Source organism: Zootoca vivipara, chromosome 1 (genome assembly GCF_965207765.1).
Source record: "Zootoca vivipara chromosome 1, rZooViv2.hap1.1, whole genome shotgun sequence".
Taxonomy (NCBI): domain Eukaryota; kingdom Metazoa; phylum Chordata; class Lepidosauria; order Squamata; family Lacertidae; genus Zootoca; species Zootoca vivipara.
In genome coordinates, this window is record NC_142582.1 from 93,354,230 (window position 1) to 93,496,615 (window position 142,386).

A 142,386-nucleotide genomic window follows, 5' to 3' on the forward strand; every position below is an offset into this window, starting at 1 on the left:
GAAGAACGACATCATGATGGGGGTTTACAATTTGTGCATCCTCTCTTTGTTACATACCTACGGTATGCACCATTTTTGGCTGACAGAATGCCAAAAATGGGAAGCAGAGAAGTCAAGTTTTCAGTGACTGAGAGAGGGGAAGAAGTTGGGAAAGTGGATTTAGCTCAGCCTTATTTTTCTCTTTCATGGATAAATGCTCTTCAGTAATTGCACGTGGCTTAGCTACCAGAGTCTAGAATCCAAAAATACTGAGGCATGGGAGTTTCCAGCAGCTAAACGTGAAGGAGGTGGGAGATGAAATACCTGAGCTGCTGCAGATCTGTGAGTTTTCTTGAGTAACACATGTCCATTCATGTAATTACAAGGTGGGGTTTCCTGTCCTTTTTACAGTATTTCCTATTCTGAGGAATATACACTGGTGACTAAGGCAATGTTGAGATCGTTCATTCTTCTGAGCAATGGGAATGACTTCACCAAAAGATCTGTGCTTTCAGGCCCCAGTGCTGCATCCATAGCAAAAAGTGTGTTCACTGTTGCTTCCCCCCCTTTCAAATATTGTGTTTGTATGCACAAACACCCCAAGCATGTGATAGTTTGAGATGCATAAGGAGTTAACATGAAAAATGTATTTTTGCCTTTCATTTCAATTGCTTTGGACAATGTCTTCGTCATCGTCATCATCATGTTTGAGGTACATTTTCTATGGCCTCGGTGTGGTCTTTCCAATGTCACAATTCCCATGCCCCCATCTCCAGGTGTATTTCACTTGCTAAATAATAATAATAATAATAATAATTATTATTATTATTATTATTATTATTTATTATTATTATTTATACCCCGCCCCATCTGGCTGGGCTTCCCCTGCCACTCTGGGCGGCTTCCAACAAACATTAAAATACACTCAAACATTATGAATGGAGGTGACTGTATAACAGTTGGTAGCTAATCTGTGGCATGGGTGCCGTAAATGGCACAAGGAACACAGGTCTGTGCCACTCCTGGACCAAAGCAAGAGGGTCTGTGGGCAGGGGTGGATTTCAGGGAGCGTGACCAGGGCCACCGCTGAAATTTGAAAGCCCAAAGTCCACCACTGTTGTGGCAGAAAGCTTAGACTACCGGTATGTGCCTGCCTCTGAGATCTAGAGCTTGGTCTCATATCTCTGTCTAGTGGACTACACCTAGAGTTCGGGTTTCAGGCCAATTTCTCGGTCTGTCTGCAAGAGATCCATGGACAGAATAGTTAGGTTAATTCTGAAACTGAAACACACCATGGACAATATAAGAGGAGAGCAGCAAGTACAGTTGTACCTTGGTTTTAAAACAGCTTAGTTCCCGAATGTCGCAACCCCGGAAGTAACTGTTCCGGTTTGCGAACTATTTTTGGAAGCCAAACATCCAACAGGGCTTCCCCGGCTTCTGATTGGCTGCAGGGCCTTCCTGCATCCAATCAGAAGCTGCAATTTGGTTTTCGAACCTTTTGGAAGTCGAACACACTTCTGGAATGGATTCCATTCGACTTCCAAGGTACGACTGTACTGCACTGCAACATGCTTCCAGGCAACACCTTCTGCCCGCAGACTATGCTCATGTGCATTACAAACACACCATCTGAAGGAAAACACTCATTTCACTATCTTCAAACCGCCTGGCTAGCTCAGCCCTCCTAACAAACTAATCAAACAGTATTAAAAATGTTGTGTCTGTTTCCCTCTCTCTTCCTACATGCATTTTCTTTGCAGTACTTGCTGGGCAAGTTGCTCAAGTCCATAAAACACACTAGAGAACGGCAAACAACTGGGTCAAACTGAGGTTGAAGTAGAAATTATATTTGTGGAAAAATACAGCATCAAGGAACTGAAACCGACGCTTCCCTCTCCAGCAGGCAGTTTCATACATCTTTGCATGAATGCGTTTAAGCACAACATGTATTTTTCTAGCCACAGAAGACATTGTAAAGAAAGCCTGTCACTGACTTCAGAATTTGTAGGAACTGAAAACTCTTTGGGGAGAAAGTGACTGCGTGCTTCTGGGCCAGTTCCGATTCCACACCCTGCTCTATAGCTGTCTTGGTTCAATCCCCTTTCTATCCCTTTCAGCAGATAGTCTGAAACACACACACACACACACACACACACACACACACACACACACACACGGCCAACATGAAGAAAGCTTTGATCCAAGGGCAGGGCCCACAGTGGTTAAAAATAAAACCTGGCAAACTGGTTACTGAAAACAGGTAGGTAGCCGTGTTGGTCTGGATCGAAGTAAAATAAAAAAAATTCCTTCAGTAGCACCTTAAAGACCAACTAAGTTTTTATTTTGGTATGAGCTTTCGTGTGCATGCACACTTCTTCAGTATCTGAAGAAGTGTGCATGCACACGAAAGCTCATACCAAAATAAAAACTTAGTTGGTCTTTAAGGTGCTACTGAAGGAATTTTTTTTATTTTACTTCGATCCAGACCAACACGGCTACCTACCTGTAACCAGAACTATGGAAGGCACCACATTGAGCCGCATGAAATGGAAGTCCATCAACCTCACCAAGAAACTTGCCCAGGTACAAACTGACATCCTCTTTCTATCTAAATGCAAAAACCTGGACATTGTACCTAAGGGTCTTAGAATTAAGAACCCTCTTCAATCAACTTATCCCGGTATCTGAAGAAGTGTGCATGCACACGAAAGCTCATACCAAAATAAAAACTTAGTTGGTCTTTAAGGTGCTACTGAAGGAATTTTTTTTGGTTACTGAAACAATTCAAGGGAGAATAAGCTGGATGTCACATAGATTGTCACCTCTGAGCAGGCAGGATGGGGAAAAAAGGGAGGAGGAGTCTATTTCCTTCAACACGGTCCAAATATGCTAACCACAAACACAGCAGCAAAAACTGCTTTGTCTGAAACCTGTTTTCTGTACTAAGCAAATTCGAGCTGACAGCGCATGACCAGACACCACAACTATAAATGTTGTGGTTCAGCAATCTGTGAAACATTTCTATGAAAGTGAGACTGCATTTAAAATTCTTATCCTACCCCCTAACAGCCATCCAATCCCCATGATTATGCATCTGGAGTCTGCATCAGACACACTTCCGCTTCACTGTGGACATACCGGTAATACTAAATGGGATGCTGGTGCTTTTTAGGGGAAATCATGACATTCAAACCTCTGCAGCCACGGACCTCTGAATTACTGAATGCACAACTCCTGGTGGATACAGGCCATGTACCTGAGCATTGGGTTTTTGTTTTTTTGTTTTTTTTTTGATGCTAAAGTGCTTCCGTTTATTTCAACCCATCTTCCTGTTAAAACGCTATTTGTTTTATCTTTGGGAGGCGTCCAGATCTGATGATGGGAATGTTACTCTAGCACTAGTCATTGCCGGGGAATTACTTGCTCTATTCACAGAGTAATTACCGCCATTCACTCTGAAAGGAAATGGTCTGTATATGCTGCTTTGTCAGCTCACACCTACCCCTCCAGACTCCTGCCAAGTGCCTGGCTTCCCAGGTTGACTCCCCTTCTGTTCACCCTAGATGGAAACATGCCGAAAAGGCAACCAATCCACCCAAGAGTGTGTTGCAATTGCAAACCAGCTGCTATGGAACACAACTTTACGCCTAACCTTCTCTGGCTATTTAAATTGTTTAGAGGAGAGGGGCATCAGGAACCTGTGCCCGCCCAGCTGTGAATTCTGGAAATGCTTTTACCGCCTTCAGTTCAGACATGCAGAGTCCTTCAGTCACCTTGGTTCACATGCCTGAGAATGCCACTTCCTTGAGTTAGAGGAAAGCACAAGATCTGGACACCAGTAAGAGCCAATGAAGAACATTGCTTCACATCCAGTGGCACCATCCTGTTCACACAAGGACTTCCACAATGGAACTTCCCTTTTCTCTCCTGTTCTGGGGGGTTTGCCAATGCTGGCAGTTCCCTCACTGCAAGAAGCAAAGTTACAGGGAACCAGGCAGAGGGCCTTCTCTGTAGTGGCGCCTGCCCTGTGGAACGCCCTCCCTTCAGATGTCAAGGATATAAACAACTATCTGACTTTTAGAAGACATCTGAAGGCAGCCCTGTTGAGGGAAGTTTTTAATGACTGATGTTTTACCGTGTTTTTAATATTTTGTTGGAAGCTGCCCAGAGTGACTGGGGAAACCCAGCCAGATGGGTGGGGTATAAATAATAAACTATTATTATTATTATTATTATTATTATTATTATTATTATTACTGTGACACGGGGAAATGGGGGTGGGGGGAGTTCCACTGCAAAAGTCCTTGCGGGATGACTTCATTGGATGCAACCCCATTGTTTATAATTTCATTTACCTCACCACTTGGATTTTCCACTTCAGATGCCAAAACGTCTTCAGCCAACCCTACAACATGGCAGACTAGGACAAGCAGGGCAGATGAAATGACTGACTGCCTCCTCCCCCTCCCCGTATATCTAGTGGGTTGGGATATGCTCTGATACAAGGGAAGTGAGAACGGAACGAATAAAAACACAGTGGGCAAACTTCTGTCTGCCACGCTCCCCAGAAGGGATAGTTCTAGCAAAACCTGGCACAGAGAAGATAAAATAGCATACACTTGAAGCATAAAAGTAGTCGGAAGCAGTTTGCTGGATGGAGTGGAGCCATAATGCTGGTTTTGCAATGTGTTGTGTGTGTGTCTCACTGTTGCTTAGAATGAGAGAAAGGGACAACATGCAGAGCGGAGGGTAGGTCACCACAGTACAAACATACCGGCTGTGCTGGATTTTCACTTCACCGGCCCTCCCACAATCTCTGCCTTTCCGCACCCCCACCCCCGGAAGCCACTTTTAAAAGCAGCAATGTAAGGGGTGAAGCGGTCAATAAATCCATGTGTTTTGCCTATGGATGGACACAGAACTGAGAAACAGGGGACTGATCCATTTCCAGAATCTGGTGCAATGCCAAAACATGTCCGTTTGGCACACTCAGGTTGACTTACTAAAAGCATTCCCCACATAACAGGTTTGGAATTCGCTATTGTGAAGCGAGAACAGAAAGGATGCTGTTCTGAAAATTTAGTAATTAAAAATCAATACATATGAAACCTAAATCTAGTTCCTTTTTAAAGGGGAAAACTGACCAAAGAGAATGGAAAGATAGGAATTGAATGTTTTCCTGATTTCAGAGGCAAGGCCTTGGTTATGATCCAAGCCTACTTGGAATTTACTATAAAACTGGTTCCATTTTTGTGAAGAACTTTGCTTTTGAGGCAACACTACTGCTTGCATTAAGGATGGCATACCAATGTTATGTCACTGCAAGGGGTTAGTTTTAAGAGACCTTGAGACGAGTCCTCAGATTGTAGAATGCAACAGTGGACATCTACCCCGGGGGGAGAAAAATCACCACAATCTTCTCTTCATATAATTTATTATCTTTGCAATATTTCCTATGAACATCTCATCCAGGTAAATGGCAAATCTCTGCAAAGTAACCCACCTTTTTAAGCATTCATTCTCATTGAATTAACAGCTTACTCACATGGCAAACCACCTCCCGTGTACTACGAGCTCCGCAGTAGCTGCCTTGATTTTGCTGGACACAACCATTTGCACTCCAAGCTTCTCAGTGACCCAGAGCTGCCTTTCAGAGTCTGCCAGCTTTTGCTGAAATAGCAAACCTTTATGGGCATCTTCTCTTTTATCCCCTCCCATTTCACCTTCCTCCCCTTTTCTTCTCACGCTCCATAGGCTCATTTTTGCTTTTGAGGACGACAATAGTTAGATGTTCGGTGCTCCCTCCGATCAAATTCATCATGGCTTTCCCTGAAAACCAAAACAGGAAGTGCAGGCAGCGTTTACTAAGAGTCTCTACTGTCATGCCAACCAGAATATCCTGCAGAAGTGATGGCGACTCTCACTCATTTATGGAGATAAGAGGAGATCACAAGCGCTCCAATGATCTGAGGCACAAGGTTTTGCAGGCATAGTAAGAAGCCTAGGAATTAACAGTATGAAAATTTAGGTTGCTGGGCACGGCTGACAAACAGGAGGCCTCCAGCTGTTCCTTCAGATCCAACTCTGAAACTGCACTACAGGGGTGGGGATGCCTTCACTGTAGGACTGTGAGCCACAGAAAGGAGCAGAGAAGGGCCCGATCCACTGGCAGGATTATCTTGCACAAGCTCAATGGAAGGAAACAGAACTATGCGAGTACACATCACTGTCATCACCTGCAAATAAATTACTCTATTTTATGTATGTGCTCGCACACTGTGGAGTGTTTTAAGTTTCGGCACCATAGTCTGAATGACAAATTTCTCCCTCCCTGCCCTACAAGAAGAGAACTGCGGAGAGCCAGTGGGGTATATAATAAGCCAAGTGGTGGACTTGAACTTTGGACCAAGCTACATGTTCACTTAGGTACGCAGCATAAAGGTAAAGGTAAAGGGGCCCCTGACCATCAGGTCCAGTCGTGACCGACTCTGGGGTTGCGCGCTCATCTCGCATTATTGGCCGAGGGAGCCGGCGTATAGCTTCCAGGTCATGTGGCCAGCATGACAAAGCTGCTTCTGGCAAACCAGAGCAGCACATGGAAATGCCGTTTACCTTCCCGCTGTAGCGGTTCCTATTTATCTACTTGCATTTTGACGTGCTTTCGAACTGCTAGGTTGGCAGGAGCTGGGACCAAGCAACGGGAGCTCACCCCGTCACAGGGATTCAAACCGCCAACCTTCTGATCAGCAAGCCCTAGGCTCAGTGGTTTAACCCACAGCGCCACCTATTTCCCGTAAATAATTGCAGGCATGAGAGTTCCCGGTTCTTAATGGAAATGAAGCTCATAGGGAGGGGAAGCTTCTCTCTTCACTCTTTGATTGGAATGGAGATTCTTTCCCTTCCCCAAATGCAGCTAGAAAATAAGTTCCCATTGATGCAAAGGAGGAGTTTTTATCTACGACTCCCAGCAGCACAGAGCGCCTGATCTGTGGGAATGTTCAGGAATGTGGATGAGGAGATATTGTTTAATATATCCTATCCCCGCTTGCGCTAGCAAGCACAAAACTTTAGCAGAGTAAAACATTCCCCTTTTGCAAAATACACAGCAGAAGAACGTTTGCGCAGGCTTGATTTAAGCCACTAAAATAAAGTGTATTTTCCTGGTATTTCCCCTTTTTCCCTCTTAAAAGAAAAGACACAACACAATGCTCTTAAAAGTATAAAAGATGTTTACTTACAAGCATCTCGAGGTACAGCACACTCAAGAGGTAGACTTGCTTAGTTAAAAGGTAATATATACATTGTGAAGTTCACTTATAAGAAGTGAGACTCCATCTCATCTCTCTCTCTAGGCTGGAGGCCTTGAGGGAGAGACTCACTAAGATGTGTGTAGTCCAAGAGGTCTGGTCCAAGAGAGGGAAAATGGCTGTTTCCTTCAGGATTTATCTGCCACTTCCTCAACTCATTTGCATGTGAAGGAAGAGGAAACTACGCTTAGTCATATCCTCCTCCTCAGTCCTCCAAGTGGACTATCTAGGGATTGTTGTGACTTGACTGCACTTAACCCTTTGCATCCCACAAACCCCTTCTCAGGCAATTCACAACATACACAAAAACATACATAAATAACTTTAATCAACCACCCAAGAGTCCCAGCTTGCCACGAAGATCCTGGAACTTCTCTCTTGGCAGGGGCTTTGTTAGGACATCTGCAGTCATCTGGTCAGTGTTGCAGTAACACATTTCAACAAGTCCATCCTCGATCACCTGGCGTATGTAGTGGTACCTGACCCCAATGTGTTTGGTGCGTGCAAGGAACTTTTCACTTTGTGTCAGCTTCATACTGCTCTGATTGTCCTCCATCAAGCTGACAGGTCCCGTTCTTGGCACGCCAAAGTCCTTCAGGAGCTGATCCAGCCAGGGGATCTCTCTGCAAGCTTCCGAAGCCGCAATGTACTCAGATTCTGTGGACGATAAAGCTACACATTTCTGTTTATAGCTGCCCCATGCAATAGCTCCGTCCCCATACATAAAAACATAGCCACTTGTGGATTTATAATCCTTATTGTCCCCAGCCCAATCCGCATCAGTGTACCCAAGCAGTTTAGGGTCTCTGACAGCTGGCAGTTTTAATTTACAGTCCATGGTTCCCTTTAGATAACGAACAACCCTCTTAACTCCAGCCCAATCATGCTCAGTGGGACAACTTACTTTCCTACTTAGGATCCCCACTGCACTTGCCAGGTCAGGTCTGCATGTGGTAACCAAATACAAAAGTTTGCCAATCGCTGACCTGTATTGCGTGTTGTTTGGCAGCAACTTCGAACCTTGTTGATTCTTCAAGAAGTCTGTGGCCATCGGTGTCGCAACTGGGTGTGCGTCCTGCATCTGCATGCTTTCAATCAGTTCAGTTATCTTTTGCCTTTGGCTGAGTAAGAACGATCCATCCTCTTCTCTCTCAACTTGAATTCCCAAGTAGTATTTCACTTTTCCAAGTTCCTTGACCTCTACTTCCCTGTTGAGGTGTTTGACTATGTCTTTATAGTCTTTCTCATTTGACGTAGAAATTAAAAGGTCGTCAACAAAGGCTAAAATGTACGAAAACTGTCCATTCCTTTGTTTGGTGTACAAGCACTTATCAGCAGTCCCTTGCTTGTACCCAAGCTGCACCAGCATCTCATGGAGTTTCTGGTTCCAAGCCCTCGCTGCTTGCTTCAAACCATAAAGTCCTTTCTGCAGCTTGCACACTAGATGTGCCTCATTTGGTTTAATGAAACCTTTGGGCTGCTTCATATAAATCTGCTCAGAAATTTCGCCGTGAAGAAAGGCTGTCGCAATGTCAATATGGTAAACTGACATTTGCTTAGATGCTGCAATACTTAAAAGTAGTCTGACACTGCTGTATCGAACTGTCGGTGCAAACACTTGATCGTAATCCTCTCCATACTTCTGGGAAAAACCTTGTGCCACAAGCCTAGCTTTGTAGCGTTGCACCTCCCCTTCTGAACCCTTTTTAACCTTGAACACCCATTTACTTCCAATTGCTTCCTTACCAGGAGGTAGTTCTGTGAGTGTCCAGGTCCTGTTCCGATGAAGTGCATCTATCTCCTCCTGAGCAGCTTTCCTCCAGAGACTGGCTTCATCTGGTGGCATCCTCTCTATCTCTTCCCATTTGGAAGGTTCCTGTGGAGACGCCGACCTTGTAAGGTAGGACAGCCGTAATGGTGGAACACCTCTGTTGGTTCTGGATGAGCGTCTGACCTCTGGTCTTTCGACCGCATCAGCTTCCTCATCCTCCTCCAGCAGTGGCATATCCCCATACAGCTGCTCGTCATCATCTTCGTCTCTGGTGCTGCCAGGGGCCTGGACCTCCACGTCTTCTCGGGTGTCACCTATAGGGGGTGCTACGACACTAGAAGTTGGATTAGTACTTTGTATTGGTTCAAAAGGAAAAATCACAAATTCCTCATCCTGTGGCTCCTTGGAACAATCAATGGCAGTGTCCTTTGTATCAACTTTGCCTTGCTCATCGAAGTAAATTACATGCTGCGAACTTGTCTTGCCAGTTTGCGGATCCAAGACTCTATATCCTTTTCCTCCAGAAGCGTACCCAACTAGGATCCCTGCCTTCGCTCTGGAATCAAGTTTGTGTCTGTGCTCCTTGGGCACATGATAGTAGCACAAACTTCCAAATACACGTATATGTGACAAATTTGGGGCTTTTCCATGCCAAAGTTCAAATGGTGTGCGCTCTGCGCCTTTTGTGGGCAGTCTGTTCTGAAGATAGACTGAGCAACGAGCCGCTTCACCCCACAGCCTGTGTGACAAGTTAGCTTCCTTTAGCATGCACCTTGTCATTTCCAAAATGGATCTAAATTTCCTCTCTGCAATTGAGTTTTGTTGGGGTGTGTAGGCAACTGTGGTCACGTGTGATATGCCTTCTCTAGCCATGACGGCCTGCATCTCATGTGAACAAAATTCCCCACCATTATCGGACATTAAAATGGAAGGGGCTCGCTGGAACTTGTTCTTGACCATGTTAAGATAGTCCCTGAACAATTCCACTGTCTCACTCTTCTCCTTGATAAAGTAGGCTACGCAGAATCTCGAGAAATCGTCCAAAAATATCAAAATATATTTATTACCTCCTAGAGAAGACACATTCATTGGTCCACATAGATCTGTATGGACAATGTCCAATACTTTAGTGCTTCTCTTCTCTGCACAACGTGGGAAAGAAGGTTTAGTTGCTTTCTCACTAACACAAGTTATACATTTTGATGTTGGTGTATTTGTGTTGCTTTGCTTTACCTGCAGACCTCTCACAAGATCACCTTTCTGTAGTTCCAGAATAACGTTGGTGTCTCTGTGTCCAAGTCTCTTGTGCCAGAGTTCCAGACTTCCTTCGTCCTTTTGACTTGGTTGCGCCACCTTTGCAGACTGGTTCTGCTGGTTCTCTGAAACATTAAGCTCATATACACCATCCTTTAGTGTGCCTTGAACATAAACTTCATCATGCTTAGTCACAATACATTGTCCTTTTTCAAATGTAATTTTAAAACCTTTCCTGTCCAAACTGGACACGCTGAGTAAGTTGCAATTAAGCTTTGGTGCAAACTTAACTTCAGTTATCTTAGTATTAATTGTTTCATGATCTACGTTGAATTTCAAATTCACAGTTCCTGAACCAATTGCCTTTACAATGTTGCCATCAGCAATCTCAATTTCAGAGGTTTCATCCCCATTAATCTCATTAAAATACTCCTTTTCATAACAGAAATGAGAACTCGCTCCACTGTCAAGAATCCACTTATTGCGCTTATTTTCACAATCCTGGACAGCTAAACTCCTCTCCTGCATCAACATGGTTTGCTCATGACTCCCCTTCTTAACACCTTGTGGTTTTGAGGGGTGGGATTCAACTTTATCCCCATTTTGACTCTTGCAGTTCCTTGCTATGTGGTTTTTCCCATTGCATTTAAAACAAATTATTTCTCTAGATGTCTGTCTGGACTTTCCAAAATGCTTGGATGCATAGCTGCTATCCTTCCTCCTTGGATTCCTTTCTTGAGAATCAAGGCTATCTCTGCATTCCTCTCTTAAATGGTTGATAAGCTCATTAAAAGTTAAATCCTTTGTGTGATCCATTATACTTTTAAATGGAGCAAACGTAGGTCCCAATGATGCAAGCATAAACGTTACTTTAGTCACATCATCAAAGGCTCTGGGAGTAAGGGCAATTCTTTGAACAATCTCAGAAAAATTCTTAAAATGCTCTGTAAACTCTTCTCTAGAATTCATCTTCAACTTGAGTAACTTATCCAACAAGTATCTATAGGAACTCTCTGTAGATTGTGCATAAATGCGTTCAATGTCCTCTAGGATCTTAGATGCATCATCTTCAAAATTTATCATTGATAGATGCTCATTCCTCAAACTGCTCAAAATTATGTGCTTGGCTTCATCATTTTTAATACTCCAAGCTTCTATCTTAGCTAAAGCTTCTGCATCGGTTCCTGTAGGCTTTTCTTCCTTAATGGCCTGCAGAACACGCCTAGCAGCAAGATAAACTAAAACGCGCTGCTTCCACTGCACAAAATTATTGTCATCCAGCAGCATAAAACTTGGTCTTGCCTCACTATCAAAACTGGAGCTTGCCATCTTAAAACTTCAAAAATTTCCAAAATTCAAAAATCTTTCAAAAATCAAATTCAAAATCTCAAAAATATCTTCACTACCTCTGAGCTTTCTCAGTGCTGTAAACTCTGAGGGAGGGGAGGGGTAGTTAATCCCCCAAGCACACTGCAGAACAAAGAGACCATGTGCTCAACCAGGAAATCCTAACTGGAAAAATCCTACAGAGTTCAAAATCACAATCCAAATCAATCCTTCAAAAATACACAAAATACGCAACTCTGGGCCGCAATAACCCTCTGTGGGAATGTTCAGGAATGTGGATGAGGAGATATTGTTTAATATATCCTATCCCCGCTTGCGCTAGCAAGCACAAAACTTTAGCAGAGTAAAACATTCCCCTTTTGCAAAATACACAGCAGAAGAACGTTTGCGCAGGCTTGATTTAAGCCACTAAAATAAAGTGTATTTTCCTGGTATTTCCCCTTTTTCCCTCTTAAAAGAAAAGACACAACACAATGCTCTTAAAAGTATAAAAGATGTTTACTTACAAGCATCTCGAGGTACAGCACACTCAAGAGGTAGACTTGCTTAGTTAAAAGGTAATATATACATTGTGAAGTTCACTTATAAGAAGTGAGACTCCATCTCATCTCTCTCTCTAGGCTGGAGGCCTTGAGGGAGAGACTCACTAAGATGTGTGTAGTCCAAGAGGTCTGGTCCAAGAGAGGGAAAATGGCTGTTTCCTTCAGGATTTATCTGCCACTTCCTCAACTCATTTGCATGTGAAGGAAGAGGAAACTACGCTTAGTCATATCCTCCTCCTCAGTCCTCCAAGTGGACTATCTAGGGATTGTTGTGACTTGACTGCACTTAACCCTTTGCATCCCACATGATCTCCATTCCAGCTGTGGAATGTGAATGTGAAGAGAACTTCTGCCCTTGTAGTAAGAACCAGGCTTCCCCCCAGCCTGTAACTATTTAAGAAAAGGCAATATACACAAACTCGTGCGACCACTTTAGACAGCCATGGCTCCCCACTCAAAGAAATACTGTAGTGCTGAGAGTTGTTAGGAGACTCCTGTTTCCCTCGCGGAGCTACAGTTCCAAGTGGTTTATCCACCAATCCCTCTTCTCAAGGAACTGTAGGAATTATATCTCTGTGAGGGAACAGCGGGGTCTCCTAACAACTCTCAGCACCCTTCACAAACTACAGCTTCTCTGGGGTAAGCCATGTTTAAAGTGGCAACGTGGTCTTTTAAATATACAGTGTGAATGTGGTCATGGTCTGGCCCTGAGAAAACCTGGCTTCTAACCCATTCAGACATGATGCTCAAGGGGTGCCTTTGGGCCCGACACCAGTTGTGTGATCCTTGCAGGAGGCACTGCTGCTGAGGTGAGCGGAGCATTTCCCACCAATTTCCCTCTTTGAAAACAGCCCTCAACTCCTGTCCCAGATGATTCATCCATCCTTTTTAGGGAGAGCAGGAAGTTGCAGCAGGATAGAGGAATTGGGTTAGTCCCTTCCCCTTGGGGCCCAAGTCATGGGGATTGCACTTTCAGCGCTAATCACTTTCTGCCGTGGGACTCTTGCAACTCAGGAGCTTTGTTTCAGCCTTTTTGGCACACAGCTCTTCCTGCACACTCTAAAAAATCACGCAGCAGATGATCACGCTACACAAGCAGCATGGAATGCTGGGATCTCCACCCTCCGCCCCGAGGTTCTTGCCATTACCGGAAGCATCGCTGGCAGTAGAGGTCGTCATCACAGGCGTGGCAGCGTAGGACAGCATCCTCGTTGCAGATGCAGCACCAGGGCAGCTCTTCCTCGTCGCTGTCCAGTAAGACGAGAGGTTTAGCAACCGCTGGAGCTTTTCCCTAATGGGAAGGGTAATATGCGTAGATATTCCAACAGAAACTTCAAGAGTACCTTTTGGTGTGAATGGGAAGCTGCATGGCATTGTCTTCACTGTTTGCATTCTGCAAAATTCCTCCCACTACAACTTTGCAGCAACTAAAAACCTAAACATACTTCTTCTTCTTATTCGTATTATTATTATTATTATTATTATTATTATTATTATTATTATTATTATTACTTATACCCTGCCCATCTGGCTGGGTTTCCCCAGCCACTCTGGGCGGCTTCCAACGGAATATTAAACTACAATAATCTAGTAAACATTAAAAGCTTCCCTAAACAGGGCTGCCTTCAGATGTCTTCTAAAAGTCTGGTAGTTGTTTTTCTCTTTGACATCTGATGGGAGGGTGTTCCACAGGGCGGGTGCCACTGCCGAGAAGGCTCCCTGCCTGGTTCCCTGCAACTTGACTTCTCGCAACGAGGGAACCACCAGAGGGTCCTCGGCGCTGGACCTCAGTGATCAGTGCAATATTTCTACGTATATCATGTAATTTTCTCATTTCAGTGTTGTTGTTTTTTAAAATCTAGTTTTTTAAAATTAAAAGCAAACAAACACAGAGCACATAGGAGGGATGCTGTAGTTATTTCCTGAATCGTAGATCCCACACTCAGCCGTGGGTTGGACTGCATGACCACCAAGATTCCACCTTTATTATTCTAAGACTGGAGGCCAGCAGGTAGGAAACTGAACTAGATAGGGCACAGGGCTCTGTTCCCTGAAGACCACAGCATTTTAAATATATGCTATGCACACACCTACATATATACACATTCTTTTGGGGGGAGAATTTGAGATAACCACTGTGTTATTAATATGAACCATCCATTTCCTGCTTCAGGCCTCATCTTACCCGAGACAGTCCTTCTTTCATTCTAGGCCTACATTTCCTCCTCACCACCACCATGTACAATACGATGCTTGTGGTGTTACCCCATGTTACAGGGCTGTTTTAAGGAATATACTGGGAATATACATGGAGTGCTTGAGACACCTGAAATGTCTGCATAAATGTGAAGTATTAATATCTTACAGCCGCAAGGACCCGAAACTCCAGAAACTAAATAACAAAACCCCAGCTGCTAGGAACTCTGCTGCAGGCCCTAGAATACAATTCTATCCCTGTGCCATATTGGACACCTGAAGACAATGCAGAACAGCCCGAGCAATAAAGGAACGGCCACTTTTGCTTGGTACAGGAAGGGGCACACCTGAAGCGATGAGGCCTTGACATGAGTTTTGTAAAGTGACAGAGGAAGCATGTGGAAGGACTGATTGTTATTTCCCACATCAGCACCAGTCATGCTTGATTATTTATTTTAAAGTGCACACACAACTTCGGGCATCTCTTCTTGCTCACACAGACATCAAAACCTATAGTTCTAGAAGAGGACACCTATCAATTTTGCCTACAGCTGGAGGGCTTTGAATTGTTCGGCATAACACAGAACTAGGGCACAGAGTGTGGCTCAGAATTAGCTGGCCTTCAAGGAGTCATCTTGTCTTTTGCTTCTCAGCTTAACCATTAGGGCCATGGGCATTTTTTAATTTGTTTCCATTTAGGTGCTATTTAGCACTATGGGATGACACCTAAACTAAAAAGGCCTTGGTGGGGCCAGCACTGAGCACAACAAAGAGAATGCCACACGTAAAGGCTGTGCTTTTTTTTCTGGGGGTACGCATACCCCTAAACATTTTGTGAATCTTTGTCCTTTTGTCCATTTACTGTATTTATTTTTCCTGATTTGAACTATGAAATGGTGATTTTCTTGAGTCAAAATGAGAGTACCTCTAAAAAGGGGGGGGAGCCCTGCATATAGGATTCAATGGACTGCTCACCTGCTCAGGTTTCCTGGCTGGTTTCTGTTGGGCGGTCGCTGGTTGGGTGGATCGATCTGGAGAAATATTGAAGCCGCTTGCTTCATCCAGAGCCGCCTCCTCAGTAAGCTGGTGGCAGAAACAACAGCAGTTGAAACAAAAGACTTTTCTTCACACAAACCTTCCTCTCAGAAGCGGCTTTCTTCTACTACTTCCTTAATCTTTGGTTTAGTAAACAAACATGCAGCCACCAGATTAACTATTGGGCAGGAAAGAAAGCAGCTTTACAAAGGGCATTTATGACCCAAAAGACTATCACTGGTAATTAAATACACAGAGAGCACCTGGGTTCAAATTCCTACTCAGCTAATTAATATCTCTAACCTACCTCACAGGTTATTGTGGCTAGCTCCTCTGGCTAGAAATTATGTAACAAAATCAATAATATGGATGCTCTTCCCTTCAGACATTTGCATGGCTTGTCTTTCTGCCTCTCAAAACCCTTTTCAAAAGTCTCAAGCATGACAGCTTTGATTTTTCTTATTTTCTTACATCTACCGGTATCTTCATTTCATTGTTCTTTCATTGCTTCCACTGAATAGCAAATATTTGTTTATCTTACTACGTACTTCCTATTCCCCTCCCCTTGTTTCTCTGATATTGTGAGCCTACAGGAAGATCCCATTGATTGTTGTTGCTGTTGTTTAGTCATTCAGTTGTGTCCGACTCTTCGTGACCCCATGGACCAGAGCACGCCAGGCACTCCTGTCTTCCACTGCCTCCCGCAGTTTTGATTACAGAATGCTTTACTTTGCTGAATTGCTGAACTGCTGCCATTGTGAGTTTTAGATGGTATTGCTTTTTATGATGCTGTAAGCTGCCTTGGGTGGGCTATACCCCAAAAAGCAACCTATACATGATTTCACAGATAAATAAAATTCACTGCACAACACTCCTACGGTTAATTGACTACAGCGGCTTTCGCATGCATACTTTAATGGGAGTAAGTTTCATTTTAACTCTGAGCTGACACGCACAGGACTGCATTACATGATTTCTTTAATTGAATGAAAGCTCTACAAGGCTTATGGACTAATTTAGGGAAACCATTAGGAGCACACCCTGAGGATGGATTTACAACAAAGATAAGAAGACGGGCACAGCAGAAATCTTGTCATTGTAGCAAGATAAAAGCAAGAGGCTTAACAAATGCAAAATTTAATTCCAATTACTATGGACCTGTTTCAAAACTCTCTGAATGGCTTCTTCTTCTTCTATTTCTTCATCACTATTGGGGAATCTGTAGTCATCCAAAGTCACTGCAAGAGAAAGAAGAGGAAACTGAGGAGCTAAAGATGCAATTCATCAAGACGGCCCACCATCATCTTATGTTTCTTGCCCTCCTTTGCAGGTTTGCCCTCCATCCTCTTCCTTTTGCGGTCTTGTTTCCCTAGCAGCCAATCCTTCCTTCTTGTTCAGCCCAAGTTCTCTAGGCTGATTGTTCTTTATGGTAGAGTCCCAGGGGAAGCATGTGACTTTTGGTTCCAGCCAGTAGGATTTCTAAAGACATCCAGGATCCTCCTTCTCCCGTCATCAGTGTAGGTAAGGCTAACTCTAGCTGTGGCAAAGGGAGTTGCTAATGGAAAGCAGGTCACTTTATTTACCCCATTGGCAGCAGCTTCGTTTGCAATCTTCAGCAGCGGATACTTTTCAAGTGGAAAAGTTCCACACACTCACTCTTGCATAGCAAGGTTATATCAAAGGCAAAAGATTAGGCCAAGGTATTATCTTTCCTTCAGTTAGTTGGGAACCCTAGTGGTCAACATGAGAATTACAGAGGGAGCACGAAACTACTGTACGGCTGACCCAGTTGCACAGGCTGCAATATTTTCTAACACTTGGGATTACCGGTACTTGAAGGAATAGTGTGTATATTTTATTTTCTTATAATAATATTCTGCAAAGATATCTGTCTGTTTGATAACCATGTGGACACCTTTTAAGGTATCATAAATAACATTGTGAATGGCAGGTTCCTGCGATCAAGGAGTAGGTTTTTAATCTATGGTTCGGGGAAAATGGAAGACCAAACCTTTCAAAATGGCACTGATATTTTTGTTTCTTCAAATTCCTGAGCAATGCTAGGCACCCGGGGGTGAATAAATATGAGAGAAGACCAGGCCCCTGGCAAATGCCCAAGGCTGGAGAAAATACAGCAAAGTATGGAATTTTTCTACAGGCCTGTCTATATGCAAATCAGGCTTTGCTTAAATAGTTTCGCTTGTGAAAGAAACCAAGGCTTTTTGTTACAACTTAGCTCCGAGCTATCCACCAATACCAATTACTTGTTCCTTAAAAAACCAGAATCCCAGCACCAGGAAACAGTCATTATTTTTTTTGACAATTGTTTCTCAGGCACATTCCCACCAGCCAACAAAGAAAATGTAAGAACATAAGAAGGGTCTGCTGGATCAGGCCAGTGGCTCATCTAGTCCCACATCCTGTTCTCAAATGGCCAACCAAATACTGTACAGTCAAACCTCGGTTCTCAAAACAGCTCCGATTTCGAATGTTTTGGCTCCTGAATGCCGAAAACCTAGAAGAAAATGTTCCGGTTTTTGAACATTTTTCAGAAATTGAACATCCGACATGGCTTCCACTTGAGTGCTCTTGCAACCAATCAGAAGCCATGCCGAACATTTCTGAAGTCAAACGGTCTTCCGGAATGGATTACGTTTGACAACCAACATTTTACTATATTCCACGGAGAGGCCTGCAAGCAGGACCCAAGAGCACTAGCACTCCTGTTGAGAACTACTCCTCTTAAGGAAATAGAGTGGATGTTTTTCTGCTTACTTTAATATCCCATGTTACACACCTTTCTCAGGATCTTGGCCTTTTAGTGCGGCCAATCGCTTGGCTACTTCTAGAATCTTCTCCTGCCTGGTGTTGTCTTCCCTCAGTTCAGTCGCTGCCGATGCCAGCAATCTATTCTTCTCCTCCTCCAACTGTTTGGGATCCATATCACCAACACCGCCAATGCTGTCGGTTCGATTTAAGTCATTTAAAGTCTGGGTCCTAACTTCTGGAAAAGCAGAGACTTAGGGTTAATTCAGAAATATACGGCCATTGCACAATGACTGCAACCTTAAATGATGCACGCAGCGCAAACCTCGCAGACCAAATGCGGCAGATGGAACATTTATTATCTGGCTCCCACATCACCATAAACACAGTGCTATTTCAGTCTGCAATGTCATTCACCCCATGAAAAGGATTGCGGTTGCTGCAAGAACAAATAAGAACTAGCACCCAGCAAATAAAACACATCCAATCAGTAAAGGTAAAGGTAAAGAATCCCTGGGTGATTAAGTCCAGTCAAAGGCGACTATGGGGATGCAGCGCTCATCTCACTTTCAGGCCGAGGGAGCCGGCATTTTTCCACAGACAGCTTTCCGGGTCATGTGACCAGATGATTAAACCACTTCTGGGGCAACGGAACACCATGACAGAAGCCAGAGAACAAGGGAACACCATTTACCTTCCCCACCACAGTGGTACCTATTTATCTACTTGCACTGGCGTGCTTTTGAACTGCTAGGTTGGCAGGAGCTGGGACAGAGCAGCGGGAGCTCGCTCTGTCACACGGATTTGAACCGCCGACGTTCTGACCAGCAAGCCCAAGAGGCTCAGTGGTTTAGACCACAGCGCCACCCGCGTCCCTCCATCCAATCAGTAGCAGCCAGTGAGGCTGCATTCCCAGTGTCAAGCACCACTGCTAGTTACCAAGCTGGGGGATGGGGATTGGGGAGGCGCAAGGCTGCAGGGAGTATAGTGTGATGCAGGCAAAGTGCTGAAGCCAACATGACACTCCTGCTGCTATGCCTCCTACTGCTCTCAGTAGCCACTCATGATATGCAGCATCAAGAAGCCAGGTGAACGACACAGCTTTGTCCCACTGGGCACTGCTGCATCAATCCCAAAAAAATAACTAAGACCCAATACAGTAAATCATTAAAGCTAGAAGGGTATTGCAGATTCAACAACCCCATGCAATTCATGTTTAAGAGAACATGACGGAGAACAATTAAAGCCTTCGGGGGCTTTTTGAAGGCCTGATATGATGGGGATGTTCTTCCTGGAAATGCAGCTAAAGTTCAAGATGCTTGGAGATATAACACTGAAGGATATACTTTCATGCCAGTAGTGTGTGGTGTTCAAATCAAATTTTCATGGTAAGTTTCTGTGCCCAGGAAAACTGTGGCCTGATGCAGTGGAATAGTTCTGCTAGTTTGCAACAGGACCCAGCTGTTGATAATGTGGTTGGCTGGCACCTGCAACATCAAAAAGGATCTGCTCCCTCCCAGAATAGTTTTGCAGTAATTTTTCAAAATGCTTTCTTTAAAAAATAGTGATTAATTAGTAACACTGGTCGATCTTGACTTGGGTTACATTCTGGGGGTTCATGTGCAAAGGCCAAATCATGCAAAGTCAGAACAACCCCTGTAACTGCCCCAGCCGTTTGAGATCTTGTGAGATCTTGCAAGGCCCTGCAAGATCTTGTGAGAGATCTAAAGCCTGAAAAGCAAGGGTCTTCCATCCCCTTTCTGTGATTGCTAAGTAAAATATGCATAAATATACATGTGGCACTTTTAAAAAATAATAACAAAAAAACCCATAAAAGAGGAAAAGCCCTCCTGAAGCACAAAGGGAGGGTGGGGTGAGGCTGGAAGATGATGCAGATTTTGAATTTCTGGAATGTGAACCTGCCGTGCAAATTGCCAGGCCAGGTTCACACCGCAGGGCGTGAATAATTATTCTCCCCACCTAGTGACAATTAACAGCAAATAACCCGCTACCATATCTCTTTAAATGTTAGGTTTGCCTTCAGCCTAGGACTCGCCTAGAGAGTTCTGCTCTCAGGGAACCTCCCAGGGTCCACATGCCAGCAGAGGGTTGGGCCAGAGGCAGAGATGGGCGGAACAATCGATGCGACTTTCACCTTTGCACAGCAGGTACATTCTAGTTCCGCAAAAGCCAGAGGTTTCTGCACCTCCCACCTACTCTCCCTTCCAGGCAAGTAAAAGACATCGCCACAATTTAAGGACGGGAAAAATACACACTGAAGAACAGGAGCAGCCAGCATGGAGCCCTGTGGGCAGTGGTGCCACTTCTGCTTTCTGGGTCGGTCTGGGGGTTGAGCAGGGTGACATAACAGTTGGCAGAGCTTCATTATTCGGCACCGGGGGCAGAGAGCAGGCGGGGGCGGGGCTGGTGTGTGTTCTGGGGGTGTGGTACACCGCCCGTAGGGGCGTGGTGCGTGTTCTGGGGGCGTGGCGCGCCGCCCATAGGGGCGTAACGCACGTTCTGGGGGCGGGGACCGCTGTCTGTGGGGGCGGGGTGCCCAGCACCGGGGGGGGGGGACAGCTGCGATGGCGCCCTCGGGATCACGCTGCCCGGGGCGGAGCGCCCCTCTCTTCCTTATGCCCCTGAATGCACCAGCAGAGTCAATCCTGCATTCCCACTAGTGTGTGCCTGCTAGAACCATTCTGCAGAGGACACTGGTATCAGAGAGGCAGCTCCATAGCACCGACCCAACATGCTGGCCCCTCCTGCTCCATGAGAGTCCTGGGGGCCAGATAAGAAGGCTGGAGGGCCACATTCAGCCCCTAGGATTGAGGGTCCCCACACCTGCAATATACATAGGAGGAGGAGTCAAATTTCTGGTGGGTATGATAAAAAGTAAGACCTCCCTGTATACTTTTTAATATTAGAGGGGGGGAGAGAGAGATGCATCTTTGTAGGAGTTATTTATGAAAGAAAGGTTTGATACTATTGATTGTGATATCCTCCAGGATTTCCTCGGAGGGTTAGAGGCGTACTTCTGCAGTGGTTCTGTATCTATCAGCTGGGTCAATTTTGGAAAGCAACCTTGGTCCCCTAACAGTTATGCTGTGAAGCACCACAGGCAAAAAAGACAATCACAGAAGAGTATAACCAGCGTAAAAACAAAACTGTGCCGTGATAACTCCCTGAAACGAGATATAGGTAAGGTGAAAAGACTCAACTAATAATTCCTCAAAGACAAATAATAGATTTAAATATTCCAAAAGAAACTTGGTATAGAAAAGAAATAAATATCCCCAAATAACCTCTAAATAAAATAAACCTTGACGAGGTGCCAGCTAAGTGACTCGTTTCACTGGAAAATATGTTTCCTCAGAAGGAAAATGTTAAAGGGCTGAACAATGGAGACATACCATCACAACCAGGAGAGCTTTTGCAGCCCTGTATTTAAACTTTTCAAAGAGCAATGATATTTCTCAGCCCTTTAACATTATCTCGTTTCAGGGAGTTATCATGGCACAGTTTTGTTTTTACGCTGGTGAAGCACCACAGGGCACTATTTTGTCCCCAATCCTACTTAATGCCTAAATGAAGGCATTGGGGGTAGACATTAGGAGTTCTGCAACACAATGCTTTCAGTAAGCTGAAGACACTCAGCTTTCTCGCTCTATAAAGGGGGTCAGCAAACTTTTTCAACAGGGGGGGCGGTCCACTGTCCCTCAGACCTTGTGGGGGACCGGACTATATTTATTTTTTAAAAAAAATTGAACAAATTCCTATGCCCCACAAATAACCCAGAGATGCATTTTAAATAAAAGGACACATTCTACTAATGTAAAAACATGCTGATTCCCGGACCATCTGCGGGCCGGATTGAGAAGGCGATTGGGCCACATCCAGCCCCCGGGCCTTAGTTTGGGGACCCCTGCTCTATAACATCTAAAGTGGTCTCTTTCAAAGGCATACTTAACTTTTGTTTTATTATTGTCCACTGATCATCTCCTGGCCTTGTACTGAAATTTTAACTATTATTGCTACTGCATATTTTATGTTTATTTTTGGTTTTCTGATATTTTATAATGAGTAGCTTATAAATCTTTTTGAAATAAATACAGTAGAACCTTGGTTCCTGAACGGCTTAGTTTCCCAACAAATCAGCTCCCGAACGCCACAAACCCAGAAGTAAGTGTTCTGATTTGTGAACTTTTTTGGAAGCCGAACATCCGACATGGCTTCCGCTTAAGTGCAGGAAGCTCCTGCAGCCAGTCGGAAGCTGTGCCTTGGTTTTCGAACGGCTTCGGGAGTCAAACGGACTCCCGGAACTGATTAAGTTCGAGAACCAAGGTACCACTGTAAAATGAATAAAAACATGTCAACCAAAGAACGACAATGTGCCCCATGACTCTGATCAAAGTACTCATAGTGCTCTCAAACTGTAACTAAAGAGATCACCACAAACAAAGATGTATATATGGAAACAATTCAAAGAATCTTGTCTTCATTTATATACTTATATATACTGTACATTATTTAACCGGGACCTGCAGCAAGGAGTAAATGTTGGGTGATGTGCTTTAGTCATAGCTGCCAAGTACCCCGTTTTCCCCGGGAAACCCCCGTTTTTACTTACCTTTTCCCGGTGGTCCCCCGTATCACTTTGTCTCTCGTTTTTCTCCGTTATTTTCTCCTGCCGACGGCCATTTTTTTTCTGATTTGCCCTTCTATGGGCACAAAAAATGGCCGCCGCCGGCTTCAAAAGTCGCATCTACGCATGATCGGAAGTGCGTAAACGTGACTTCCGGTGTTGGCGGCGGCCCTTTTTGGTGCCCATAGATGGGCGGGCGACACTGCAAGTTGTGTCGACGCACTTCCGGTCATGCGTATAAGCTACTTTTGAAGCCAGCAGTGGCCATTTTTGGTGCCCATAGAAGGGCAAAGCGACACTGGAAGTTACGTCGACGCAGCTTCCGGTGTCACACGGCTGCCGGTCCCGGATTTTGCAGTCCGGGACTTGGAAGGTAAGGCTTGAGTGAGTGGATATATTGATCTATAGCAGTGTACCTGCTTGTTCCTCCATTTTAAATTAACTTTGTGGGGGGAGAGGGAAAGACTGAGCAGATTTAAAAGAAGACAGGGACCTTGTGGTGTAACTCCTGAGCCACCGCTCTCATCAATGGCAACTTCCTCAGACATCTGGTTCAGCAGGTCATCTGACTGCTCAGTTTGCGTCCTGGCATTAGGGGCCTCGTGTACCTAACAAAGGAAAGAAAAACAGAAGGGGATTGCACAAGTTACATCTTTCAAGTTCCCTGACCACTTGATGAGTTTAGAAAGTTGCCATCAACCTCCACCTGAATTCTTAGGAATGCAAATGAAATAAAGGGGTGGCCTTGGGAAGCAGCTAAGCGGAGCCCTGAAGAAAAGTGAGGCTTTTTAAAGGCTCACTGAAGTTTCCCAAAGGCAACTTGCTTTTAAATATTGGGGGGGGGGGTCGGTTGAGGAGTGTTATAATTAGTCTTTTAACACTGTAAAAAAATAATATTTTACAAGTGAAACCCTGCACTTACATACATTTTATTTTTTTGCAAAAGAACAAAAGAGCATGGTCTGAGAATCCTGTTGCACTGTGGAATCATCTTGTTAAATACAAAAGTTCCTCAATGGCAAGGGCATTCATTGGCTCTCTGAACATGCCCTTGCTCAAAAGTTTGTAATTAATCACATCGTACCTTATAAATTCCTTTTCCAGCCCAGGCCCTTTTGGACACCCAGATCTTTATTCACCCCTGCACAGTCCCATCAACCCCAGAGGATCAATGTTGAGCACTATGAGAAAACCTAAGTTATACAATCAATGGAAGGAGCCCAGAGGTTCAAAACTAAAAGAAAGAACAAGGGGCCCAGCCATGACAACTTCCCAAATGTCTCAAGGGGCCCAGGGATATTTCTGTTCTTTCACATGAACCTAATATACCCAATCTTATTTTCAGGGAGCCAGACAACAGATACAGCCTGTCTCTGAGGCAAACGGCCTTGGACAGAGATAGCACAGTGAAAACCAACACCTGCTCTCTCTCAGCCTTCGAACACAGCTGAGAACTTGAAACACTAGAATGTACCAGAATGTCCCTGGTGGATTCTGTACGTCATAAAACTTCAAAATCCTATTAGTAAGAGAACGATAATAGGTAAAAAGGTATAGGACCCCTGGATAGTTAAGTCCAGTCAAAGGCGACTATGGGGTTGTGGTGCTCATCTCGCTTTCAGGCCGAGGGAGCTGGTGTTTGTCCACAGACAGCTTTCCGGGCCATGTGGCCAGCATGACTACGTCGTTTCTGGTGCAACGGAACACCATGATGGAAGCCAGAGTGCATGGAAACACTGTTTACCTTCCCGCCGCAGTGCTACCTATTTATCTACTTGCATTGGTGTGCTTTCAAACTGCTAGATTGGTAGGAGCTGGGACAGAGCAACAGGAGCTCACCCCATTGTGCGGATTCAAACTACCAACCTTCTGATCGGCAAGCTCATGAGGCTCAGTGGTTTAGACCAGTAGCCTTGGCCGAATTAATTTCCCCACATACATTAGGTTGGTGCCACCCACGTCCCTTGACAATACTCATGTGGCAGCTACAAACAGAATCTGGAAAAGAGCGGAACCTGTGGCCCTCCAGATACTGTTGGACTACAATTCCCAGCATCCCTATTCACTACCATGCTGGCTTGGGCTGATGGAAACTGGAGTTCAATAATATCTTGAGGGCCCCCAGTTCCTTATTCCTTGGAAATTATATACAGTGGTACCTTGGCTTACAGTGGTACCTCTGGTTAAGAACTTAATTTGTTTGAGAGGTCCGTTCTTAACCTGAAACTGTTCTTAACCCGAAGCACCACTTTAGCTAATGGGGCCTCCTGCTGCCGCCACACCGCAGGAGCACGATTTCTGTTCTTATCCTGAAGCAAAGTTCTTAACCCGAGGTACTATTTCTGGCTTAGCGGAGTCTGTAACCTGAAGCGTTTGTAACCTGAAGTGTTTGTAACCCGAGTTACCACTGTACAAACTTAATCCATTCTGGAAGTCTGTTCTTAAACCAAGGGATGCTTTCCCATAGCAGTGGGGGACTCAATTTACAAATGGAACACACTCAACAGGAAGCGAAACATGTTCTTATTCCAAGGCAAAGTTCACAAATCAAAACACCTACTTCTGGGTTTGCAGCGTTCTTAATCCAAGTTGTTCATAAACTAAGCTGTTCTTAAACCAAGGTACCACTGTATATATATATAGAGAGAGAGAGACAGGGAAATCTTACTGGTTTTGGAGCTGGATAGGGGAGTGTTCTGCCCTGCAAGGCTGCCAGCCGGTTTTCCATCTCCTGGGCTGATGGAATGGGTCTTGCAGGGTCATCTTTCAGCGCTGCCAGCCTAGACTCTATCTCAGCCTGAGATGGAATGGACTCTGTTCAATTAAGAACAATCTTGTTTTACTAAGAGAGCCCAAGAGGCTTTTGTAACTTCCTTGCATTAAAACAGATAGGCAAGTATTTTCCTCCCCCCCCCCCCAGCCATCATATTGACTAGACCCAGAGGATACCGAGAACCACCTGTGATACTGGAATAAAACATTTCCCTTCTCTGCCCCCACCGCATCATTCCCAAGCCTGTGCACATTCAGTGCCCTGCAAACCCCCAAATCCTGCTGTTTGAATAAAGCTTAAGTAACAGACAACAATTGATGCATTGTGTGCTATCTCTGCAGGCAGGACAAAGAGCTATTCAGGACACAGAAGCTCCACCTGCTGACCACCGGAGGGCCTTCCCATTCAGTCTGAGGTTTCCATCAGACACTGTTCACGTATCAAGCAATTCTGCTTCAGAGACCTCAATCGCCAGAAACTAAACAATGAATAGAAGTTCCTTTCAACCGCCCACAAGAATATTTATAATGCCTGCCAAATGTCAGGTGCTTGCCTTGTGTAGCAATCCCAGGGACACACTAATTATACATAGCCTTGCCTAAGTATCACACAGATGCGAGCTGAATTCAGACCATTGTAAGTCTCTGGTGCCTTCCCTTCAGCACCTTCAAATGGAAGGTATCTAAAGCAGCTTCCAGCAGCAGCACAACGGCCTGCAAAAGGAAGCGTCCAAGATGTATATGCACACAGAGGTCATCAACCCAGAGCATATAGCATATATCGACTAACTGTGCAATTCCAGAAGTACTGCCTCAAAAGTAAGTTCTATTTTTTGCTCAAGACAAACCATGAGCTGTAAACCAAGAGCAAACCTAGGTTTCAGCTCAGGTTACAGCTTGTCCAAATCACAAGGCCAGGTTTGTACAAGAAACTATGGCTTAGTTTGCAGCACTGCAGCAGGATCGGAGGAAGAGCAAACTGGCTACAATCTCCTCTCCAGGAACCAGTGGGTTCACACTAAGCCATGGTTTAGCGTAGCATTATGTGCAAACTGGATCAGTGTGTGACAGTCTGGATCAGTGTGTGACTGATCTATTGTGCAAATGAAGAGTGAAGGTAACTGGCTCACAACCTTGCCATCGTTGGTTTTTCCACACTGCTGCAAGCACATGTTGGCTTTAAAGCTAAGGGCAAGCCTTCCCCTCCATTTGCAAGGATGGGAATTCATTTTTTAAATTCTGTTTTATGTTGTGTCTAAAGCAGGCTTTCCAGGGCTGATAAGAGCAAATGACTCCAAAAATAGTGCACAGCTTACTGGGTTTTGTTTCCTTCTTGAGCCTCTCCAGTCTCTCTGCTAGAGCTCGATCCTCTTTTGATAGACCTTGATATCTGGAGCCCGCTTGGCTTTGGGACTTCAACAAACCCTGCTGGAGTCCCTGCGGCCGGTTCTGCTTGGCTTCAAGGGCTGCTACACGCCTGCAGAAAGAGCAACCAGGAGGAGTTACAGCAGGGTTTGTTTGTGGGTTTTTTAAGGGAAAATAATAATTCTGAAATCATATTCCATGTGCTTCTCTAGAGGTTTGGTCACACCCACCCACACCATATGATCATTGGAGCATCAGCTGACTACTGTACTTGCATGCACAAAACCAACACTACAGATGGAATCACCCAACCAAGTAAAACACAGTTCTGTTTCCCAAGCGCATTCACATGTTCAGGCAGAGCCGTGAAATACTGAGCAATCAAGTGCTGAGCAATCAAGAAGTACATAGGCATGACTGAATTGGTCCTAAGCAACAGGTAATTTTAGATGAAGGTTATGCAGCGACTATGGAAAACTGCCTTCTCTCATAGTATGAGTGGAAATCACAGCTACTCCAATAAGAAACAAGAACTACTGTAGCATTTCAACAGCAAAGCAATGCTAGATGAGGTTGAGAAAACAATTTTGACTTCCCACCCTTTACATTAGGGCTTCGAATCCTGACACAAACTAGAGAACAAGAACATTACAGATGGCTGATTATTACCTAGAGCTAATGGTGGCAGTTCAGAACAAAGACTTGGATCCGGAAAAAGAGCAAACGTATACCCCCTTGTTTGCAACTGACACCAAGGATACGGAATAAAACCAGCTAGATTGTTATTTGCGTACCAGATCCAGGTGCTCTTGGGGGAAACTGATTTTCTATATCTATTTCAATTGGGGTTTAGGCCTGGTTTGGGCACAAAATTGCTTTGGTCGCCCTGTATGATGACATCTGTCAGGAGAGAGACAAGGACAGTGGCTCCCTATTTGTAGAATGCCCTCCCCAGGGAGCTTCGGCTGGCGCCTTCATTATACACCTTTAGGTGCCAGGTAAAAGCATTCCTCTTCAAGGCCTTTGGCTGATTAACATCTGATACCCTTTTAAACGTGTTGTGAGAGGGGGTGAGGGGAAGGGAGTTATTAGATTGTTTTTGTTCTTGTTTTTATTACGTATTTGGTGTTTTATATCTTGTATTTTTGTGTGGTGAACCGCCTCGGGACTTGTGGATGAAGGGCGGCATAAAACTTTTAATGATGATAATAAATTAGCATCTGCATGAAACTACTGAATAGGATTATCTGGAGTTTTGCAGTACATTGTCAGCAATATGCTGATGACACACAGGTCTACTTCTCATTCACATCGGCAGGTGTGGCAGTAGAAGAGCTGGACCAATGTCTTGCCTTGGTCACAGACTGGATGAAAGCCAACAAACTGAAGCTCAATCCAGATAACATTGAGACACTGTTAGCGGGCTCTTCCCTAGACTAAGTGGATGAGAGGTTGCCTGCCTTTTATGAAGTTACACTTCCTCTGAAGAAGCAGGTACATAGCTTGGGGTATTTCTGGATCCCCTGCTGTCGCTTGAGGCTCAAGTGGCCTCAATGCCAAGGAGTGCCTTCCATCAGCTTCAGCTGGTAACCCAGCTGCACCCCCTTCTGGACAGGAATAGCCTAACTTCAGTCACCTATGCTCTGGTAACCTCTAGGTTACTGCAATGCAGAGGGAGGCCCCTGAAGACGATTCAAAAACTTCAGCTGGTTGACCACTGGAGAAAGATGGTTATTACACCAATCCTGACCCAACAGCACTGGCTGACAATTTTGGGGCCCAATTCAAAATGCTGTTTTTGACCTATAAAGTCTTAAATGGCTCAAGGACCGCCTCTCCTCATATGAACCAATGTGGAACCTGTGGTCATGATCTTAGGGCCTTCGTCATGTGCCTCCTTCACTAGATGTCCAGAGGGTAGCAACACAAGAACAGGGCCTTTCCTGTGGTGGCTCCTTGCTTGCAAATGCTCTCCCCAGGTAGGCTCGCCTGGCGTCTTCATTACATATATTTAGGCACCAGGCGAAAACATTTCTCTTTAACCAGGTCTTTCAAATGCATTTATGGGATGGGGTTATTGGTTTGTTTTTCCTCTCGTTTTTATTATGTGTTTTGTGTTCTCACTTTGTATTTTTATGCTGTGAATCATCCTGTGATCTTCAGGTGAACAGCAGTATACAAATTTAATAGGTGATAGATAGATTAGATTAGATAGAACTCACTTTTTATAGTTCTCTGGTGGAGACCATTTAGCTGCATTTGACTGAGGTGAGCCGCTGTAAAGCAAAAGCAGAAATGTCACAATGGCAGAACATAAACCTCTTCTTAATGATGGCAGGACATGCCCTCAGACAGAACCCCGTCTTGCCTTGCCTTTGATCGTATGAGAAGTCCCAGGTATAACACCAATTCATTTCAGCCTATGCCTCAAAAGCAGCAGGGTAGACGGCAAGGCTGTTTGTTGATTGTGCCTCTTCAGCTTGCGTTTGAAGAACTGCCTGACTGAAGACACCCCCGCAATAATCTTCCATCAAAGTTCACAGAAAACTAGATGCAAAGGTCCCAGCCTAAACTTCAGCCTGACATGCCAGTTTCCTAACAAGCCTCAGTGATTTCACTAAGTCCACTTCAAGGGTGAGGAACCTCAGTCCCAGGGACAAAACGTAGCCCTCACTGGCCGTGCTCCATTTCCTCCGTGAATGCTTTTGCCTGGATAGAGCACGTCCCTCAGCTGGAACAAGGCTGCTTGCTTGCACAGATGGAGAGACAGGGAGGGGTGTAGAAGTTTCTGACTTTTGCATTGCTGGAATGTAGCCTACTGTACAGAGTTAAGAGACACGTCTGTTGCGCCAACCACTTTTGCCTCTGCCCCCTCCCCCTTTGCAGGCATGCAGCCCCTGCCCAGTTACCTATGAGAGAATGTAGCCTTCAGGCTGAAAAACAGCCTGAAAAACTCCCTGAAAAAGTCTGCCTGAAAAAGTCTAGAAAGACCCTTGCAACATCATATGGACCTCATAGTTGTGGGGAATGCCCACCTAGCCTGTAGAAGTTTTGGAGTGGCAAGTCCCTGCAGGAAACGTCCTGTGTTGCCTTCATAAAAAGAAAGTGCGAGAACCCCTCAATCAGAACCACAGCTCTATTTTCTTACCTTGTTAATTCCCCATGGCATTGCTTGCAGACCTTCTGCTGGGTGTTTCCACAATGGGGGACGACAGCACTGAATCCCAGGCAGCCTGAGCAAAACGCTCGCCCGCATTTCTTGCATCCACACTGAGAGAGGAAGGGAAGAGGAAAAGGAAGGAAGTCCTTGTATTTGTATATTTGTCCTTGTATATTTGTACTTGTGAGCTGTGAATTGTGTTATATTATTTGTGGCTTGCACGAGTCCGCTGTTTTATTTGATTTATTTTGTTGTGTTGTGTTTTATGATGGGCGTAAAGCCGAATAATTTTGTACTTTGTTGCTCTTAACACCCAGCTGCAAATGATTCCAAGAAGTCTGAATGACTATTTCTTGGAAAGGGTTCACAAAGGGGATGCTTCCACATCAAAACATTATAGCCTTCTTCAATCATTTTCTACCTTTTGAATGCAAACGAATTTCTGTGAATACAGAAAGTGTTTGCTAACAGCAAGCCAAACCGGACAAATGATTTAGTGATATTTGTTTTAAATGTTTTCCTGCTTTTATCTTTGATTTTAATGATGGGTTTATCCATATTTGTTTTTAACTGGTTTGTAAATTTTAGTTATGCTTTATGACTAACTGGTTTATGACTGAACCTGGGTTGTTGTTTTTGCTTATACTTTTTCTAAATAAATAAATAAATAAATAAATAGCATAACATAAATACTTCCCATAAAACACATTAAATGAAACTTTGTTTACTAAATCTGTACTCAAAGATATCAATCTTAATTCCAACCATTCCACACATTATGTAGCTGCAGACCTTTGCTACCAAACTCAATGACCAAAAGAAAATCCTGGGTCTCTGGTGAATGTTCTTTTTATACATGCAATATTCCACACCTTACATTTTTAAGTGCACACTACACAGAGCATGCCTACTCATCCAGAAATTTCCCACAGTGACGCTTACTCCCATGTAACTGTACACTGTTTTGCACCCTTACAAATATTGGATATTTATTTTATTTTATATATTTATATTCCATTTAATGCAAGAACAGTCTCTAAGTGGTTTACAAAATATTTTATTATATAATTAAACAATGAAATGTATCTGAAGAAGTGCGCATGCACACGAAAGTTCATACCTATGACAAACTTAGTTGGTCTCTTGATATTTTTATTTTGTTTTGAATGAAATGAAAGTAAAACAATACAATACTGTATTGAAAAGGTGTATAAAAAAGCATAATGTATGAATCAATTCTAATTCTTACTTTGCAAAGCCAACATAGAAACAACGTTTTCACCCCTTCACACCATACCCCAAACTTTTCAGGGTGGAGGAACTAGCAAGAGAGCCCCCTCTGCCTATCTTAGCATCTATACACTTTACAGCTGTACAAAACAGAAAATTGGCACAAAAGAAAGTGATATGCTGAAGACCTACCTCATCCAGTAAATTAATGACAGGAGGCGATTAAACAACTGACACATCATTAAAATAACTAAAATTTGAGCAAGTGCACCTGTCACAAATGAATGGAAGCCTGAGTTCTAGTGGAACATTTTGGAATAATAATTCCAAGTTCTACTCTTCAAGCTCTCCTTTCTCAAGACAAAGACGATTAGTGGAGAAAACCATACCTGTTTCTTGAAGACAGTAAACTTCGATGCACAGCCATAACATCTGCTATCCATCATGTCAGGTGAGGTGGCACACTCAGTCTTCAAAAATGTACAAATGGAGACACATGATTCTATTCTGTCTGCTACCTCAACTTTCTTCCTCTTTCAGAGAGAGACCAGACAATAAGAGAGACAGTACAGTTATGGAATGTTAGCAATGGACCACGGAAAACATGCTATGCTATGGAACCTGAGGTTCATGCAGTATGAAGAAAATGTGAGGATCTGGTCCTTACTTAACCTTAACAGCAATGATTGCCACTGAAATGTTCTTAAATCACTAAATCAAAGGAAAGGAAAACAAGACACTACACTTCTTCTATAAATTTCCTTTCTGAGGTGACCATCCTGGTGACCCCTCCAAATTTAAAGGAGAAAATCACTGGGTCTCCTAGAAGGCCGAATTCTAGATTTCAGCACTATCAGTTTCTGATGAAGGCAGTGCCCCCAAAGTCTGCGTGTAATGGGTCGGCCACCCCATGAGTTGCCATTATTATCATTATCACAGATGGCAAACATAACCATCTACAATGCACCGATTTATGTGAGAAAGGTGGCTGGCAATGTACATTTTTGAAGAGGAGTGACTCATCACTTTCCCAGGCCGCTAGCACATTAATCACCACCAAAAGGTAGCATCCCACAAGCAACCTTTAAAAATAAGAAGAGGTTACACTTTCCTGCCATACTCCAAGGCTTTTAGAGAGGATCACAGAACTGCTATAGATCCAGTTATTTCCGCAATACTGTATGAACTGTAAAATGCAGATGCGGCTGGGCTGACACATGGACAAGCGAGCAACCAGAGAGATTTCCCACCTGGTACTCATCTTGCAACAGCAAAACATTTCAGTCTTCTTTGAAGACCAGGAATGCCAGCCCCCACCTTATTCATGGCACCCACATTTATTATATTAATTAATTAATTAATTAATTAATTAATTAATTAATTAATTAAAAAAAACAACCCACACATTTCAGTTATTTCTCCTTCTGTCTTCCTCCGCCTTCTCCTCCCTCCCTCCCTCCTTCCTCTCAGTCCCTCATTAAAATAAAAAAGGCAAAAAATGGAAAATGGGAACGATGATGGAGAAAGCTCTGGAGCAACCCACCTTAGGCTGACCCTGGGCGTCATCCAGCCGATTCACACGACCCAGCAGTCGAAGGCAAATGCTCTACCACCGCGGAACTCGAGGGCCGTTTTACCATAGAAGAGCAAATCAACAACCTGCCAGGTACACACCTCGGTCCCAAATCTGGAAATCCAACACCCAGCTGCACAACACGACACGGTCTCTGGGCGCCGGGAGGGCGAGAAGGCTGGAAGCGAAGCAAGGCAGAAGACGCCTCCGCCTCCCCCGCCAGACAACCACGAGCGGATCCTCACTAATGGCAACGTCCACTGGCCCAGCTCGGTAATACTCACTATAGTGCAAGAAACGCGCGGTGCGGCGAGAACCCCACTCTCATCACCCCGGACAGATTTTCTCCGCCAAGAGGAAGGGGAGAGAACTACATTTCCCAAGAGCCCACGGGGCCTCTCCGCCCCCACTTTCCCTTGCGCGGTGTTTCCTGGGAGTTCTCGTCGTTCCCCCACCAGCCTTTCTAGGTCCGAGGCATGGCGGGAATCGTAGTTCTGGCCACACCAGCGAAGGGGAACGGCTGAGGAGGGAAAGACTACGTTTCCCAACAGCCTCAGGGCAGCGCCCGTCGCTGTTGGGGCGGCGGGCGAGGGTAGCCTCGCTGAGGAAAGGCAAGCTCGGCCGGGCAAGTCGAGAGAATAACAGCCGCTTTGGCCCCGAAGAGAAGCGGGTCGGAGGAGCGGGAAGAGAAATGGCGGTGGATAAGGAACTGCTGGAGTTGGACTTGTACGCGCTGCTGGGAGTTGGCGAGAAGGCGTCGGATAAAGAGGTCGGGAAGGCCTCGGGCTGAGGGGAGGGAGAGGCGGCGGCGGCCGCTGGAGATCCCTGGGGGCCCAGCCGGACCTCGCAGGCCCCCGAGGGTCAGAATTATAGCAGGGGGCTCTGTCCCTGCCGCTCCTTACGGGACAAGACCTCAGGGCCCTCGAGCTGCTGAGTTCAACGGCCCCTGGCCTAAAGTATTGATGCTATGCCGTACACACTTTTATAGGGGCCAGTTGGCACTGGACTCGATGGGTCCCCCTTCTGGGTTCCCAAGTAAATCTGAGATGCGCCGGGGTGCAGCCCTGCGCGAAGGTCGCGCCCTTCTTCATATGCGATCATAATACTGTTTTTTCATAGTCATCATAGAAAGGACCACGACGGTCATCTAGTTCAAACCTGCAATGCAGGAGTCTTTTGTCCAACGTGAGGCTCGAAACCACAACCGTGAAATTTAAGTCTCGTGCTCTGCCAACCAAGCTCTCTCGCATGGAATGGTAGAGTTGGAAGGGACCCCCGAGACTAGAGTCTTCTAGTCCAACCCTCCCCCCCATGCAATGCAAGAATCTCAACTAGATCATCCATGACAGGTGGCCATCGAGCCTCAGCTTAACAACCTCCAAGGAAGGACAGTCCACCACCTCTCGTGGGAGTCTGTTTATGATAGGCTTTGCAAGTGTGTGGTACTGACCTGCATGAATGAACTGTGATTTGAGATGGCCTCTTGGGTTTGCTTTGGATGGTTGAGGTGGTGAGTATAATGATGGGGAACCTGAACTGTGAGCTAGGAAGTCCTTGGTTTGCATCCGATCTCGGCAACAATTCTTTCAGCCTCTCCATCTGGCATAAATTGATAATAACGCCGTCTTACTTTGTGTGGGCAAACATTGTGGCAACCTTGCAAATATGTTCCTCAGAAGTTACTAGACCTGACTTATTTTTATTTGTTATCCTGATCTCCTCACCCCCATTTAAGGCGTTATTTTAAAAAGCCAAATTTCAACATTTTTTCCTTCCTAGAGATGATATTTCCTTGTTACAGGCAAGCATTTTAGAAACTTCTTGAACATTTTAGAAACTTCTTGAAAGCATGTTTGTAACAGTTTCTCCAATAATGGATATTAAGCACTTTGAGTAGTCAAATAGTGTTGTTATATATTATTGTGTTAATATTTTCCTTTAAGTTTAAGGATCAATAGCTTCAAGATGTCTTTTTAGTACTCATTTTGTCCACTAGGTGGTGCCCAAATACCAGAGGTTTTTAGTCTGTACAGTACTTTATATTGACAGAACTTTTTAAGGTAGTTATCTTAGAATAATAAGACACTGCTTTGCATATGAAAATGTTTCTGATAAAGATAATTAATATTAAAATGAGTGCAATCCTATACATCATAGTATATCTGTTGTGACAGAATTGTACAGCTAGAAAGATGCTAACAACTGATGCAGCAACCTGAACAGAAGAAAGATTTAGTGTCTTCTTAACAGTCTCACATGGATTTTCAATGTGCCAGAGAACTCAGAGGTTCTTCACTGAGAAGATCAGTAATACAGTTTTTCCAGCACTAGTGAACAACCCATCAAAGGTGCAATTTCAAGGATGGGTTGAGGCTTTTGGAGCACACTTTTGATTCACAGGCAGAAACAGCAAGAACAATCAGGGCTGGCCAACATGGAACTCATGTAGTATTTTGTAGCTTCAGGCCAAGTGTCAGCACATGTTCAGTTCCTGTCAGGCCAGGTTGTTGCCATTGGATGGATCAGCAAAGCCTTGACAAATAAAATATTTTTATTTACCTGAGCAACTGCAGTTGAAGCAGTGAGGAGGCATTAGGCAGCAGGTGTGTTTGTCATATCTACAGCAGTGTTATACCAGGGTTGCCTGGTATAAGGTAGGCCTCCATTTGGGCAGATAACCTCTGGCAACAAAACAAACATCTTAAAAGAATGAGCTAATTTTAAAACTTTCCCCATTTACTTTTAGTTGCCTGCTGTTCTATCTTCTGCATAACTGTATTCTGCCTTAATCTGCAAATCACACTGTTCATTGCATTGTTTTTGCTCTGTCATTTACAGATTAAGAAAGCCTACAGACAGAAGGCCTTGTCCTGCCATCCAGATAAAAATCCAGACAATCCCAAAGCAGGTATGGAAAGTATTCATAGACACTCTTAGCTTTTATTGACTGTTTTCCCTGTGTGATCACTAGAAGTGGCTAGATTTATCCAGAATTACACTGGTGTGTTTTATTGATAATAGATGAAATGTTCTGGATATCAGTATCTGGACTTGATTATTTACGTGACCCTTTTCACATGAAACCTATTGTGTGCCAAGTCCATTGGTTGACAAATGGTGCAGTTTTTTGGCCTGCTACCAAGTACCATAGGATTACCAGGTACCACAGACAGAGCTTTTTTTGTGGTAGCAAATATTTTTTTGTGGTACCGATATTTGAAGCTCCTTCAGAAAATGTGTATGCACCCCCATTGTTTGAGTCTTAACCAGACTTGAGTTTTTAATTTGTTCTTCTATTTAGCTTTTGTTGATGATTTTATGTGGGCTTCATCTTTTAGCTGCTGCTATTCTACATGTTTAATTTACTGACTTCTGTTAATTCTTTAATTGCGCAATATGCTATATTTATTGCTGCAAGCTGCTTTACAGTGTTCATAAGCTCATCTGGGGGGATGTAAATATATTCAATTAAATGATGACTCAGTAATATTTTGTATTCAGAAGGGGGTTAATTGTTTGAAGATTCAGGACAGACAAAATAAAATGTTATTTCGTACATGACTAGATTCTGCATTCACTGTCAGAGGTTGTGTCCTCTGAATACAAGTTACTAGGAATCACCTGTAAGCTTAGAAATAAGATATTAAGAATAAACCACTGATCCTTGCATAAGGGACAAACTGTATTTTAAATGGAGCAAACTGAAGTTCTGAAGTTATGGTGAGGATTGACTTTCAAATATTGTAAGAAGCTTTGTTATATTCTCAGAAATTATTTACTCAGACAAATTTCAGACAATCATTTACTCAGTTCGATATCTAGGAATTGTATGCATTTTCTTATTGCTGTTTCATTTTTTTCACTTTCTGTTCCCTAGCTGAGCTCTTCCATCAGTTGTCTCAAGCTTTGGCAGTACTAACAGATGCAGCAGCAAGGGTGAGTTATTTTAATGCTCTGTTAGAACTCCAAGCATTTTCTGGCTCTGCTTTTGACACGAATACTTGGAAAAGAAAAGTGCAGTCAGAAACTTATTTCAGGCCAGTACAAGCCAACAAGTTGTTTCTGGCTGTTCCCTTACATATCTATGGATAGCTTATATACAGAAATTCCCTACTTCCCTATTCTAAACTGTGAGTAGCTGAGGCTGGGTCATACTTGCATGGAGGGAGAACTCTATAACCACCAGAGGTCATTTGAGCCTCTAACAACAGAGATTGATCAAAGAATACTCCCAGACTGCACACCTGCTCCTTCTGGAGAAGTGCTACCCAATGCAGAACAGACACAGAATGCAGAACAGAAACAGGAGCTACCCAGTCACAAGACCTCCGTCTTTCCAGGATTCAAGCTCAGTTTATTGACTCTGATCCAGGTCACCACTGCATCTTGCTCCACACTCAGTTGTAATGGAGAAATAAAGTTGAGTATCATCAGGGGAACACCTTGCTCCAAAACTCCAAATGACTGCTTTCATATAGATGTTGAATATGTGTTCGTTTACCTTGGGGAAAGTTAAAATTAATTTATTCTTGCCTTGGAGGCTTGATATGAATCCTTCATTTCAAACTGCATAAATTAGTGATTTAGAAATTAGTGATTTCTAAATTAGTGATAGCTTGGGATGGAAGAGATTTTTGGCATTATGATCAAGTATTTAGGTTCTAAAATGATCTGGGTTCTACTTAGCTGAGTAAATAATACTTCATATGAAGAAATAAGATGGAATTTTTAAAAAATGTGTGAGAGAGATGGAGGGAGAACTATATGCACAGCTTTAAACTCGTTTGCTGCAACAGATCTTATTGCTGAAAAAAGTAACTGCTTTTTTCATTGGTTTTCTCCTGTATTTGGAACTGCTGTGACATGAAAGCAGGTAGAGCTCTTGCAATTTTATTGTTCTTGCCCATTCTTTGGATCCCTGTTAAAAGCTGCACTCTAAGCAAAACTATACCTGTTATCAACAGGTTTGAAAACCTAATTATTCAGTATGTTTCAGACCATGCTGCCCCTACAGTGCTAGTATTAAACCGAGCTAGTGATCTAATACAGACATTAGAAGTAAGATGCATACTTCAAAAACACTTTCAAACAATGTATCTTTCTTGATTTCACATATTCTGGTCTACCTTTCTTTCCTCTGTTCGTGGACATTACTACTGTTAGTTACTGACAAATCTGGAACTATTACAATTTTTATGTTAAACACAATCTGAATGTCCATGACACTTGCAGTTCATTGTTTTGTTTTGTTTTTGTTTTAAAATTTCTAGATATGTGATTGGAACTTTCATTTTGTTTTGATTTATTATTTTTTCTTGTCCTATCACTACCAGGCAGCATATGATAAAGTGAGGAAAGCAAAGAAACAGGCAGCAGAAAGGACTCAGAAACTTGATGAAAGGAGGAAAAAAGTCAAACTTGGTATGTAAATCTAGAATATTCTTTTGCATTTGGAGTAAATGCCAGGATGCAGGATCCTTACCATTTGTTCATGTCTGCAATTCATTTGTTTTCATTAAAATTTGAGGTGGCATCAGTAGGTGCTCTAAAATCTACTGTACTGTGAGCAGAGATTCATCCTGTTAGAAATGAATCTCAGAAAAAACCAATCTGTTTGGGTTTGTCCTATCTTGGAATCATAAAATTGTAGAGTTGGAAGGGACCACGAGGGCCATCTAATCCAAGCTCCTGCAATGCAGGAATCTTTTGCACAACGTGGGGCTTCAACCCATGACCCTGAGATTAACAATAATATTTTTTTATTTATACCCCGCCCTTCTGGCTGAGTTTCCCCAGCCACTCTGGGCGGCTCCCAATCAAGTGTTAAAAACAATACAGCATTAAATATTAAAAACGTCCCTAAACAGGGCTGCCTTCAGATTTCTTCTAAAAATAGGATAGCTGCTTATTTCCTTGACATCTGATGGGAAGGCATTCCACAGGGTGGGCGCCACTACCAAGAAAGCCCTCTGTCTGGTTCCCTGTAACCTCACTTCTCGCAATGAGGGAACCGCCAGAAAGCCCTCGGCGCTGGATCTCAGTGTCCGGGCTGAACAATGGGGGTGGAGACGCTCCTTCAGGTATACAGGACCGAGGCTGTTTAGAGCTTTAAAGGTCAGCACCAACACTTTGAATTGAGCTTGGAAACGTACTGGGAGCCAATGCAGATCTCTCAGGAACAGCGTTATATGGTCCTGGCGGCCACTCTGGATTAATTGCAGTTTCTGGGTCACCTTCAAAGGTAGCCCCACATAGAGCGTATTGCAGTAGTCCAAGCGGGAGATAACTAGAGCATGCACCACTCTGGTGAGACAGTTCCATAGGCATGTAGGATCTCAGCCTACGTACCAGATGGACACAGAATTAACCTGCGCCTCCATGGACAGCTGTGAGTCAAAAATGAGTCCAAATTAAGAGTTTCCTGCTCTACCAACTTGTGGACTTCTCCTTTTGCTATAGATCTTGAAGCCCGAGAAAAAGAAGCCCAGTCCCAGGTTAGCAAAGAGGAAGAGATCCAGATAACTAGGACATTAGAGCAAGAGGTAAGGGTAGCAACCAAACAAAATGTTATTTTATATCAGAAATGAGGATGGGATCCTTTATGTGCACAGCCATTGTGAAGAGCAGAAAGTTAATGGTATTGAAAGATAAATTATGCTGGCAGCCTATAGGAGTAGCAACATTGAGGTTCAGGCTGTGTGAAAACATGGCATAAAGGGATTATAAACTTGTTGGGCATAGTTCAGTGGTAGAGTGTGCTTCATATGCAAAAGGTCCTAGGTATTGATCCTTGGCATCTCCAGGTAAGATTCCTTTCTAAAAACCTGGAGAAAGACACAACATCAAGTTAGGTGTCTCCTGATAGTCTAACTTTATATAAGGCTGCTTCCTGTGTATCTATTCCAGGGGTAAGCAACCTAAGGCCCGGGCGCCGGATGTGGCCCAATTGCCTTCTCAATCCGGCCCGCAGATGGTCTGGGAATCAGCGTGTTTTTACATGAGTAGAGTGTGTCCTTTTATTTAAAATGCATCTCTGGGTTATTTGTGGGGCAAAGGAATTTGTTCACACCCCCCCCCAAAAAAAAATATAGCCCGGCCCACCACATGGTCTGAGGGATGGTGGACTGGCCCACGGCTGAAAAAGGTTGCTGACCCCTGATCTATTCTAACCAACTTTTCAATTTGGCTGTTGTTCATAGACAGTAAATAAATAGACTGCTGGTCTATTCCTCGTGACACTTTCTTCATACCTACAAGTTAAAGAGTAGATTGTTTTGTAACAGCCACTTTTCTTGGCAACATGGTCACCATTTTTTGCCTTCTACCTCTTTCCCCAGATCCTACGGTTACGTGAGGAGGGATCCCGCCAGCTGGAGGAACAACAAAAACTTATGCAGGAACAAATACGACTTGAGAAAGATCAGCGAGTACGAGGTAAGGCCAGGCAAGGTCAGAGCCTCTGGCTGCCACAAAGTTGTCTCACCTCGATTCTCTTCAGAACACGCCCATGGGTGCTCAAAGCCAGTTTGCTTCTGTTGTTAAGGAGTATATGCCTGTAGAAAAATAGCCTTTTCTTTGCTGCGTCTCTTGTTGTGGAGCTTAGTGGCAGAATATTCTTTTATTAAGTAGAAGGGCAAAACAACAAGAGTTAAGTTGGAAGATGTACAGCACACTCCTATGCATGTCTACTAAGAAATAAATTGAGTTCAGGGGGACCTTCTCCCAAGTCTGTGTGTGTAGGATTGTAGCTCTGGTCTCTTCTAAGCTGTGCCACTTATTTCCTTTTTCACCCCAGGCAGATGTGGAAATGAGGAGGGTATTGACGATTATTTTAATGAATGTTTGCAAAGAACTTTGCAATATTTGTTACAGATTTTTCAGTACCAGTTGGCATGTGAGATTGGTTTATGAACATTCAGTGCTATTTTTATCCTCCCACCCCAATTTTTTTATTATTCTTTTATTTATTACATTTATATACCACCTTTATCTTCCGATAATCTGAAGGTGATGTACATGGTTGTCCCCCCATTTCATCCTCACAACAACCCTGTGAGTTAGGTTAGGCTAAGAGAGGGTGACTGGTCCAAGCTCACCCAGTGGCTTCATGGCTGAGTGAAAATTTCCAATCTCACTGTCATTGGAGCCCTACTTCTGGAAGTAACAGAGTCAAAATAGAACCTCCTTTTAACTTGCATAGTTATCAGGATAATTGCCAACCTACACCCAAATCCCCTGTGGTGGAGTTTAAATCAAGCTAAGGATATGCAGAACATAGACTTTCTTGAGTATTTTCATTCATTAAATGTCAGTGTAGTTTTCATTTTCTTTTTCTTTTCTTCTTTGAGGCAAACATGATGGGTATGGAGAAGAGGGCAAAGGAACACCCAAGCTCAAAGTAAGACATTCCCAAAAATTGAGCTATGAAGAGAGATGAGCAACTAACTTATCATTCCATCAGTAGAAGCCACATGGATCGCCTCTAGCCACACAGAATGCTGGACTGTCTCTGGCATCCTCGCTGCTTACTGGAATTGTCACTTACTACATCTTAATGTGTTCCTTGCACTTTAATCTAGAATCTAGGCACTAGGATGAAGGTAATTAGAAGTTAAGTCTCTGTGACTTGGGATATTGACAGCTTGCCAGATGCTGCTTGATGTATGTAGTAATTTTCAGATCTTCTAAATGTGAACTTTTCCCTGTGCCTAGGACTATGTATATCTGTTCCTGTGCAGTGTAGACATTCCTTTTAGTATGTCTACAAATTTTGACATCTGAATCCATTTCCTCTATAGCATCATAGATGTAAAACCAAATGTTAGATTCTGCTATATATTGCATCCAGTACACTGAAAAGTGTGAAATTAATTTCTAATTTTTCCTCATCAGCTACGCTGGAAATGCAAGAAAGAAGATGAAACTAAAGGAGGCTACTCAAAAGAAGTTCTTCTGCAAATCCTACAAAAGGTCCTGTTCCAAAATGCTCCTTTTAGCTTGGTTGGTTGGTTTTGCCTAGCATTCTGTAAGAATAAGCAAAGAAAGTTGATATATTCATAAACTAATGAGGCCCTCCCATGGTAATTATAAATCATTCCATTCCTTTTTGTTGGTAAAGGAGGAAAACATAAGGAATTTATTAACTTGTCAGCTAATATTTAATATAACTAATATATCCCTGTGGTATGACTCGTAAATAATTTGATGTTGTGGTTTAACATGTGATCTTTCCTTCGTCCCTATTTGTACTTCAGTAACCGCTAGGCAGACTTGACTGGCTTGGGCTTGCTCTATTTTTGTGTGTGTGAATAATTAATTCAGAACTAGGCTGGAACACTAACCTCATTCATTACATCACATGATGATTATGTTCTATGGGGTTTTGCTGGGAGAGTGTGATCTGTGAACTGACTTATAGCTGTGTTGCATTTCAAGCTTGTTACGATGACCTTGGCCTCAAATCAATGACTGCTATTGTAATATCTCTAAAAACTCTTTAACTAGCATTTTGACATGATTATGCATAGTATACACAAAATGTACTCTTCACCAGTGTTGTATTTCATCTCACTGCAGTCCTTTTTCCATTTGTTATTTATGGAGACTTTGGCAAGAGCTGTCATGTATCACATTTTAGAACATATGGTTTCTCCCCTAGACCTATGTCTGACTTTACATTTCTTATTGATTCTGGCAGTATGGCGAGGTTCTGAATTTGCTAATCTCTAGCAAGAAGACTGGGAGTGCAGTTGTGGAATTTGCCACGGTGAAAGCTGCTGTAAGTTTTTTGACTTGGTAATTTCTCAGTGCACTTTTATGGTGGTATACAATGACCTTTATGGAAGAAGGTATCATTAGAAGTCTTTCTATGAGTCTTCTACATCAACTGGGCTTCCCCCACCCAACCCTTATGACTGGCACAGAAAGCAGGGTCAGTTCCCCATCTTTCAGCAATGGGTGGGTGTTTATAAAGGGGTGGGAGGCTCTGAGAAACTTCATCAAAACAAAGTGAAAGCATTTAGAAGAAGAAGAGTTTGGATTTGATATCCCGCTTTATCACTACCCGAAGGAGTCTCAAAGCGGCTAACAATCTCCTTTCCCCTCCTCCCCCACAACAGACACCCTGTGAGGTGGGTGTGACTAGCCCAAGGTCACCCAGCAGCTGCATGTGGAGGAGCAGAGACGCAAACCCGGTTCCCTAGATTACAAGTCTACCGCTCTTAACCACTACACCACACTGGCAGTTTAGGAAACCAAACTTAAGTATTTCTATATAGATAAGTAATTTATATGAATATAGAGTTTCTTGTTACTTTGAACACCCACTCTTATAGCCCCTGAGTAACAAACTATCATGGTAAAACGTTCTCCCATCAGTATGCAAATACCACTATCAAGATAGTTACCAATAAACCCTAAAATGCTACATCTGATTTTGTTATTGTTACTAGGATGTTTCTCTCCATATTATGATGAGCCTTAGATGCAGAAGAAAACCTTAATGAAGTTAGGAAGGAATTTTCCTCCCATTAGATTATCTGACTACAGTCATACCTCTAGTTACGTATGCTTCAGGTTGCGTACGATACGGGATGTGTATGCGCTGAACCTGGAAGTAACGGAACGGGTTACTTCCGGGTTCGGCGATTCGCGCATGCGCAGACACGCTAAATGATGTCATGCACAGAAGCGCTGAATCGTGTGGGGAGCATGCGCAGATTCAGCGCTTCAGGGTAAGTACTGCTCTGGATGCGTACAGGGCTCCGGAACAGATCCCGTTCATATCCAGAGGTACCACTGTACTTTACTTTCACCCTTCCATACAATACATTTAATGTGGTTTGCTTTAAGCAAGCTGGATTTGTTTTACTTTCCCCACAAGCTTTCCCCTATCACATGCTGCATCCTTGTGGCACTGGCATGCACTCTCTCACACTAATGTGCACACACAAACATACTGATGAAAATGGGATGGGCTAATCAGAGACTGGGAGGGGCTCATATACAAGCTTGGAGGGGGTTTCAGCTCCAACTAGCACAGCCTTCTCCAACCTGATGCCCTTGAGATGTTTTGGACTCCAACTTCCATCAGCCCAGCATAATCAGTGGTTGGGGATAATGGGGATTATAATCCCCAAACACCTGGAGGGCACCAGGTTGGAGAATGCTGATCTAGCATGATCGTTTAATCAATTGACCTGTGGCTATTCTGTTATTCTGGGCTTAGTATGGGAAGCATGAAATGAAGAGGCTGTTTTTATTCATTCATTAGGAGATGGCAGTGAAGAATGAGGTTGGCCTGATAAGCAATCCTCTAAAAATCTCCTGGCTAGAGGGCCAACCACAGAGCAATCCTGTGTTTGCTGATGGCACCAGCCTGCCACAGATATCCAAGGTAAGACCAATACAAGCTGCTACTTTTGCATTTGGTGGTTCTTAAAATCTGTTTGAACTCTGTATATACCTGGTATGGACACTAGCAAAAATATTCTGTTCTTTATCTTTGTACTTTGGCCTTGGGAAGCATTCACCGAGCAACTATAAGCCATTTAAAGTTTTTCATTTATGAATTTGTTCTAATGAAAGCAAGTATAAATCTGGCTTGATGTTGAGCTTGTATAGATATGATCTGCTGCGGCACTAATTGAGCTGTTGCAAAATGGAGTAATAGAGAGGATCCCATGTGATGTTTGCTGTGTTTAGGGTTGGGCTGCAGAAGTACATGCACAGTTGATGAAAGATGAGCCTTGGGAAGCCATCTCTCCTGAGAAACTAGATTGGGGCAGATAATTCTTCCACAAAAGGAAAGGCTTGTTTTACTGATGAAACTTATGGTTTTAGAGCAGTGGTGGGAAACCTCCAGGCCAGCACCAGCTGATGGCCAGGTCTTGCAAAGCCCTGTGCACAGCGCTTTGCAAGACCAGACAGCAAGCAGATCATCACCACTTTGTGCACTGTGTCTTTGCCACCCACCTGTCAATTTTGTGGGGAGGGGATGTGGGGACAGATCCAGTTCCCCACCCCTGCTTTAGAGTATATGTTCTCTTCTGTTTGTTGAGAAAGTCCCATCATTGGAAAGAGGCCTACAAACGTGATGCACTGTCTGCAAATCTGCTAGATAAAATAAACCTCTGTGATCTCTTTTAAAGCAGATCTAAGCTATAGGTTCCTCACATCCCCAAATATGGATTTGCTTTATTGCACCATTTCTATATTACATTTATAAACACTGTCCTAAAGTTTCTAGAACTTCCCCTGCTCTGTTGAAGGCAGGGGAATTGGTGCTGTAGAGTGCAAGATCATCTGAGCTTCCATTTTATATTTGAAGCTTCATTTGTTTTTACTTTTGAATTTATAGCTTGTCGTGTCTTGAATTAGAGCACCTATTGTTAGTCATAAATGAAATAAGAGTCTTCATGCGTTAAGGACAAAACAGACTAGATAAATGGGTGGTGGAGGGAAGTGGGAACATGTAAATACCACTTTATTATCTTGATTTGGACTGTATCTATTATAGATATGTGAGATGGGAATGCCCAACTATTCATTCTGCACATGCAAATATTCTTTAAAAGCAAAAGCAGAGAGAGCTTTGGGTCAAAGTCTGCCCTCCTTTTCTCTGTGCACGTGGCTTGAATAGCTTTTTCAGAAGTGTGTGGGTGGAAAAGTAGCAGCTGTCTACTTAATGAGCAGGTATTCTGGTAGTTTCTCAGGTGAGGCTGTTATTTGCGTCTTCCTTTGTTTTGCTAGCCGGTTACTTTGTGTTTAATTCCAAGTAGTAGTTCCTGAGAAACTGCCTCTCGGCCTCCCTGAGGTTTTGTTTGAGCCTGGATGGCTCCACCTAGGGAGCATTTGCAGCTCTTTTCAAAGAGTGACTTTCCTGCCCGACTCCACAGGGCTGTGTGTTTATGGCCACAAATAGTCTTGCCTGGAGTGCAATAGGGAACAAATGCTGTGACTGGTTGTGCTGAACTAGGTAGAATCCAGCAGTACTTTCAGGTTGTTTGGGGCCAAGAGATGTTTTTCTCCCTTGCGCAATATAGGTGAAGCTACTGGGCATGATAGCTACGCTCTGCCTCCCCAGCCGGAGGCAGTAATGCTTCTCAATACCAGTTGCAGGAAACCACAGCAAGGGAGAGTGCTGTTGTGGTTGGGTCCTGCTTGTGGGTTGGTCATTGTGAAAACAGGATGCTGGACTAGGTTGGTCACTAGCCTGATCCATCAGACTCTTACATTCTTATCACAAATAATGCCCATAAAAGTTGTTTTCTCAGGACTGAAGACCAACAGTTGTCTCCAAACAGAAGCTCTTGTTGGTTTTCAAGTTAGCTTATTGCTTCTTATGAAGCCTCTGGCTTATGACTGAGTTTATCTTGGCTTGTTTCCGTTCCATATGTTTCTTACTGGGAGCCCATATACTCTGCCTGCTGCACAGGATTAATGTGTATGAACCCAAGCTGGGAGCTGTGACTGAGTTCATAGCTCTGCGGAAGTGATAGGAGCTCTGATACAGAGGCCTTCCAGCTACTTGCTGGAGTGCAGACATTGGGATTGTGCTATTCTGAACTCTTTCTTAGATGGTACCTTAGTAAGTTTTGGTTTTGGACACATAGCAGCACCTCTCAGTGGGATGTGATTGCAATTCATGGTAATTTCTGGATTCAGCACTGGTGTTTCAGTGGGTTTCCAGCTAGAAGGGATACAACTGGTATGTCTTTCAGGTTGGAGATAAACTGCAGTGCTTCCCCCCCCCCCCCCCGGAAGTAATGGTTTCCACGTAACCTAACTGGCTTGACAGTTTTTATGAATCACTTTTCATAAGAACTAGGATGGTTGCCTAAAATAGCAGGATTGCGTTTGATCCCAAAGTATTTTTTTTATTAAAAAAAAATTGCAGTAGAGGAATACTGACTTTTTTACTTGAAAAGATAGTAAACTTCTGTACTGTAACCTAAATTCAGTACAGAAAAAGCTGAATCCTGCAACTTGTGTGAATTACAGTACCTAAATGAAATAAACATCCATACATTACAACACAAAATATGGTAATATTCTTAATCAGAACTTTAAAATTGCTTTTAGAATTTGTACAATTACACAAAAATATTAAACCTGTGAAAAGATTACTTATATTTTGCATCCTTAGCCTTTGACAAGTGAAGTTCCAGTAAACTTCACTTTGATATGCAAACTTTTTCCTGTTGCTTGTGCCATGCCTGTGGTTGATCATTTTCCTTCCTCTTTTTGTATAATTACTCCTGAGGTGATATCACTGATTCCTTACATCCTTTCTACAGAAACGTCCCACAACTTATTCTGTTTGGCAGTACTTGAATATGAATGCTTGTAACTTTATTCATTCTCTTCCCAATTTTAAGCGACATCTTTTGTTAAGGCCTCTTTATATTTTGGGATCCGCTTCCACTTCTGCTGTATTTACCGACTAAAAAAAAGTTATTGAATTTTAATGACTAATTTACTTCAGCGCTTATCTCTTGACTTCTGTCTGCCCTGAGGCTCTTTTTACTATCCTGTTCATGTTTATTAACCTTCCAATAAATACTTAACTTAGGTGCCCTCCTCCTGAAATATTGTAAAATCCATTAAGAATGTAGACTGTATACCCACACAATGCTTGTTTTGTCTGTGTTGTCATCATGCTTTTAAAAGGAAACCTCTTGCGGCATTAACCTGTTTGTTGGCATGCTCCTTGAGTTATGTGATGTTGCATATTTAATGTATTTTTTTTGTTAGAAAAAATGATCTGTTATCTGCTCTGCAAATATGATTCAAAAGCAGATACTTTTTTGCAGCAGAGACACAAACACAAATCTATTTATTTATTTCATAACATTTCTACACTGCATGATTGTAAAAAAATAAAGCTCAAAGCTGTTTACAAAAAGATAAAACAACAGAATCAAGAAAAATTCATAGCCATACTTTAAAACATACAAAAGTTAAAATACTACGACATTAAAATTACCTCAACTTTTTAAGCATCTGAGTAAGCATCACTTTTTGTGCTGGAGTGGGAATTGTCTGGCATGCTAGCTGAAAAGTTATGCCAATATACATTGCTGTAGAGCAGGGGTGGGAACTAGATCCATTTAAGGGGCCAGATCCTGGGTTCTGCTTACCCTGGAAGGCCACTTTGACAGGTGATCAGGGCCCTACCCACCTGTCAATGTGACATCAAGTGACATGTTCCCTGCTAGAAAAGGAAGAACAAGCTTGAAGTTACCTCGTCAGTGAATAGACTTGCTCTCGCTGCCAGTCAGCTGATTGGATTAGTGACAGCACACAACTGGGAGTGCACTTTCAGACTCCTAGTTGTGCAGTGGCAGCCACATCTCCACCTGCCCCACACTTGATGTCACCTATGGCAGCAGGTTGGCGTGGTTTGGGAAAAACTGTCTCATGGCCCAAACTGGGACTTGTGTTAGCCCTAATGAGGACCATGGGCCAGAGGTTCCCCACCCCTGCTTAGAGTATAGTGGGTCGTGCATTTCTCAAAGGCCATGCTTTTAACCTGAGGAAATCACTCTAAGCTCAGTTCTGACTCTTGACTTGTTGATAATGTGAAGCCAGAAGCAGAAACAAGGGTAAGAGTCCCTGGTTACTTAGGAACTCTTGGCATGCTGCAGCTTTATCTTGATGGCACAGTCATAATGGCAAGTATGCAAAAACGGGTGGAGTTCATAATTCAATTGTTAGTTTTACAGAGGGCAAAACTACATGTGATGTTAGTCATGCATTGCAAACAAATATGCACAGCCTGACTGTTTTTATATTGAAGAAGCAACAGCCATAGGGTTCCAATCTGCAGTAGGGATAGTAAATTACACCTTAGGAGGTAAATAGGCAGTGATGGGACAGTTTTCCACAGGAAAACTATATGAGGTGGTTGTTTTCTCTCTGAAATAAAAGCTGTGAGGTTTTGTATTCTTGTTTAAACATGGAGTTGTTGTTGTGTATACCACCCTTCATCCATAGATCTCAGGATGGTTCACAACATAAACTTACAATATAAAAAAGACAAAATGCAAAATAAAAATAAGAACAAAAAAAATAACACATGTATTTGGGTCCTGAGACTGACCTGCAATAGCAAGCAAGGGAGTATGACTGTGAATCATTCTACACATTGTGAATAAGTGTTTATTCAGGACAGTAACGCAATACTGTAAATTATTTTGATATGGCCCTGGAGCCACATGATTGCATAAACAAGCCTTGGGACATGATATTTCTTACAAGGGGGTCTTAGGTGGTTTGGATATGTTTAGGAGAGCAGTAGCTGTTTGGTTTTCCTTTCAAGGGCCCCTTTCCTGCTCTTTCTAGAGTTTGATGTAACAGGGTTTTCCCCAGCAGTCACACTGTTACATGAGTGCTTGCCAATGGAAATTAAAGGAGACACAAGTGAGGTATAGGAAATACTTTTAATAAGGTCTAATATATATATTCTCTTTCACATTTTACAATGTATTATTCATAGCTTATTGTGGAAGCAATAGTTATACACTTCCTTTCCCCTGTGACGAATAGAAAGAAAAACAATTGCTTTCCAATAATGATCTGGCTTTCTAATAGCTTAAATTAATGAGGAAAATATGCACCAGTATAAAAGAAGATAAACTTCAGTCATGTATAGTTCAAGGCTCTTGTATATACATGAGTTCCTTATAGTTCCTTCATGTTACAACCACCCACCCCTTTCCACACACACATTAGTTGTAGAGTCTCTGATACAGTCCAAATGTAGGAAGCATCTTGTCATAATGTAGTACTTTGAGTAGGAGTCTTGGGAATGTGTGATGAATAGAAAAAATGCTAGTAAATTCCAAGTAAATACTGTGCTCAACTGCTAGCTGGTGTGCTGTTCGCAGTTCATTGAGAAAAACAAAAAGCAGCCTCAGTTGCGTAAAGGCAGTGAAGATGAGCCAGTGGTTCAGTGTAATTAATTCCTCTGCTTTTATTTGCAAGTCTAGCTAATTTGACAGTAAATTCTGGTTTCTGAGTGTCTGCAAAACATCATCAAGGAGTGAGGGCCCCAAATCCAATGTGAAAGAAAAAAAGGGGTCTAATGGATCACGAATAGGATTTCTGTAGCAGGAGGTGGTTTCAGAGAGCCACCAGTTTGTGGCTTGGTTCCTATAAAATAGGTCTGGCTGTGTTTGAGTGGCCTTGTGGAAATGACGTGAAGTGCTTGGGAAAGAAATGTCTGTAGAGGGAGAATCAGTGTGGTTTATTATATTGGGGCAGCTGGCACTATCCAGATATAGTCGAGGTGGTTTGGGAGGTGGCAGTGGCTTGCTGAGTAGGTTTTGCTCGCTCTGACAGGATAAATAGTCCGACTTTCCAGTCAAGTCTCTTGGGAGCTCCCTTTTGTTGTACTGTGGTCCACTGGTGTCTATTGTTTGGCTGTTATGATTCCAGATTGTGACTTGATTGCCCGGCTTTTTATGCCTCCTGAATGAGAGGCGCTTGAAGAAACCAGAGGATCTGATGGATCCTCTCCGCCAAGTGTCCATGGTGAGGGAAGCAATAAAAAAGGCTGGTGGTTGCCAACTGTATGATGAAGGAGGCCAGGGGCCTCCGTCTTGAGCTTAATTGAGGTTTTCTGAGTCAGTGGGGAGCTTCTTTCTTCTAATTTCTGGAAGAAAAAAGAAAACCTAACAAGCTGGCTCCCCAGAGAAGGCAATACTTGACTGTTAACCCTCACTTCCATTAAAGAAACGATTGGGAAAGAGTTCTACCAACATGACTTTCATGACCGTATTAGAACTGTAGAACCCTCCAAGTTAGTAGTATTTCAAAGAAAATTGTGAACGCATGTAGCATTTGCTGTCAAAGTCCAAATGTTAAGTAGACATACAAAAAGCACTTCAAGTATTGGGAAATTGAAAGCCAATCATAACCTTTAGTGTGTAAATAGTTGTGTTTTAAAGCATTTGTAGTTGAGGCTCTGTCATCCCAGCTGGCTGAGATGCAGCAGATGAGTTATTGCAGTGTACAGGATGGGGCTTGACCCTTCTTATTCCTCTGCTGCTTGACTCTGCCATGCTTACTGCAGTAGCCTTTATTCAGGACAGTGGCAACCAGTATACAGTAGTACTATTTGAGAGAGAGTTATTGACCTATCTTCACCATCATCAGCCTTCTTCCCTGCCTCCACTGCTTCAAATCATCTTCTTATCTAGTGGTCCCTAGAACACCTCTCTGCTATTCTGCATTCCTATGTCTCCTTATCTGTCACCCCCATTTACACAATTTTCCACAGCTTTTTGTACAAATCCACCTCACTCCTTTTTTTCTTTCTTCTACCTGCAGTGGTCTTCCCATTTTCTATTTATCAGACCACTGTCCTTTCTTTCTCTAGAGCTCTCTTTAAGACCAAATTATTTCCAAAAGAGTCTTTTCTGACCTACCCTGCCTTTGTTTCACTTGATCTGCTACTTTCCCTACCTCATTTCTTTCTTCAGTTGTTAGGCAAAATGAGGGACTATCTAATGCAGATTGCAAACGGTAAAGTGTCAGGACGTACTAACTTCATCTGCCAGATCAAGGTCACCAAACTCCACTGACCCCTTTTAGCCCACTTTAAATCCTTACCGCACAAAGGAATTATGGGGCTGCCAAATAAAGGGCTGTATATACATATCATCACCTCAACAAATTTACCCAGATTCTAGAGCACAAAGCAGCATCCATATGGTGGAAATGTTGAATGTTACATGATAGAAAAGTCATTATCAGTCTCTCATTACTGGATTGGCAGAGCCAAGAATTAGCAAAACTATATTCATGAAGGATTTGTAGAGCTTAATTAGTTACAGAGCTTAACATTGAAGAAAATGAAATGTAGAGTCGCTACTTACTGTGAAACAGAGGGGAACTGTGAAGAAAGTTCTTCCAGTCCAGGGCACAGCATACCTGTGTCCATGTTTAAAAGTCCACTGTATCTTCTCAGCGCCACCTCTAGAACACCTTTTCTTTGGTGTTGCTCATTGCCCTTCTCACTCAGCCACTCATGTGTTTTGCTGGTGGCAATTCCTTTGTGTGTGTTCTGTGCCAAGCCCTTGCTGACTCAGTTACTTCAGAAACTGGGATTTACACTATTAGTTAATTGCAGAGATTGCAGGAAGTAGGTGTGTAGACCTGTGAAGTGTCAGCCCACACATACGAAGCAAGAGAATACGAAGCTTCTATGAAATACTACTTGATCAACTTTCAGTAATACAATTTTTCAGTGTAGCTGCTGGAGGAGGGAGAGGACAAGCAAATACAATAAGACCCAGTTCTGAACTGCAAGTTCAAGGGACCCATGCATTTCTACCTAGGGTTGGAGATGGGATCTCTCCCCGCCCCCAAATGGCACCTTCGTGGTCAGAGGCAGTAAGATTCTGACTATCAGGCACGGTGGAGACACAGAAGCAAATAATCATGCTATGCTTGCAGCTGTCCAGGGACACAGGACTGGTCACTCCTGGAGACAGGATGCTGAACCAGAAGGACCTTAGTCTGACCTAGTCCAGCAGATTTTTAAGTAGAGGTTGGATGGTCATCTACCATGGATGCTTTAGTGATTCCTGCATTGCAGGGGGTTGGACTAGATGTCCCTTGGAGTCCCTTCCAAGTCTACAGTTCTACAATTCTATTATTCTTTATACAGTGGTCCCTTAGTTTACAAGCTTAATCCGTTCTGGAAGTCTGTTCTTAAACCAAAACCATTATTAAACCGAGACACGCTTTCCCTAATGAGGCCCGCCGGTGCCCTTTCACTATTCAGATTCTTTTCTTAGACCAAAGTTAAGTTCTCAAACCGGGACACTATTTCCGGTTTTATGGAGTTTGTAAATCAAATCGTTCTTAAACTGGACTGTTCTTAAACCGAGGTACCACTGTATTCTCACACCATTATATATATGTTACATAAGTAATTAAGTCACAAATACTGGTATAAGGTGCCAACTGCCTTCAAATTTTTAAAAATGTCTGACTAATCAGGAATGTACAAAAATGGCTGTTTTTACTCTGATTTATGAATTTATGAATTGGATAGCTCCAAGCTGAAAATGAAAAGCTCTTGAGTAGTATTAAAGAGTCATGCCACCTATAAGCCCTCTTTTGACTCAACAACACTAAATGTTTAAGTATAGAATCTGTTTAATAGAGGGCTGAGAAATAAAATGACATACAATTTCCAGGATAATGGTTCCACTGGTTTTACAGGATATTAGGCCAGGGGAACCCCCTCAATGTAAGATGTTACATTTTCAAGAATTTTAGATTTGGGGATTTGTATTGTTCTCTTCCTGGAATCTGTGGAAGAAATCACTACCCTCCTCAAAAGAGTATTTGCAGTGCTTTGCCTATTCTTAATTAAAGTGATATTATGTTCCTGTACTAAAATTAAGGCAGTAGACAGTATTTTGATCCTAGAACATTTATGATGCTACTTTAGTACTTCCTGTTATATTGCAGCAAAAGGAAATTTATTACATTTCTGTTACACTTTTTCAGTAAGGAGCTAGCTTGGGTCTGTGTCCCCTTGCACACCCATTTTACCTTTACAACCACCCTGTGAGGTAGGCTACAATTACCTGAAGTAATGAGAACTGCCACAGCTGTAATAGTTGAGAGTGGAGGAGCTTACTTTTTCTGGCATGAAATTTTGCTTGGAGTGGCTACATTAGAGTTGTCCCTACTTTGGGCAATCTTTATTGCCAATAAACACTAGCTAGTAATGTCTGTAAGGTACTCTGCGTCAGAAGACCTCTTTTCTTGTGCCATTGTGGTGGGTGTTTATTTTAGGACTTCTGAAAGAACTAGCAGGGATTCCACCTTACTTTTCCTGCCATCCCTTTTTCTTTAGGGTTCGGTTGTCTCGGAGCGGGATTATGAAAGCCTCGTGATGATGCGGATGCGCCAAGCCGCTGAGAGACAGAAGCTGATTGAGCAGATGAAACAGGAAGACGAGGAAGAACCTTCCACATAGTACAAGGAGAAAAATAGCATTATCTTGTGTGTTTGCTTATACTTAAATTAAGTCAATAAATATCCTTTTTAAAAACAGCTGTGGTTTTCTTTGGAAAATAAACTGATCATCCTCAATAAGGGTGTAAATTTGGTGGTGTGTGGCTCTGTTTCAGCTTAGATATCAGGTGCCCACACTGTCAAAGCTACCAAGTCCAGTTTCTCCTCCCACTGACAGACCATGGGCTAGTTTTAATCTTATGGAAATGGCTAGAAAATGGTTCCTGCTGTTGGCAACTCCACAGATGGGTATAAGTTGTATAAATGATTGTCATGTTTACGAGGTGTCTTCAGCAACTTCTGTATTAAAAGAATTGTGTGTTAAAGGGAGTTTGAAAGACATTGAAATGGTGATGTGATTAATAGACACATCAGTTGCATTTATTGGTTGAGAAGAATTCACCAGAAGGTTGTCGTGCAATGGACCTTTGAGAAACCTATTGCTTCTGTTTCCGCATGGAAGGCTTTAAAGAAATTGGTTCTGAAATACATTGGATGCACCTTCAAATCTGCAGCAATCATCATGGCAGGTATTGGTGCTGTTTTTGGTCTTTTCTCACTGCTCTCATTAACAGGGGAAACATGGAGATTATATATAATCAGTGTTGGCCACAATTGTTGTTTAGTCATTTAGTCGTGCCCGGCTCTTTGTGACCCCATGGACCAGAGCACGCCAGGCAGTCCTGCCTTCCACTGCCTCCCGCAGTTTGGTCAGACTCATGTTGGTAGCTTCCACTGTCCAACATCTCGTCCTCTGTCATCCCCTTCTCCTTGTGCCCTCCATCTTTCCCAACATCAGGGTCTTTTCCAGGAAGTCTTCTCTTCTCATGATGTGGCCAAAGTATTGGAACCTCAGCTTCACGATCTGTCCTTCCAGTGAGCACTCAGGGCTGATTTCCTTCAGAATGGATAGGTTTGATCTGCTCATAATACGTGACCATATTTTCAAACACAAGGGGAGTAAATGGTTTGGCACTACACTACTAAATCAGTAAATAGCCTATGATACTGCCATGTTCCTACAGCTTCTTGAAGAATGGAAGGCTGTACAAGTTGGGATAGCTCAGTTGGTAGAGCATGAGACTTTAGGGTTGTGGGATTGAGCCCATTGGGCAAAAGATTCCTGCATTCCAGGGGGCTGGACTAGATGGCCCCTCCCAACTCTACAATTCTATGATTCTACTAAGGCTGTGGGCCTCTGATTCATTATCTGGCAATGCAGGAACTGGCCCATATGCAGGGTTATCATCTCTGTACTTCTAAAGCCTTTTAGCGGCAGCTGCTCATTATTTCTCAGAACTTCATTCAAGAGTTAAAATGCTTGCCTGCTGCTACTTCAAAGGAATTAAACTCGGGACAATGTGAAGTCTGTTTGTTAAATTATTTTATTTTGCCAGCTATTTTAAGAACAGCTTACTGCATAAACACAGTTCCAAATAATGCCAGCAATGAACGGACTGGTACAATTACAAAACTGATGTTCAAATATTTACAGGACCTTTTGCCTACATTTTCCAGTTTGCGTATAGAAGGGGTAGCTAAAAAAAAAACCACATTCAGGATTCTGTTCATACTCTTTAACTTGAATGAGTACACCCTAGATTATTTTAAGCTTGGAGATATGCTGTGCTTACTGATAATCAACTTGTTCTGCAGCAGCATCTGCCCCTTTCTCAGCAAAGTAACCATCTTATAAGCTTGGCCCTTTTCTCCCTCCAGCCACTCTAGCCTGAAAGAGCTACTTTAATGCCAGCTTTTCATCATTCAACAGGAACAAATGAGGATAATGCTGCTTTATTGGCAATTCTGGACTGGCATTCCAATTAATGCTCAAAAAGGATTGATCTCTTCAGACCAACGCCAGCCCTAACTGGGCCACCTTCCTATGATGTGCTTGTGGTAGTGGTACCTATTTTTCATAATGCCTTAAAACGAGTGACACGCTGGAAAATGAAGGCAGGACTATGCTGGGCGATTTACAGCAATATCTTGGTCAGAGAGAAAATCTGAGTTCTCTGTACTTTCTTTGTGGAGGCACCACACCAGTGTCTGGCCCACTCCCGTCATGCTGATCACGCGATAACCACGCTTCTCCAGCTTGTCCAAGACGATCCGAGGGGCATCCTGCACATAGTATTCCCAGCTGTTGTAAACAAGATGTGGAAACAATGAGAAGAAGCAGTTTCCCAAATAACTTCAACTGAACTGTAACCACCACTTGGGGAAGGCTACCAAATTTCCATCAAGGTTCTGACAGCACAATCGGTAAACATAGAAAGTAACTGGACGTGTAAACTAAAGTGATGCAGATCAGGATTATGCCCAGTTACGGCTTTGCCATCCCAAATTTTCAGAAGACTTAGGAGAGGGTTGGGAAACCTCAGGCCTTGGAGCCAAAGGTTCTGGCCCTAACCCGGGGCTTTCCAAACTTGTGTGTCGCTAACACTCCCCGCGCTCCTCGGGCTGGAAAGGGGTTGGTTTAACCTCTGGTTTGCTAGTAAAACTGGATTACTGTGTCGTGAAATGATGCATGTCTAAAAAGTGTGTCACCAACATGAAAAGTTTGGAAAGCTCTGCCCTGACCAGTACTGTCAGCAGAAGTCCTGCACAAGGCCATCTGCTTGTGCAATGGGGTTTCCTCCCCTCTCCCTGAACTTGCAATTGGCTCTTGGGGTTGTGAGAACTCCCAGAACAGCACACCAGGGAGAAAAGGGGGAATTGTTCGTCAGGCAAGCTGATATGCTTTGTGCTGATGGAATGATCAGAAGAGAGCAGTGTTAGAAACTCAAAACTAATGGCCAAATGGCACCTTAAAACCTAGGTTGCATTCCCCAAAACTAATGGTATAGGAGCCTTTTTTATTTTTTACCGTATTTTTCGCTCCATAAGACACACCTGACCACCTAGTTTTTAGAGGAGGAAAACAAGAAAAAAAAATTTGCTTTCTTGGATTGTCCTAGGCATAGCAGCCAACTCCTAGAAGCCTCAAATTAAATATTTGAGGAAGTCATCGTCCCCCCAGGTTGATGGGCATTGTCATTCATATAGTGTGCATGCACTTTGTCTTGAGATCAATTGCAGTGATTCTCAACCTGTCGGTCCCCAGATGTTGTTAGACTACAGCTCCCACTATCCCTCAACTCCCATCATCCCTAAGCTCTGGCCTTGCTAGCTAGGGGCGATGGGAGTTGTAGTTAGCAACATCTGGGGACCCACAGGTTGAGAAAGGCTGATACGGTATGTGAGGTGGGACTTACCTGCCCCCCCCCATATTTTATTCAAGTTGGAAGAGGGAGGGAGGGAAGGAAGGGGTGAGAGAGAGAAAGAGAGAGAGACAATGAAGGAAGGGGTGAGAGAGGGAGAGGGAGAGAAGCAGCCCTCTCTGCTGTCACGGAAGCAGCCCAAGAGCCGGTTTCCTGCTGCGCGCGGCTCCGGCCCCAGCCTTCGCTCCATAGGACGCACGGACTTTTCCCCTTCCTTTTTTGGGAGGGAAAAAGTGCATCTTACGGAGTGAAAAATACGGTACTTTGCAGTGGAATTTGTTATTGTTATTCATTTCTATGCCACTTTATATTTAAAAGAAAAAAATCTCAAAGCAGTTTACAACTAATTAAAATATCAAATAAAACAATCCAGAATAAAGCAGATTCAAGCTTCAAGGAAAATACTTCAGATCCTTCTCTAAGTGATGTTTGCCTTTCCCATATTTATTTACCTACTTAATTTATAAAGCTGACCCATAACGGAAGTACTCTAGGAAGCCAATGTGGCATAGTGGTTATAGCGTGTCGGACTAGGACCTAGGAGATCAGGGTTCAAATCTCCACTCAGTCATGAAGCTCACTAGGTGATCTTGGGCCAGTCACAGCCTCTTAACCTACCTCACAGGGTCGTCGTAGGGATTAAGGAGGGGGGTGAACAATGTACTGCTTGGAGAAAATGGTGGGAGATAAATAAGCTCTTCTGCTTACCTGCTTAGGAAAGCTGGAGGGGCCAGCCAGCTGGAGATGTCAGTTGCCAACCTGGCATCCAGAGATCTCCATGTGGTCACCCACACCAGTTGCAAAATGTGCCTGGCGGCTGGGGAATTTCTAACACTGGAAGAGAGTGACATTGAATTCCTCCTTAAATCTGGCCGTTGGGACTCTCCTCAGGCCAAACCCCTCACTAGCTCTGGTTCACACCCTCCTTGAGTGTCTTTGCCTGGCTAGAATGTGCCTTTGAGCCCTGATAATGCTTCTTACTTGCTTGAACAGGGGATACAGAGAGAGAGATGTGAAGAAACTACCCTACAATATACAAGTAGAATTCACAACTATTGCTCCACCCACTTTTGCCTCTGGCCCCACCCACCCCTAGCATGTGGCTCCTGCAAGGTTGCCAGAAGAGAATGGAGCAGAGCCCTCATCCTGAAAAAAGGTTCCTGGTCCCACCCTAGGGGATACAAGAGTCACTTTGGTGATTGTAATCTTCCAGTCAAACTTCTATTTCAAGATTTGGAAAAGGGTGCAGAGAAAGGCAAGGGCCAGTATATTCTGAAGGAAAATCACCTAGTATTTCTTCAGCATCTCAAAAACATAGCCGGGAGTGATTGTGAAATATAGAGGTGAAACTCGGAAAATTATAATATCGTCGAAAATTGCATTTATTTCAGGAATGCAACTTATTTTTATTTTTTATTTTTACAAATGCTTTCTTTTGGAAATTCCACAGTAATAAAACAAATAGTTACAATAATACAAAAATAAACAAAACTAAACATGGCTACTACATTTCATTAATTACATTCAATTTATAATTGACCCGCCTAACGACAAATAATTACAATTACAACAACAAATAAAGGCTTGACATACGGTATCTTGCTTTGCATGTCATGCATCTATCTCATATATTGGTTTCACCTTTTAAATTGCATTATTGAAATAAATGCACTTTTCGACGATATTCTAATTTTCCGAGTTTCACCTGTACATTTTATCCAGTTTGTGTCTGCATAGCACATGCACTACGAATACTGGTAATCCTATCTTAAATGTCTTGTTACTCAGGAAAAGTAAGGCCCCCTTCAATTTCAGGGCATATTTAATGGATGTAGGGAATATTGTTGTACACACCAAAAAGCAATTTAATATTGGCTCCATCACAGAAGATCACAGACATGATTAACTCATTAATCTTGAGCAATATGTTAAATCATAAAGGCTAAACCTATTAGCTAGCCTTTTACAAGGAACAGGGAACAGGTTGTAATATGGCAGTAATTAAAGCATCTCTATGCAAGAAATATCAGCAGCTCCACTTCTATGGGCTGGTCAAAAAGTGTGTAAGTATTATCTAACTCTGTGCCTGTTGCTTTGGATAGTAGGCCCCATACAGACCAATCACACTCTCTAGAGCAGCTTATCCAACCTGGTGCCCTTCAGATGTTTTGGACCGCAAAGCCACTTCTGAGCCTGCGACGGAGGTGGGGTTGTGGGCTGCCCGACTGTACCATCGCGTAGGGGCTGCAAGCTCAGCCCCTACGCGATGGTAGGTTCCCGCCTGCGTCACCCCCGACCGGCCAATGAGGTCGGTCGGGGCGGGGCCACCAACTTTAAAGCGCTCCGCAGGCAGGAAAGCAGCCCCTTTCTTCCCTGTTCGCCAGAGCGAACAATTCATCAGCTCTTGCCAGCTTAGGTATTGGCTGATCTAGATAGGATTAGCATGAAGCTTAACACACTTCATGGCAGAGTGACGTCAAAACCAACTGTACTGTAAATGCAAGTTTGGAGTTGAACTTGGCTGTGGAATCTTCAGCATATCTTTTCTTTTTTCAGTTTAGGGATCACTTATAGAAACATTAAAATGCCCTTTGAATAATGAGGAAATAGGAAGGACGGCCTACAACTTGGGAATCTAACTGATAAGAAGAAATTAACAAGGGAATCCAAACTGACTGCTCTTGATACATCCCAACTAATAAAGGATAATCAGCATCGCCGAAGCATTTTTGACATTTCTGTGGTCCTTGCCACATATTTGGGGCTAGGTGAGAGGTCATCTTGCTCCGTGGGGAAATCCATGGCTGTGTGTGACCCGGATTCAAGCCACACAATCTCCATTTGTTTAGGTACTTTCTTGTTAACTACATTCGTAATCCCAGCTGATGCATGCTTGTTTTGAGATTTCCAGGCTCACTCCAAAATACTTTTTTCAATTTAAAAAAAAAATCCACTTGCGCCTTTAAAACAGGGGTGGGGAATGTGTGACCTCCCAGTTCCGGCTGAACCAGAACTCCCATCATCCCTCAACATTGACCATGCTGGCTGGAACTAGAATCCAACCATATCTGGAGAGCCACAGGTTCCCTACATCTGCTTTAAAACTAACAGGATTTATTTTACTGAAAGAGCGGGTTACCTGCACGATCATTTAGTGCAACTGATTTTTTAATACATTTAAAAGCTACTTAGTTATAACACTTTAAGTGTTGTAGATATGCCCTTCACAAGTCATTTACAACTTGGAAGGGCGCCATAACTGCTTAGAAAAGCAATTTACCCTTAGTATGGCTCAATCTCCACCTTGATAATTTAATAGGCCTCCCTTGGTTGTGTTCCTACTTGGTTCTCTGAACTGATCCCTCTGACTTAACCTTCTTGGAATGCAGGTTTTCACACCCACAGCAAAGATGCCAAGTATAGCCCTACATTCCACCAAGGCAGGTTTGTTTTTTGGTTTTCCCCCTCTTCCTCCTCTTCAATTACAAAAGGGAGGAGGCAAGCTACGCAGCTTTTCACCGTGGCAACGGAGACAGGAAAAGCATCCACTGACTAAACATTGATTGCATCCTAGAAATGGATGGGGTAAGAATTAGAACTTGTCATGTTTGGGGACACGTCAGCCAAGTACAAAAGTTGACATGAGGGAGTGACACTTCTCACAGCAAGCCCTAGAGCAGGGAAAGGCCACGTGCGGCGCCCTCCAGTTGTTTTGGATTACAAACCCCATTATCTTTGACCATTGGCCCTGCCTTCTGGGGCTGATGGGAGTTGCAATTCACAAATTCTGGATGGCACCATGTTGCCTATATCCATATCTAAAAAAAAGTCTCAGGCAGGATTCCTCTCGCATCAAGGTTTTTAATGCTTGGTGTTTTATGTTTTAAGACAGGCATCCCCAAACTTCGGCCCTCCAGATGTTTTGGACTACAATTCCCATCATCCCTGACCACTGGTCCTGTTAGCTAGGGATCACGGGAGTTGTAGGCCAAGACATCTGGAGGGCCGCAGTTTGGGGATGCCTGTTTTAAGATATGCTGAAAGCCACCCAGAGTAGCTGGGGAGACCCAGCCAGATGGGCGGCATATGGATAATAAAGTTGTTGTTGTTGTTGCATCCTACCACATAGTTGCCACGCACCTGCTGGAAATGAACAAGGACACTTCTCTGGTGAGCACAAGAACTCAGCGGCAGGCGTAAGGACTCTTTTTCAGTCTAAAAGCCGCATTCTCTCATGTACTGCCTTCCAGGGGCCACATGCCAGTGGTAGGTGGGGTCAGAGGTAAAAGTGGATGCAGCAATTGATGCAATTCTTACCTTTCGACATTAGGCTACATTCCATCCACACAAAAGTCAGAGGGTTGTTTCCCCCCACATGCACACACCTGGAGGGGGCTTGGCCTAGGGACAGTCTCAAGGGTCAAAAAGAGGTCTCGAGGGCCACACTCATCACCCAAGGCTTAAAGGTCCTCGCTCTTTCTTGAAAGCACTTGCAGGAAGGCAGCTGATCAGAATTCTAGGGGGCCCCTCAAGACAAGCTGGTGCTTCCAACAAATGCCATTTTCCAGCAATGCAATTTTACACATTAAATCACTTTTTCTCTGCTAATAAAATAGTTGCTTTCAAGTACAGTATAAGCTGTACGATCAGGGAATATGACAATGAGAAGGGAAAGAGCAGAAAACATCATTAAGAGTACATTGTGGTTTTAAGAAGGGCATGATTATAAATGACGGGGGAAACACTAGTTCTTCTTCACCATTTCTTAGTTCTTATCTCTGAGGTAAATGTTCATGTGGGAGGAAAATGTTCCTTAATTTTCCTCTTCTTCAAATCTGAAAGACTTGTTTGTTTCAAGAGATTTTCAGTCTCACCTTATAGTTATGAAACAATAAAGCAATCACCTTCAAAACTGTGTGTTTAAATCGTAATTAGAGGGTTCTGTATTGTGTGGGGACCTTCCACAAGTATAGGAGGCTTCCTGCTTCAGAAGTTCACTCTCCAGCATTGGAGGGTGACAGGAACAGTGATGGGGGCTAAAAGTTTTGGGTGCTCTTCATCACACAATGCTACTTGTGGGGGAGATTATAACACCTGAAAAGGGCTTTTGACATACTTGAAAGAATGTCAAAGGAACACCAGACTGAAAACAGACTGAGGACGGGAAGGGGGGAAATGCACAAGGCAGTAGTTGAACTAATGATGAGGAAGTGGTAGAAAATTTACTCTGCATGCAGAAAGGTCCCAGGTTCAATCCCTGGCATCTCCAGGTAGGCCTGGGAGAGAGCTCCACCTGCTGCTGGTCAGTGCAGGCAATATAGAGCTAGATGGACCAATGGTCTGACTCAGTGCAAGGCAGCTTCCTATATATTTAGGGGCTGAAGCAAGATGAGAGTCCCGCAAGGGACAGTGGCTGGAACACTCCTCCTGAAATTTCTCAGGATGAATGGGCCTTCATTTTTTTACTTTTGTTCCAACCCTATTCTGGCATTAAGCCCTCACACGATGTTTACTGCATGAGAGGAAAAGTGGGGCCACACTTGCTGGTCACAACCCCATTGCCCACCCCTGCTGCCCTCCATGCACTGGATGCATGCATGCACTGGAGCCTGACCTGCGAGTGTACAAGTATACAGCAGGCTTTTTGCTTCAGATTTCCCCCCTCCCTAATGCATGGATAGCAGAGGCGGGGCCAGCAGGGGACGAGATGGAAGGGGTGGATCCAGCAACCACAGCTAGGCCTGAAGAGGACTCTTTTCATTTACTTTGGACTGAAGTCCAGGAAACATCTCAGCAGCAGGGTGGAGTGTTCCATCCATCCTAAAGAATACACATAGTTTTCACAGAGCTGAATGATGAAGGTGAACAGCAGGGCATGTTGTTGTTTAGTCGTTTAGTCGTGTCCGACTCTTCGTGACCCCATGGACCAGAGCACGCCAGGCACTCCTGTCTTCCACTGCCTCCCGCAGTTTGGTCAAACTCATGTTCGTAGCTTCGAGAACACTGTCCAACCATCTTGTCCTCTGTCGTCCCCTTCTCCTAGTGCCCTCCATCTTTCCCAACATCAGGGTCTTTTCCAAGGATTCTTCTCTTCTCATGAGGTGGCCAAAGTATTGGAGCCTCAGCTTCACGATCTGTCCTTCCAGTGAGCACTCAGGGCTGATTTCCTTCAGAATGGATAGGTTTGATCTTCTTGCAGTCCATGGGACTCTATGCAAACTATGCAGGGCATAGTTTGGCCATAGATGCAGTGTGTGAGGAAATGTTTTTAACCACTTAGATCAGGGGTACCCAACATGGTGCCCTCTACATGTTGACATAAACTGTAGACACTGAGTTGGTAATGGACTTTTCACCATGCCTCCAAATGCTTAGATTCCAATTCACACGTGAACATATAAAAAACTGCCTTACACTGTATGAGTCAAACCACTGGTCTATTGAACTCAGTATTGCCTAAAAACTAAACTAAAGTCTGGTTCCCATATTCACTTGGCTTATCTACACTTGTTACTTTATTTTTGTTTCATTTACACTAGCAGCTGGATGTGTGGACTGAAATCCACTGAAAAACCACGGGTTTGAGAGGTGATAGGAACATCTTGCCTGCAGTGCTGTAGCTGTGATGGCCTATTCACACATGCAAGGCACTATTTGATACTGCAGGCATCCCGGTGATGAACACAAAGACATGTGAATTGCCCATAAGTATTGTATTTGCAATGCACATGCAAAATCAAAAGGCAAAAGTCACATTATACTATCAAAATCTCTGACTGGTTAACCAAAGGATGGAGAAGCAAAAAAATGGGAGATGAAATACTTACAAATGGTTCCCCAACATGTTTCTTTTCGTGGCCCCAAGGTATTGCATCAGGTTTGGGTCAGAATGCTCATCGCCAACCATGGTGGGCCCAACCTCCTGTAGGGGGAAATACCTGGTTTCATTACTGAAAATCATATTAGGATCAGGGCATTCATTCATTCTATCTAGCAAGAGTGTCTAATCCATCTAATACAAGGATCAGGAACTTGCGGCCATCCTGATGTTGATTGAAGACTCTTATTTTTTCCTTATTCCAATGATGATATTATTTATAGTGATTTAGAGACTTTTATGCTGTTAAATACATGGCACAGGAAGGTGGACACAGCAGGCATGCAAAACGAAACATTCTTCTAGAGCTCCTCCTTCTGGCTGAACAAGGGACACCAGAATTTCCATATGCAACATTTATCCTGCCAAATTAGTTATTATGCTTAAATCCAGATTAACCAGAGAGAAGAGAAACACAGTGAAAGGTTAGAAGAATAACTATTTAAACAGTTATGCTACTTAGAGGCACTTAGGAAGCTGAACCAGCCTTAGCTGCAACCAAGATCACTAGCCACACTTTTTACTAGCCTGCCCGCCCAAACTTACAAGTCGTATCAACCTATAAGGGGAGCAGGGAGAGTGGCAAAGAGAACTTCCACTTCTTTTCCATGAGGAAGAGGAGGAGCAGCTTTGACTAATTGCCTGGAGCCACTTCCTACTCACCACAACCTAAGGGGGAACCATTTGAATGCTTGCAAAAATCTTACTTAGATCTCAAAGGAGCCACTATGCAGTTGCAAATATACTGCTTTAAAATGTTCAGAGCATGGAGTCTCAAAAGATGCTAAGAAGCAACCTGCCTTTTACCCCAAAGGTCAAGATGCTTGCCAAACAGCAAAGGGAACCCACAATGGCTGTGCCTAATGTAAACGACAAAGAGGCTGCAATGCTAAAAGGGTCCACTGTGTGACCAGACCACATTTCAGGAAAGGGAAAGAAGAAAACAGTGCAACTGCCAGCGCTCACTGTGGCATGCACTGCAGAGTAATGTCTACAAGAGCACGCCACAGCCAAATGACCTCGCAAACCCTCTTGTCCAGCAGAAAACATATTCAGTGCAACAGCGTTTCCTGGCCAATTTGTCCAGGAAATGACTTGGCATTCCAGCTTCATAAGCCCTTTGAGTAAAGGGACCGAGTGCTGCAGGAACTGGCCAATAAGCCTTGTATATCCTTGGACTGTATTTAGGAAAGAGAAACTTACACTGTTTGAAATGGCTGTAGGCAGACAACAAAATGTTGTCACCCTGTGATTTCACCCTCTTTATTCATATTAGCTAATGGTCTAGCCAGTGTTCTAAAGCTTCTCAAAATTCACTCCCCTTTCGTTTCGTACAAAATATGCATTGCAAATAAAAAATGCCAGACACTATAGAAAGCTAGAATTTATTCATACTCAGGGTGTAACCCTAAACAAATTCATTTGGGAGCAAGTCACCCTGAACTCAACTTACTTCTGAGTAAACAGTAGGATTGTGCTGTTTGTTGCTTAAGCAAATGTGTGATCTGTTGGTGGCAAGGGAAAATACTGTATGTATAAAAAGGAGAATTTCTAGATGCCAAGATCCAAGTCTGGGGCAAGTACTCATTGGTGAGAGAGTTTTAACATCACAAAATATGCAGCAAAGTAAAACATGGAAGTATAGGCTGCTAGACCTTTAAATTATCCCCCTGTAAATTAAAAACAACAACAACCCTTCTTCCCCAGCATAAAAAAAGACCACACATTTGGTCAGTTAAAAATGGTTTACTTACAAACTCTGCAAAGGTCATATTCATGTGCTTTCCCACACAGCATTCAGGAAAAGTTACAGGCAGTAAACCTGCCTTAGTGACAGTGGTAGAAGTCCCTAAATTATTGGTATAGGAATTCAAGAGAGGCTTGTTAGAGCCATGTGGTCTGAGCTTGGAGCAACCAAGGTAGGCTGACAAAAACAAAGTCTTGATTACCTAGTCCCTCCCAAGATGGGCTAAGCCATGCAAGACGGCTTACTCTACGGTCTTAACCCCTTCATGCATAAATTAGACCTAAGCACGTAGGTTATTTGAGGCTGGTTATCCCACATGATCTGCTACAGATTTCTTTAAAAAAAATTTTTTTAATGTGCTGCAATGTAGAGTGTACCACACAGAGAAACAAGGGAGCAAAGGTGAAACTTGATAGAGCTTTTCCTAACATATGAGGGCAATAATATCCATTTGTGTATCAGAGAGGAACTGGACTTTAAAACTTTTATTCGATTTTTAAAGGACAATTGTGCAACCCCATTTGATTCACAATGTACTATGACACACTGCCTTTGTGTTTACAGATCAAAATGACTGGAAGTTTCTTCCATTTTGCCCTTTGCCACTCTTCACTCAGTTTCCAGTTGTTTTGTAACTCAATTTCTTTCCTTTGCTAACATTCAATACATCTAGCCCATGCAGTTTGATACTCTGGCTGGCATGCAGAGGCCTCTGCAATGAATATAATCGGAATCTGCTAGAGTCTTTACATAGCAAGAACAGGGCAATACGTCACTCAGGTTGAGATTTAAAAAAGCTAGACTCAAAGTACTTCCCGACAGTCACTATTTTGCAGAAGGGATTTCCCTGTATCAGGAGGTTTTTAATGTTTGATGTTTTATTACGTTTTTATATGTGCTGGAAGCCACCCAAGAGTGGCTGCGGAAACCCAGTCAGATGGGTGGGGTATTATTATTAATTATTATTAAAGCATGCACTGTATCAGAGATTTAGGTTGGTGCAATGCAACAAATTCACTTCTTAACAATCTTTTTGCGGCTCAAAAAGCAACAGGGAAATGCACAGGGAAATGTAGGATAAATGACTGATTAATGGGAAGGCAAGCAAATCAAGATGAATGCTCATAGACATACAAGCACCCTATAAGCAAATCAGAGCGACCGCTCAACAAAGACTGGTCACAGTTTAATTACTACATAAGCTTTCTGCAAGTAGAGGGAACTCTGTGCAGGTCTGGTGCAGCAGCAGAGCCAAACCTAGGAGTAAGGGGTGGCTCCAGGCATGTGTGCTTAGTAAAGCAGAAAAGAACTGGTATATGTGCCACCATATACAAAGCTGTAGGTATTCTGTGATTCCACAAAAGCAAAGAGTACTAAAAGTGGCACTGGAACCAGAAATTCAGCTTTACAGTTTTCATTTCCTTTCCCTTTGCTATTTAACTCAAGCTTCTAGTCCTTATGGGCAAAAATAAATTGGAATGTGTGGGGGCAGTGCTGAGCAAAGACCAAGTGACATTTTCAGTTGGCTAGGAGATGCCCAGCCTTGTCCATTCCATGCCCAGTACAATCCAATAAATATCGACTCAGAAGTAAGTTTAATGATGCATGATCTCAGATGTGTTTAGGATTCCAGCCTAAATTATGGGAAAGAGTGGGTGAAGATATGCCTAATCTGCATTATGTACACAGGTCGCAAAGAATGGGAGTTACCATGGCGTGGAATCTTTCAGCTGTATTTTACAGACTGAGCAGTGCTTAAATAATATCACAGTGTATGCAATATCACAGTGTTCCCCAACCTGCATGCAAGGCATAAGCATTACTACTTAGCTCTGGTCCTTTTCCTAGGGTTTGCATCACATTACATTTTTAAGTGTGCAGATAAAATATAATGCGTCAAGCAGCTTTAAATGTGCTCATTTGGTTCCATCTAGACATATACACATACACATTTTTGTTGTTGTTGTTGTTGTTGTTGTTGTTGTTTAGTCGTTTAGTCGTGTCCGACTCTTCGTGACCCCATGGACCATAGCATGCCAGGCACTCCTGTCTTGCACTGCCTCCCGCAGTTTGGTCAAACTCATGTTCGTAGCTTCGAGAACACTGTCCAACCATCTTGTCCTCTGACGTCCTTCTCCTAGTGCCCTCAATCTTTCCCAACATCAGGGTCTTTTCCAAGGATTCTTCTCTTCTCATGAGGTGGCCAAAGTATTGGAGCCTCAGCTTCACGATCTGTCCTTCCAGGGAGCACTCAGGGCTGATTTCCTTAAGAATGGATAGGTTTGATCTTCTTGCAGTCCATGGGACTCTCAAGAGTCTCCTCCAGCACCACAATTCAAAAGCATCAATTCTTCGGCGATCAGCCTTCTTTATGGTCCAGCTCTCACTTCCATACATCACTACTGGGAAAACCATAGCTTTAACTATACGGACCTTTGTCGGCAAGGTGATGTCTCTGCTTTTTAAGATGCTGTCTAGGTTTGTCATTGCTTTTCTCCCAAGAAGCAGGCGTCTTTTAATTTCGTGACTGCTGTCACCAACACATACACATACAAATCACCAAACACATAAATACATATATGCATACTTATTTGCCTGCATATACATATATTGTATAAATGCCCCTCTTACAGGTCTGTTTTGAGGATAGAAAGAAGGAGCACCCTATATGCTGTTTTGAACCCCTTGGAGGAAAGGTATAAATATACAAAATAGCAGCCTTCTGACATTTTTTGTAGGATGAGCTGGTGTAGTGCAGTAGCTTAACAGTCTAATATGGGAATCAGGAAATCCTTGGTTCAAATCTTACCTCAGGCATGAACATAGATAATATTAACCTAACTACTTTCTTTGAGCCGCAGCATCCGATCTACAATATGCGAGTAATAAAACTGCTCTACCTTGTGGAGCTGTCATAAGAATTACAACAACAATGTACTGGTATGTAAATTGATTTGAATACTAAAATCTTCTACATAAATAAGCAGTATTAGTCATTCCCATGTAACAGAACTTCTGGCAGCGTTATTTAAATTTACCATCAGACTCAAGCTGCTTGTCGTGCAAAGCTACAACGTATTGGATTTCAGTCCGTTATTTTTGTCAAGGAGAGAAAAAGCGCTATCGGTTTGTAATCTAGGACATGCAAACTGTCTTATCATGCAACTATTTTACAGAATCACTGGTTGCTTCCATCCTCAGCCTGAATAACAGCAACTTTTAGCATCAAAAAGGCAAACTTGGCACCCGTCTGATACACTGGGATATATCCACAGTAGGTTCATGCTAACAGACAGACCACCCTTGGGACCATCGCTCAGCAGAAGGAGCCACCTGTCGAGCATCCGTTGAGACCTGTAAGTTACCTGGACAGTTTAGCAGGTGGCATCCCTGGAAAAGGAAACAAACCAGAAAACAGCCAGGTATGTTTCGATCCATGCCTAGACCCAGGAGGGTTTTGCCAATCACACCGCCACCAGCCCTAAACAACACAGAAAGAGACAGCCCCATCGGGCTCCGAAAATACTCATGCACGCTCAGGGGCCAAAGCAGGAAACAAGGGCCGACCGCTGTTTAATGCAGGGAGGTATTGCCGGGAAGCAACGGCACCTCCTGCAAAGGCAAATGAGATCAACTCCTGCCCGCGCCCCAGTCCACCTCTGCAAGCGGACACGGACGGGCAGCAAACAGTTCGGGGCCGTCCCTCGCATTCCTGGGCATGGGCACCGACGCGCTCCTGCTCAGCACCAGACCGGCAAGCCCACCTAGAGCTCCCCTCGAGCTGCTCACCATGCGGATCTGAGTACTGATGAGGACGTACGGCATGATGCCCCGCCGCGCCGCGCTGCCCCCAAGGTGGCCGCCGCTCCCGCACGCCCTGCTTTTGCTGCGCAGCGCCCACGTGACATCCTGCCAATCCTCGGTCACGCCCTCGCTCGAAGGAGCCAATCGGCGAGCGGGCTGCGGCGCTGGAACGCGAATTTCTTGGCCTTGGGGGCGCGGGCGGCTTAAGGGGCGCGCGGCGGCGTTCGGTCGCTTTTGCGCTCCGAACTGGACTGCCAGGGGGTCACGTCGGGGGGAACCCTCTCGTCTGCACCCTGCTGCGTTGCATACCCGGGTGGGTCACCCCACAGCCACCCCCTCTGTGAAATATACGGCACGATACACCTGCCGATCTTTCAGTGCGATCCTATACATGTCACAAAATAAGGCATGCATAGGACTGCAAACTTTAGTTAGGGTCTCCCGCTGAAATCGATGGCAATGAGAAGCATTTCAGTTCGGCTGGATCGATGTAATATAGTCTCTGCTTTTTTCTGTAGAAAATGTGTAGGGGTACTCTCATTTTGACTCTATAAATTCAGCATTTTATAGTTCAAATTGGGAAAAATAAATACAGTAAATGGACAAAAGTACAAAGATTCGCAAAATGTTTATGGGTATGCGTACTCCTGCGTCCCACCCGCCCCCCATAAAAAAGCATTGCATATAATTAAAAATATTTACCACAGTAATCTGCCCTTGCTGGGGTTTCCATTCCTTCCCTGAAGGAGTGGGCATGTAACTTGCGGGTACTCCTGAATCCTTTGCTGTCACTTGAAGCTCAGGTGGCCTCAAAAGGAGAGGCTGTGTGCCAGAGATCAAGTAGGATGGGGGGGCACCCTCAATGGTCAGTTAGTTAGAAAGACAAAAGGGAAATTTAGGATGGAGTTTTGTGGCAGTTTCTAAAAATCAGCAAGCTGAAGAAAGGGCCATGTTTTTGAGGATGTCTAAATTTCTGTTTGAATCCAGGACTATGTCTATGGGGGCGGGGGCAGAGGCAGTGCTCTGAAACCCTCCATGGCAGGCTCAGGTTGTATATATGTGTAAATAAAGCATAGTATCTTAAAGAAACCAGTCTCCGCTGTGCCTCATTTCCAAAGGAAACACAAATCCTGGGTAAGTGCCTGGACCCCTGGAATCTCACACTGTTGTGGAGGTTGGGGTGGCTGGTAATAATACCATTCATAGACTTCCTTTAAATATAGCAATAAGCTTGAAGATTAGGGGAGCGATATTTCACTCATTTTTTTTTTGCTTTTGAACCAGGAGGTGGGGCTGTGCACAACAGAATAATAATATTGAAATAGCAAATGAGCACGGAACAGCCTCTATATACTGTACTCATTTCCTTTGTCTTGTATTTATTATTTTATTATCTTTGATGGAAAAAGCACAAACTTCTCAGGGTCCCAAGGTATAGTCGGAGGACACATGAGGCCACTGTCTTTTTAAAGCTGATGAGGTCTGGATCTGGGTCAGTGCTGGGGTGGGTGAGTACCCGAAACCACGTACATTATATGCTGCCTTGAGCTCCATGATGGAAGAAATATAGAATATAAATATTAATAAGTGATTCATTTGTAGTTTGACAGAGCATCTCATTTTCTGCTTCGCTGTTGCTTTCATGGATTTCTTTGTTCAGTCGGCATAATTTTAAATAAACTCAAACATAACAAAACACCCTAAGCCTCAAATAACCTTCATCCAAAGGAAACCGAATCCAGGTGTGTGCTGTGCCCACGGAACTTTTCATCACTCAGAGAAGTGGGGTGAACATAACATCAACCAATTGTGCTCTGAGCTTTTTCATGCAATTCATGTTTAAGACGGCTTGAGGTGATTCAGCTGCCTCGTAAATTGTGGTATGGTTAGTTTACATAATATTAGGATAAATGGCTTTTTAAGCAAGGTCTATTTGTGTGTGCCGTTTTTGTTGTTGCAACAGCTTTTTCAAATTAATGCTTTCTGCTTCACTCTATAAGTGCTACAGCCAATCTTTGAGTTTATTAAGATTGTTCATAGTTTATTGAGATCAGCCACATTATTAAATTAAGAGATAGAGAGCTTCCTACACAGAGCGAACATCCTTTTTCTATCCTTCCTTTCAGTATAAAATATATTCAAGGCAGTTTACAAACAATAATGCAACTATAACAATGATTTGCAACAAGGCTAGAAACAAGGAAGCAACTTTTACAAAGTTAGCAACAAGGCTAAAAGCAGCAGTAGCAGTACAATCCTTAAAATGGGGTGGGGGTCCACCAAAACAGCACCCTGAAATAAAACAGTACTTGCTTCTTGTCTAAATAAAATCAACCTTCTTGGGAGGCTGCACCATGGCCACTCTCTAGCACCCACCCACCATACCTCTGAAAATTTAAGTGGGCTCTTAAAGGGAGAGGTAATACTTGATATATAGTTGGTTCAAGCTATGTCTGCCTATCAAATTAGTATCCACTTGGCTGATAAAGGATTGGTGTGATCTGATTTGCGCACAGTTTGGACAATTCTGTTGGTTAGAGTGGGGGGGCTGATAACGCCAGGTTTGCAGGTTCAATCCCCATATAGGACAGCAACATATTCCTGCATTGCAGGGGGGTTGGACTAGATTATCCTCAGGGTCCCTTCCAACTCCACAATTCTATGATTCTACTATCTGATCTACCAACTCCAGACAAGCCTGTCATCCACATTATGCACACTGAAGCCTGCAGACTATCTTCAAGGGCCGTGCATTGCAGTAATCTACAGTAATGTGAAAGTGATTACGGTAGAGCAGGATAAATTGAGGCCAGGTCTGGTTTATCCAGGAAAGGGTACAGGTTGGCATAAAAGATTAAAAGGTCCTGTCATTACTGCTGCCTAGGTACCCAGGAACAGGACTTGATTGAGAAGGAACCCCCAAGCTGTGGATCTGATGCTTAAAGAGAAGAGAAACCGTATGTGTACTAGTGATGGGAATGCACTGGAGCCTGTAATGTGCACACAGCCTGAGCAACCAGTGATGCATTCAAAAACATTTTCTGTTGTGGCTCCCCAACTATGTAACATCCTACCCTGGAAGCTCAAATGGTGGAGACCATGATGAGTTTCTACAATCAAGTAAAAAAAACCTTATTCTTCCAGGCGTTTGGGGTGAACGAGTGAGGCCACATTTTCAGTATTTTTAGACTGTTTCTTGTTTATTGCTTTAAGTGGTGTATTTTTATTTTTATTTTAGCTTTAAGTGGTGTATTTTTTGTAATTGTTGTTCATGATATTCTCGAAATTACACACACATTGCTATAAATGACAAAAGACAGAATATAATAATTACAAGAAGTTACATGGTTCCTTCCTTCCAACTCTACGATTATGACTTGAGTTGATAATATTGAAATGCGCACTTAATATATTTGGATGACTAAAAACATCACTTGCACATTCTCTATTTCCCCCCCTTTCTTATCCCTAGGTTCCCACTTCTTTTGTTTCTCTGTTTACCTGGGAAAACCTCTTTTGTGTTTGTATAAACTTTCAACCATCCCCATTTTACTGGAGTTGAAGAGATTATTACAAGATGAAAAGTCTGACAGTGTGTTGACATTGCAGCGAAAAGTCACATGCAAATATAACCAGCCCTGGGAACATAAAAGTTATTATTATTTCAAAAAAAAAAACCTACCGGTACAAATTTTTACAAAAAATTGGCACATTATTAAAGTAAGTAAAGAAATTACATTTCCTTTCTAGTATTCTTCTTAATTATTTAAGCTTACCTTACTCTGGAATATTACCTTGTCACTGTCCTTTGATCCTGCTCCATGAAATGAGGTCATGGATTTGTGTGTGTGTTTATGATGGAACAATGGTTTTCATTTTGATGTCATGAGTAAAGAATTAAGGACTTTTCCTGTTAGCATGAAGAAATAAAATCAAAAACAAGAAACATCTGGGAGAGAAAACTCTAATAAGTAACATTTTGTACTAACCCAATTACTAAAAACAAATTAAATCCCAGCAATGCTATTCTGGCTACAATATGGGCTGGCTGACCCATTCAGGATTTTCTTATCTCTTATATGCATTATTTCTTTGGCTTAATCACTGCCGGGTTTTGTTTTGACCACAGAAGAGCATAACCGAAAAAGGATGGGGCTAATTTAATAACTATCACATCTAAAAGAAGGGCAATAGCTCAATAGTAGGAAAAGCTTAATTCCTGACATCTGTTAGGGTGTCCTGGAAGTCCTGAAAAGTAACTCCCAGTCTTAGTAGGGTTAAGTCTGACTCAGGGCAATTCATTTTCCCACACTTGTCTTTCAAAGTGGGCAATTTCTAGAAAGTTCAGAGATGTCGGACTCAAGGCAGCCTGGGAGTCACCTATAAACCTATAAACCTGGTCCCCAATCCCAGATGTCTGGAAGCTGTTGTTACTTCTGACTTGAAGGATGAATATTGCTATTATTTTATCACCTTCTGATTAAAGCTGCAATCCTACCCACACTTATAAGTAGGTCTTATTGAATTTGGTTTAAGTGTGCATAGGATTTGGCCGAATTTGGCTTATATTATAACATTGAACTTGTTGATCATGAACATGGCTGTGCTTAATGGGTTTTGACCATAGTCTGACTCTGAATATTGTTGCCTGGTGGGTTTAGTTTAAAGAGAACAGCTTGATATTACTTTCACAAAGGCTGATGTTCCAACACCAGCCAAGTCCCAGAAACACAGTCCAAGCTATGATTTATAATACAGCACTGTCTAGATAGGATCTTTAATATCCGCAAAGGCCTAACTTCAAACTCCCGCTGTCTTGAGCCTCTGTTATTCCTTCACTGATAACAAATGGATAGTGAATAATAATTTGAAGGCTTGCAGCAATGTAGTTTCCTTTTTCCACTCACCCGTAGGGATTTGTCAGATGAAATCTATTCCATTTGCTTTCAACCCAAAGCTCTTACGTCAGCAATGCAACCCGACAGGCCAAGAGCAGATTTCTAACAGTATTAGATAGCTGGAACACTCACAGACTTCAGGGAACTGAACTGATATTATCTGTATGATGCAAAACCAAATATTGTTTGCTGGGAAAAAATGGAAGTTTGGTGACTTGCAAGTGTAATCCGTGAACGCTTAAACATGTCAACTTGCCCTATGGGATTACTATACGTTGTTTATAACAAAGTCTTGCATCACCAAACTTTGTGACTTCTAATAAGGGATGTTCTGGCATGAGCCCCACCTCCCAATTTACCCATGTGCATTGGCACAGCCACTATGTCACTGACCTTCCCGTGTTGCACACAACATCTTCATATGTCTCCTCCCAACCCAGCCAGTAACAGACCGTCCCAAGTTGTGAGGGGAAGATCTGCAAGGGGCTTTCATTGACTTTAAATTGAATGTGAATTGAATTATCTTGCACAATCGGGGACCCCACATTATCAGTGTTCCCGATTGCAGTGGGGCATATGTGGGCATCCTTGCTGCCTTCCACTTTTGGAATGTAGGAAGTTGCCTTATACAGAGCCGGGTCATTGTTCCATCAGCTTTTGGTCGATAAAGCATTCTGTGGCTTTTTAACTGTTTTTGTGGGAGGGGTTAATTGGTTTAGTTTTGTCTTAAGTATTTTGTGTTCTCCTTTTGTATTTTTATGTTGTGAACAACTGCCCTGTAATCTTCAGATGAAGGGCAGTACAGTATACAAATTTAATAAATAATAAATAAAAATAATGCAGATGGAGTGATCTGATAACCATTATAAGCAACCAGGACCTGGTAGCCACTATGCTATATTAAGACTAGCAGAATGACCTGACAAAAATGATGTGCAGGGCTTGGCTTGGAATTCTTTGGCCTGGGTGAACCCTAGATGTTGTCCAATTAATAAATGACATTTTCAGGCTTACATTGAATGGAGAACTTTAAAATATGTGGTTACTGTATTTTGAGGCTGCTGTAAGTCCCAAGGGGGAAAGTGTGCTGCCACAGAAGCTGTAAGATTAGATATGTGTGATTCAAATTTCCCAATGTGCAGTCTTCTTCATTTATTAAACCTGTATCATAACCTCCAGGGTGTATGGGGGACCCTGTGTATGGGGGACATGCTTCTTGTGGGATAGTCTGTCCACTTTTGGTCCCCACCCAGCAGTCATCTCTCACCTGTAGCTACTACAAGCTGTCAGCATGCAACAGCAGCCATACACCAGGAATGGCTTTGACTGGCCAGCTAAAGCAGGTGAGGGTAGCCGATCAGTCTCAAACTCTTGGGGAGTTAGGGACTTCACCTGTGTGCGAAGAAAGGCACATTGAACTGATGAGACCAATAGTAGGTCCAACAGCCAGGAAGGTGATTTCTGTACGTCCTGTAGAGGGAAGTGAGAGGCAGATGCGGCTCATCAACCTAGGAAGGTAGTCCATCTAGGAGACAGAAAACACTGATGCTAAACCTCCGTAGGTCATAATCTCCCCCTAAAAAGTTGAGAGCTGCATAGGTAGAGATAACTCCCTGCCGCTTAACTCCCAAAAAACTATTTATACCCATATGGTCCAGCATCCTGTCTCCCACAGTACTCTCCTACTGTTCTCCCCCAACAACTGGCATTTAGCAGCATACTGCCTCTCATCTTGGGAGAACATATCCATCATGACTCCCGGTCAGGGCCAGATTTAGGTTTGATGAGGCCCTAACCTAATGATGATAACAGGGCCCTTTATATGTCCAGCTGTCCTTTGTCAACAACAAACTGTCACTCTTTTTGTGTTGAATATATGCTATATGGCAGGCATGTCCAGCTTCCAAGAGACTGCGATCTACTCCCACTATAAAAAAAACAACTGGCAGTGATCTACCCACTGGATTGACTAAAGTTGTTCAGCGCTTTTTTTGAAGGAGGGTGGGAGGGGTCCTGTGATCTACCACAGGCCTCCTGCAATTTACCAGTAGATCACGATCTACCTGTTGGTCATCCCTGCTGTATGGTAATTTATGGACCCAAAAAGTATCTAAAGCCATTTGTCACTGTTGCTGTATGTAGGTTTTATTTTATGTGTTTTTATATTATATTTTGGAAATGTCATACGGTTTTTTTTCCTTTAATTTCCCCCCCCCCCCCCCAAGAGAGTGGGGTCCTAAGCTGTTATGTACTGAGCTGAATCCTAGAACAATAGGATTCAGAATCAGCAGTCTGATTGGTCCGCAGGAGCTACCCAATCCAACTCCAGGTGGAAGTGAATCCGCAACCTGATTGGCCTGCAGGAGCAGCCAATCAGGCGGCTGGCAGAAGTGAATCTGCAACCTGATTGGCCTGTAGGAGCAGCCAATCAGGCTGCAGGCAGAAGTCAATCCACAACCTGATTGGCCCACAGGTGTAGCCCTGAAGTAGCCAATCACGCAAGGCCCATTGTGTAAATAGTATATATAAGCAGATGGTTTTGGGAAAAGGGCATTCTTCTCTTCTTCTCCTTGATGACTATGAGCTGAATAAAGAGCATGAAATTCACTCTCGACTCCGAGTATATTTCATAAGCTATAGGTTGTTTAGCATATGGTTACCAGACGTCCTCGTTTCCTGGGGACAGTCCCTGAATTTACAAATCTGTCCCCGGACAAAATCCATCCCCAGATTTCATTTAATGTCCCTGGATTTGTATTTTAAGTGTTGTAGATTTATTAGTAGGGAATGAATGTTGTGTGATTGGTTCAACGGCACAAGACATATCATATGGGGACTTCTGGTGAGGCAAAATGGTGGGCGCCACAGCAGCGAGCAGCTCCTGGAGCCAGCCAGAGCCAAGTGCACTACTAGGCTGGCTCTGGGCTGCTGAGACTGCTGCTGTCACTGCCAAGAGGGAACTGGGGACGCCTGGCGTGTCAACTGGGGAAACCACTGATCCCTGCAACCCAAACTGAGCCGGGAGCGAGAGTGCCGCCACCCAGCCGACTACCCAGAGGTGCTCCGGGGCCAGTAAAAACCCCAGGGAGAAGGAGGATAGGAGAAGGAGAAGGAAGAGAGAGAAAGAGGAAGGAGAAAAAAGAGGGGAGCCCTGAACTTGCCTCGCTGCCGAAGAGGAAAGGTAGGAGAGCACTGGGAGGGCAAGGAAACGTGGCCAAGCCCAGGCCTGACCTGAGCCTACTCCATGGTGGCTAGCGCTCCAAGAGAGCAGGCCGGGGGCCAGAGGAAGGCCGCATGACAGAGCAGACCACAGAAGAGAAGAGATTACTTTTTAAATTAAAAATAAAAATTAATATTTTTTTTATTTTCAAAAAAATAAAAAAAAGATTCCCCAGATTCTCTTTTAAAAAGCTGGTAACCTTAGTTTAGCTTATACATAAATCCGGCACTGCTCCCAGCCATTGATGCTCCCAAATCCACCCCAAGCCCTTTCAGATAATTGCACCATTTGGAATCAGGGCATCTCCCAATGTGGCAAGTTAGGGAGAGAACAGCCTCTGTATTCATTGTAGCCTACATACCACTAGCAAACGTCTAGTCTCCGGCACCCAGTTGCTCCTGATTCCACCCCTCGCCCCAGTCTGGTGTTTTCCCCACCCGTGTTTCCCTATTGCTCAGGCATAAGTAAACTCGACCCTCCAGCTGTTTTGGGACTACAGCTCCCATCAACCCTAGCTAACAGGACCAGTGGTCAGGAATGATGGGAACTGTTGTCTCAAAACATCTAGAGGACCGAGTTTGCCTATGCCTGCTATTGCTCGTTTGCTCCTCAGAGGGAGGCCGGAGCCTCCACTGTGGGAGGCAGTAACGCAGGCTTCCTCAACCTCGGCCCTCCAGATGTTTTGAGACTACAATTCCCATCATCCCTGACCACTGGTCCTCCTAGCTAGGGATCACGGGAGTTGTAGGCCAAAAACATTTAGAGGGCGGGGTTGACCTCCTGGAAACACTTGCACTCCGCTCCTGCTTATAGGCTTCTCACGGGCGCCTGGTTGGCCACCGTAAAAACAGGACCAGCCCCGGCCGCTGGTCTGATCTGACAGGGCTTCTCTCTACGTTCCAGAGGCGTGGCCTTCATTTCTCTCCGTCAATTCTCCGCGCCACCTTTTCACCGGCGGAGGGATGAGCCGTGCCCAAACGTCATTTCTGTGCGTCGGCGAGAGGACTGGCCTGCGGCTGGGTAAGGGGGAAACGCGGGGAACGAGGAGGCTGGCGGACGGTGGCCGCACGAGGACAGATCCAGCGAGAAACGCAGCGGTAATTTAAATAGCTGAAGAAGGAGCACTTTGAAGTTTTCACTCAGCCTTCTCAAGCGGCTCGCGCGCAGCAACCGTCGCCTTGCGGCTTTCCTGATTCTTTGGGCGCGCGCGCGGCCTCCTTTTCGAGTAGGGGAAGGAGGCGAAGGAGGAGAAAGGGGCGCTTGCCTGTTGAAGCATCAGTTCCCGGGCACATAGAACTACACACAGGCAGAGGGAGTGGGGGAGAGAGAGTCAGGTGTCACTTTTTAAAGAGGGACGGTGTAAGTCCCATACGTGCCTACTCTGGAGTAAACCCCACTGAGTTCAGTTGGCTTACTCCCATGTAAGTGAGTGCGGGGTTGCACCCTCCATCTCTTGTCAATGCAGCCCGCAGCCCAAGAGATCCGCTACGCAAATCCATTCGTCTCTGCGGTGCCACAGATCTCTCTCTCTCTCTCAGCGTTTTGCTGCAAACGGACCAATAATGTGGCTCCTCGGAATTTAGAACTCGGCCTTCTCAGCGCATGCGCCTGGAGCGACGGGAGATGCTGGGACAACGCGCCTCCTGTCGCCCATGGGTGGGGGTCGGGGTGCGGGTGGGGAAGGGGCGTGTGCCTCAGTTCTGCGGCTCACCAATTCCCGCTATCTCTGAGCACACCCAGTAGGGGGGCGATCCCTACATGCTCCTTCTTTCAGTAACGTTTGTGGTTTAAGAACCGCAGTGTCATCGCGGGGTCAGAGGCTTGGCCCAATTATCAAATCGCCTGAGCTGGGTAGACAAGAGTTTAAAACCTGTTTGGTGGTTTTGGACCCCTAAGGCTCAGCATTTCTTATCTCGAAACACATCATGTAGATGATGCTGACAAACCGTATTAAGGGGACACTGGTATATTTACATGTAAGTGGGTTTAGATTTCTGTGTATTTGTGTATGTACGGTATTTAGGCATATATATGAGAGAGACAGCTAAAATTGGAAAGAGTGACCTGGGAAGAAGATTATGTGGCTTCAGTGCTTTAAAATTACTCCTAATGCGGATGGTGTCCTGCTTTGAAATGGGAGTGTTTTTGGCAAGGTTGCTGGGTTATCATTTGTGTCCTCCCTGTTACCTGTTGAGCTCCTGCATTGAACTGTATCCGGGTATTATCTGGGTGAAATGTGTATAGCTTCAACTACAAACTTTATCATGTGGAATGAAATCTCATTGAATGACCTTTGGTATTTGATTATATTTCAGTGTAAAATTCTGTTTCCCCTAAGCATTAATTTGCCATTGAGGTCACCAAATCAGGATTTCCCTCCTATATAGACAGAACATCAGAGTATTTATTTTTACATATTCTGAGAAGTAGGTTGCTGTCTATCTCTCGTATCAAGGAACTGACGGCTATGTTGCTGCACCCTTTTTTTTTAATTTAAAAAATACTTAGCTTGTAAATATTTTAGACTTATTTTATTTTGAAATATTGTTAAGGACATAACACTTACCAAGTGTTATAATACAGCTCTTTCCCCTTCATGTTCTATCTATTTCATAAATACAAATTACGTCCTGCTTGAATTGTTTCAGATGCATCATGTCCAAAATGGTGGTCTTCCGTGTGGGACTTGGTGTGGTCCTGGGAGCAGCTGCAGGAATAGGTCTCTTCTACTACTTCTACAAACAAAAGAGAAAAAAGCCCCAGCAAAGAGGGCGATCCAAATCACCAATGGGCGATCCAGAACACACACAAATTCTACAGCCTTATAATCAGGGTACAAAGATGCTTTCCATTTTTTTAAATTATCTTTTGTACTTTCTCTCTCTCTAAGACTAGAGTTACTCAAACTGTTAAGAGGTTGTGAGGTTAATTTATCACTATTAAACTTGGAATTCACATGCCTAGTATTACTCTTATTTGCTCAATTTCAGTGAAAGTATGCTCTGAGATGAATGTGCAGATTAGTTGAGAATTCTGTTTATAAGCTATAATTACTTTAAAAATAAGGATACAACTCTGCTGAACTTGCCAGATGAGAATATGTTAAAATATTCAAATTTTCTGTAAATTAACAAATTACAATTAGATGCTAAGTTGTAAATGCTTAATGTGTACAAGTCTGCATATGCACAAGACTCTTTCTGCAGACTGGGAACCTGGAAAAGCAGTTATATTAGTGTAGGTTATATACCCTTGTAGGGATGCGGGTGGCACTGTGGGTTTGCCGATCAGAAGGTCAGCGGTTCGAATCCCCGCGACGGGGTGAGCTCCCGTTGCTTGGTCCCAGCTCCTGCCAACCTAGCAGTTCGAAAGCACCTCAAAGTGCAAGTAGATAAATAGGTACCGCTCCAAGTGGGAAGGTAAACGGCATTTCCATGCGCTGCTCTGGTTCGCCAGAAGCGGCTTTGTCATGCTGGCCACATTTCCTGGAAGCTATACGCCAGCTCCCTCGGCCAATAAAGTGAGATGAGCGCCGCAACCCCAGAGTCGATCACGACTGGACCTAATGGTCAGGGGTCCCTTTACCTTTATATACCCTTGTACTATTTATCTGCAAAATGTTGGCAGTTAGCATGTTTGCATCGCTGTATCAATGATATGTACAGTGCTATGGGAATTGACTCGGTTTTTATCTCTTTTTCCTGGGAAGTCTCTGGGTTCTCCATTCAGGGAGAAGCTTCCTTATACCAAGTCAGACTTTTGATGCATCTAGCTTAGTATTGTCCACCTGACTAGCTGTGGCTTTCGCCAGGGTTACTGACAGGGGACATTCCCCTTCAAACCTGGAGATGCCAGGGATTGAACCTGGGAGTTTCTCCATGCCTAGTTGTGTTGCAGCTGCTTCATTTTCTTTCTCTAGTTCCACGGATGAGACAAGCACCAGTGGAAGGTGGTGATAGCATCCCATATACAGCTCATCTAACACAAGAAGAACAGGCTGAAGTGCTGAACCGTCTGGACTTTGTGCTCAAAAGCCTTATAGAACTGCGACATGAAGTGGAAGAGTTGCGGAATACCCTGCAGGGTTTAGCAGGAGAGATAGTTGGAGAAGTCAGGTTAGTATAAAGCTATTTCCTGCAGATTCCGGGTTGCTGAAAATTACATGAACCATGTTTTGGGTGAAATTGTTATTGTGCTTTCCTTTTTTAAAACTGTCACTGCTATTTGTAAAACAGTAATTCTTCCCGAGTAATTTCACTAATATTCAGCAAAAAGCTACAGATATGCTAGAGGCACATGTCCTTACAAGGATATTTAATTTCAACATGTTTCTCTCTTTTTTTCTTCAGCTATCTACAAAGCGTCAACTTTTATCACACTAACCAATATTTAAAATTTGCACCATTTGATTTCATATCTGTTGCCAAATGTTGTTTGTAACAGGTTGTCAGCCCCCAAAATTGATACCGGAGCAGAACACTGGTATAAAGCAGTTTATCAAGCAGTTCAGAATTGAATCCAAAACTAAGAAATGTGTAGATGTTTGTATTGTGGGAAGAGTAACTTCTGAAATAACTCCACTGGAAGATTTTGGGTGAAGCCTTTTGAATGATTCATGCTAATATTGACAGCTGTAGAAAAGACGCAGCAATGAAAGAGCACCTGACTGCAATCCTATACACACCTTGGGGGAAGCTTCATTGAACTTGATGGGACTTTTTCCTGACACGTGCATAGGATTGCACTGCTATGCTTCTTAGTGGATGACCATTTATTTTTTCCTGGAAGTTCTTCTTAGTATAGTATGTTTGGCTAGTGATTTTTCCCTAACAGATATCCCAGACTCCGTAGACTTCACAGCCCTATCTAATCTGTAAAGTTGAATGCATTTTTGTCAGTTTCCTAATAATAATAATAATAATAATAATAATAATAATAATAATAATAATAAAGAGGAAAGAGGAGAGCGCAAAATATGGTCTGAAGCTCAACATCAAAAAAACCAAGATCATGGCCACTGGTCCCATCGCCTCCTGGCAAATAGAAGGGGAAGAAATGGAGGCAGTGAGAGATTTTACTTTCTTGGGCTCCTTGATCACTGCAGATGGTGACAGCAGTCACGAAATTAAAAGACGCCTGCTTCTTGGGAGAAAAGCAATGACAAACCTAGACAGCATCTTAAAAAGCAGAGACATCACCTTGCCGACAAAGGTCCGTATAGTTAAAGCTATGGTTTTCCCAGTAGTGATGTATGGAAGTGAGAGCTGGACCATAAAGAAGGCTGATCGCCGAAGAATTGATGCTTTTGAATTATGGTGCTGGAGGAGACTCTTGAGAGTCCCATGGACTGCAAGAAGATCAAACCTATCCATTCTTAAGGAAATCAGCCCTGAGTGCTCACTGGAAGGACAGATCGTGAAGCTGAGGCTCCAATACTTTGGCCACCTCATGAGAAGAGAAGAATTGTTGGAAAAGACCTTGATGTTGGGAAAGATGGAGGGCACTAGGAGAAGGGAACGACAGAGGACGAGATGGTTGGACAGTGTTCTCGAAGCTACGAACATGAGTTTGACCAAACTGCGGGAGGCAGTGGAAGACAGGAGTGCCTGGCGTGCTATGGTCCATGGGGTCACGAAGAGTCGGACACGACTAAACAACAACAATAATAATAATTTATACCCCACCCATATGGCTGGGTTTCCCCAGCCACTCTGGGCAGCTTCCAACAGAAAAATAAAATTACAGTAATCTATTAAACATTAAAAGCCTCCCTGAACAGGGCTGCCTTCAGATGTCTTCTAAAAGTCTGGTAGCTGTTTTTCTCTTTGACATCTGATGGGAGGGCGTTCCACAGGGCGGGTGCCACTACCAAGAAGGCCCTCTGTCTGGTTCCCTGCAACTTGGCTTCTTGCAACGAGGGAACCGCCAGAAGGCCCTCAGTGTTGGACCTCAGTGTCCGGGCAGAACGATGGGGGTGGAGACGCTCCTTCAGGTATACTGGACCGAGACCGTTTAGGGCTTTAAAGGTCAGCACCAACACTTTGAATTGTGCTCAGAAACGTACTGGGAGCCAATGTAGATCTTTCAAGACCGGTGTTATATGTCTGTTATACTTTTATATTCTATGACACAATAGTTGAATAAGGTCTGATTTTGTAGGACTAATTTGAATTATACTGAGCAGACTAGAATAATTATTTTGGTGGTTTGTGGGTGCATTAGAAAAGGGAAAGGGAAACAAACAATTAATGGGAAACAAACAATTAAACAGCGTAAGTGTCTCGTGCTAATATCTCCCCTTGCAGAACCCAACTAGAGGAAAGCCAGAAGGTTATTCGGCGGAGGCGTGCTGTATATCCCAGAGAAAGGAGTGATTCCACAGGTTCCAGCTCTATATATTTCACAACCAGCTCTGGAGCTGCCTACACTACTGATGGTGAAAGTGAGGGAGGGTAAGTGAGAATTAGTTCAAAGCAAGGATTAGTTTTAAGGCAGCAGCAGGTTCTATAAGAGAACTGACTAGTAAAATATCTATTCTGTGCTTAGTATTGAGCCTCATCAGGGAAAGTTCAAAGAGAAGTAAAATGTTGTTAAATTTCTATGTAATGTTTTCTTTAGTAAGCCTTGCTGTTCGCTTAGGGCAGCCTTTGAGGTGACAAACAATTTGGAGGGGCTTGTTTCATGCCTAGTTGTGAAATTTGACATTTCTGAACTACAGTGGTACCTCGGGTTAAGAACTTAATTCGTTCTGGAGGTCAATTCTTAACCTGAAACTGTTCTTAACCTGAGGTACCACTTTAGCTAATGGGGCCTCCTGCTGCCGCTGCCGCCGCGTGATTTCTGTTCTCATCCTGAAGCAAAGTTCTTAACCCGAGGTACTATTTCTGGGTCAGTGGAGTCTGTAACCTGAAGCGTCTGTAACCTGAGGTACCACTGTATCTGTAAAGAGTTTGGAGCTAGACCTCACTTCAAAAGCTTTTAAGCAGAGATTGCATGATGCATCCCTCCAGATAGACAGATCAACTGTAGCAATTTCTAAAATAGCACTACAGAGGAATCACTGCGTACATAGGAGTTCCATTCCTGGCTGCCAGACATGTAAGTGTGATGTGCCCAATTCCATTCCACTCCACCCCATTCCGCCCCACCCCCTTTGGGAGCCAAAAACAGTGTGCCTGTCAGCGGCCACACATTTGCTGATCTCGCATGAGTGTGGAGGTGCCTGTATTTTATAAGATTTCCCTTACGTTCCTTTTTAACTGCCTTGTTAAAAGGATTTTGAAAAACAGAGAGCTAGAATGGCCTTCGCTTTCGAAAAATTATTTATTAATTAAATAATTATATCCTGCTTTTCATCATCAGAACATAAAACAAACTCCAAAAGGGTGCAAAGGCATCTGAAAGTCAATACAAACAGTTCTTATCTAACATTGTGAAAATTGAAAATTGATATATTCTAAAATATTAATTTAATTAATATGTATTTTATTTCATGAAGTTTATAATGCGAATGTTTTATTCATAATTTTGTTCTGAAGATTCTGAACTTGTCATGCCTAATAAAGGTTATTGATTGATTGATCTAACATCGTGTGGGAGGGATGCCTGTTTAATGAGATTCCTCAGCTGTCTTGGAAGGAAGGTTCAGAAATAATGCCATATTTGTCCTTGTGGCTCAAACCGATTTCATGACCTTACATAGATTTCTAGAATGTGTTGTACTTGGGAAAGAATTTGGGGAGAGATGTGAAGAAGTCTGACCATGAGTCTGTAATTTATCTGCTGAGTGAACAATACTGTATAAAGAAAAAACTATGAAGCTTGTACACTTTCTATCTGAATCTCTTATTAGGGAGATTCAGAATATTAAGTTTGTTTTGTGCTTTTATTATTTAGGTGTTACTATAATTTTATTCACCTTTGTGTATTTCTATGGCATTTCATTCAAGATTTGTTCCAAGACAAAAAGTTTTTTGAAGGAGTATGTTGTAAAAAGGAGTTGTGATCTGCTAGGAACATTTGGCATTTTGTGTTTATGTGATATATAGTTTAGTTTGGGTCCAAAATAAAGTTCTACTGATTTTACCTTGCGTAAATGTAAACTTCAGTTTTATAATGGTCCGATGACTAGATACAAATAAACAGATCTAATCATATTGATGAATGAAAACCACAAGCATTTCTTTCCCTGTGGCTTGTTTTTGATTTGGGATATTAATCCTTTAGTAGTGGTTATTGTGGAGAAATAACTCTTGCTAAGCTAATAAACTGCTGAATGGTCTTAGCCTGGGAGCATTTATTTATCTGCTGTATTTATATCTCACCTTTTCCCCAAGGAACTCCAGTATGGTACATGGTTCTCTCATCCCCACCCACCCTATTTTGTCCTCAGAATGACTCTGTGAGGTTGGTTAGATTGAGAGAGAGTCACCCAGGGAGTGTCATCTTTTATTTCTTTACGGACAATATTACTATGCTTCCTCATAACCAAAGTTATGGATGGCATGCCTAAACATCATTAAAATACAATAAAAGCAATATAAATAAAATCACAATAAAACACTTCAGAGACTGCAATAAAATGGGGCGAATGCAGGCCTTAAAACTTTTAACAAATCAGAGCCTCAAAATCTTTTAAAGCCCTAAAAAGGTCCCCTAAAAAGCATTGGAGAATAAAGTCTTTTCCTGATGCCAAAAGGAATACAAAGTACAAATAGTTGGTGGTAGGTGAGCCGCTGTGGAGAGGAAATTCCACAACTGGAGTACTATCAGTGAGGAGGCCCACTCTGTAGTCACGAAACAGAGTACTTAATGCTGGCGCTTTGAGAAGGGCCATTGGTGACCTCGTGAATGAGTGGAATTTGAACCTGGGTTGCTAGTCCTAGTCAAACATGCTAACCACTGTACTCTGGACCCATACAATTGCACACGGAGTTTGGTCCTTTGAAAAAGGAGGTAAAACACACACATCCTGCATATACTCCAGAGCTTTTTACTGAGTGACTTTGCACATACATACTTATCTCTAAGTGATGGCAACATCAAGTTATGTGATTATGTGAAATAGCAGGTACAAGCAGGGTTTTCATGCAGCTTGATACCATTTCAGATACTTCCTGTATTTTAAGTAGCAATATAAAATCATATGAAGGTTCTGGTCGGAGTACTACAAATAATTGAATGTTTGAAGTGACATATTTTGTCCCACACCAGAGTAGCACTCCAAAAATGTATTGGGAAACTGTTTAAGGAAAGTAAATATAAATGTAGTGGGTAACTCAGTTGCAGGAGTGGGAATAATTCTTAAAAGTGCACTGAAAAACACGTGGAGGGATGATGTAGGAAGATGTAGAAATAAGCTAACACTTACCAGCTAAAGCACAGTATGTTGGCATCACTGCCATGACTTATTGATAGAAGATTGTCAAGTAATTATCATTCTGTAGGATGTAGATTCACAGTTCTTGACAGTGTTGTGAAATATATTGCAAAATCAGCATGGTTTTTGGTTGTATAGTTCTACTTTTATTCTAGTTTACTACTTATTAAAAATGCCTTAAAATATTATTTTTAGAAAATGCAGTCTTTTCCGATGGAGCTGGGACACACAGTGCATCATATCTAAGTTTTAGTAGACCTGTTGAAATAATGGGCCTACATTAATTATATCTATTAATTTCAACGGGTCTGCTATGAGTAGGACTAGCAGTGGCTACAACCCACTCAGTTGGGAATTAGACTGATGGCCCATGCATGTGTGCTGTGGTTCGTTGGTCAGGAATTTTGGCTTTGTTTTTCAGTTCCAGATTTTGATGCCATTAGCCCGTTCTGTTGTGTTGTGTTGTATGTTGTATCTACTGCTGGTACTAACAGCTGTTGCATAGCAGGAAGTTTAGGATGTTTTTTTCCTATATTAGCATTCTGTTCATAGAGTTGGATCCAAATTTCCCTGAATAGAAGGGCTCCTTCTGTCCACTTCTGATCCAGAAGAGGTATCTCATTAGTGGAAGGGCAGAAGAGGATATTTGTTTATACCCCCGCCAACACTGTTCTGGAGAGTCTCCCCATCCTCTTGAGCAGATCTTTGAAGGTTGGGAGGGGTTGCAGAAGGATAAACAAACCAGCCAAAGTTAGTCTCTTCCCCCTTTTCTGCTAGTGGAAGTGTGATGAGCGGAACTCCCTTAGGGAGAAGCTTCTGCCACGAACAAAGTTCAGGCACAAACTTCGATTTCTTAGGATGTGAAATCTATTGACTTTAAAAGGTTTGATTGTTTTAAATTTATGTTATGTTATGTTAATGTAATGACTGATTTTCTGCAATTTGTCTTAAAGCTATACTACAGCCAACGCAGAGTCTGATTATGATCGCGAGTCTGATAAAGAGAGTGAGGAAGGAGAAGATGAAAGAAGTTGTGAGACTGTGAGAACGGCAAGGAGGGATTCCTTAGACCTGGTCAATGAGGATGAAACACTGACTTTGGACCCTGCTACAGACGAAGCACTTGGTCAGTTGCTCCAGCAAGCAGATCGCTTGCACAGTGGGAGCGAACAGGAGAAGAGAGAAGGATTCCAACAGCTGCTTAACAATAAACTAGTGGTAAAGTTCACTCTAGCAATTTCCCAGAAAAACTGAGCTGAGCTAACCAGCAGGGAGAACAGAACAGGATGTTGTGCAAGGTCTTGTCTATACCACAATCCTAAATGAGACCAGGCATCTAAAATGCGGTGTTGCTTATGCTGCCATTAGAAAATTAAAACCCTCAAAGCCTGTGGGACTTGGCCTCTCCTTAAAAGTATTAAATTATGTTTTGTTTATTGCGTATTGAAGCATACAGTAACTCAATCCCCTAATGTATTTAAAAGTGAAACCGCAGCATCTCTGAAGTTGATAGCAAAGCTCTCCTCAGACTTATTACAGTGATGATTTAAGCATAATTGTTTCATGAAATGTAGATACAAACTTGCTTTATATATACAATGTCAACAAGTCAGATGGTCAGTGTTTGCAACATGGTTGGGAATCAAACATGTAGAGAAGGGCTTACCAGTACCCAAACTTTTCCCATCTTCATTTGGCATTCATTTCTCAGTCTGTTCTTCTAATGTGTCTTTTAAATCTTTTGTGTTGCTAATGCTATTTCAAGTCTTCTACTCCTGCTTCGAGGCTGCCCTACCCAACTGCTGCAACCTACTTGCTATGCTTGAAGTTGGATCTACAGTATTATCCAAGAACTGTTGTTCTGCCTTAATACTCACCCAGTTATTGAGAAATCGCTTCATTTTCTCTCCCTGTCCCAACCCCACTGTAAAATTAGGTTAGTGAGCCTGGAATTTATAGCTGTGTCAGTAGTTATACATCTGCTTTATATATCATTGTACCAAATTAATTGGCTCTGTAGTGGCCAACTTGCTTTTATGAAGTCTCACACAGGTCTCTAGTTCCCAGTCCTCCCCACAAGGGGGAGTATTGTCCAATTCAGCCATGCATAATGTGCACATGGCTGGTTTATTCCATCTAGCGGCCATGGCTGTGGTACATCTGCCATATGCTGCTTAAGCATATATATGCTTAAGCAGACACCTTTGTCTGCTTGCAAAGTAAGCCCCGTGTGACACCAGCAGAGCAACAGCTTATTTGCAGGAACAGGAACTTGTTCTAGGAAAGTTTCTATTTGACATAAGTGTTTGACTGTCTGACCTGAATCCTATAGTTTCTTTATTAAAATCTAAAGAATGGGAAGAATACTACACTTTACTAATTCAGGCAAGTGAAGAGATTTAAATGAATTATTGAGTTGGTTTTGCTCGTCTTGCTTGCTTGTCAAATTATTCACAAGCTACGTTAAAAAAAAAACCTGCAATATGTTATACTTGGAAATCCCATTTTCTTTTAAGCAAACAGGTGAACTAATAAATAAATAAAATTTCCAGTAGCACCTTAGAGACCAACTAAGTATGTTCTGGGTATAAGCTTTTGTGTGCATGCACACTTCTTCAGATACCAGGCTGCATGCACACAAAAGCTTATACCCAGAACATACTTAGTTGGTCTCTAAGGTGCTCCTGGACAATTTATTTATTTATTTTGACTGTGTCAGACCAACATGGCTATGTACCTGAATCTAGAATCACGTGAACTAATAAATGTGAACTAACATTTGTTTTATCCACAGTATGGTGACAAGCAGGATTTCCTTTGGCGCCTGGCCCGAGGTTATAGTGATATGTATGAAATCACGGAGGACACAGATGAGAAGTTATCTTTTGCGTCTGATGGTAAGAAGGCACTTTGAGATAAGGGTGGGTGCATTTCCCCAGTGAGTTGTATTGGGCATTTATTTACCTGCCTGCCTTGGAAAAATGTGGGTTACACACACACACACTCACACTCACACTTACACTTTTGTTTGTGTGTTTGTTCCATTTATATCCCACCTTTCCTCCCAGAAGCCCAAGGTGGTGTACACTGATTCTCTGCCTCCCCATTTTATCCTCATAATAACCCTATGAGGTATGTTAGGATGAGAGACTATGACTGGACCAAGATCACCAGTGAGTTTCATGGCAGAGCAGTTATTTGAATCCTGATCTCCCAGGTCTTAGTCCAACCACCACACTACACTGGCTCTCAATTTAAAATTACAGATTCCCCCCCCCAGTGGATTATTCTTACTCCTAAAATGAAATCATGTGTTAAAGAAACTTGTAAACAGAATTGTCCTCAGAGAACTGCTTTGCAGGTGCTGCAATTGCATTGCATTTGCTGGTTTTATCATGCAACGCAAGACTTTTGTAGCATGACTGGTACAATAATTTTGAATAGCTGCATCTATATTGGATGCGTGTGCCAACCCCCACTTTTGATTCATATCACTGCTACAAACTGCTTTACTCCTCCTCAAATTCCTGAGCTTATGCTTGTCTCAAAATTGTCCGCTTTCCTTTACCTCCTCTGTTGCTGCCTCCTTGTCATTGGCTTCAGACAGCAACCACCTACTTCTCTTTCTGATAGGGCAAAACTAGGCTCTTTGTGAACTCTCAGGCTGCAGTTCTGCTGTCTGCACCCTGAGCACACATTGCTATGGGAGATGGGAAGCTGGTAGTTTCAAAGCTATAGTTTCCCATCTGAATATGGTACTTCATATGTAGCATGTCTCTCTTTTAAAAGTGTAGTTAAATGCTTGCTCATTCCTGCCTTGTCTCTCCCTTTGTGACAGCTCCACAAATATTAGGGGTGAAGTTTGACCTCAGGGGTTCTGGCCGGAACCTTAACCTGGTTTTCTGGGTCGGGAGGCATGTGAGCCAAAAACCTATGGGCTCTGTTTCCAAGAGTGTCAGACGATGAGGTGCAGCTCTTCAGCTGTCATAATGTGTCACCCTAGTATTAGGCTGCTGTTTTCTGAAGAATATCTGCTTACTGAATGTGTGAAACTTCTTTGTATCCTGTTAATCTCCAGTTTCAAAGTATTTGAAGGGTTAAGTGTTTAAAATGTGGCACACAAACAAGTTATTTTTGTTGGTTTTCATTGCAGGAAAGGATGAGGCAGAAACAGCTTTGCAGATGGGAGATCAAAGTGCTGAGTGTCACCAGTGGTATGTAATTACTTCCTTTGTGAAGAAAAGGCAAAAAGAGGAGAATTGTTTTATATATTGGCCTTCTATATGTTGTCTCTTTAGACACAAACTTTTCAGAAGTATAGTCCACATACAGAGCTGCTGTCCTCTTAAATGTGCAGATTTGATTTATCCTTCTTCCACTAATACTTATTCATTTGGCAGAAGAGTTTGAGTTTATGGACAGAGCTGTTTACAATTAATCAAAATATGTTTTCCCCATTTGCTCTTGTCAGCTAATGACAAACTGGCTCAGAACAATTCCCCCAGAGGAATTTTTTTTTTTGCTGTTAGAATAATAAGTATGTTTTGACTCTGAAAATATGATTCGTATCAGTGTCTTATGAGCCCTCATCTAGTAATTTACTGCTTTTCCCCAGAGTTGTAGAAAAATGGAGTCTAGGCCTATATCCTGGACAGTTCTGTTGCTTCAAGAAAACAAATGACTCCTATTTTGCCGCCTCCTAATCTCTTTCTTCTGCAAGCCTGCAGTTCAGCTGCAATACAGCTGTGATTTTAAAATCCCAAGAACAACACTACTTACTGTAAAATTATGATACAGATACCACCTGGTGGTGCTAATAAGCCATTGTCACAGGTAAAATAACAATGACTTCAGAGGAGTCCCATAAATGTCAATATTTTTTCTGTTAAGTGCAGTAGTAGCCATCAGGGGTGGCACAGGTGAGACAGCATTGCTCACCTGGCATCCCAATGCTTGCAGCTCTGCTGGTTACTGAAAGAGGGAGGGACATGACAACAGGGAGTTCAACATGGGCGCCCAGTTAGGAGTATTGGATTGCCTCTGCCTCTGTGGCTCCACCACGCTCTCCACTGCTTTGTCCCTCTTGGTAATTGGCAGTGATGTGTGGGGTTGGGAAGCCAGGTGAGCAACACCATGCTGGCCACTGCTGCTTAAGTGTCATAGGCTTAAGTGCCAGGTGGGCTGCTTATAAAGCATCGTTCATGTTGAACCTTTTATATACTGTGCCTGTAAAACTAACATATAATGTTTAACCTACTAGAAAACTGAGATGGTAAATAAGATGAGCTTAATACTAGGGTTATCAGCCCCTTATACTCTGGCGATTTGAGAGTGTGAAGTATGAATAACTGCTATTGCTTTCATGTGTGCCCAGTGCTTTTTGTCTTAAATTTTTTTAAGAGGTACTCTCATTTTCCTACTCATATTGAAACAATGCCCCTCAACGAGGCCAAACTTAGATTCACAAAATGTTTAGGGGTATGTATACCGCTGCGTTCCCCCAGAAAAGAAAGCATTCTGTCTTTCTGCTGAGTGGTGTATTATTCAACTTTCCAAAAGGCAAGAACAGAATTAAGTGTTTGAAGACCCGCTGCTATCGGCTAGCCTTTCAAGGGTGCTAAAACAAAAATACTGAATTCTTGCACACATTGGTCTAAATTTGGTGTCTAGTGGGAATGTGAGAAGGGTTTCATTGCATTATCCTTTCTACCAAGCAGTAAAAGGGAGCCTCTTCTTGGAACTCCCATCTGCTGCTAGAGGGAAGAGACTAAAGTTCTATATCTGCCAGCAGTAAGAGGCGAGCTTCAGAGTCATTAGGTATTGTTTCTGGAAATATAATGTTTTGCTGGTACAATGTAATACATGAGAAAACATGGGTGGCTGACCCAGTCTTGTTTTTAATAGGATGTCCCAAGCTTATCCCACGACTTTCAAAACTAGTTGTAACATTTAATTGCGTGATAGAGGGAGAAAAATAGACACCCCTGTCAAAAACTACAGTAGGGCAACTCCATGTGCTGTAAAGCATGCAGTCTAATGTGCTCAGGCACCAATATGTGAATTCCCGAAGGCCTAGCAAAATAAAAACAACTGAAAATCCCCCATTGTTTCAGCATGTCTGTGGCCTCTGCATTCCTTAAAAACATACTCTGTGAATTAAGGATCAGGAGGAGGAGTTGCTTGTTTGCTTTGGCATTTGTTTGCATTTGCTGTTGAAAGAAATGTTGGAAGTACAACAAGAGCAGGAGGGGATCTCAGAGTGGTCTCTGGAGAGGAAACAGTGCAGGTGCAGCATTATCAGTCCTTTATGCAGTTAGAGTAGTTCTGAAAATATTTACAGACATCCTAAGAAGTCAAAGTTTTTTATTTGCCTTTCGAGACTGAACATAGAGAGTCAATTACAAGATGTGTGAGGCTGGCCTCCAGACCTAAATGGAATTCTGGCACATGAGTTGTCTCTTTTTTAAAGGGGTGTACAGAAAAACTGCAGTTCTCAAATGTTCCTGGGGGTTTTTTTTATGAACGAAGTGTGTTCACGAAACATGGTTTTTTTGAAGCTTAATATGCCCATTCTTCTTGATGTGAATTCTATGTACATTGTTTTGGGATAACCCAAAAGGTCCATAAAACTTGCTGAGATAAATTGTCATGTTTAGATTTAGAGCTACATAATTTGGAGTTGTTCCAGGTTATCTCTGTTAACAAAAAATCATTGGTAGGTAGATGCTGACTTTCTCCACTTACCAGTGGAGTTCTGCTCTGGATACCTAACTTTCGGGTTGCAGAAGCGGTGCCTCCAGTTACGGACTTTTCGGGTTAAGTACAGACCCCCGGAACGAATTTAATTCATATCCGGAGGGTCCACTGTACATGTGGGTAGCCCTGTTTAGGGAAGCTTTTAATGTCTGATGGATTTCTGTATTTTAATGTTTTGTTGGAAGTCGCCCAGAGTGGCTGGGGGAACCCAGCCAGATGGGCAGGGTATAAATAAATTATTATTATTATTATTATTATTATTATTATTATTATTATTATTATTATGTGGGTGACATGTAACAAGTACTTTCATGGGGTGTACTGCACCCAGGTTTGTGGCTGTTGCTGAGGAAGCAGGTGTTCAAAAGCACCCTAAAAGTGGCTTGGCCACTTTTGGCTTGGCTATTAGGAAGAGGGAGATTTGCAAAGTAGCCACTGAAACACTCTAGAGCTGTTGGTCACGATGGAACATAGGGGAGAAAAGGAACCATACCTAAGGAATTTCTTTGCATCAAGTGGAGCCTGTGCTCCTTCATAGGTTGTTGGACTCCAGTGCCCATCTGTCCCAGGCAGCATGGCCATTGGTCAGGGATGCTGAGAGCTTTAGTCTAAAATTATTTGGAGAGCCACAGCTCCCTTCCCATCCATCATCTAGGCTGCTTTTGATTCTGGTAACAGTAGATGCTTTACTAAGCAGCAGTGCTTAAACAGTTGAATTCTATGAAATACCTTACCCAAGTTTCATAATGTGTGTGTGTGTTTTTTTTATTGGTGGAAGCTGTCTCCTTCACTCAGCGCTGCTATTTTATAATGCAAACCGTGCTGCCCAATAAAACAACCAGTTGGTAAACTTCTAGGAATTTTATAAAAAAAAATGAGTCACAGCAACCTCTAGTCCAGATGTCAAAGCAGTCACTGAAATTTCTCACATCTATTTCCCTTTTTGTTCACTGTTTTGAAAATGTGGTTATTCAGAAGGGAAAATAGGGCCATATCCATATCAGCAGCTGTATTGCTCTGGTTTCTGACTCTGGATAGTAATCAATTTTAGCAGACCTTTAGTGTGGTCTCTGAATGACTGATCTTCCTGTGCAATAAATCTCTTAGTCTTGAAGGTGTCGCAAGACTCGTTTTTTGAAGGAGAGGGAAGAAATAGTTGGCTGAATGAATTCAAACTTCGTAAATTTTCATTAAGTGAAACTTATCCTGATGTTTCTCTTTGTATAGACAAGATTTTCGAGGAAAGTGTTTTCCTTGTATCCAGCAGATTTCCCTTCAGGAAACAGTTCATTTAAAAGTCAGCTTGAATTATTTCCTTCACTGATTGACCTTGTGGCAGGAATGAAATAGCAAGCCTGTTTTTTATAGCTAATGGGAAAGCTGGTGTGCAATAAAAGATACAGTTGGGAGGAGGGGAAATGCAGTATTTTTTTTCTTGCTTCAAAATTTAAACCATTAGCATTTTGTGGAGTACTACTCTATGTTAGAGCAGTTAAATAATATAAAAAAACTTCAGTAAAGGTTTGCAACCCCAAGGATAGAGAAAAAGCAAAACTCCAGTATGTGTGGTGTGATCCTTGACATAAAGTTACACCCCTTGTCCCTTCCTTCCCTGCATGCCAGATGGCAGCTTCAAAGGATGGTCAGGAGGGAAAGAAGTAATCCCCACCCCCAGTCCCATTCCTCCTATCAAATTATGTACCTTCCACGGCTGCTTTAAAAGAAGAATAACCATGTTGGGAGAGCTGATCTTGGCACTATTCATGTTCTCATTCCCCCTATACGAGCATCTTAGGGAAGATTCAGACAGCTGGAAGCCACCTACTATCGCAAAGCATTCCAAACTTTTCAAGTTGGTGACACACTTTATGGATATGCTTCATTTCATGACACAGCAATTCAGTTTTGCATCACTTCACGACACAGTAATTCAGTTTTACTAGCAAGGTAAAGGTAAAGGGACCCCTGACCATTAGGTCCAGTCGTGACCGACTCTGGGGTTGCGGCGCTCATCTCGCGTTATTGGCCGAAGGAGCCGCATACAGTTTCCAGGTCATGGGGCCAGCATGACTGGAGGTTAAACTAACCCTTTGCAGCCCCAGGAAAAGTGTTCATGTGACACACCACACTGCAACCAACACACTAGTGTGTCACAATGCACAGTTTGGAAAGCTCTGTACGCTTCCTGGTGCTCCTGTAACTACATCTTGAGAACTGCATGTTCCCTTGCAACCATGTACATGATGACACACACACATGCATCACCCTAAATGGCATTCAAATTCCTACCTGACCGTAAAACTCACAGGGTAAATGTGGGCTCATGATCTATTAGGCTAGCACATCTCATTAGTTGTGAAGGTAAAAATGAGGTTGAGCAAAGAGGAGAGAAAAGCCATGCATGCCTCTCTGAGCTCCTTAGAGGAAGGGATGGATGAACTGTAGTAAAAGAAAAACCTATTTTACCCCACATGGCTCTCTCTCTCTGTGTGTGAGAGAGATAAAACTGGACTTCATTGCACAAGGGAGGCTAGGGACAATTTCATACAGCAAGTATTTAAGTAGTACTGCATAGCTTGTGGGAGCCTTAAGAGGTATGCAATAGATTCAGCAGATTCTGGGTGACAAACTGTTCAGTTTGTTGCTGAAAACTAAAAGTTTGAGATCCTTCTCAAACTTGGGGTCCTTTTGCTATATGAAATATGGATGGGGGGGGTGAGATCTTTCTGGTTTCTTCCTTTTTATATAATGAAGTTTTCTCCAGGGAGATCTTGGAGCACTATAGAAGTCCCATTGCAACTTGTTTGCTAAGCACTTTGAGGACAAAATCACACATTACCTTGGCCTGCAGCCTACAATTTCAGCAGTTCAGCCGGAGAATGGTGCAATTGGGTGTAAGATTTCTCAAACCATAGTTACTAAACAAAGAATTGGTGTTGGGGCTGCACAGTATTTTCTCCCGTCCCCGCTCACACCGGCTTTGGTATGAAGATCCAAGTTTATTTTGTACAAGAGGACCCTGTTACGTCTGAACCAGAAAAATGATCACAAACCAGGATCTCTGTACAAAATCTGAAGCACAAGGTAAGGGTTGAGGGAGCGTGCAGGTCTGATGCTTGTTCCCAGCTTTGTAAGATTTACAAAGCCTAGGATGTTCTATCTGAGCCACATTTATGCGTACAGGAACTGCGTAGTCCTTTTTAATATGGATTAGGTGACTTTCAGTTGCTGCAGCTGTTCTTCCAGCCTCCCATCGACTGAGTAAAGGAAAGAAGAAAAGCACTAATGTAAATTAGCCACTTTGTAAAGCCTGCTTACCAAAAAAGGTGGGATATAAATCTCCCCACCCCCGCCAAGGCATATAATTGTACTGCAGGGTGTGAGGTAGACGTTTCCGATATCTGCAGTCCTAGGTGGCTGGTTCTGTTTTTTCAGCTGGCCAAGGTTCATGAGAATCTGCTTAGTTTTGAGTTCTATGGCAATGCTCCAAGATCTGAACCATCAACATATACTGTCTTTGAGCTGTGGGATACCAGCCGGTGAGACTTGAGACAAAACTCCCCAGTTTGTTTTCCAAGGAGAGAAGCTGCATCAGAACTGGTGGGAGAATTGTGCCGTATTGAGTTCGTCAACCCTATGTGGGCCGATTCATTTTCTTGTCCCTCACCGTTGCTATGGAGAATGTGAATTTCTGCACAGTTTGACACTTCTTGAAGGCCTGGCCCGGCTTAGTATGTTAACCAGGAAAGGTGGAAGGAAAAAAAAGATGTGTTTACTTGGACATAAACCTTGCTCAGTAGGATTTACTCCCAAGTAAGTGTTCCCAGGATTGCAGCTCTGGTGTTCTTTCAGCTCATACTAGACTCCCCAAAAGTTACTGTTAATGGCAGGCTTTTGTTAAGCTGTTCAAATTCTTCTTGCTACCCCCAGTGATAGAAACTGAAAGTAAATATGACAGGATTTACAAGCAGTTACTGGGAAGAGTTTCCTAGTGCCTTGCTTCAGGGCAAGCGTGGAGGTAATTAACTGTGTTTATTTGAAGATCTACGAGTTCACATGGGGGTTATATGGCTTTCTCTTGTTTAAACAGCCTTGTAAAACTGTATTTTAAAGATCTCGCAAACTTTTAGTAGTGTTGCAGTAACTTTCATTAGATCATCCTAATGTTTTATGGAGTTGCTGTGCAGCCTGAATTAGAATCTGATATGAACCATTGAACTTTCAGACCTGTAACTTTCAGTAGCCCTTCATTGTGGGATTGTTCATTGATAACATGCCACGTCGCAGCTAGGTACACGCAAAACTGGCAGAAAGCTAATACTCAGTGTCAAAGCCTCTGGTATTTTCTTTACTTTATGTCCCCATGAGCGCAACATCCATTTTTCCTTTGTCTCTATAGTCTCTACTTTGGCTTCTCCCCACAATCTCTTTCCCACTGAGGTGATCCCTCTGTTTAACAATATGCATTGGTCCACAGCTCTTCCAAGAACAGAAGATTGAACTTGTGAACTTCTTCTGCATTACTTAAAAATTTGCAGGTTTTTAAAAATAAGTTTTTGTTCACAGCTGTCCTTTCATATTAAATGTTTTAAAAAAGGTTTTCTTGTATTTAATTTGCATTTTGTTAAATTTTGTTTACTATTTGTTTCAGCTGATTCCCTAAAGAAGAATCATGCTTAAAACATGTAGGGATGGTTATATCTTATTTGGCATTTTTTAAAGACAGGATTATTATATTTCATTTGGCATTTTCTTAGATATTCTGCTTCATACGTATAGAATGAATACTTTAATAATATGGTTTCCCACCTTTTCTTTGATTGGTAGGCAGCCTCTTTTCATGCCTCAACTAGTCCTAGACATCCTTTTATAAGCTCAAATGAAATAGCCAGGATCTGAATGTGTTGGCTTGCTCGCTTGAACATAATGCTGGATTGGGTCCCGATTTCTACGTACATGATCAGATTGGTTTCTGTTTGATTTATGTTAACCAAGCTTATCTGTGATTCTAGAGGGTCCAGAAAAAACCTCCTGCACGAGCTACTTTCCATGTATCAAAGGCTGGCCTCAAAATCCCACTTAGCAAGTGGCACAGGTGGTGTTTGTCAAGTGGAGTTCAACTTGGCCAAAGAAAAATAAAAAAATTCCTTCAGTAGCACCTTAAAGACCAACTAAGTTTATATTTTGGTATGAGCTTTCGTGTGCATGCACACTTCTTCAGATACACTAGAAACAGAAGTGTCAGACCCTATATATATACAGAGGGTGGGGGTGGGTGGGAATGGGTGATGGGCTGATGGGAGTGGTAAACCTGTAGATGGCTGTTAATTGGCCAAAGAAGTTTGAATATGAGCCCTCTGTGAGAACAACCTAATGGCAAGGCTGTAAAGCAGTCCAGAGAGGAGATAGTGACTCACCTGAGCCTTGGGGGACCAATTCAGGGTGTGTGTAAATACCTATGAAGTGACAAGGTATAAAACCTTGTGTTTGTAAACTGTTGTTAATTATTTGCCCTCTGTTTTCTTTATACATGACTTCTCTGGACAACAGAGTATTTGATATTTTCCTACCCCAGAACACAACCACAACACCATGATAAAAAAAAACCAGATTTTGGAACAATACACTAATGCTCAGGCTTACTGTAATTTCCAGGTATGCCATTTTATGTGGCCAGGCTTCAGAAAACGAAAGTATACAAAAACGCATACAAGCAGGGCACAATTTCAAGGTAAGATTATTTTTTTCTCTTTTAAAAAGACATTTATTGCAATGGAGAAAAATAGAGGATATTGTGTTGAAAAGGCCTGAGAACATGATAGGAAGGACACCAAATATATTACAAGGCAAAGCTGCAAGTAAGATTTCCAACTGATTATAACCATGGTCTGCTTCAAGCTACCCAACAAATTTATGGCTGAGGTTTATTCTGACTTTTGCGTCAGCCGGTACTCTGCACCATACATTTCTGCACCCTTCTGTCTCTCTCACCCTCTCTCATATAACACACACATGTACATGCAATGTGGGTACTGCTCTTCCAGGGTGCTGTTCTGTACTCCAGAGGACTGTGTGAAGTAAACATTCATGAAGATAGGGCAGGTTAATTTAATGGGTCTCTGCTTCAGTTGAATCCTACAATTGGTTCCTCCCATGCTTTTGTTTGTTTCGCATAACAGTCTCCAGTGCTGTAGGATCCCACAGTGGGAAAGCATCCACTATGAATGCATGTAAGAGGAGGATTTTAAAATGTGTGGCTGACATAAAAGAGGACATGCCGTTTGTGCCCTTTAGCAGATTTTAAGAAATGACTTAAAGAAGTTGCAGAGAGTCTTGTCTTTGATATAGACTCTGGTATTAGCAAGTACTATGTTACCAGCTTTTTGATAGTTTACTGCTTTCGGTCTTTGTTATATAGGAAACATGTTTTTAGTGGAATCATAGATTTATCCCAAAATGAGTGTAATCTTAAAATTGTGCTTAATGAATGAGAAATGTCTTTGCTGTACATCTCTTTAGAAACATGTAGACAAAGCAATTGCTCTGAAACCAGATGACCCCAAATCTTACTATCTCCTGGGCCGGTGGTGTTACCAGGTAAATCATTTTCTTTAATATGTATTTCTGAGGTCACAAGACATCATGCTAAATTATTTTGTCTATATTGTTGTTTGTTGTTGGCACCCGCCTGTCTTGGGAGACAATGAAAGAGTGTGTCCTATTCCTCCTCTGGTCAGTGCTGTGGATGCACAGCCAATCTCCAGGTGACGCGGTCGTCTGCAAGGGACTCCCACAGGGAGGAGTTAATATTGCCAGCCTTTCTGTCACATTTCCAGACATCTTTGTAACACAGAGTTGGTGTGCCAATGGGCCTGGTGCCTGAAGCCAGCTCCCCATAGAGCACGTCCTTGGGGATCCTACCATCTTCCATTCTGTGGACATGACCAAGCCAGCGTAGAGTAGGAAATAAAATACATCTGTTGAATGCCTTAGGGTTTTTCTGTTTTTAACTGTCTGGATTCTTTTATGCAATTTCAGCTGCCGATAAGATCTTCACAGAAATAGTCTGCTTCATTGATTTGGTTCAGCGACTCAGTTTTATTGCATTTATTGCAGATGGATGCAATTGTAATGTTTTGTGATGCTTCAAAATCCTGTTGAAATCTGTCCCACAGCTCCTTTCTCCACTTCTTCCTATATTTGGCAATTGAGTGTCGAAGCATTACTTGTTTGAGGCAACATTAAGAATAAGCTCAATTAGATCTTTGCATTGGGGTGGAATCTGCATGTTATGGCCTTGTGATGTGCGCTCTCTCTTTCTCTTTCTCTCTCTCTCAAACGTACACACACACAGAAGGCTAGTGGCTGCTAACTAATTCACTGGTCCTCAAGGCATTTACACTAGAATCTAATAGTTGACCAAAATGGGGTTTCTTAGGTAATGTGGGATGGCCAGCTTAAAAGCTGCTGATGTAGAGAGCCAGCACTGTTTTAAAATGCATGAATTGGCAACATGCGCAAAACAGCCACTAATGAGCAAAAAGTACTATTGGATTTGTCCCACAAGTGTCATATGGCAAGTAGTTTTAGATGGGAGTGTAATGTGTCTGACTGCAGAGATTTGTAGTGTGATCATCTGCTGCTACTGTTAATCCTGATTACTGTTTTATACCTGTGTTTGCTGGGCAGTGAGTATAAGAATGCTATTAGGATATTTATATTGTGAATTAGTGTCAAACTGATTGATGCTGGCTTCTTTTTGGCAACATGCATTTGTACAAAATATGTTCATGCTTTGTTTTATGAATATGAGGTATATTTAAAAAGTGATCCTTTTTAAATTGAACAAGTTAGAATTGTGTTGAATAATTTTGCAAAAAACCTGTTGTACCTTCTATTGAAACGTTACTAGTATTTGCACCAGTAGATGGCTTTAAATTATTTGCTGTCTCTATATATTGTGCGTGTTCTAGATTAGCAACATTATCTTCATGATTTATTACCTGGATCTGTTTTCTTTCTTTCCTCTTCCTCTGGAGGGGAAATGCTATTATGCTGAAAGCAGTTCCAAGTTGTAAGAAACTCAAGATCCTAGGTAGTTTTAAGATCCTGATTTAGTGCTTTGTTCATTGGAGGGGGCAAGGGAAGTGGACACAAAGGGATAGTGAAAGAAAAGCATTAGTTGCAGGCAAATGCATGCTTTCACTTTCCCCATAATTTTACTCCAGTAAAAACAATCACACTTCCCTCTTTTGAACACACATGGATGTGATTAAGGATGTTTCGGAGCACTCCAGGGCTCCTGCATACAGTGTATTTGTATAATGCTTAGCATGTGTTTTTCTTCTGTTGCTCTTATCAGAAACTGTTGCAGGTATTTAAAAAACTGTATCACATGCTTTATATTTTGGTGTAAAGAAAGGAATATATTTTGGTGTAAAGAAAGGAATGAATTGAGGGCAATTCATTCACTTATTGAGAAAAAAAACTTGACTGAGCTAAGTTTATTTAGTACAGTGACTACGAGGCATCCAAAAACAAAAAAAAAGGTGCCCAGGCAATGGGACTGCTAGCTCGCTCTTCCACTGCTAGCAGAGTTCAACTTGGCTGCAGTTGAGATTTAGTAGTGTTGGATAACAAAACAGAATGTCAACTAGAGTGTCATTACAAGCAAATGGTCATTTAAATATTGAATGGCAGTGGGGAGTAGCAACCTCTACTTCTCTAATATTTCGTCTCAAAAATGAAGGAATACTGGTGGGAGGAGACACTAGATTAATTGGTTCTTAATCCATGTAGCAATTCATTTCTGTAGTTGCTGGTGAGGGAGTAGGTGCCCCAGCTATTACTGCACATTTTAAGTGACGTTCAACATGATCGCAACACATGGAGGCCACCGCCATCTTACTTTGATGGTAAATAATCATGTTAATACCTTCTGTCTGGTATACCCTGGTCTCTGTAGAGCACCCACATTACATTATTCTTGGAGGGACGGATGCTTACTATCCTGTTCCTCTGCCATACCAATGGAATCACTGGCAAGATAGGCAGTGGTTATGTGTTGGCTGCCAAGTTATAGTAGGAAGATTATGTTCACCTCTTTGTTTTTATGCAGGTCTCTCATTTGGGATGGTTGGAAAGGAAAACTGCTGCTGCCTTGTATGAAGAACCTCCCACAGCCACTGTTCAGGATGCACTGCAGAATTTCTTAAAGGTACTAACAGTTGAGCAAAGCACTAAAATGCTAATAATAAATTATTATTATTATTATTATTATTATTATTATTTCAGTGAGTGGAATATGTTAGGACCTACCTTTTAGATGTATGGATCTATTTTGGTTTTATAATGGTTTTAGTCTTTCTACTATTTTGTAAACCACTTGAGTTACCCTTTGTAAAAGAAAAGTAACTAGTAAGTGCAATAAATAATAAACTTTTACACTCATAAACACACATCTTTTTCATCCAGTCAAATATGCAACAATTATCACAGTTCAAGGACACATTTCAGCCAGGCAAAAATACTTGGAGAGTATAAATCAGGACCACTGAGAGTCAGATAGGTCTGGAAGGCTGCATGCAGACCCTGGGCCTGAAGTTCCCCACCTTTGTCTTGAAGGCTAAAATAAATACTATGGGATAAGCTTCTAAGATTTTTGTGGTCTTTTAATGCAACAGACTAATACGACTTCCCCTCTAGATGTTTTGTTAGGTGTAAAGGTCATGTATTTTAATGGACAAGGGTAACTGACTCATATGGGCTACATCTGAAAGCCCTGCTTCTTAAAATGATGTGAGCATAGCAGAAGTTTCTCTCTAATAGGCCCCCTCTCCATTTTCATGAACCATTAGAGTGCAGACAGTTTCTCTCAGATGAACATTGTAGAACCTGCATAGCCTGAGCTTAAAGTCTAATCACTCTGAATCATCTTTAATTCTTCATATTCGTTGTAGGCCGAAGACCTGAGTGCTGGTTTTTCAAAAGTGGGAAGAATATACATTGCCAAGGTAAGGGTGTGTGTGTGCTGGGCCACTGACTGCGAAAAATTGTGTGTTTACATACATTAGAAGTTCAGAACTAGACTGCTTGGTTTGAACACATGAAACTGCCTAATGCAGAGTCAGACCATTATTTATTTAGAAAAACTATGCTACACCTTTCCGATGATCTGCGTCATTCACGATGACCATTAGGCATTCTAGCCCCTAGTATCTATTGCTCCAACCGGGTAGTGGCTCTCTAAAGCCTTGGGAAGTGGGATTCCCAAACCCTGCCACCCAAGGTCCATTTAACTGGTGGTGCCTGGGATTGAATGTGAAACCCTCTGCATCCCAAGTGAGCACTACGCCACCGGCTTATGGCCTCATTCCACATGATAAAGATGACTATCAAATGCAAACTAATGCAAAGATCTTAATATTTAGCTCAGAGCAGTTTCACAAATGAATATATCTGGCAGTAATGTTACCCATCATCATCATCATAGTAACAACAACAGGCTATGGTTTCTTCCTAAATGTTAATTACAATTCTACTCATAGAATAGCATTGGAGAATGAGCTTAAAGGTAGAGGTTGAAGTAAAGAGCCAAAGCAGGTTAAAACTGATGAGATACCAATAGAATCTGAAACAGTTACCAATTTAAAGAAGTATGTATGAAAGCGAGAGAACATAATCTTTTATTTCCTATGTTCCAGTAAAATTGCTTCCATGTGTATTAAGATCACAGAAGTAAATTTATGTCAGGGGACACTTGTGCTTTTCGTCAGATAATCATTCTGTACCTAGCTTGTTTATACAAAGCATATTTTCAATTATTTTTTAAAAATTGAATAAGATTATTGGGGGGAGGGCAAGGCAACCTGTCCCAGCTTGCCTTCTGCCAGCATACAAAGTGGGGCAAACCTGTGGTTGGATTATCTTGGCCAGGCATCCCCAAACTGCGGCCCTCCAGATGTTTTGGCCTACAACTCCCATGATCCCTAGCTAACAGGACCAGTGGTTGGGGGAGATGGAATTGTAGTCCAAAACATCTGAAGGGCCGAAGTTTGGGGATGCCTGATCTTTGCTGTGAGTCCTGGAAGACCTGCTCCCTGCCTTGCAGGTCCTTTCCCACTGGCCTGGGAGGGTGGGACCCTGACTGACTCCAACTACAAAAGCTGAGGCTGCCGAACAGAGACTTGGGCTGGGGATGTTGTTGCAAGGGGGGATTGCTGTTGGCTTTTAGTATCTATATTCTAGATCATGTTGTGATTTACGTGGAAATTGTTCAGTTTGCTTCCACAAAGGATTTGAAATATGTTCTTGTTTGCACAAACTGAATGATTTTTTTCTGGAACTGCATTGTCCTGTTTCTGTGACCTCCAGTTGGAGCCCATGAAAGTTTTAATGCCAAATGGCTTTGCTACAACAGCCAGAGGAGAAGCCAAGCAAGAGTGTAGAGGGATTTGCTCCCTGTAAAATCACAGTGTTCCTCAAGTCCCAAACAACCTCATTTTATGTTGAGTAGTGTAAAAATTTTATTAAACAAATAAATAATATTTTAAACATGTTTTAGTAGTTATATTTAGACTATCCTATACCTCTTAGCAAAATAACTTATCTGAGTCACTTGAAAATCACTCACCCTACCATTCCATTTTAACTAAGGCTGCAATCCTGCATACACTCAAACTTGGCCCTCCAGCTGTTTTGGGACTACAACTCCCATCATCCCTAGCTAACAAGACCAGTGGTGAGGGATGATGGGAATTGTAGTCCCAAAAGAGCTGGAGGGTCAAGTTTGGCCATGCCCATGGTGGGATTAATGTGAGTAAATATTCTTAGGGTTTCACAGTCTGACAGTAGGACTTTTATATATATCTAGCTAGTGTTTGAAGACAGGAGTGCCTGGCGTGCTCTGGTCCATGGGGTCACGAAGAGTCAGACATGACTAAACGACTAAATTCTTATATTCCAAGAAAATGATCTGTTGTACATAATTTTGTTGGCATCTGTCTGTCTTGGGAGACAATGGAAGAGTGCGCCTTTTGGAGGCGAATCGGGGTATTTTGATTCCACTGGTCATTCTGTGAAAACAAAGGGTAAAATATGTCCCAAGATGGTTAGACAAATTCTGCTAAATGGAGTCTGTGAGGAGGGTGTCTGCCCCATGCCCACACCCCAGGGGCGTGGCAGCCTCAGCACTATGCAGTCTTGTGCTGCAGGGGTGCAAGTGTGAACTGCACAACCACAAGAGCAGAGCTGAATGTAACGTCACATTCACTCTTGTGTTGCCGGCTCACAACATCCTCTTGGATGTGCATGTGAAGAACACCTTACCTGTGGCGATCACTATTGCCCATCTCTCAAACATCATTCTGAAGTGAATAGCACAGCTTAATGGGTTTGTACACGGACTGTTGATATCACCCATTCTGATGCCTCTCTCTTAGAGTTCAATCTACTATATATTTTGGAATGTGGTTTCTCTGGGCGTGTCCTCTTCTGTTCTCTTATGGGTTTCAGTGTTTGAAAAGATTAAATTATATATTTTATTAATGGAATACACATCCTCATAAAATGTTCTGTCTTGTTTTAATTTTGCTTTCCCACCCCACTCTCTCTCTTACAGTGCTACAGGGAACTGGGAGATAACTCGGCAGCTGCTCACTGGCTGAGTTTGGCTTCAGAGTTGCCAGTCATCACAAAAGAGGTAGTGTTTGAGTGTCATTCATGTGTGAATATGATGATTTAAACAGATCCAAATAATATGCCACCTCATATTTAGTTGTACCTGTCTTCAGAGATAGATAGCCTATTAAATCTACACTTTAGTTTTTATTTTATCCTCCTTCCTTCTTGAGCAGTTTTCTAAACCTATTGCTGAGTAATTTTTAAATTACAAATATGTTAACTTTAATGTCATTTTAAATAGGTAGTAGGTGAACCTAAATATCCAGACTGCTGAATCCTACTGATCTGATTCATATGTCATGCTAAGCCAAACCATGACTTAGCCAGGCTCTGGGAGAAAAGATCACGACCACTTTGTTGCGCTTTATCCATTGTGCTTTGCCAAGTTAAGCCATGGTTAACAGTGGTACCTCGGTTTGCAACCACAATTGGTTCCGGGGAGCTGGTTGCTCCCTGAGTTCATCGCTCCCCGAGGCACGCTTCTGTGCATGCACAAAGCACCAATAGAGCGCTTCTGCACACTCGTGCACTGCACAGATTGCTTCTGCGTATCCGAGCGCCACGGAACCCGGATGTAAACACTTCTGGGTCCGCGGTGGTCGGAAACCGAAGCGGTCGCTCCCCGAGGCGGTTGCAAACCAAGGTACCACTGTATATTGCATGAACTCTGGCTTGCATTCTAGCTTTCCTGGTTTGCAGCTCATGGTTAGTATGGAGAGCGCTAAACTACAACCCAGGTTTGGACAGCACACAAAGCCAAACCGTGGCTGAGTTCAGTGCAGCACAGCAACAAAATGATCTTGGGGGAGGAAAGTGGCTGCCTGGTACATCTTGGTAGGCCATGCTAATCTTGCAAGTAAGTGAAACAAAATAATAAAATTCCTTCCAGTAGCACCTTAGAGACCAACTAAGTTTGTCATTGGTATGAGCTTTCGTACCTGAAGAAGTATCTGAAGAAGTGTGCATGCACATGAAAGCTCATACCAATGAAAAACTTAGTCGATCTCTAAGGTGCTACCGAAAGGAATTTTATTATTTTGTTTCGACTACGTCAGACCAACACGGCTACCTACCTGTTTCAAGTAAGTGGTAAGTGGTGATAAGTAATTTTTCCATTACTGTTATGGTGGATGTTTTCACCTGAAAGGGGTTTTATCTTTTGTTGCACAGCTCTTTAACTGACTTTCGGACTATGGATATACTGAATTTTGCTCACTATTTTATATTACGTGAAACTGGTCTTACTGCCACCTCCAGAACAATGTCTAGTATTGCACTAGCAAATCTTCTACTGCAGGCTGCCAAGCTTAGGGAAACCAGATGTGAAACTTAAGAATTCCAGTCACTGAACAGGAAATTTCAGAGATCAAGAGAAGGTTAGAGCCATCAATTCAAGCAGCAAAAACCTGTCAGACTTGGCTAGGGGAAGACTTTTGCTAACCAGGCATTTTAGGAAAACAAGTTGCATGCTGCAGGGGGAGTGTGCATCTATATAAATCAGAATTGAGTGGCAAGGCATCTACCAGTGGTGTCAGCAGGGGCACAGTTACCATTTTGGAATCGGGGCAAGCGTCAGCCAGTTATATTACAGCATGGTTAGTCTCCTAGGGGATACTGAGTTTTGTTGAATGGGAGTCTGGGGTGAGAGGCCAGATGCTGATGATCTTGTCCAATATTTATTCCCCCAGAGTGAGAAACAAGACTGGAAGTGGGTGGCCCTGGGTGAGAGCCTAGGACTTTTGCTGATTACGCTTGACTTACGCAAAGAGATTAGGTTGTGATATGCCCTGATCTGATAGGCTGGGTATTTACTTTCACCGGAAAGGACTGTGTTGCTCTACCTGTGGCTGTTTTACTACTGTACTACTGGATATCCTTGACTTGGTGAGGTACAGGATTGTAGCAGGGATTGTGTTTTTAGCTCCTCCTCCTTGCTGTCCACTTCTGCTAATTGTATAATATAGGCTTTGTGTTTAAAGGGGGGGGGCGGGCAGGGAGATGGAATGTTTGAGGTTCCCCAGCTGGATTCAAACTGTGCCTACAAATGGACAACATCCGGGGGTATTGCTGTCAGCACTGATCATCATAGAGCCTGGCTTTCCAAGGAAACATTGGGAGAACACTTTTAAGCAGTTCATCTGCACTTGTGTCTTTAGTAGGTAGGCATGGTTTGGGGGAAGCAACCTGATGGGTTAAATTAGGGCCCCTGCTAGGCCAAATTAGGGCCACAAGTGAAAGGTTTCCACCGCTGTATTGAAGTATAAACAGTATGGAAAAGGAAAAAGAGCCAGTCAGGGTTGTTTGTTTCATTTTCTCCCTAGGAGGTTGGGAGAATAGCATGTTGATCATCCTGATTGTATAATTTTGCAGATGGGATTAGTTCAAACCAGCCAGCCACAAATTTACTTTGTTCCTTTTCATTCCTCCAGGATGCTGAAAGCAGTAAAGAGATGGAAGAGATGGAAGCAAATTCAGAAGACTAAGCAAGTTGAAAGATCTGTCTGCATAATAGTTGTGCAAATGCAGTGATAGTTCCAGTCTAAAAGGTTTCACAGCCATTATTATCCTTGCTGGGCTTCATGAACATGCCGCAGAATGCAAATGAAAAATCAAACACTTTTTCAGCTGTCCTTTTTCAAAGAATTAGGCTGGCATGATAGTCAGAGAAAAGTGATTCATCTCATATCCCTTGATTGCTAAATCAGTATGCTTAAGTGTCCTCAAAACAAAAGTTACCAGGTTGATTATTTTTTCATGCTTGTGTTTTGCATATTCACCAGCCAGACATTTCCAAGACACATTAATTGCACACTTCCTTAATTGTGATGTGATCAACATGGCATTTTGTGTGTTAATCCTGTTTTCATAATACATTAGAAATTAATCAGTAAAAAGAAGGCCTATATTAAAGCAGACCTGGGGAGGATTTTTAAAAAGTTTCCCATTTAAAAGCAGTTTCCCATTTAAAAGCAGTTTCCCATTTAGAATCTCCCCAACTAGCTATATGTTGAGTATATACCCAATACCTTTATGCTTTCCAGTTTAATTTGCCATAAGACAAATAGCTTGAACTGGGGGGGGGGAGTAAATTTGGAAACAAGGTTTATGGAAAAGTTTTAAATGTCCCCTTTTCTAATACCCCACACTTGTAGTGAGCAGCAGAGCAAGGTGGCATTGCTTACCTGGCTTCCCAGCATAGAGGTTGCTGCTGGTAAATAGGAAGCGGAGGGGCAAGGCAATGGGGAGGTTGGTGTTGCGCAGGTACAATGGCAGGACCAATCCGATATTCCCCACGCTGGATCTGGATCAAGCTCCATGTCACTTTGCCTCTTTCCTTCTCTGCTACTGGCAGTGACTTCACATTAGGAAGCCAGGTAAACAATACTGCTCTGCTGGCCCACAGCCTCAGCCTAAACCCATTTACTGCTTTGATCTAAATGGAAAAAGGCAATAGATCCTGTTTTCTGGATTCACCTGTGTTGCATCTAGTTTGAACTGGATGGATAAGGTAGAATTATAAATCACTGCTTCCTCTGGCAAAGTGATTAATGCTTAATCAGTGGACGCTTGACAGTCTGTTCACTGCACATGATAAATATTGTTGACTTGGCCATTTTTACTCACGGCAGCATAGTACTGTCACTTTCCATTGCCCCTATTGTTAATATCCAGGTGGGGATTGATAGGAGAACATGGGGTGCAAGTACAATATTCCACAAGTTAGACTTCTGTTTGAGCTCTTACAAATAACTCTGGAAATTGTGCCCAACGCATGCACCTTGTAAGCTATATGCATATTCATCTAGCTGCTTGTGGACTTTGTGTTCCTTTTGCAGTACTCCACTTCTTCCGCACAGTACAATATAACTGTTGCACTGCCATTCATTAAAGCCATGAGGGGCACCCAGCCGAAAAACTTAGAAAAACCTTAATGTTGGGGAACCAAATAATTTGCCTTCAGTTTTTGGAGGTGTTTGAGAGAACTAACATCACTGCTGCAAAGGGCAATTAAAATATGTTTTAAGTTTAAGGAATAAAAACAAAGAGTTTTCTTCATCTGCTGGCCTTTAACAGTATATTCCAAGATATATTTTTAAAATTATCTTTCATTCCTTCTCTTCAGCCATGAGCATTACCTGCCTACTGTAGAATACAGCGTAGGGGGAAATTCTTGGTTCTGAAAGAGAACCAAGCTCTGTATTTTCCAGAGCTGTCGCTGAGTTGTACAGAATATGCAATGCCTAAGAGGTGGAATTAAATTACCATTCAGTTTCAGCCTGTTGTAAACCAAACAATCTTACTACTTCCAGAGCACAGAATAATTCTGTTTTCTGTGTGCTGTAATTTTTGCCAGGAATTCAAGTGGGATTTATCAGTCCCCTTGAAACCTAATTTGCAGTTCACTTTAGCTGGATAATTACAGTGATTTTTATTGAATACACGCTGCTGTATTTAACATTTCTAGAAAACACAATTAGAGAGAATATTTTATATAAAAATCATCTAATCTATTCACCTAAGTACGGTATGTATATAACATTACGCTAGAATTGCTTTTGAACATTACAACAAATCAAGTTGGAAGACAAGAAATACTTCTGTCCAAAGATTTTCCTGGTGCATATTTTCCTGTCTCTTAATTCGTATTTATATCTAAAAACATTAGATAGGCTGTCACTCTAGTCCTATAAACATTCAGAGAAGCAAGTACTTTTATAGCCCTATTTTTACTGTGCTCACAAGGAAAGGCAGCTGTGTTAAGATGTGGGTTGTATTCAACTTAAGTTGCACTCAGAGTAGACCCATTGAAATAAATTTACGTTAGTCATGTGCATTAACTTCAGTGGCTGTACTCTGAGTAAGAAGTATTGGATACTGCCCTTTGAGTAGGTAGCAGTGTTACGTATTCTTGTGACCCTGTGGTTTGGATGAGAACATACTGCCAGCTACTAAATCACTAGGGTAGTTCCTTGCATGTTCAAAATGATTGGCTATAAAATGTTCAGTGAAGGGTTCCTCAAGTTAATTTAACATAGTAAAAGTTTCCCGGTATTTAAAGGTTTGTATAAATGCCTGAAATAATACTTGTTTTTAAATACAGCAAGTCCTTGGATAAATCCTTGTTGCCCTTGCTAATTTACTGTAATAACATTACCTCGCAATCAACTTAGTTCATGCCCCTTGCGAATCTTAGGCCATGCTAAATCTAAACAAAATCTAAACAATCTAATCTAAGCAAAATCTACACAATCTAAACAATGCCCTACTGTAATACTTACTCCATACTTCATTCAAGTGAAGTACAAATTGTATCTTCAGCTTAGACCTGTGGTCCATTTCCCTCAAACCATCAGTTGTTTGTCACTTGTAGTGTGATCTGATGGGGGGGAGGGCAGAGTTAAGACCTGAATTGGTAGTGTGCACCTCTTCCTAGCAAGGGACGGCTAATGGAGACGTTAAATTAAAATAAATCAGTTCAGCAGGATTCCATGCAAACCCCTTCATGATTCAGGGAGTGTTTTGCATTAGAAGCTCCTGCTAAAACAAAGGAAGAAACACCAGTCAAATTGGTTCCACAGCACTGATATCTGGCTGGTGGAGTCAAAAAGGTTCCCCATCCCATTCTAAAACCGCTAGTCAAAATGTGCATCTGGATATTGGACATTTTGTTTGGGTGAAAATGGGAGTGACTAACAAGAACAATATTTTATTATTTATAATGCCGCCCCCCCCCCCCAAAAAATCTGGCCTTGAGCCGCTCACAAGTAGTACTTGAAAAGGACCAGTCCATATATTTGCATTCAGAAGTACTTACGTTTTTCTGAAGTTAAAAATTTGTTCGATTTCTGTGCCTGACTAAATTATTTATTATTCCAATGAAAGAACTAATTGAAATGCTTGGGAGAGCTGTATGAATTATTAGACAGTGACTAAAGTATTTTGTGTGAGTACTGCTTTTAAAAACTATGCTCTGGAAGCATTTATAGAAGATGGAGAACTGTAACTAAGGCTGCAATTGTATACTTGCTTACCTGGGAGTAAGCCCCACTGAACTGACATATTTCTAAATAGATGTGATAGGATTGCACTATTAAGCACACTTTTCTGTCATCGTCATCGTCTGTCCCCCCATTTTGACATTCCACATGCTTATTTATGAGACCTTTGGTGATTCAGTGTTTGCTGTCACTATCCATTTCCTAATGTGTTTAAAGCTTTAAATTTCCATGTGTGATATTCTGATACTACAGAGAAACGATGTCAATTGCAAACACGTTCATTTTTATGTGAGATGGATGAATTAAATCACTGATCTGATTGTGCTTCCGCAAGTAAGCCTGACGAACCTGACTAAAATGCCAATGAAGTAAACGAAGAAAGGGATCTCAGTAACCTCGCATAATATCAACCTTTAATTCAAGTACAGACATAGTCATGTGATGCCCTATGTAAAAATTGCACTGTGTGATCATTTTAGGGCCCACAAAGCAGTGAGTATCTTAATGCACTTGACCAAAGCAAGGTCTTTAGTATGATTGCAATAGCACAAGAATGGTCCTTTAACTGCATTACGTATCCAACTAACATCTCTCCCTGCCCCCCCCCCTCCATGAATGAATTGCCATATGGGAGCACTGCATGGGGTTTTGGAGGCTGGGAGGAAAAAACTTTGATAGGCTGGACAAGATCTTCTGGCTATGTATGTGTGCCTTGCCCTTCGTCTAAGGAGCTGGAGAGAGAACTCTGCCTGCCTGCCTCCTTTTGTTCCTTTTCAGGAGATTGCTGTTACAACTAACACCATAGAACAGGCTCCCTCAACCTCGGCCCTCCAGATGTTTTGGACTACAATTCCCATCATCCCTGACCACTGGTCCTGTTAGCTAGGGATCATGGGAGTTGTAGGCCAAAAACATCTGGAGGGCCGAGGTTGAGGAAGCCTGCCATAGAATCATGTGTTGAAAAGAGAATAGCTTTCTGAAATTGGTTTAAGTAATCAAGGCAATATCATTTCGAGCAAGGTAGATGGTATACCTTGAGATCAGTATTTTGGAGAAGAGTAATCTCTGAGGAAGGATGGTTTGGGGAAAGTGGTTCTTCTTCATTTAGAAGGAGGTGCACTTTAGCAGCCTTAGGTGGAAATGATTTATGTGTGTGTGGTGGTGGTTGGGTTTTTTTTTAAGTTGCATATGTTTTGTTGACTAAACTGTGAATATAAAGGTGAAAATCTTTTATGACTGCACTGCAACCCTCCCAGAGGGTCACTAAGTACTTAAAAGTCTGATGGGAAAAAGGTAGTTCAAAAAGGCAGGTTGCATTACTGACAAAACTTATTTCCAATATCTATTTTGCAGGGAACAAATGACAATTATTTTCATGTAACTGTGTATTTGTTTTTAAAAATCAAGCTAATACAATAGTTAATTGTAAAACTGGGTGGTTTTAACTTCAACTTTATTTGAAATAAAAGTGACAACACTGCCTAATGATGAGTATGTAACAGTTCTGAAATAAAAATATCTGCATTCTTTTTATATGACTGTGGCTTGTATCCAGAGTTCTGTGAGCAAAGCTCTACTCATAGGACTTCTCCCAGGAGGAAGTGCAGGGAGGTGACATTTCCTAATTCATATTTCCCCCTGCAGTGCTCTGAAAAGCTGCTCCAGTGGGGCTGGGGAGCCTCTTCCAGGAATAACTTGGCTGAAGGGATAAAAATCGAAAGGCAAACCCAAATCTGAGTCCAGACTTCTCAAGAAGTGTATTGTGACATGGACTGTGTAATTAACAAACATCGTATTGGTGACTCTAGTCAATAACTGGTTTCTTAAAATTACAGTAATTATTTTAATCAAGGAAAAGGCCACACAAAGACTTGCAGTGCTTTGGGGGTGCCTTCAACTCCTTTTTAGCCCAGCCGTGACATTACCTGCCCCACTCCTGATGTCATATTTAGTGTAGGGCAGATAGGCATGGCTTAGCCAAATGGGTAGGCCTGGTGGACTTTATTAGGGGCTCGCGATTCCCTTCCGTAAACAATCATAAGAACCTAAGAAGAGCCTGCTGGATGGATCAGGCCAATGGCCCATCTAGTCCAGCAGGGAACTGAACTCTAACCACTACACCACACTGCTACTGGATGCCTGTGGGAAGCCCACAATCAGGACCTAAGTGCAGCAGCAGCACTGCTTGCCTGTGATTTCCAGCAACTGGTATTCAGACTCTTACTGCCTGACAGTGGAGATGGAACATCGCCATCCTGGCTAGCAAGTGATGATAGTCTTCTCCTACTCCTCTTTAAAGCTATCCAAGTTGATGATCATCAATGTGGAAGTGAGTTCCATGGCATGAATATCCTCTGTCCTGAATCTTCCAACATGCAGCTTCATTAGATATCCATGAGTTCTAGTGTTATATATATATATTTAAGCTGTTCTATCGATTTTCTACGTGCCGTGTGTAATTTTATAAATTTCTATCATGTGACTTGCCTTGATTCTCAAGTTCTGAATGCTGCAACCTTTCCTCATAGGGGAGTTGCTCCATCCCCTTGATCATTTTGGTTGAATTATCTTTCTATAGGGAAATAAGGAATTGATGGGGGTGGGGAACAGATTCCCTGCTCCCATTTTCCACTTGAGCCTGGGTCAAGCATGTGCGTTTGGCAGTCATGACTGCTGTGATGGTTCTGGTGGCATCACCTTTGCCTAGATGTGCTAACTGCAGGTTGGTTTTAAAAGATAGTAAAGAGTTCTATCAGCTTCCACCCTGACTTCTGCAAGGCTCATATACTTTCTCCCTCTAGCTGCTGCCAGATGTGGGTGCGGGATGCGGGTGGTCTAAACCACTGAGCCTCTTGGGCTTGCTAGTCAGAAGGTCAGCGGTTCGAATCCCTGTGATGGAGTGAGCTCCCGTTGCTCTGTCCCAGCTTCTGCAAACCTAGCAGTTCGAAAGCACGCCAGTGCAAGTAGATAAATAGGTACCGCTGTGGCGGGAAGGTAAACAGCATTTCCATGTGCTCTGGCTTCTGTCACGGTGTCCTGTTGTGGCAGAAGCTGTTTAGTCATGCTGGCCACATGACCCGGAAAGCTGTGGACAAACACTGGCTTCCTTGGCCTGAAAGCGAGATGAGTGCTGCAACCCCATAGTCACCTTTGACTGGACTTAACCGTCCAGGGATCCTTTACCTTTTACCAACAAAGTCAAGTTCCACTTGGATTTTTGGGGGGTGAGGAAAAACAAATAATAAGAGTTCAGCTTTCAGAAAACAAGTGCTAGCTGGTTAGGCATTTTAGCTATGCAATGTTGAATGTTATCTGTAACATTGTTCTTGACTGTTTATCCTTGGTTATTGTTTTTATTTAAACCACTCCATGAACCAAGAACTTGTACATTGACCACTTATAATGAACCATGTTATAGATATTACAGCAAATATATACTATTTTTATGGTGTATATGTGACATGAGAAGATGTGGTCAGTTTATTTGTATAATTAATTATTCCTATGATCCCTGCTTTCCTTTGGAGCACATCAGTGAGGCCAAGGGGGGTGGGTCTTGTCCCATGCACACTGCCAGGCTTGCACCCCAGGGAGACCACTTTGGTGCTGCAGTTTGGCTTCACCCCCAAAGGCACACTCCGTTGTCTCTCAAGACAAATCATGCCCACAAATTAAAGTGCCAGACAATATGTGGTTTTGTATTTTGGAAGAACACGTTTATTTAAAATTTCTTTAGACCTCTGCACCACTATGTTCAAATCCTGTGCTACATGAGGAAATGTTGATATCTTCCCTTGAAAGGCTGTGATTGCCTGCCAGATTCCCCAAGTTCCTTGGTTGCATTATGGCAGGCATCCCCAAACTTCAGCCCTCCAGATGTTTTGGACTACAATTCCCATCATCCCTGACCACTGGTCCTCTTAGCTAGGGATCATGGGAGTTGTAAGCCAAAACATCTGGAGGGCCACAGTTTGGGGATGCCTGCATTATGACGTTCTGCACTGTCACCCAATAATCATCTTTAAAAGAAGGCTTTTGCTGACTAATGTGTTAAAGAAAATCTGCACATTTCTTAGCTGTGAAAAGGGCACAGATGTTCTCTCCAGTGGTGACTATGAAGAGCTGGCTCCTAACTATTGCATGTATGGGGACAACACCCGCCCACGGGAGATATCATTGTCTCCCCTACTGGCTGGAATGGAAGACACTGAAATTTAATCATGTTATTGCTTAGAGGATTGTTTCTAGATTGGCCCCAGAGAACAGCAGGAACATACAGTGATAGTCTGTGACATTTCGACCATTGTAGACTCTCACTTAGCTAGCTTTTATCCTGCTACCCCTCAAAGGTGCCCAGTGTTACTTTCTCTTGCCCCACCTCCAATCCTTTTTCTACCCACTAAGTTAGGACAGGAATGCTCGAGACTCACAAACATTTCTGACAGGTGTTAACAAAGCAGAGTCTTACAAGTATGATGGTATGAGAGCAGGACCATCCAGCTAACTTTCATAGGTATTGACAGCACTTTTACTTTTAATCACTTCAAAGGAGAGGATTCATGAAAAATGTTTCTGACTACCACTGATGGTGACCTTACTGGTGCTGGAGAAATAAGGTTGGACAGTGGCTTTCCTGACAGTAAGTGAACAGCCATGTGGCTTTGCCAAAGTGCTTGCTATTTGCGCTCATCTGAAACTTCTACTTTGTGTAGGATATCTCTGTATTTCTTTAATCCCTTGCTGCAAGAAGACAGACAATTGTGACAGCATCTTTATTCGGAGGTAATAATAGTCACATTTTAAAAAATGTTAAATAACACTCAAGTAATGTTTAATACAAAAGAATATTTTTAAAAGTGCTACTTATGGTCTTCACCCAAACATAGGAATAAGGAAACGCCTAAAGGTATATTCAAAAATAGGCTATATTATTTATGCATTTCAAAACCTTTCCTGAATATGTGGCTTACTAGACAAATATAAAGGCTGCTGGAAAGAAGAAACAGCTATGCAAGTTAACTCCTTGCTTTTCAGCAAAAAGCAAACAAGTGCAGATTGCACTTGTGTTTAAAACAGGGATGGGGAACCTCTGGCTCTCAGTGTTTTTGGACTCCCAACTCCTATTTATCTTTGATCACCCTGATAACAGACAACTAGCAGCGCAATGTGCAGTTGAGTCACCGTCATTGTACTAAGAAGAGTTCAGTTCTCCTTGCTTCTTCCAAAGCATATGGCTGCTTCACAGGTTACTTTTTGCAAGACCTTCATGTGCTTAACTTCTATGCGGTAAAATGGGGGAGTGTGTTAGGCTGATGCTCTTCTCGTCAACCTCACATGCACCCAATGTGCAGGCAGAAAGCCAAGCAGGCTCAAAACAGTCTGCATCTCCAACTCCTTCCTCCACAGCACCTCCAATGCTGGCAGTAGAACAACTCTACAGTAAGAGGTAGGTAGCCGTGTTGGTCTGACGTAGATTTTATTTTGTTTTAACTCTACAGTAACTGGCTTGTGAGTACTGAGTATTTTGTCCACCATAACTGCAGCCACATGACCGGCTTTTGGGGGTGGGAAAAGCTGGAAGGTGCGGGGTGGTGGTGGTGGACAATCTGTGGCCCTGGTCCAATTTCATGTGAGTGGCAAAGAGGAAGGAAATCGGAAGAAGGTGGGAGACGGAAGAGGCTCTCCATTCTGAGGTCTGGCACACGGCGAGAATGCAATCCCCAATGGAGTACAGGGGAAATGCTGTTAAGAGTAGAACTGGCAAACGAGGAAATTTAAGTGTCTTGATTTCATATCACGTTAAAGCGTAATGGTCTAGATGCTATTTCTAATCAATCATCTGGTAACGTTTATTAAAAACAGTTGGTAGGTTCCGAGTTGAATTTCAAGGTAGGAACCACTGATAACAGAAAAAGAACAGTTTCTCCCACAAACCCAGTGCAGAAAAATGCAGCCAAAGTATTTCCTGTTCCCTGGCTAGGAGGGGGCAAGCTGGCTGAGTGTGCACACTATACAAGGAGATTTTCATTTACATTTCTGCTCAAACTGGAAGTGACAAAGCTGCCAAGACGTGTCACATCTGTGCTGCAACTTGAGTGATCTACTAATGGACACTAAAGAGGCTTGGTCAAGAACAGAGCAGGAGCACTAGGTCTACAAGTGGCAAGCTTCTGCTGCCAGGTGCTTCTAAGAAAAAGCAGGTTTTGAGAGAAGCATCAGAGTTGCTTAACCCTTCCCCTGCCTGCCATTTTTCCAGCGGCTGCTAATATGATGGCTGTGCTCTTCCTCCGAAGTTGGAGACAGTATTGTTTCTAAACACCAACTGCTGGAACGACAGGAGGGCAGAGTGCTCTGGTGCGTGGAGTCGTGCTTGCAAGTTTCCCACAGGCATCTGGCTGGCCACTGTGAGAACAGGATGCTGGGCTAGATTTGGCCACTGGCTAATCTTATGTTCTGTGTTGCTCCCCCCCACAGCTGGCAGTGTTCCAACCATAACTGTCATAGGCATGTATCTCAACCCCAGAGAGTGGAGGAATTTCAGCATAAAGCCAATGGAACAGGAAAGGGTTGTGGTCCCCTCCACTGCTGCTGCTTTCCTCTGATGGGGCACTGTGACTCTCCGGATGTTGTTTGCAGCCAGCATGGCTAATATTAAGGGATTATGGGAATTGTAGTTAATCAACATTTGGAGGGCTACAGATTCCCTGTACCTACTTTAGTGGCAGTGGGAGAGGTTGCTACATGAATAATTTGGCCCATATTTAGCAGCACTAACCAACCAAAGGTTTTCCCCATGTCTTTTTTTGTTTGTTTGAATGAAAGATAACTCTATATACGACTCACCCTCTGAGATGGGATGGAGCCACAGGGTTAATTCTTAGCAAAGTCAGAGCACAGATTACTTGCTCCTGCCTTCCACTGGTAAGGAGTATCTCTCTTCTTGTTCTGCTTAAATATGACAAGTGTGGGAGGGGATACAAAACTGCATGGGGATTGTTCCAAGTGACAACTGTGCACATGTATACATAATAACTAAGTGCTGTGCTGCCACCCCTAAGTGTCATTTCCCAGCTGATGGACCTGCAAGTTAAAGGCATTGTCACTGTGATACTCTTCACACCGATTACACATTATTTCCAAATAAATGCTTCCTATAAAAATGCTTACCACATAACACAACCTTACCTTCTTTTTTTGATCAACAACACTGTTAGGTGACAAACTTCTTGACACTTTTTTTTTTTGGAGGGGGGAGCTGGGAGAATCCAGGAAACTTTTTCTGTCTGCATGGTTGCCTGCTTCAAAGGAGCATTTATTACAAAACTTCACAATCCCAAAGGAAGTAACTGATGCGAATTTCCCACACCACAATAATGTGTTTCTCTCCCCCCCCCCTGTCACAATAGTCTCAATGTATCTCAAATTTAAGATGTTTGATTGGAGGACTCTGCATGGAGCACTCAGGTGAGCTGTGCAGTTTGGCTGCAAACTGACCGCAGGCTCAGAAACAACGCCCCCCCCAGCAGGTTTAAGCTTCCCACAGCGCAATGTCTGCCAGGGATGAGGAAAGGAACCTTTGGCTCTCTCCAGATGTTGCTGAACTATAACTCCCATCCTGGCTGACCACTGGCCATCCTGGCTGTGGCGGATGGGAGCTTCAGGCCAAGCCACCATCATCTGGGAGGGCGGCAGGTTCCCCATCCCTGTGTGAAAGACATGAGCTTCAGAAAGTTAGGGGGAGAGGGACTGGTGGGGGAAAACATTAACTTCCTCTGGCAGAGGGCAGCTCTGAAAAGCCAGCAGGGGCCTGACCTCGAGCTATGGAGAACTTTCTGGTGGGGAGGGCCGCGCCATTGCTAAGAGGCGCCCTCGACGATCCCCCCGAGGCTCCCTCTCTCCTCCTCTCCGTTAGGGAGAGCGCTTCGCCGGGAAACGGACACCGTGTAAGGCAAGGGCTTGAGCACCAGCCCGTAGACGTACTCCAAGGTGATTTCCTCGGCCGGGTTGGCTTCCAGCTCGCACTGCTGCAGAAGGATGGCGGTGAAGAGGAAGAGCTGCAGTTTGGCGAGCTGGTCGCCGATGCAGCGCCTCTTGCCCGTCGAGAAGATCATGACCCGGTGCATGAGGTCCCGGTCGACGTTCTCTTGCCGGGCGTCCAGGAAGCGCGTCGGGTCGAAGACGTGCGGGTCCTTCCAGCGCAGCGGGTCGTGGTTGACGGACCACTGGTTGACGAAGACCACCGTGCCCTTGGGAATGTGGAAGCCGTCGAGCAGCACGTCGGCGGCCGTGGCGTGCGGGATGGTGACGGGCACGAAGCTGCTGTAGCGGAGCGTCTCGTGGAGGAAGGCTTCCAGGCGAGGCAAGGAGGCGCGGTCGTCACCCGTCGGAAGCCGCGAGCGGCCTACCACCCGGTCAAGGTCCGCCTGCAGCTGCCGTCGAAGCTGCGGGTGCTTGAGAAGGAGCAGCAGCACCCACGTCAGGGCGGTGGAGGTGGTGTCCTGACCTGCGCCGAACATGTCAGCCAGCGTGCCCTCGACGTAGTCTCCTCCCAGCCCCTGCTGCGCGCCGGGGCCGTGCTCCATGCACTCCAGGATAGCGTCGCTGATGTGGCGCGGAGGGGCGCCGGGCTGGAAGGTGCTGCGGTGCTGCGCTACTTTGGCGCACACGAAGTCGTACAGCTCGCGGCTGAGCGCCTGAAAGTCTCGGAAGACGCTGCGCACCGGGTTGGGGAAGGCCTGCAGCCAGGGCAGCACGTCCACCAAGCTGCCCGCCGCCACCGTCTGTCCAAAGCGGTGGTTCCTGCTCAGCAGCGCGCGGAACTCGCCGTCGGCGTGGCTGTAGCGCTGCCCGAAGCAGAGGGCGCACATCACGTTGGCGTTGGCCACGACGAAGAGCGGCGAAGGGTCGACGTAAGCGCCGCCCTGGCTCAGCCGCAGCAGGCCGTCGATCAGCTCCTGCGCCTCGGCCGCCACGTGCTGCTCGAAGAGCTGCTTGCTGGGCGTGTTGGCCGTCGAGAAGGCGCGCAGCGTGGCGTGCGCCACCCGCCGTTGCGCTCCCCAGCGCTCGCTGTAGCGCCCGAAGGCCATGCTCTTGCCTCCGGACACCAGGCGGAAGGAGAGGAAGTCGGGCCTGTCCGCGAAGGGCACGGCCTGCTGCACCAGGGCCTGTCGGATGGCCGCCTCCCCATTGAGCACCACGATGGCGCGCCGGCCCAGGCGCAGCTGGAAGATGTCGCCGTAGCGCCGCGCCAGCTCGCCAAAGGTGAGGTGCGGCAGGCGGCCCAGTTGCAGCACGTTGCCCAGCAGCGGCCACCCGACGGGGCCGGGGAGGCTCTTGCCCGCCGTCCGGGGGCTCCTCCTCGCCCACAGGTACAGCAGCAGGACGCAAGAAAGCAGCAGCGCCGGCTGGACGGCGCTCTTGAGTAACGCGCCGGGCGTCCCGTCGCGGCTCCCGCCTTCCGCCATGGGGGGCGCACGCCCGTGGGAGTCCTAAAAATGGTTTCTGTGGAGAGACGCGGGAAGCCGTCGGGGGACCCTTCCTCCGCCGCAGCCCCGACCGAGCTCGTCGGGTGGGGACTTTATTGCCCGAGACGCTTCGTCCCGTCGGTGAACTGCCCCCTCCCTCTGCCAGATGCCTCCTGGCTCTGCTCTGAGGAGTTCGCAGGATGCCCGTCGCGGCTTTATAGCCGTCTGGGAAGGGGGCTGAGCTTCCCTCCTCCCCTCGCGGTGGTCCCAGAGTCCCCCGTGCGCAGCCATTCCGTGCTTTCCTCCGAGAGAGAGAGAATGGAAGCAGCAGATTGATCCCTCGCACCAGGAATGTGTGCAACTTTCCAAGGTCTTCCTCCTGCCAAAGACAGCCTGATCCTCGCAGCAGGAGCCGGAGAAGCGGGCGGGGAGCGGAGTGTGAGAGCTACTGAACTCTGCCAGGCACCTTTGGCTGCCTTGGAAAGGCTGCTGCTTTCGTGACTGGAGACAAACTGGCCAGCGACGGAGGGGATGGAGCCGAAGCTGCTGCTGCGGCTGCCCCAGACCGCGAGGGATGCGATTGCCAGTTCCAGTCCGAAGGGAAGGGTGGCAGCCAGCATTTGGTCCCTCTGCTTTGTCAGGGCATTTCAGCAAAGCCTGGTCGGGGGGGGGGGGGACTGTCAGGGGACAGCAATTACTAGACTGGCAGCCTGACTTTCCTTGCCTTTGGAGTAACATATAGATAACTTGACTTTTTTCTTTCTTTTTGCTTTGCGAAAACATCTCAGCTGTTTATCATGCTCAGAACTGGCACGGTTTGTTGTGGGGCTTAATAAAAAAAAAAGGAAAGACTTTTGGTTATCCAGAGGGGGATACTTTTGAAAAGGTTGCAATGCATAAATAAAGGAAACACGATTGTTATATTCCTGCAAAAGGGTCGCTGAGATACTTGCTCCTTTGAGACAAAGTGTTGTTTCTAATAAAGTTACAACTTTATTGGAAATGCTTGCCATCTCGGCCATCATTGGTTGTCAGAAATTGCTATAATTCCCTACACAGCTTCCCAACGCCCCTGCCAGCTCTTTCTTTAATCACTGACATGTCCCCACAACACACACCTCAGCCCCACTCCTACCTCCTGCTCAAAGATAGGAGAGCACATAGGACCTCACTTTGCTGCTGCAGAAGCTGCCGTTTTCATAAGGCTATGGGGGAAGATAGCTTGCCTAACATTAGAGTGGGGAGTGAATTGGTGGGGCTTGTGGATTTTACTACAAGTCTCCTACTCCCTGCCCCCACCGCTCAGCTGACGCCAAACCTGTCGCTGCTCCTGCAAGTGTCTTGTCCATGTTCCAAGTCTCATTCTGCGTCCCACTGCATCTCCTGGCACTTGCTTGCACTGCAGAGATTGTCCTCAGTTCAAATACCTCTTCAGCCATGACCTGACTCATAACCTCAGTTCCCTATATGATATATGGGGGTGAGGACTCTGTAGGGGTGCTTATCCAATCTGCCACATGTGATATATCAGACTTTGGAAAGCTATCAGTGGATGAAGCTCATCGATTTTGTTGGAATTAATTAAACTACATACAGTAGTTTGAACTGGATTTTGAATAAATGTGCCATTTCTGTTTTCTGAATGGATTTTACTGTGGTGTTATTTTCCTTAGTGGGTCGTGCAAGCTGCCATTTTGAATAATGCTTCTTATAGGGTAGGAGGCCCTGGGGCATGGCCAAGGGAGGCGGCTGCCACACCCTAAATCAATTAAAATCAATACAAATCTGAGGTTCTGCTCTCCCTAAGAAAAATCCTGGCTACTATGCCCATGCCCTGGGGGGTGTTTATGGAACCAAGAGGGCAGTGCCTCCCCCCAAAAAACTGGGAACCACTGACTTAAAACTCTGTACATTTAGTTGTACTCTGAGCTTCACTTGAAGCTGAATTCCATAGAGCAGGGGTCCCCAAACTAAGGCCCGGGGGCAGATGCAGCCCAATTGCCTTCTAAATCTGGCCCGCAGACGGTCTGGAAATCAGCATGTTTTTACATGAGTAGAATGTGTCCTTTTATTTAATATGCATCTCTGGGTTATTTGTGGGGCCTGCCTGGTGTTTTGACATGAGTAGAATGTGACCTTTTATTTAAAATGCATCTCTGGGGTTTTTGTGGGGCATAGGAATTCATTCATATTCTTTTTCAAAATATAGTCCGGCCCCCCACAAGGTCTGAGGGACAGTGGACCGGCCCCCTGCTGAAAAAGTTTGCTGACCCCTGCCTTGTGTATTCTACTTGCTTGGGCTTGGGCTGTGGTTCAGTAGCGGAGCACATGGTTGGCATGCAGAATGCCCTAGGTTCAATCCCTGGCACCTCCTGCCAGCCAGTGTAGATAATAGTGAGGTAGATGGACCAGTGGTTTGGCTCCGTATAAGTCAGCTTCCTAGGTTCCGTCTCAGCCCTGAACAAAAATGTGCACACATATCAATAGGGCTGTAAAATCAATCAGAGTGCAAAGGAGCAGCCAATATAATCCTTCTCCCATATGTCTTCTTAGAAATAAGCCATTATTTGCATTTTACAAAAAGGGAACTGAGCCTGGGAGAGAGACCTCTGCTAGTGAATCTATGGCTGAGTGGACATTGGTCTCCAAGTTGCCTAAACACAAATCCACTGGGCAAACCATTGAGCCACCCTGATGCATACCAATATTTGCAGAACCCTTCCATAGAATTGCAGAGTTGGAAGGGACCCTGAGGGTCATCCAGTCCAGTCCCCTACAATTACAGAACAGATAGGTTCACTAAAATAATGATGAGTTGCGTGTCCTTTTGTGCCAAAATTATACACAGGGAGGGCATAAGAAAGGACACAAACCCAAAGCAAGAGGTTAATGTACATTGGACTGGTCTCTAAGCAGCAAAGGGAGGTTGAACTTCTAGTTATCAGGGGCTGTCGGTGGCGTGCCACTTAGAGATCACCTTGATAGAGCTGTGCAGCCTCAGAGTGTCAGAGAATGTGCTTAATGGGGTAGCTGTGAGTAATCATAGCTGTTGGCAGAGCATGTTGAAGAGGGAGCATCCGCAGGTCATGTTTTAGTGGAGCAGAGAAGCTGCCGCTCCGGAGAGCCTGATTGGAGCCAAACTTTTTGCAAACTTTCTGTTGTAAAATAAGATTAAGCTTTATTGTTGCTGTCTGAGATGATGCGATATCATTTTAAGTCCTTTGCGACTTCAAACGTTTTCCGGTGTATCCCCCTAACATTCCTGGGGAGGAAGGAAATACTGTCGCATTATAAATTGACAGCTTGCGCTATCAACATGTCACTCACAGCCAAATTGAGCCCGTCTGTTGCTCAAGGGTCTCTGCTTAGGGACGTTTCCAATACAGAATAATTGTGACCACATGAAGTATTTGCGTGGATTTCTGAAGAGTATGCGTTTTGGTTGTTTTTTAGACCAGCTTATAGCCAAAAGGGGAAGATGGTAGCAAACTGGAGATGGGATAACTCATTTCACTAGACTTTCTGGGAGTGCAATTTTTAAAATTTGAAGCGTTTCTTTTAGCAAGCTTGTTTTCTCCTGCTCTGGAGGCTAGGACCCGAGCCAGTGGCTTCAAGTTACAAGAAAGGAGATTCTGACTAAGTATCAGGAAAAACCTTCTGATGGAAAGAGCTATTCAACAGTGGAACAGACTCCCTCAGAAGGTGGTGGGCTTGGAGGTTTTTAAGCAGAGGTTGGGGGCCATCAGTCATGGATGCTTTAGTTAAGATTTCTGCATTGCAGAACTAGGTGACCCTTGGGGTCATTTCCAACTCCACGGTTCCATGGTTCAATGATTCTAAATAAGCTGGCATGAAATTCCAGAAAAACACATTTCAGAAATGTATGAGACGAATGTTAACAAGATTCTACTGAGGACCTTCTCAGAAACTGGTTTTTTTACTACACAGGTGAAAGAGACACTGTGCTAAACATGTGTACTACTATGTAATTGCGTCAAGGCCGGCTCTAGGGGTAGGCTGGGTGGCGCCGGGCCGGCAGGGGGGCGCTGCGCCCGCCCACCCACCAGGGCGGGGGCGCCAGAGCGATCTCCGCACCACAGCGCCAGGGCGCCCGTCATGCTTGAGACGGCCCTGAATTGCGTGTGCCCGGAAGGCGCTGTGTAGCTTACTAATTAGTTGCATTTGAGACTGAAACAATTGCCTAATGCCCCCCCCCCCAACAGCTTTGAGCAGTAGCACAAAAGTGGTAGTAGCCTATAGGGCAAGTCTCCGCTTCCTCCCTTGAAACGGCAACATGATTTCAGCAGATGATTGTTGTAGCTGATGAATAATTCCTGGCTGTTCCCATGCAGTGGTGTGGACTGTCCAGAACAGCGGGCAACCTGTGCAGGATCAAGTTTGGAAAAGTATCAAAGACACCTGCAAGTTTTAAAGCCTCCATTCATATTAGTGCAGTCTCCTCTGACCAAGGAAAACAGAACCCTGGTTAAGAGCTGGAACTTCTGGAGTCTCTTACTACTTGGAGACTAGGACGTGCACAACAATATAGTTGCAGAACTTCAGGAAAACATTTTAAGCATTAATCTGACCATGTCTGCATGAATGAGAAACAATAGCTGCTGGATTAAAATGTGTGTTTTGTTCTATGAATTCAAAGTCAGCTTTCTTTTTAATGAAAGTTGTTCAGCAATGGTTTTTGGTATTTGTTTTAATTAAAGCCATTCAATCTGCCAACATTTGAAAACTGCCTTTTGCACGTATGCTGTAATTTTCAAGGGAAATCATTTAAGTGTCCGTGTTTACCTTACCACATTGTAGATGATTCAGTACCAAACAATGTGGTAACAGAAGCTATTTTACTTACTAGGGCAGCGGTTCCCAACAGGTGGTCCGGGGACCCCCAGGGGTCTGCGAGCTATGCCAGAGGGGGCCGCAAGATGCTATTAGAATAAAAAAATATATTAAATATATTTCGTATGATAACAGATTTTTTGTTTTGGCCGCTTCCTGCATGAGCAGAGTCTAGCGCAAAACTAGAATTAGATAGAGGCAGTAGTTCTGCTGTATGCCGTTAGGTGGCGCTTTACAAACACTACTGTTTTGCAAAGAGGCAGCGCGCGCATTCTACTAATGCTCACCTCCCCAAGATGCTTTGCGCGCGTTGGCTTCATTTGTGCGCTACTGTGCAGGTACCCTGTCTTCTCCATTCTCCTCCCTCCTCCCTGGACTCTTATAAAAATACTCTTAATTTGGCTCTCACTTTTTAATTTTAGGATTAGTTAATGGGGGTCCTTGTCACAATAGCGGCTCGATGAGGGGTCCTCGAGAAAATTTTGTTGGGAACACCTGTACTAGGGAACCGTTTTCATACCTTGCACTGATGGATGGGACTTGGTGGTTGAATCCTGCCCCGAATTGCCTACTGTCAAAAGATACTATCCTGCTCTTCAGCATGAGTCTGTCTTCTGATCTAGAAGGAAGGAGGCCCAGAAGAGTAGCTTGCATTTTACATCCCCATCCCACCTAATAATGGGAAGAGGTATAAACACACTGAAAGAAACAAGGGTGAACGCAGGGTAAGTGTTCCATGACACACACACCACCACACGCAAATGCTCATTAAATATTAGCTATAATCTAACCTCTGCGCAAGCTTTGTGCAAGCAAATCTGGATGATTGCTCAACAGACTGGTTCCTTGGAGGGGCTCAAGTTAGGATGGCTGAGCTTGGCTTGCGCCCCTAAGCTGTGAGTAGCTGCTCTCTTTTCTTTCTCAAGCCTCCTTGCTTTCAGCGACTGGAGGACAGTAGTGTTAGGTTTGTTTATGCAAAGGCTTCTTGAGAACAAGTTGATGATTGAGGGAACTTATTAAAAGACTGCTCACTTGGCAACAGAGGGAAGCAACAGACTTGGCAACAGACTGAAGGACTTTGGAGCCTTGAGCCGGACAGCTTGCTTATATGCTATCTTTATCCCTCTCCATCCTTCACTTTCACTCTTCTGGACTCAGACAGTGCACCACAAGTGATCCAGCAGGAATGTCCTCCACTCCTGCGTTGATTCAGGGCTTTGGGTCGGCTCAGCATGAATTCGGTCTTGTAGCTGCTCTTAGAGCAGCAGTTTCCATTTGAGTTGCCAACTGAGGGTTGCCACCCGTTGTTCATCTTTGTGTTGGAGGACCAAACTGGATGAGTGGGGCACTGGGGAGGAGAGCAAAACCCTTGAAAACCAGCCATTTAGTGAAGTCCTCAAGGACCAAGAGAAACCTATTTTGCTGCTTGCTTGGAGCTACAAAAGCAGCAGGGTGCGTTGGTATGTAATCCAGCTGCCAGCAGGTAACAGTACATGGTTGATGGACTGAATCTAGTATCAGAAGTTGCACAGGTCCTTATTCACAGAGCATTCATTAATTTACTCCCCCCTCCAAGCTGTTTGCTGAATATTTGTCCTGCTTTGTTTGCAGGAAAGCTGAACTCTAATAAGGCAAGCAAGCATTATCTCACACTTTCCAGTGCCTTTTCCTGTCACTTCCTTTATTGCAGAAAGTGTGATTTGGGGTGCAGGGGTAGGGTAAGCGGGTTTGTTGTGCAAAACCTCCAGATCATCTTCAATGGCGCAACCTGAATTTGCTAGTATGCAATTGAATCCCACTTGAAAATAGCAAGAATCTGAAAGCCACCCCAGCAGCATTACTCCCACTTTTCAAGAGTAGCCTTTAAATCCTCGAACATGGGGAGGATTAAAGGATCAGAACAGCTGATGGGCCAGTGGAACTTGGGTTAAGTGGACTGTCTTGATGAAGAGAGGAATCAAGGACTGAGTGAGAAAGGGATGGAACTTTTATTGTAGATTGCCAGCTTATAAATTGCACTGGTTTGAAAATATCCAATGCTTTGTGTTCATATGTATAAGAGTTGCTGGGTTTCTAATTTGGACCCTTTACTTGATAAGCAGCCAGTAGCAGTGGCAGGCTAGAAAGTGCCCTCCTCCCTGCTCTCATAACTAGCGACAAGCAACATTTCTACAGAATCCTAGCCAGCAACACTATTATGGAATTAAATATAAGGTGTGGAACAATCTTGCTGTACTTAACGGCAATTGCACAAATGCACAATGAGATGAGTTGGAAATTTAGGGTAGGAGACAGGAAGGGTTGATGAAGCTGAGACCACCAGAATGAGTGGCATGCTTTGGTATGCAGACCCAAAACTAAGGAGTGGGGAAGAGTTTCTGAGGGTTTTGCACCAAGAGAGAGCAACCCTGGAAGTAGAGAGAGCTGCATTTGAGACTTTACATTCTTGTTGGAGAAGTTAATGTAGCTGCTTTCCTGAAGTGAAATTTCACTTAATCACGACTGGAATACTGTGTTCCCTTCTGCCTGCCACACCTCAAAAAGGATGTTGTGGAGCTGGAACACAGTCAGAAAAGGGCAACAGAAAGGTTAGAACATTGGGGGCTCTTTCCTTTTTAAAGAAAAAAGACGAGCAAGGGGAAACATGATAGAAATGTACAAAATTATGCGAGAAATTTTGTTTTTCTCCCCTGTTGTGATACGATAACCCAGGATAACCCAATTAAGCTGAATGTTGGGGGATTCGGGGCCACACAGAAGAAAATACTTCTTCAAACATTGCATAGCCAAAAGATGAAATCCACTATAGCTAGCTGTAGTAATGGGCATGGGCACCAACTTGGATGACTTAAAAAAAAAATGGGTTAGGCAAATTTATGAAGGATCAGGCTATCAGTGTCTTCTAGCCAAAACAGCTGTGTACTTACCACCTTCAGGGTTGGAAGCAGTATGGCTTGGAATACCCATAGCTGGGGAGCAGAAATGGGGAGACTACTGTTGTGGCTTCATATTCTGTGTGTAGATTCCCCACAGGGATGTGGTTGACCGCTGGAAGAACAAAATGCTGAAGCAGATGGACCTTTGGTTTGCCCCAGGAGGGCTGCTCTCATGTTCTTATATTCACTTTGTAAAACAATGGCAGTGGGTTTTGTTTCATTTTTAAATGCAATGTAGTGAAATGAATTCAAGGGGGGAAACTGTGAATAGCGCTTAACTTGTTCTTAATTAAGCAAATGCTTTTTATAAATTGTAAGGATGAAAAATGCATTTAAAAGTATCCACCCAGTGCAAAATTCTCAGAGAATTTCAGCCCAGAGATCTTAGGGTCTTCACAAGGGCTTTTTCCCCCAGCCGGGGCTCACTGGATCTCTGTCCCGGCAAGGGAGAAGTTCATGGTGAGCTCTGACACCTATTTATTTTTTTAGAAAAATAGCACTGGTCCACCCCACCAGATATCCATTCAATTGTGCATTCATGATCATTTGTGTGGCTATACATGAACCCAGCCCAGAACCCATGTTCAACACTGTTTAACCCTGCTAAAGTTTTGTGGGTGGACAGACTGCTTTGCTTCCAATTAGTGCATGTCTCATAATTTCTGGCTGAAATGTCAGTGGGGGTAGGGGATCCAACCTTTGTTGCACTACAACACAAGAGTGCCCCTCCAGACAGCAGTAATGTAGTAGCACTGGGGAAATATTGCAGAACAGTTATTAAAGTGAAATGGCATTTGGTCAGCCTTGTATAAATCCACTATGAATGCACTATTATTATGTCAACGACATGTTGCAGAATATACCTGCAAAAAAAAAAAAAACAAGTGTGGAGGAGGTAGATCTCCTCACGTTCCAAGATGAGGCAGACACCTTAATTTCCATTCAAGATAATTCAGTTCTTCCTCTGAAAATCACAGAGAGTAGGTCTTGGGTTTTGTATTAGAAGCCTCTCAAGCGGTAGCAGGTTTCTTTGAATAAACGAACAGCTATTAACTTGGAACAGCCCATTATAAAAGGTCCCCAGAGGACATTTTCAAGACAGCTGTTTAATTTAAACCTGACTGGTTCAATATGTGTTCTTTCATCTCACTGGCTGTATGTAAAAATAAAATAAGGGAGGACAACAAAGATGGAAACCAACTGTCTTGCAATTCCTCAGTGGTTCACATGGCTGTGTGATGACAAAAGTAGGATAAATGCTTATGCAGCCTGTGTGTGTCTGTGTGTCTGTGTGTGTGGTAAAAATGTTCTTAATGTTGCATTTTAAATTGTTGTAACCCACCCTAGGACCTTAAGGTGAAGAAGAAGAAGAAGAAGAAGAAGAAGAAGAAGAAGAAGAAGAAGAAGAAGAAGAAGAAGAAGAAGAAGAAGAAGAAGAAGAAGAAGAAGAAGAAGAAATAGCAGCAGCAGCAGCCTGGTTTAGCAGCTGATAAATCCCTATGGAGTAGCAAAACATTGCTAAAACAATAAATATGGCAATTGTATCCCCCCTCCCCTTTGAAAGTTAGTGGTTTGAGCGGGCCATGCTCTTCTGAGAACTGAAGGCAAAGCTTGGAGTCCTCCAATGAGATACAGTTCTAGAAAGCTGAGGCTAGAGGAGCTTAAAAGATTTCATGGTGGGAATGCAATAAGGTTTCCAAATACTGGGTTCTAATTTACTGGGAGATCTCAAAGAAGCACCCACCCCCAAAATAAACAAACTTCATTGAAGCCCTCAGAAATGACATTGAGCTGGGAGAGCTACCATAATCAGATATGGCCTCCCTATTAAAGTTAGTGAAGGGGGTGTCTAATGAACTGGCGTTCACCGTGTTTGGATGCCATTAAGCACTGGCCAATTATCAGTTATTTAACATATTTTATTGTAAAGGGAGGCAAAATATTCTGACCATAAGGGCAATCCTGCACTCCCTCCAATTCAAGGCAACAGTGTCTTGAGTCGCAATCCACTGAGCGAAATTAGAGAAATGGGAGACGCCAGCCAACACATCTCTTTCCCAAGCCCTGCTACCTTCAGGCCTGTGAGTATTGGCAGAACTAGGAAGACAAGGAGACAAACAGGATCTCACCCGCTGATTTTCAGCCCAGAGGCTGAAGCCTCTTCTTTTAAGGGCAAGGACTACAGTTTGTCTTGGCTGGCAAGGTGCACTCAGATGGGAGAGCTCAGCAAACCCTTCCCTAGCAGCCTTACTGACTTTAAGTCTTGTCAGAACCGGGAAGAAGAAGAAGAAGAGAAAGATACTAGCTGTGGCTTATTGACTTTCAGCCGAGAGCTTTTGCTCTGTTGCTGTGGCGAAAGACGGCGAGAGGTTTCTGCTGTAGATGCTTGTGGGCAACAATTTATGCCACTCAGGGCGAGAGCCTGCGTGGTTTGAGGTGGAGGGATGGAAGCTGCTGAGGGAGGAATTGTTGGAACAGAGCAGGGCTCTCTTTGTGAGAGGTGGGTGTGGGGGGAGAGTGAGCAGCCCTGAGGGAGAGATGGGAGGGAACTATTAATGAAGCCATTTGGCAGTTTCATCTGGTTGGATATAGTATCTTCTTTACCCATATATTTGGTTAAACCGGAAAGTCTAAAGGTTGTCATTATTGGAATTTAGTTTTGTTTGTCTTATGATAGAGCTCTTGTTACGTATTCTTTAATTTTTTTATAAATTATCTCTCCCTCCTGTGTCTTTTTATTTTATGTTATTGTTCCCCAGTCTGGTGCTTAAATTAAGGTTACCAGATTTTTTTCAATGAATCCAGGGTCACTTTTCAACTTCAATGGATTTTGTATGGGGACTGATTTGCAAATCTGGGGACTGTCCCTGGGAAATGGGAACGTCTGGTAACCTTAGCTTAAATGCTCGATGAAGAGCAGTTATAAATGCACAGAGATAAAATTAAATTGGGTAGCTTTTGCTTAAATAAAGGCCCTAGTGCAAAGATCAACACTAGCACAAGGGGAGTCCCCCGCTGTAATCCCAACGGCATATATGCCCCATATCCCCAAATCTCCTCTGGGCAACCTGCATTGCATGGGGGGTGGGGGGGCGTGGGAGAGGAGAACATCCTATTGCATGCCATGGAATATTCTCCTTAGCACTATGCTGAACACAACCTATTGAATTCATTAGTTTGGAACCAGACATGCCATTTTGTGAAGGGAAAAGGCCGAAGATCCAGAAGAAGCCCCCACTTTAGTGGGGGGGGGGTTAAAGAGACAATTACCACCAATTTCCCCACCCCCTAGCAATCCCCAGTGCCATTTTGAATCCTGTTCTGGGGAGGGTCCCTGCTTGCAAAAGTACTGAAAACGAGTCATTATTTTTTTTTTAAACTGCAGCCTCTGAAAACATTATATATTTATTCAAGACACATTAGGAATATTTTCCTGGACAAATAGCCCTGCTGTCAGGCTAAAAGAGGCAAAGGCAGTTTTCTTGGCATAAACAAAAAAATTCCTTTCGGGCCAAGCTACTTCATTCATTCCCATGTCAGCTGTGTGTGCACTGCAAAATCCCTTAATAAGTGCTATTGAGTTCTTCAGGCTCATGCCAGGTCAGAATGCCAGACCCTTGAGACCAAATGTTGGAGCAGATCTCAGGTTCGTGCTCGATTAAATTGGATCCTGGCTCCACCCTGCTGTTCTCACAGCATGTCCCTACTGGCCATTCCACAAAACTACTTCCAATGTCTGAATAAGTTGACAATGCTTCAAGGTTTTGCAAATAGACTTCCAGTACTTTTTAGAAAGCCACAAACAATTTTTTGGAATAATAAAACTCTTCAAATTAAAAAGAACTCAATGGTCTTATCCCTATATGTTTTTTTATCAGTTTTCATAACTTTATGTATTCTTTTAACTGATAACAACCACATTTTGGAACCAGTCAGCAATCCTGTTGCATGGTGATCATGTGATGCATTGCACTGATTCAGAGCTTTTTTTTAGTAGCAAACAACTCGGCTTCAGAGGGTGCAAGGCTCTCTACCACTACCACCCTGCCTCCCTTTTCAGGGACCTGGCTGTAACTGGGAGGAGCTTTTCGACCCTTGTATGGTGCTTGAAGTGGCTGGGCTTAAAGCAGTCACAAAACTACCTAATGACTAGTAGTGGGAAAGCACCAATACTAGTTTTGCAACTACTCCAAGGTATTTGGAGTGCTTGTATTCAGCTGCCTGTGTACAGCTGTGGGGACGAGCGCCCCAGAGCAAGTTGCTGAGAATAAGGAAAGGGTCATAGCTCTGTCAGAAAGCATGTGCATATACATACAGAAGGTCCCAGATTCAATGCTCAGCAAGTGGCGTAGCATGGGTTGCCAGCAGCTAGGGCTGCATGGAGGGAGGGAAATGGATGTAGTACACAGGTGCGTTCATCTGCCTAATGGTGCCCACGTCACCCAGGAGATTGCAGCCACAGAGATAAGAAAAGAGTCATTCCATTATCTGGAGAGGACACTTCTTGGTTCGCATGGAGAAGCTGTTTTCAATGGAGCCCAGCAATGGAAGCACACAGCTGTATTGAGGCAATGCTGAGGTTAGATGGACCAGCGGCCCTGCTTGGTTTTAGTAAGGCCACATCCCGTGAGAAGTTCTGTCCTTAAAAGCCATCAGCTTGAGGAAAGTGCATATGTGTATTCCCATTTATTATTATTATTTATTAAATTTGTATACCACCCTCCCTCCGTACATCTCAGGGTGGTTTCTGAGGGGAAGTAGAGTGTTTTGGGACAAAGCTAGGAGGTTTCTACAACTGTAAAGATCCTATCCATGCAGCCTAACTTGTGCCATCTTCGATATCCACACACAGACTTGGGAGGTGAGAGATACACAAGTTTTTCTATCATATTTTCCATCTTCTGCCTTTGGAATGTCAATCTGTTCTTTGATTAAGACTCATTTAAATTAAAAGAAAGTGAATGTCTTTGTATTGCTGTGTCAGGCACCCTAGGAATCATTATAGGGCTTTTTTAATATGAAGATTTTATCACTGCTCTTCTAGATTTGAGATGAGAATGAGCAGCAAGCTTAGGCATGTTGGTGCATGTTGGTGCCTAGACATAGCTTCAAAATAGTGACTGGAGTCATGCCATTATTGACATGCACTGTCTGCGGACCACTCCACATATGAATAAGTTCCTACATGAAAGGGACTGCAAGCATTTCACATTTAATTGACCCAACTGTATGCCTGTGTGCGTGTGCATGCACATGCGTGTACGAGGTGCAATCACATCTATGCATGCCATCATGTGTGACAATTGAATGCATGTATGTCTTATTGTGTGTACAAACATTGGGAAGCCGTAACTGAAGAAGAAGAGTTTGGATTTGATATCCCACTTTATCCCGCTTTATCCTTTGAGACTCCTAAGGAGTCTCAAAGCAGCTAACATTCTCCTTTCCCTTCCTCCCCCACAACAAACACTCTGTGGTGAGTGTGACTAGCCCAAGGTCACCCAGCAGCTGCATGTGGAGGAGCGGGGACGCGAACCTGGTTCACCAGATTATGAGCCCATTGTTAAGTACAGTGTGGTGTACTTAACCACTACACCACACTGGCTTCCATTGGAATTCTCAAGCTGTATGGACCCAGTGAAATAGATGCTATGCCAGATCTCCCATATGTTTTACACAGATTTCAGCCTCCCACCCCCACCCACTTCATTTGTAACTCCTTGTGCTGGCTGAAAACTTTTTAAAAGAAGAAAAAAGGGAAGTTGGATTTGTCTGGGAAGCATCCACATGGGAGTCAGCATCCCAGTTTTGCAATAAGAGTTCCGTTTGCAAACCGCCTGTCAGTCTGCATGTCATGTAATTCAATCCAATCCAGGCTACAAAGCATTGTTAGTTATAATCATTGCCAGCTCAGCTGGTGAGCAAAGGAAGGGAGGGCTAAGAAAAAGAGTGTCCTTGTGTGTGTGTGTGTGTGTGTGTGTGTGCACGTGTGTTGGAGTTCAGCTTCCTGCCTCCCTGCACCTCTTCAGAGGGTGTAGGCCTTTGCAGGAGCTCTTCCTCCCTCCAAGCATTAGATGCAGCGGCATAGCTAGCCACTTGGGTGCCTGATGCGACGCACGCATCCTGCAGCCGGGGGCAGGGTGAGCTGCCCATGGGGGCGGAGCGAGCCTCCGTAGCCTCCCTCTCAGCTGTAGGACAGCTGAGGCGGTGGGCAGACGCAAGCCCTGCATCGCTTGAAAAAGCAGTGCGGAGCTTGCAGGCAGTCCGCCCGCCGCCTCCCCCTCAGGAGAGACGTGTGGCTCAGGCACGCTGCAGGCACCGCCCAGTGCCCCCCACCTCACCTAGCTACCAGTGGTGTAGGAAGGGGGTGCAGGAGTTTGTTTGTTTTTCAAAAAAAGTGTTGCGAGCCCATTTTTATTTATTTATTTTAAAAACACATATTTTTGCCATTTTGTCACCCCCCTCCATGATGTCAACCGGTGCAGCCCGCACCCACCACACTCCCCTTCCTACGCCACTGGTTAGATGTAGGTTTTGTTGCATGTCACCCCAATCTCCAAGAGGTGCTAGATTCCAGGGGTTCCAGGCACTTACCGAGGCTTCATGTTTCCATTGGGAAATGAGACACAGCAGAGACTGTGGTGTCTTTGCGAGACAGTATATGATTTACACATATATGCCTGTGATGGAGGGCTTCACAGCATCAACGCCCCAAAAGGGTCTTGTTTCTCCTGTAGCCACAGCCTTGGATTCAAACAGAACTCAAACATCTCTCTAGCTTGCTGCTTTTCTCTCCAGCTTGCTGCATGTTTTCCTGTTGCATTCTTCTTATGCTTGGGAAAGAGCATCATAGGTTGGGTGGGGAAATCAGGGACCTTATGAAGGGAGAGGGGCAGGGCTTGTCAGTTCATCCCCTGCACAGTCTCATCAAGGATGGCCTTAAGCCAATTGGAGCAATTGGGCCAAATTGGGCCCTGCAGGCCACTCCTAAGGGGGCCCCCGCACCAGGGCAATCTAGATGGATTTTATTCATATCTCTGAGATTCTGCAGACTTTGGCTGTGAACTGGGGCCCCACAAAAAAAGTTCAAGTTGGGCCCCAGTCTTTCAAATTGGGCCCCACTGGCTGGCTCTGAGTCTCATAGTTGTTGGGACTGAGTTGTCCTGCCCTTGCTTGAAGTCTTGGGTTTGCAATTTTGGGAGAGGGTTTTTATCTGTAGCCAAGCTGCAAGACCCTCCTGATTTGGAGTGGGGAGAATGCTCTTGGTGGTGGTGGGGCTTACACTGGAACTACATGCCATCTTGGTAAACAGGCATTTGCTGAGCAACACTTATGTAGAGGGGGGGGGAGTTGGCAGAGGACAAAATCCACTGTTTTCCCTCTGCTTTCGCTCTCCAGAGCATTCTCCCCACTCCAAATCAGGAGGGTCTTGCAGCTTGGCTACAGATAAAAACCTTTTGAAAGTGGAATGCTAGGGAAGGGGCTGTGTGTGCTGTGGGGGGAGCAATGGGTAGGAAAAGGGCATTCCTCAGCTACTCCTGCAAATGCCTCTCTCCGCCCCCCCCCTATACCCACATTAGCGTTACCAGTTTATGGCAACCTCGTGGTTGTTTTCTTCACATAGTCCCAGTCTTAGAGACAAAATACTTCATTTGCTCTCATCTTCAGTTTTGTTCTGGCGCTTTTGTAATAAAAGGCAGCAAAGAATTCAGAATGGGATTCAGGTACAATTCACTTGCCTCCAGAGTCAGTGCTAGAAGCAGGACCGAGGCTTGTGTGGCTGTTTATCCTGCAAACACCTGAGAATAGATATCTCCAGGGTTGTAAACCTGACTGCTTCTCCAATGCTGAGCTTTAAAGCACAGTAATAATTATTCTCAACTAAATCAAAGCTAAATTTCTAAGCACTGGGTCATGACCAGGGCCTGGAAGGAGGTATTCAAGATGCACTCTTTTCCAGCACAGATGGCTTTAATTTACTCGTGTAAGGCCTGCATTGTCTCACAAAAACCCCAGACAAGAGCCAGTTTCAAGAGAGCTAAAATGTTTTATAATGGCAGCAAAATTCTGGCCTGCGTTTAACTTCCCCCAAAGAAAGTCTCACAGCTATTTCCTCAGAGACCTGCACAAATTCGGTTGCTTAGTGCATGTAAAAGGAAAAAGTCAGTTTGAGGTAATGCGTGACTGTGAGGGCAAGTGAGGGACTTGAAGTTCATGCTTCAAGAGACACCTGGCTCCTTACGGGGTCCTGGCCGCGGGATCACATTCATCCAGTGCTTTACCAGCTGCACTGGCTCCCGGTGGAGTACAGGATCAGGTTTAAGGTGCTGGTTTTGACCTTTAAAGCCCTATGCGGCTTGGAACCCTCGTACCTATGGGACCGCCTCTCCTGGTATGCCCCGCGGAGGACCTTAAGGTCCACAAATAATAATATTCTGGAGATCCCGAGCCATAAGGTGGCTAGATTGGCTTCTACTAGGGCCAGGGCCTTTTCAGTATTGGCCCCAACTTGGTGGAACGCTCTTTCACAGGAGACCAGGGCCCTGCGGGATTTGTCATCTTTCCGCAGGGCCTGCAAGACAGAGCTGTTCCGCCTGGCCTTTGGGTTGGACTTACTCTGACCCCTGTGTTTTCCTCCCTCATGGCTTGGATTTATGGACTACTTAAAATCAGGCTGCATTTTAAATTTTAATACTGTATTTTAATTAATTGCTTTTTATGTTTTATTGTAATTTTATTGGTGTGAGCTGCCCTGAGCCCGGTTTTTTTCCCAGCAAAGTTCTGCTCACAAAGGACTTGTGGAAAGTAATGGGCCTAAGTTAGTCATGCTGATTAATTTTAGTGGGTCTATTCTGTGTATGTTTAACACTGAATACAATTAACCCATATTATTTATTCTAAATGGGAACCTGCGTAATCGTGAACAATGTTACCACAGCAGCATTAAACTCATTTGCCTCAGATCTGCAAGGATTCAGAAGTAGAAAATTCATATGAACACAGCTAGCATGATGAATGGAAAAGAAACACAGATTTGCTATAAGCAATAAGACACATAAACAGACACATTCTTCTTCAAGGTGGTGGTGGGGAATACTTTTAGACATGTTCCCGTGTGTGCAAGTAATAAAACAATGTGGTTATAACTGGCTATGAATCTACATGTTGAATCAGCCAGGAACAAGCATATGGTGAATAAACTGAAAGTATGCCGGACAGCTTTTTCTCAGTTCTGAACGTATGGCTCCTATAATGCTCAATTATTAGAAGTCTTTTACAATAGCTCATGCCATGTGTAATATTAAATACGCAACATGTGAGTTCAACACAGAAAGAACATACCATCCAGTACAAGTTATTGTGGCCAAATGGCGTCAGGTTGACATTCTCCACCGTCCTGGTAAACTAAAGTTTGGGACTGAGTAATTTGGGACAATAAGGAATTTTCTGCTGTGGTTCAAATATGGGTTGTTTCATTACATGTGTATAACTTAATCCAGTAAGCGGAATGCTGGTGGGGGCTGTATCGAGAGCCCCAGCTTCCAAAATCCTGTTCAGGGATAAGCAACATGTTGCACAGCAACTGTTAACCCAAGAACTCTTTCTCCATTGTGAAGTGTGCACATGAAGGGTGTGTGGCATCAGAAAAGGGCTTCCTGTCAACCCCACATATGGTTGCACCTCATCGACCCATGTTTGTGAGGTAAACATTGGTCCGTAACACTTGAGGGTTGAGGAGAAGCCCCTGGGTGATGGTAGGAGCAGTGTTTTGGGGGAAGGACTTTCCACCACACACACACACACAGCAGAATGAGGAGGGGGCTCCCAAATGCAGCAAGGGCCAGCTCACCACATTTTGAAATGAGTGAAGTAAAACACAAAGACGGTTCTCTCTCTTCCCCTCCCCTCCATAATACCATTAAGTCCAGAGTCTAAGCTTGGCTAACTGCACCATCCAGTGGGAGGGAGCTTGGGGGGGGGGCAGAAGAAGGGTTAAGCACTCCATCCTCTTTTCTGCCTCAGTTTCACCATGAAGGCCCATTTTACATGTAAATGTGTGTAGTCCAAGGGATGCTTTTATGTTTTAAAGTAGGTCTGAGGGAGGAACTGTTTGACCCTTTTGCTGTCTAACTGTCCTCCCTCCTCGAAGCTGCTATTTGTCAAACTGAGGGTGAGGGAATATATAGATGCACTATGCCAGGGGACTCCAACTCCCATCAGCCTCAGCCAGCATTGTCAATGGTCAGGGACGATGCGTATTGTAGTCTGACAATATCTGGAGGATATTCCACCTTGGCTACCTCTGGACTACGAAGTGCCTGTGCTTTTCCTCAGCAAGAACTAGTAGCATTAACAGCTTTAAGGAGGACTGGTTTAGAGCACAGAAACAAATCCTTCTGTGCAACTACTTCCATCAAAATCAGAGGCCCTGCAGCACATCTGTTTTAAAGGTTTTTGTTTATAGAGGGTTGGGTAATCCAGCCATAGAACTCCCACATCACATCTATTTTGTTACATATAAATCACTCCAGAGTTAGGAGGATTGTCGCCTTTCTTCCATACACTGTGTAGAAGACACACAGAAATACTTCATCCTTTTGCAAGTGCTGAGTGATTTGGGAATCTGTGACTGAATCAGGACAGATGAAAACAAAACCATTTCAACAAGACTAGAAGGAAAAAACAAAGTTAGCTGACAGTGTAAATATGTATTTGTGTCTGTTATATAAACTTAAGAGGCAATATTCAGTGCTTCCAGCACACAGGGGGAAATGGAAGCTATATTTCACGCTTTCCAAATTTTCTTTAGACCTTGCCCAAACTGCAAGCAAGAACCCATTAAAACTTTGGTGAAATTAATGTCATATGAGCCCTGCAGCAGAAACGAAAGCAGACAGAGGGTGTGATCCAGATCCAAGTTTGCTGTGAAATGCCTCTCAATACCAGTTGCTGGGAATCGCAGGTGGACAGAGCGCTCTCGTGCTCATGCCCAACTTGCAGGCTTCCCACAGGCATGTGGCCGGCCACTGTGAAAAACAGGATGCTGGACTAGATGGGCCATTGGCCTGATCCAGCAGCCTCTTCTTATGTCCTTATGTAAACGTGACTCTTTAAAGAGGAGCTAATTTGATGTGGTAAAATTCAGAAACTGGAAATGCAAAGAAAGCAGACATAGAAACGGCCTTATATTGAGAGTCGGGCCTTTTGTCAATTGAGCCCAAGACTGGCTAATCCCACCAGCAGCAGCTCTTTAGAGCACCAGGGAGAAGTATTTTCCTCTTCAGCCGGCTGTGATTCTTTTAAGTGGAAATAGCACTCCAGTGGGCAAAGCACAGAGGATCACATTGTATAACTTTCATCCCATGGTCCTTTTTACACCTACAGCCAGTTCAGCTGAGAGTGACTATAAACAGAGAAGGAACAGTGTGTGTGTGTGCATGCGCACAGCACGCACACACTTAACCCTTTCCCACCTGCTATTCGCTGCATCCAATCCCCTCCCCAAGCTATTTCCTGCAACTCAGAAGTTTGTCTAATTAACAAACATCCCAAATGTTCTTTGTTCCATATTGCTTCCAACCAGGCCATCTTTCATGTTTCTATGGAGCCGGACCACTGACAGAGGTGCTCACCCAAATTTTGGCCAAAGTGCTCTTTGACATGATGTCACTGCATCTAAAAAGAGTTCTCTTCCTCTGCCCTCTTGACACAGGGCCCCTGGAAGCCACGGCACCAGCTTTGAGCTGCAGGTTGTTGAGCACTGAAAACAGCTGGATTTCCCTCTACAAAACTGAAGCCAAGAAGCTTCAGGAATCAGGACTTTGATGTTGGCCACCCTGTAGAGTATGTTTCCTGGGGTTTTAGAGAGAAGGACAGGAAGAGGGAATACGGCTGGGAGGGTTTCCTTGTTGAGAACAGGCAGTTTTAAATGAATTCCTTTAAATAGGCCATTGTAGGGGACCCACTGAGAATTCTTATTTATGCTCCTTTGCTGCCATAGCTTAGCACACACACAGTGGGATCCTTTGGTAGTTAGGGACAGGATAATACGGTAAATAAATACTCAAGCAGCCTTACTTCTGCAGTGATCCTAAGAAGACTTAAGATGTTTTGTTAAGTATGCTTGACTCAAACTGTTATAAAAACTCTCTCTGTGTGTATGTGCATATGTATATTTACTTACATTTACTAACTACTATTTATGCTAAAGCGTCAAGCTCCTTTTCAGCAGGAATAGCTGAGTGTGTGTTTCACTCTCAGCTTCTTGTTCTCTGTCCCAAACATGTCCCCTGTTGCACGCAGTTCTGTCATACAGCCAGGAACATAAATGAACTGTGTAATTGGATGGATACAATTTCATGATTATTTCATCCCCATCATGTACAGATTTTCCACTCCATCAACAACCCAAAGAGCAGCTGACATTTAACAACTAAAGAACACTCTAGGTTCAGGTAACATTTGGAGGAATTTCTTGACCTTTTTTACTGTCAATGCAGCAGGGTGAATGAGGCCGCAGTTCTCCT

General features: G+C 43.5%; 6 protein-coding genes and 1 pseudogene across 24 annotated transcripts in view; 3 read left to right on the forward strand and 4 right to left on the reverse strand.

The window, feature by feature from the left end:
* Positions 1–698, forward strand: part of PPP1R14D (protein phosphatase 1 regulatory inhibitor subunit 14D) — a 13,763-nt gene extending 13,065 nt beyond the window's left edge. For both annotated transcript variants that reach the window (XM_088670768.1, XM_035111391.3), the window contains one exon: positions 1–698. This exon is cut by the window's left edge and continues 1,348 nt beyond it. The gene's annotated coding sequence lies outside the window, so the exon portion shown is untranslated.
* A 4,701-nt stretch (positions 699–5,399) lies between these two features.
* On the reverse strand, positions 5,400–33,297 carry ZFYVE19 (zinc finger FYVE-type containing 19). 9 transcript variants are annotated; one of them, XM_088670791.1, is made up of 12 exons: positions 33,230–33,297; positions 31,762–31,842; positions 30,131–30,252; positions 29,205–29,258; positions 26,934–27,094; positions 25,514–25,659; positions 23,339–23,453; positions 18,232–18,438; positions 16,593–16,672; positions 15,375–15,482; positions 13,352–13,494; positions 5,400–5,811 (listed from the first exon to the last, which is right to left on the reverse strand). In XM_088670791.1, exons 2-12 carry the CDS (start codon positions 31,816–31,818, stop codon positions 5,739–5,741), a joined length of 1,266 nt encoding a protein of 421 aa, XP_088526917.1. In that variant the 5' UTR covers positions 31,819–31,842; positions 33,230–33,297; the 3' UTR covers positions 5,400–5,738. The 9 variants fall into 9 exon arrangements, with proteins under 9 accessions (XP_088526917.1, XP_088526912.1, XP_088526908.1 ...); XM_088670786.1 differs by having other exon boundaries at positions 18,232–18,435; positions 31,762–31,905; XM_088670782.1 differs by having other exon boundaries at positions 31,762–31,905.
* A 203-nt stretch (positions 33,298–33,500) lies between these two features.
* DNAJC17 (DnaJ heat shock protein family (Hsp40) member C17) lies at positions 33,501–54,021 on the forward strand. Of its 2 annotated transcripts, none has more exons than XR_015950278.1 (11): positions 33,501–33,714; positions 35,784–35,853; positions 36,823–36,881; positions 38,279–38,366; positions 39,405–39,487; positions 40,283–40,379; positions 41,294–41,343; positions 41,838–41,915; positions 42,643–42,723; positions 43,064–44,340; positions 53,824–54,021. XR_015950278.1 is itself a non-coding variant. In XM_035111356.3 (11 exons), the coding sequence occupies exons 1-11, from the start codon at positions 33,637–33,639 to the stop codon at positions 53,944–53,946; spliced, it is 930 nt and encodes a 309-aa protein (XP_034967247.1). In that variant the 5' UTR covers positions 33,501–33,636; the 3' UTR covers positions 53,947–54,021. The 2 variants fall into 2 exon arrangements, 1 of the variants encoding a protein (XP_034967247.1); XM_035111356.3 differs by having other exon boundaries at positions 44,218–44,340.
* On the reverse strand, positions 49,374–53,927 carry C1H15orf62 (chromosome 1 C15orf62 homolog). 2 transcript variants are annotated; one of them, XM_088670819.1, is made up of 2 exons: positions 53,798–53,927; positions 49,374–50,601 (listed from the first exon to the last, which is right to left on the reverse strand). In XM_088670819.1, exon 2 carries the CDS (start codon positions 50,477–50,479, stop codon positions 49,937–49,939), a length of 543 nt encoding a protein of 180 aa, XP_088526945.1. In that variant the 5' UTR covers positions 50,480–50,601; positions 53,798–53,927; the 3' UTR covers positions 49,374–49,936. The 2 variants fall into 2 exon arrangements, with proteins under 2 accessions (XP_088526945.1, XP_034967260.1); XM_035111369.3 differs by lacking the exon at positions 53,798–53,927 and adding an exon at positions 51,827–51,966.
* Positions 54,022–55,351: 1,330 nt separating the features above from the next.
* Positions 55,352–69,761, reverse strand: GCHFR (GTP cyclohydrolase I feedback regulator). Of its 5 annotated transcripts, none has more exons than XM_088670826.1 (4): positions 69,661–69,761; positions 64,075–64,169; positions 57,956–58,081; positions 55,352–56,127 (listed from the first exon to the last, which is right to left on the reverse strand). In XM_088670826.1, exons 1-4 carry the CDS (start codon positions 69,694–69,696, stop codon positions 55,947–55,949), a joined length of 438 nt encoding a protein of 145 aa, XP_088526952.1. In that variant the 5' UTR covers positions 69,697–69,761; the 3' UTR covers positions 55,352–55,946. The 5 variants fall into 5 exon arrangements, with proteins under 5 accessions (XP_088526952.1, XP_088526958.1, XP_088526956.1 ...); XM_088670832.1 differs by having other exon boundaries at positions 69,636–69,761; XM_088670830.1 differs by lacking the exon at positions 69,661–69,761 and adding an exon at positions 65,879–66,364.
* Positions 69,762–78,570: 8,809 nt separating this feature from the next.
* Positions 78,571–112,339, forward strand: RMDN3 (regulator of microtubule dynamics 3). Of its 3 annotated transcripts, none has more exons than XM_088670843.1 (13): positions 78,571–78,813; positions 80,442–80,626; positions 81,713–81,908; positions 84,099–84,245; positions 88,126–88,390; positions 89,967–90,069; positions 91,326–91,386; positions 99,584–99,659; positions 100,448–100,525; positions 103,047–103,145; positions 103,888–103,941; positions 106,548–106,628; positions 109,039–112,339. In XM_088670843.1, the coding sequence occupies exons 2-13, from the start codon at positions 80,449–80,451 to the stop codon at positions 109,090–109,092; spliced, it is 1,392 nt and encodes a 463-aa protein (XP_088526969.1). In that variant the 5' UTR covers positions 78,571–78,813; positions 80,442–80,448; the 3' UTR covers positions 109,093–112,339. The 3 variants fall into 3 exon arrangements, with proteins under 3 accessions (XP_088526969.1, XP_034967143.2, XP_034967151.2); XM_035111252.3 differs by having other exon boundaries at positions 78,795–78,890; XM_035111260.3 differs by lacking the exon at positions 78,571–78,813 and adding an exon at positions 79,011–79,769.
* Positions 112,340–117,366: 5,027 nt separating this feature from the next.
* Positions 117,367–122,935, reverse strand: LOC118075397 (cytochrome P450 1B1 pseudogene; annotated as a pseudogene). Its single transcript, XR_015950286.1, has one exon. The product of XR_015950286.1 is annotated as a cytochrome P450 1B1 pseudogene (transcript).
* Positions 122,936–142,386: the final 19,451 nt, after the last annotated feature.

What these genes read in the sequence shown, in the direction of transcription:
- RMDN3 (XM_088670843.1), top strand. Translation starts at nt 80,449, where the DNA reads ATGTCCAAAATGGTGGTCTTCCGTGTGGGACTTGGTGTGGTCCTGGGA. An exon ending in TGCTTAACAATAAACTAGTG is followed by an intron (nt 88,391 to 89,966) that starts GTAAAGTTCACT and finishes TTTTATCCACAG; the next exon opens with TATGGTGACAAGCAGGATTT. An exon ending in TGGGCCGGTGGTGTTACCAG is followed by an intron (nt 100,526 to 103,046) that starts GTAAATCATTTT and finishes GTTTTTATGCAG; the next exon opens with GTCTCTCATTTGGGATGGTT.
- DNAJC17 (XM_035111356.3), top strand. Translation starts at nt 33,637, where the DNA reads ATGGCGGTGGATAAGGAACTGCTGGAGTTGGACTTGTACGCGCTGCTG. An exon ending in TCCAGACAATCCCAAAGCAG is followed by an intron (nt 35,854 to 36,822) that starts GTATGGAAAGTA and finishes TCTGTTCCCTAG; the next exon opens with CTGAGCTCTTCCATCAGTTG. An exon ending in TAACAGATGCAGCAGCAAGG is followed by an intron (nt 36,882 to 38,278) that starts GTGAGTTATTTT and finishes TATCACTACCAG; the next exon opens with GCAGCATATGATAAAGTGAG.
- C1H15orf62 (XM_088670819.1), bottom strand. Translation starts at nt 50,479, where the DNA reads ATGGACACTTGGCGGAGAGGATCCATCAGATCCTCTGGTTTCTTCAAG.
- GCHFR (XM_088670826.1), bottom strand. Translation starts at nt 69,696, where the DNA reads ATGCCGTACGTCCTCATCAGTACTCAGATCCGCATG. An exon ending in AACATGTTGGGGAACCATTT is followed by an intron (nt 58,082 to 64,074) that starts GTAAGTATTTCA and finishes ACTCTCTTCCAG; the next exon opens with TGTTAGAAATTCCCCAGCCG. An exon ending in CCTCCAGCTTTCCTAAGCAG is followed by an intron (nt 56,128 to 57,955) that starts GTAAGCAGAAGA and finishes TGTTTACAACAG; the next exon opens with CTGGGAATACTATGTGCAGG.
- ZFYVE19 (XM_088670791.1), bottom strand. Translation starts at nt 31,818, where the DNA reads ATGATGGATAGCAGATGTTATGGCTGTGCATCGAAGTTTACTGTCTTC. An exon ending in CCTATCCAGCTCCAAAACCA is followed by an intron (nt 23,454 to 25,513) that starts GTAAGATTTCCC and finishes TTCCTTTGTTAG; the next exon opens with GTACACGAGGCCCCTAATGC. An exon ending in CTCAGGAGTTACACCACAAG is followed by an intron (nt 18,439 to 23,338) that starts GTCCCTGTCTTC and finishes CTGCTTTTCCAG; the next exon opens with AAGTTAGGACCCAGACTTTA.